This window comes from Odocoileus virginianus, chromosome 13 (genome assembly GCF_023699985.2).
Source record: "Odocoileus virginianus isolate 20LAN1187 ecotype Illinois chromosome 13, Ovbor_1.2, whole genome shotgun sequence".
Lineage (NCBI taxonomy): Eukaryota > Metazoa > Chordata > Mammalia > Artiodactyla > Cervidae > Odocoileus > Odocoileus virginianus.
This window is the reverse complement of record NC_069686.1, coordinates 51301919-51437874: the sequence shown is the minus strand read 5'-3', so window position 1 is coordinate 51437874 and position 135956 is coordinate 51301919. Positions and strand designations below refer to the sequence as shown.

Here is a 135956-nt window from a genome sequence, read left to right as displayed (position 1 = left end):
CTGTGACATGTGAGCTCTTCCCAGACCAGGGATTGAACCCATGAACCCTGCATTAGCAGGCAGATTCCTAACCAGTGGACCACAGGGAAGTCCCTGCCTTCTCTATAAGCCTCCTTATTCTCGAATTTCCAATCTTTCTCTTTCTTGGCCTCTGACTAATCAGCCTAGCTATTCATGTATGCCCACAAATGTTATATATGGTCTTACCTTGGGCCATTTCTTTTTCCATACAAAAGCCAAAGACAGCCAGAGGCACTGTCCATTGGGAGGATTTCAAGCCTTTCAAGGCCACTTTTGAGTGGTAGTGAAACAGCAGCAGCCACTTGCCAGGTCAGCTCAACTAGGAACCAATCATGGCCTTTTCCTCCTCTGCCAGCTGGCCTTAGGGAAATCTCCTTGCTCCTGATTCCCCCACACATGGCCCTAAGTTTGAGGGAAGCAAGGAAGTAACTGTGGTGATGAGAAGGGACTCTGGGAGGTCTGCTTATCCAGCCTACTTGGGCTTTTTTCTATTCATGCCCGGGCCCAGATGTACCTACCACTATCTTATGATGGATTGCTTTGACCCTTGTAATTTGGTGGATCTGGTAGAACCTTGCACATAATGGAAAGGTCTGGTCACTTGATGTCCTACGGTCACATGTTCTATCTTCACCAGGGCCCTGTAGCAAACAGAGGTTGTTTACTGAATGGTATACATTTCTCCGCGGCAGATGGCATAGACTTGCTCCAGAAGCTAACAGGTCTGTGTTGTGGTTCTCCTGTTGGGGCTTCCTGTAAACTCCACGTGGTACCTTTTCTTATTCCATAATAACTACAGGTTCTGCTACTTGACCCACAGCCCGGACCTCCTCAAGATCCCTCTCCTATTCCAGACACTACTCAAACCTGATAGCATTCCACGTAAATGCATTAGAGCCAAGTGGGAAGTATTTTGATCAACAGTTATTCGTTCCATGTCTGCTAGACTTGGAAAGTAAAAGTAAACTAGGATACTATTATTATTACAGTTTTTAAATGTCTTATAAAAAGTGGGGCAAACATCAAAATGTTATGGAAGAAATATCTCGTTAATCTAGAATCAGAAAAGCAGCACGGTGCATTCTGCAAATAATGCTGTGTAAACTGTTAGGGCAAAGGGAAGGAATTCCAGTGACAGATCTTCTTTGAGGATGCTCTTCTATGATAGGTCTCCTTAAAAATATTCAAGAAATGTTTTACTTTCTTAGTACTTAAAAAAAAAAAACCCAAACAATCTTCAGCATTTCAAGTGATAAAGTCACACAGGCATTTTCAAACTCCATTTTGTGTATATGTTGAGCCCTACCATGACTGCTTTGCTTTGTTAAATATTCTAGTGACCAGCAATAAAAAAACAAAAGAATTTTGGAATTAGCATGTGGAAAATGCTCATAGTGGAAAATTCACAGGTGGAAAATTCAATTAGGTCTGGTTCTGAAGGGAATATTAAGTTGGATCCATGGAGGCTATGGCTAATAATCAGCAAGAGCAACAATAAAGCTATTCAACTATGCTTGTCGACAGTTTTCCTGCAAATTGGAAAACGTCAGCTATCCCAAATTAGATCCAGTGACAGCCCAGGTGCAGGAGCCTGTTAGGGAATAAAGCATGATCTGAGTTTCCTCATTTAAGAAAGCAGACAAGTGATCTCATTTAATTCCTAAAACTTGTCTCTGTTCAGCAGTTTCTTAATGCAAATGGCTGCATGATCAACTCTTGTTAGAACAGCTTTAAAGCACACTCAAAGATACGTCTGGCTGTGTATGTTAAAAAGTAGAGTGGTTAATCTGGAAACTTGTATAAAGATTCGACTAAATCAGAGAAATGAATAACTAATTTGAAGCTCATATAACCATTAATACTTGTAATCCGATTATTTCTAAAAGCAGACAGGAAAAAGCAAAGGGCTAAAAACAAGGTTACTGTTTATATCCTTTCAGACCTCTCTCTGAGCACATATATATATTGTTGTTGTTTGTTGTTCAGTCACTCAGTTGTGTCCAACTCTTTGTGATCCCATGGGCTGTAGCTGGCTAGGCTCTCTGTCCACGGGATTTCCAAGGCAAGAATACTGGAGTGGGTAGCCATTCCCTTCTCCAGGGGATCTTCCCAACCCAGGGATCAAACCTGGGTCTCCTGCACTGCAGGAGACTCTTTGCCATCTGAGCCACGAGGGAAGCCCCAAACAAAGGTTTGGGAAGCTTTAAAGGAAATTATAAAGGGACAGTGAAGCATCCAAGAGCCAGCAATCATAGGAAGCTCTTACCCTTGTTAGGCCTGAAGGCGCAAAGAGAGGAAGCAGTAATTGGACCTGAGAAGAAGCTGTGGTTGTAGAGAGGAAGCTGTGACCTTCAGGAGAGGAGAGCAGCCAAGGCCACAATGTGGCCCAGCAGAGAAAGAAAATAAATATCTTTCTCTTCTCTCTCCATCTGATTTCTTGTTGGTGCCTTCTGACGATTAAATCCAATTAGAAGTCATTATGAAGGTTACCTGGTTGACGTAGTCCATAGAAGCTGAACTTCCAACAGCAGAAAGGTGAAGGGGCAAATAATATCCAGTTTACATGAAGAGTTTTCAATGTCAATGCATACTATATATATGTAGTCCCAGCTTTGCATGGTTCTGATAAATATGATTTTCAGTTTCTACCATCTTGTTAAATTATACCTGTCCTCTAACAACATGGTTCAGATTTCAGTTACCAGAAAATACAAATGTCATTGCTAGCTCTTCAGTCTACAGATCCCTCCATAAATAACAGATATTTATCATGATTAGTGACCAATCACATCACTTCTTTCAAAGTATCAGTAACTGATGACAGCACATGTTAGTTCATGCAGATAACATCATCTACTGATGAACTCGTGACATTTTACAAAAATAGATCATTGAAAGTGGGAACTGGACTTTCCTGGTGGTCCAGTGGTTAAGAATTTGCCTGCCAATGCAGGGGACATGGATTCTCTTGGTCTGGGAAGACCAAACATCCCTTGGAGCAACTAAGCTTGTGTGCCACAACTACTGAGCCCATGTGCTGCAACTCCTGAAGTCTGTGTGCATAGAGCTCATGCTCCACAACAGGAGATGCCACAGCAATGAGAAGCCCGTGCACTGCATCAAAGAGTAGCCCCCGCTCACTGCAACTAGAGAAAGCCCCAGCACAGCCAAAAATAAATAAATAAAAATTGAAAAAAAAAGTGGGAATTGTCCAACAAAAATGAAAGGGTGGCAAAGAACCAAAAAGTAAAAGTTGAATCTAACATAAATATTTATAGAGGAAATAAGAATATGGGAGTGTTGACACTGCCACCATTTAAGAACCTCAAGATATGTAGCCAGCAACATCACTCATTATCAGAGAAATGCAAATCAAAACCACAATGAGGTACCATCTAACGCCAGTCAGAATGCCTGCTATCAAAGAGTCTACAAACAATAAATGCTGGAGAGGATGTGGATAAAAGGGAACCCTCTTACACTGTTGGTGGGAATGCAAACTAGTACAGCCACTATGGAGAACAGTATGGAGGTTCCTTAAAAAACTGGAAATAGAACTGCCATATGACCCAGCAATCCCACTGCTGGACATACACACCGAGGAAACCAGAATTGAAAGAGACACATGTACCCCAGTGTTCATCACAGCACTGTTTATAATAGCTAGGACATGGAAGCATCTAGATGTCCATCGGCAGATGAATGGATAAGAAAACTGTGGTACATATACACAATGGAATATAACTCAGCTATTAAAGAGAATGCATTTGAATCAGTTCTAATGAGGTGGATGAAACTGGAGCCTGTTATACAGAGTGAAATAAGTCAGAAAGAAAAACACCAATATAGTATATTAATACATATATATAGAATTTAGAAAGACAGTAACAACGACCCTATATGCAAGACAACAAAAGAGACACAGATGTAAAGAACAGACTTTTGGACTCTCTGGGAGAAGGCAAGGGTGGGATGATTTCAGAGAATAGCATTGAAACATGTATATTCAGTTCAGTTCAGTAGCTCATCGTGTTCGACTCTGTGACCCCATGAACCGCAGCACACCAGGCCTCCCTGTCCATCACCAACTCCTGGAGTTTACCCAAACTCATGTCCATTAAATCAGTGATGCCATCCAACCATCTCATCCTCTGTCGTCCCCATCTCCTCCTGCCCTCAATCTTTCCCAGCATCAGGGTCTTTTCAAATGAGTCAGCTCTTCACATCAGGTGGCCAAAGTACCAGAATTGAAAGAGACACATGTACCCCAGTGTTCATTGCAGCACTGTTTACAATAGCTAGGACATGGAAGCAACCTAGATGCCCATCAGCAGACGAATGGATAAGAAAGCTGTGGTACATATACACAATGGAATATTACTCAGCTATTAAAAAGAATGCATTTGAATCAGTTCTAATGAGGTGGATGAAACTGGAGCCTATTATACAGAGTGAAGTAAGTCAGAAAGAAAAACACCAACATGGTATATTAACGCATATATATGGAATTTAGAAAGATGGTAACGATGACTCTGTATGTGAGACAGCAAAAGAGACACAGATGTAAAGAACAAACTTTTGGACTCTGTGGGAGAAGGCAAGGGTGAGATGATTTGAGGGAATAGCATTGAAACTTGTATATTACCATATGTGAAACAGATCGCCAGTCCAGGTTCGATGCATGAGACATCGAACTCAGGGCTGGTGCACTGGGATGACCCAGAGGGATGGGATGGGAAGGGAGGTGGGACGGGGGTTCAGGATGGGGGACACATGTACACCCATGGCTGATTCATGTCAATGTATGGCAAAATCCACTACAATACTGTAAAGTAATTAGCCTCCAATTAAAATAAATAAATAAATTAAAAAAAAAGATATGCAGCCAGATGAAATACTTAACATAAACAAGGAAAGTGAACGTGATGGAAAGGATGAAGATATTTCAGAAAAGTGACAAGAGCAAAAACCTTCACAGATAAAAGAACTCCTGGACATACTTCATGACATTGAAAGTACAAAGGGTTAAGTGTTAGAAGTTTATCTGAACTTAAGAAGTAGCACGACAATTCATCAAAGCATAGGACAGATGCTCTTCGTACTAAAAGTTAAAAGAAGGGAAACACGCTTAATAAAATGTTAAAACAAAGGATGAAAACTGTTTAATTCTCAATATTTCTAATGTTTTCAATTGTAATATATAATTAAATATTAATACTGCTATTTTTTACTTTCTATATAATCAACACTAAGAGAATAACTAAGTTTATAATAAGTTATAAAGATTATAATAAGATTATAATAAGTTATAATCAACACTAAGAGAATTTTTAGCATTTGACAAATTTTAAAGGTCACAGAACAATCATATTTCCCCCTTTGATTCTTGACATTGCTTTGCACAGTTTAGGTTTGTATGGTCATTTTTAGGGTCCTGCAGAACTATGCAAAATAAGGACAGCCTGTATTGTGCTCTTCAAGGACTGATTAACATTCTATAAAGTGTATAAATTATTTAATGACCTATTAGTGGAAATTTGACAATTTTTTGCCCACTGATATAAACAATGCTGCAATAAATATCCTTATATAAATATCCTTATAATATCCATTTTCTTCTTTATTTTTTTCTAATGGCTGCACAGTGAGGCATGTGGATTGTAATTCCCAGACCAGGGATGGAACTCATGGCCCCTACAATGGAAGCCTGGCGTTATAACAACTGGATGGCCAGGGAACATCCCTGTAACATCTTTTTTGAGTACCTGTATTCTTAGGATAAATTCTAAGAGTGAAGGTTTACAGGGTCAAAGGCTGTGCACGTTCACATCTGAACAAGTACTGCTAAACTGCCTTCCAGAAATGCAGGCTGAGGGCCAGGTTATGCGCCACCCACAGGGTCTCAAAGTTCCCAGTTCTCCATTTTGTTGCAAACAATAAGCATGTCTTATCATCACTGCCAGTTTGATATCTCACTGGTGTCTCAGTTTGATTGCCAAAGGATGTTGAACATCTTTAAGAGATAAGGTTTTAAAAAGTTATCTGGAAAAAGAGTTCCCTAAAGATTACTGATGTTGAAAATAGACAGAGCATTTGCTTGCTCCAGGGACGTGATGACATCTTAATCTATGAGAAACAGCAGCAAGCACCAGTCCAACTTTCTGCGCAGCACTTAATAGTCTGGCTCATTTTAATTAAGCAAGGTACAAACAAACAAACAAACAATGATTTGAAGACAGAGTATATAAAAAATGTTAAGGTCTTACAAACCAGTAGCTACTATTCTTAGCCAGATGGCATTTTTATCTTTTAAAATTTATTATTTTAAAATTATTTTCTTAGAAAAAGTTTCCTTTTTATTTGCATAAAGAACACTATCCATTCCAGTCCTTAAAAAAAAAATATTTATTTGGATGCACTGGGTTTTAGCTGCAGCATGTGGGATCTAGTTCCCTGACCAGGGATCAAACTCAGGCCCTTTGCTTTGAGAGCACAGAGTCTTAACCACTGGACCACCAGCAAAGTCCTTCTATTCCAGTTCTTATGAACATTGGCCTGAACCTCAAATGCATTTTGAAATTCAGTAGTCTTTAGCAATAAAAATTAAAAAAATTAAACCACAGTGAATGGGAAGAAAATAAAGGTAATTATTTAGCTGGTCTCTAAATAGAAAAATGCATTCTAGTAATAAAGTAATAGGATATTGTATAATATATAGGTACACATGTGTACATGTTCCTTACATATATATAAGGAAAAATATATACCTATATATTAGACTACATCAAAATTTAAAACTCACTCATGTCAAAATACAACAAAATTAAAATAAATAAGTACATTTATGATATTAACACTTGGTGTATTTGTTGCAATATTATAGACAACAGATGTGACCAAAAGCTATTCTTATTGTGTAACAAACCCATATAAACCATATTCTTTACCATCTGAGCCACCAGGGAAGCCCATGAAGACAAACACTAAAATTGAATTAAAAATATGCAAAAGACACACACATACAAACATAAATGTTCGAGAAGAAATATAAATGTCTGTGGTGTATTTTCCAAGAACTCTTGCCCAATATGATGTGGTGTCTGCTTTGTAAGGATCCAGGTCTCTGCTTTTTTTTTTTTTAAGCACATTTCTTTGTGAATTGTATACTGTCGTTGTGTCCTTGTTTTCAGTGATTACTGGAAAGGTAAAAAACCATCCTTAGCATGGGTGAAAGATCTTAATACCATACCATTTATATATCCCCAGTTTCCCTTTCTTTTCTTTTCCCCAGTTTTCTCACTAACAATTATCTTGGTGTATGGTTTTATTTTGCATGCATGCTAAGCTGTTTCAGCCATGTCCGACTCTGTGCAATGCCATGGACTGCACCCTACCAGGCTTCTCTGTCCATGGGATTCTCCAGGCAAGAATAGGGATTGATGGAGAAGGAAATGGCAACCCACTCCAGTACTCTTGCCTAGAAAATTCCATGGATGGATGGAGGAGCCTGGTGGGCTACAGTCCATGGGGTTGCAAAGAGTCAGACACGACTGAGCGACTTTTCACTTTCACTCTCACTTCCTAAATACAATGGTGGTTCTGATTATTGCACTTAAAACTGGGATGTTGGACTATATTTTCAGTATTCTGTTAAAGTACTGTGTAGATAAAATGATATTAAAAAAAAAAAAAAGAATAGGGATTGGGTGGCTATGCCCTCTTCCAAAGGATCTTCCCGACGCAGGGATCAAACCCATGTCTCTTATATCTAACCTGCACTGGCAGGCAGGTTCTTTACCACCAGTGCCACCTGGGATGGTGGCACCTACCTTAAATACATTTGGAATGACATAGGTTTTAAGCAATTTATTGTTTTTTAGTCGCTAAGTCATGTCCGACTCTTTTGTGACCCCATGGGTCACAAAGCCTGCCAGGCTTTTCTGTCCCTGGGATTCTCCAGGTAAGAATACTGGAGTGGGTAGCCATTCCCTTCTCCAGGGATCTTCTTGACCCAAGGATCAAACCCATGCTCCTGCATTGGCAGGCGGATTCTTTACCACTGAGTCACCAGGGAAGCCCAAGTAAATCATTACATAAAGTCATATTTTACAACTTCTACACATACTGCATAGCATCTCTCTGAAGTTTACATCAGTAATCTCTTGATTCTGTACATCTGAGTTGTAAACAGTTGTAGGTATAAAGAGCCAGCCTCACTTCCATTGTCCACTTCACTGCTTCCCTCTACTTAGTTCAGAGATTCAGGATAAAAACTCAGCTATTCCTGTTTGGAGTTAAAAAAAAAGGAGAATGGGGCAACAGAGGATGAGATGGTTAGATAGCATCACCAACTCAATGGACATGAGTTTGAACAAATTCTGGGAAAGAGTAAAGGACAGGGAAGCCTGGCATTCTGCAGTGCATGGTGTCACAGAGTTGGACATGACTTAGTGACTGAACAACAAAAAAACAATCCCTGTTTGGTGGCACCACCTGCTGGCCGATTTGGGGGACTATTTTGGCTATTCTGATTCTTCCTCACAAGCGGCAGCTTCTAGGTGCCAGTAGCGGGGAGTGCAGGTAGTTGCAGTCCTCCCAACAACTTTCTGGGCTGTGTACCATTATTATTTTTTGGCTGCACTGGGTCTTCATTGCAGTGTGCGGGCTTCCCATTGAGGTGGCTTCTCTTGTGGAGCACAGGTTCTCGGCCTGAGGGCTTCAGTAGTTGCAGCTCTTGGGCTCTACAGGGTTGCAGGCCCAGTAGTTGAGGTGAACAGGCTTAGTTGCTCCACACACATGGGATCTTCCTGGACCAGGGACTGAACCCCAGTACCATGCATTGGCCTGGGGATTCTTAACCACTAGACCACCAGGGAAGTCCTGAGCTGCACATTAGTATCTCCATTTACACATGGGAAACAGAGATAAAGTAACTTGCACATGATCACAAATTGAAGAAAGGACAAAACTAAGATTTGAATACAAGTTAGTCAGTGTACAGGTTTTCTTCTGATATATAACAATTTATGACAAATTTAGGAACTTCAAGCAATATCCACTCGTTAGCTCACAATTCTGCAGATCAGTGGTCCCCAACATTTTTGGCACCAGGGATTGGTTTCGTGGAAGATAATTTTTCCTTGGAATTAGGGGATGGTTTTGGGATGATTCAAGCTCATTACATTTATTGTGCACTTAATTTCTATTACTATTATATCAGTGTACCTCAGATCATCAGGCATTAGAGCCAGAAGGTTGGAGACCCCTGCTATAGATAAAAAATCTAGGAGGGCTTGTCTGGTGCTCTGCTTAGAATCTCATAAGGCTGAAACCACGATAACCAAGCTGGCCTCTTCTCTGAAAACTCTTGGAGAAGCATCTACATTGAAGCTTGTCCAGGTCTTCGGAAGAAATAATTTACTTGGGGTCGTAGGACTAAGGTCCCATTTTCTTCATCTAGGCTCCTTGTCATAGATGGTTTTTTTCTTCCAAAATTTTACTTATTTATATTTGGCTGTGGTGGGTCTTCATTGCTGTGCAGGCATTTTTCTAGTTGCAGCGAGCAGGAGCCACTCATTGATGTACACTGGCTTCTCAAGGCATTGGTTTCTCTGGGGGAGCACAGGCTCTAGGGTGCCGCGCGTCAGTAGTTGAGGTTCATGGGTTCAACAGTTGCAGCTCCCAAGCTCTGAGAACGGGGTCAATAGTTGTGGCACACAGGCTTCGTTTCTCCATGGCTTGTGAGATCTTCCCAGACCAGAGATTGAACATGTGTCTCCTGCATTGGCAGCTGGATTCTTTACCACTGAGCCAGCAGGGAAGCCTATGCTGTGCTGTGTTTAGTTGCCCAGTCGTGTCAGGCTCTCTGCAACCCCATGGATTGGAGCCCACCAGGCTCCTCTGTCCACGGGGATTCTCCAGGCCAGAACACTGGAGTGGGTTGCCATGCCCTCCTCCAGGGGATCTTCTCCACCCAGGGATTGAACACAGGTCTTCTGCACTGCAGGTGAATTCTTTACCATCTGAGTCACCAGGGAAATCCATGAATACTGGAGTGGGTAGCCTATCCCTTCTCCAGGGGATCTTCCTGACTCAGGAACTGAACTGCGGTCTCTTGCATTGCAAGTGGATTCTTTACCAGGGCTTCCAGGGAAGCCCCAGGGAAGCCTATGGATGACTTATTTTTAAAGAAGGCCCTTGGGGAACACTTTGGTGTTTTAACTAAATATACACATATAATACATTGTTACATGTAAGTGAATACAGAAAACTTTCAGATGTGAATATAAAACTCCTATGTAAAACTTTATTTTACCTTGGGCTAATTATTAACAGCTTCATCCCTGAACTCCCAAAATAAACCCATCAACTTATAACTAATGTCAAACACATGACATTTTTGGGGGCAGGGCAGGGCAAGGAATAGTTACTTTATTTGGAAAGCCAGCAGACTGAAGTGGTGGGTTAGTGTCACAAAAAACTGAAGATGACATAAACAAATGGAAAGTTGGATTGGAAGAACTAGTATTGTTAAAATGACCACACTGCTCAAGGTAATCTACAGGTTCAATACAATCCCTAGCAAAACATCAATGGTATTTTTCACAGAACAAAAGATTTGTATGGCAACACAAAAAATCTGAATAGCTAAAACTATCTTTACGAAGCTTGTTTATCATGTAACTCTTCATCTATCCATCCCCCTATCATCTTATTTTTGGATGCATTTAATTTTATTTTTTGACTGTCCTGAGCAGCATGTGAAATCCTAGTTCCCTAACCAGGGATCGAACCTGTGCCCCTTGCATTGGAAGCATAGAGTCTTAACCACTGGACCACTAGGACTGCCAGAGGAGTCCCCAAAACAATCTTAAGAGGTGGAGATATCATGCTTCCAGACTTCAAACTATACTAAAAAGCTACTATTATCAGAATAGTATGGCCCTGGCACAGAAACAGACACAAAGATCCATGCAACAGAACAGGAAGCCCAGAAATAAACCTACACTTACATGGTCAGTTAATTTACAACATAGGAGCCATGAACATACAATGGGGATAGACAACCACTTCAATAAATGGTGGTGGAAAAACTAGACAGTTACATCCAAGATAATCAAACTGAAGTTTCTCACACCATATAAAAAAATAAACACAACCAGGGTTAAAGACTTAAATGTAAGACCCCAAAACCATAACTCCTAGAAGAAAACATAAGCAATATGTTCAATGACACTGACCTTAGCTATATACATATGTGTGTGTGTGTGTGTGTGTGTGTGTGTGTATTTGGATCTGTCTCCTCAGGCAAGGGAAATGAAAATAAACAAATGGGATTATATCAAACGAAAAATCTCTTTTACAGCAAAGGGAACTATTAGCAAAATGGAAATGCTGCCTACTGAATAGGAGAAGATGTTTAATATATCTGATAAGGCGTTAATATCCAAAATATAAAAAGAACTCATACAACTCAACATCAAACAAACAAAACAACCCCCCACAAAAACCCAACCCAATTAAAAAATTGGCAGAGGATCTGACTAGACGTTTTTCTAAGGAAGACATACAGATGGCCACCACCCATGGAAAGATGCTCAACATTGCTAATCATCAACGAAATACAAATCAAAATCACAAGGTAACATCTCATATCTATCAGGTGGCTATTATTAAAAAGGTGATAAATAGCAAGTGTTAGTGAAGATGTGGAGGACATGGAACCCTTGTGTACCGTTGGTAGGAATATAAACTAATCAAGTCACTATGGAAAGTATGGAGGTTCTTCAAAAAATTAAAAACAGAACTACCATAGGGTTTCCTAGGTGGTGCTAGTGGTAAAGAACCTGCCTGCCAGTGCAGGAGACATAAGACACACAAGTTCGATCCCTGGGTCGGGAAGATCCCCTGGAGGAGAGCATGGCAACTCACTCCAGTGTTCTTGCCTGGAGAATCTAATGGATAGAGGAGCCTGGTGATCTACAGTCCATAGCGTCACAAAGAGTCGACACAACTAAAGCTACTTAGCACACACTACGTGATCCAGCAATTCTACTCCTGAGTATTTTTTCAAAGAAAACAAAAACACCAATTTGAAGAGATATACGCACCTCTATTGAAGAAGGCAACGGCAACCCATTCCAGTACTCTTGCCCGGAGAATCACATGGATGGAGGAGCCTGGTGGGCTGTGGTCCATGGGGTCGCGAAGAGTCAGACATGATTGAGTGACTTTACTTTCACTTTTCACTTTCATGCACTGGAGAAGGAAATGGCAACCCACTCCAGTATTTTTGCCTGGAGAGTCCCAGGGACGGGGGAGCCTGGTGGGCTGCCGTCTATGGGGTCACACAGAGTCGGACACGACTGAAGCGACTTAGCAGCAGCAGCATGCACCTCTATGTTCACTGTAGCACTGTTTATAGTAAGGAAGATATGGAAGCAACTTAAGTGTCCATCATACATGAATGAAGATTTGGTATATATAATAATGGAATATTAGCCAGAAAAAGGAATGAAATTTTGCCCTTTGTGAAAACATGAGTACCTAGAAGATATTATGCTGGGTGAAATAGAGAAAAACAAATACCATATGATTTCACTTTTATGTGGAAATAAAAGGCAAAAACTTATAAAAAGCAAAACAAATGAACAAACAACAAAACAGAAACAGACTCATAGATACAGAGAACAAACTGGGGGTTGCCAAAGGGGAGATGAGTGAAATAGGTAGGTGAAGGAGACTAAGAGGTACAAACTTCCAGTTATAAACTGAGTAAGTCATGGGGGTAAAATGTACAGCATGAGTAATACAGGCAATAATATTGTAATAACTTTTTATGGTGGAAATGGTAATTAGACTGATCTTGGTGATCATTTTGTGATGTATAAAAATATCAAGTCAGTATGTTGTACATCTGAAACTAGCATTGTAAGTCAATTATTAAAACATTAAAAACTTAATTTTTTCATTAAAAAGACTGGCTTTTTTCCTTAAAAGAGACTACTTTAATGGTCTAAAAACTTCCAGATATGTCAGTTATATCTCAATAAAGCTAGTAAAAAATGAAGACAAACAAAAAATCCCAAACCTTTGAGAGGATGCTGCAGCTTCTATATTGAAAAATATATTCCTATCTGACCCATCTATACAGTAATGTATGGTTAACGGTAACTTAAAGGAAAAATATTTTTTTAAGCCTTAAACATGTTTCAGCTTATCAGTTACACTTCAGAAAGTACTATTACTATAAATAAGTTGAAAAGAAAACAAATCTGAAATGCAGGAAGTTATGCAATACAAGAGATGGTCTCTGACAAAAGCCTCAGTACAAATTTGACTCTAGCAGAAGCCTTTGTGCTCCATGCAATAGCTAGACAGAACTTCCTGTGGAGCCTGGTACACTCAGCCTCTGCAAATGTCAACTGGTAACAACTTAGCACAGAGCTATTGTGCTAGGAGATAGCATCTACTCATTATTTAAGTATTATTTTCTTCTTTCACATTATAGTCATATTCCTCAAGATGGTCCAATGAATTTACATGTGACAACCCCTTCTATGTGAACATGTCAAGAATAGACAAAAACAAAATTAGACATCGGCAAAAATATTTTGTTGGACAGTGTAATAAAAAATTTATTGAAAGACATAAATGGTAATTGTCATATGTCATTGGCATAACTGTCATGAAATCATGAAAGAATGTATGAACAGAAATAGACATAAATGAGATAAAAATGAATTAGAAACTTTAGATGTGGAAAAAAATAGTCATCAAAATAAAAAATGCAACAGATCAGGTTAATTCTAGACTAGGCATATTTGAAGAATAATTAAATATATTAGAAGACAGGACTAAGGAATTCATCCATAAACAGAACAGAGACAAAGGTGACAAATATGAGACATAATAGAATGGTTAGAGGCCCAAATTTAGCTATTAAGAGTTTAAAAAAAAATACCAAAAAGTGGAGAAAATAGTAAAGAAGCAATATTTGAAGAGGGACTTGCTAAGAATTTTCCATAATTGAAAAGATATGGGTTCTTAGACATAGACAAACTGACTAATGAACAAGATGAATAACAATTACCATAAGGAATTAGTAGTATATCAGAGATAAAGAAGCAACTTTACCTACCAAGGAAAGAGGGCAGATTATCTACAAAGGAAAAATAATTATACCGAACTAACAGCAAACTGATCACAGGCAACAAGAGAATTTAACAGTATAAAAAAAAACAAAACTGAAAGAAAGCTAAAGGAAGCAAATGATGCAAGAGCAGAAATTAACGAACTAAAAACAAAACAGAGAGGATTAATAGAATCAAATGCTAGAAAATAGTAACTGAAAGATTTAAAAGGTAACTGTCTAGAAAAACAAGTTTTAAAAAGTTAGAAAATGCACACAAAGATGAGACTAATTTAAAAAAAAACCATGAGAATACTGGGAAGATTATCCCATTAAATAGAAAACTCTCGGGAATTCCCTGGCAGTCCACTGGTTAGGACTCTGTATTTTCGGTATAGGGGGTCAGGGTTTGATTTCCAGTGGGGGAACTAAGACCCCACAAGCCACATGGCCAAAAAACAAAAGAAAAACAACTCACTCTTAAACTGTCTCAAAAAACAGAAACTGATATACCATAGATATCTAAACTGAAAGAGAACATGAAAAGAAAATAGCGGCTATAAACATAGATACAAAATCTTTATACAAAGTTAGCAACTATGAGTGTAAATGTTAAGAATGTATATTACAATCATTACAGCAATAACTAAAAAAACAATAGAAATAGTTTACTTAAAATACTTAAAAAGGAAAATGAAAATGAAATTCTAAAAACTATTGAAATAGTCATTAAAAAGACAGGAAAGGAAAGAACAAATTAAAAAAAACAAACAGAAGAGGCAAAGAGGAAACAAAAACAATGAAAGATACAAATCTTATCATATAATTAACGACTAAATCTTTTGGGATAAATTCTCCAATTAAAATGTAGAGATTAAGAATGGATAAACAAGATCCAACTATACGCTATTTGTAAGAAACTCATTAAATAAAAACACAAAGGTGCGCTGGAGGTAAATTATGGAGAAATATATGCAGAGGATAACCACAGGAAGATGGGAATGGCTATATTAATATAGATAAAACAGATTTCAAAAGAGAGCATTACTGGAGTTATAAAGTGGCATTTTATTAGATAAAATAGTCAATTAATCAGGAAGACATAACAATTATAAAAGTGTAGATACCTAACACACTCTTTCCAAAAGCAAATGGTTAGATTTACAGAAAGATACATAAATTAGTACACAGAACTAGTATACTGAAAACTAAAACAACAACAAAAATTGATGATATAAAAATTTAAATGGAAAAGCATAGGACTTAGAATAGTTAAAATAATCCTGAAAAGAGGAACAAGACTGGGGGACTTAAACTTTCTGATTTCAAGATTTACTTATAACTGTGAAAATCAAGACATTGTGGTATTGATGCAAGAACAGACACATAGATCGATGGAATAGAACAGAGTTTAGAAACAGACCCATATTTATATGGTTAACTCTTTTCCACAAAGGTGCCAAGTTAATTCAACAGGGAAAGGAAAGTATTTTCAACAAATGGTCTGGATCAAAACTACATGGGTGTGTGTGTGTGGGGCGGGGGGCCACAGAAACCTTAACCATTACAAATACCATAAATACCATAGACAAAAATTAACTTGAAATGGATCATGGATCTAAATGTAAGAGATCAAATTACTAAAACTGTACATGAGAACAAAAAATACTTGTGACATTGGATTAAGCAGCGATTTCTTAAAACAGACCACAGAAGCACAACCATAAAAGAAAAAACTTCTGCTCTTTGAAAGGCAACTAAGGAAAACAAAAGGAAAGGCAAGCCATAGACTGAGAAAAGCTAGTTGCCAAACGTATCTGACATATGTTCATATTCAGAATACATAAAAAGCCCTTATCAAGTAGAAGACAATCAACCAATTAAAAAAAATGAGTAAGATACGAAGGCACTTCACCAAAGAAGACATACAAATACAAATGGCCAATAAGCACATGGAAAGATGCTTAGCATCATTAATATTAATCACTAGGGAAATACAAATTAAAGCCACAACCATGAGAATAGCTTAAATTAAAAAGGCTGACATTTCTAAGTGTTGGTGATGATGTGGAGCAGCTTAAACTCTCACTACTTGTAAATGCAAGGCGATAATAGCTACTCTGGAAAAAACAAATGGCAGTATCCCCTAAAGTTAAATATACACTTCTCATAGTTCCCAGACATCTCACTACTAGCTATCTATCTAAAAGAAATGAAAACATGCCTGCAGAGACTTGCAAGCAAATGTCCACAGCACCATTATTCACTACAGAGTAAAAACTGAGTGTTACTTATATGTCTATCAACTGGTGAAGAGATAAGCAAATTATTGTATATCCATTCTGTGGAATACTACTGATCAATACTAATAAATATGCTGTTAATATATGCAACACCATGATGAATCTCACAACATCATGTTTATAAAGAAAGAAGTCAAACACAAAGGACTATATATTGTTCCATTTATATGAAGCTCTAGAAAAGATCTTCATTGTTGGAGATGGCAACTATTAATGCACTGTGGAGCTTTCTAGGGCAATGGAAATGTTCTGTAGGTGGAGATTACCTAACACATAAAATAACCAAAATACATCAAACTACACACTTAAGATGAATGAATTTTGTTGTATATATTAGCAAGTTGAATTCAGTAGTACATACATAAAGTATCAATAATAGAACATATTCAAGCAGTATTTATTCCAGAAAAATAACAGGAATTTGTTACTATCATCTGTCATATTCAAAACTAAAGGAAAAAAAAAATTGCAGCAAATACAGAAAAAGTACTTGACATATTCAACAGTCATTCTTTTTTATTTTGTTTTCAACAGTCATTCTTAACAGGAACTCTTAACAAATGGTCTCCTCATTAACCTGTTAAAGGGCAACTATCAAAAACCTACAGAAAATATCACTTAATCTTGAGTCTTTAGGAGTGTTTAAAATTAATTCAGAAACAAAAGCATGCTCCCATCACTTCTTTTATTCAACATTCCACTGAAGAGCTTGACTAATAAGTAAATATGACATGAAAATTAGAGAGGAAGAGATCAAATTCTTTTTATTTGCTTGACACTATTCTAAGTGTTGTTCTTAGGGGTTCATACTTTTTAATTCCCACAACAGTCCCATGAAACAGGATTATGAAAATGAGGAAAGTTGAAGCAAGTTACCCAAGGTTACATGGCTGATAAAACAGCAACATGAGAACTCTAATCGAGGTGGAATAGCCACAGAATCCATACTTAAAAGTCTCATTTCCAGTAGAAAAAAAATGGTAAGGTTTTTTAGCATAAATGAAAAATTAATTTTATTTACTTTAATTAATTTACTTTTGGTTGCACTGTGCAGCTGGTGTTATTTTAGTTCCTAACCAGCGATCAAACCCAGGCCTTCGGCAGTGAGAGTATGGAGTCCTAACCACTGAACTGCCAGGGAATTCCTTAAAAAGTAATTTTGAAAGATATTAAAGAACGCCAATATATTTTATGACAATTAAGGAAAAAATACCAAAAAAGGAAGGGATATACTATTTTCACTAACTAGTAGACTGAAGAGATTGAAAATTTCAAGTCTTCTCAAATTGTTTCATAAATTCAAGGTAATTCCATCAAAATCCCAGGATATACATGTCAAATAAGTCTGCAAAATAATACTAGACAATGTTCATAGGAGCAAATATTGAGGCAAAATATAAAGCATGGAAAGGAATTAAAAACCACGGAATTTATATAGTAGTTACCGCTAGGGTAGGAAGGAATAGGGTCCGGGTGTTAACTGGGAAGCCTTAACTGGATCCATTACTTTTTCCCTAAAAAAGGAAAATAAACATCTGAAGCAAATATGAGTGTTAAGAATTGCTAAAGCTTGGTGGCAAGTGTAGGGGTGTCCTTTTTTTATTATGCTCTAATCTGGCTGATGTTTTAAATATTTCATAAAAAACAAACAAAAAATTACATCATTCTTAGACTCTATAAACAATTTATTTTGAAAGAGCTGTAATTCTATGAACTTGAGAAGAATAGCTCTAAGGCTATTATTATACTATTTTTGGGTTTGGGGATTATACAATACAGAAAAAAATAGGTCTTGGTGTGGCTTAAATGTATTTAACACTTCTGGGTGTCTAACAAAAGTATCTTGAGATACTTTGGTGGGTTATGAAAGACAGATTTAAAATTGAGTCTTTACTCTCAAAGAAATAATAATCTAGGATGGTGAAATAAATTAACTTTAAAAAATAATGGGCAGATGCTTATGAACCAGGGGTAATATCCTACCTTTCTGACCTTCTTACTTTTCTGTATTATTTTTCCTTTTCCTGTAGGAAAATAATTGCATTAAATTGTTTTGTTCATAAGTATTATGTGTGGTTCACCATAAAACTAACATTAGCATGGACATATTTAATAATCTAGAGGAAAAGTGTATTTAACTGTAATTCTTTTTGGGAGGGAATGGGAGTGCATTTTAGTGACATTCACTAAGTGCCTAAAAGTTAAAAATAAAAACTGAAAATTCTGCAATATTTTTTAATCTATATGAAATAAACTATAAAGCAACCTAAGCCTTCAGCTTTAAGAACTGTATCCTTACACTCATCTGAATTGATCTCTTGATTAATACATGTTATGAATATATAAGTCTTCATTTGCTTTTAGGCATTTACATAAACTGGTTGTCTACTTCCCCCCCTCAAATTATAAATGCCAAGAATCAGCTATAAAATCATACTGCCATGAAGTTACACAGAAACATCCATAATTAGCTTTAAAATTTTATTGAAATTCGGGTTTAATTAGTTAGCAATTTAATATAATATTATGTTATGTTGTATAATTTCTAACCAGTATTCTCACCTGCTTTACATGATTTCCAGGCACAATTATTAAGGATTGATATTTTCTGCCTAATTTTCCATGATATGCCAATTACACATTCATTAAAACCTCTATACTTCCCTAAAATTGTTCTTATCTCATGTCAGACTTAAAAAAAATAAGACCAAATATTGAAAATTTAAGACATTAATATTATAGCCACTGTAATATAGAAAAAAAAAATGTACACATTAACTGTTTAAAATTGTTGTTTAACATTTATTGTAGTAATGCAAAATGAAGTTTTAACATAATAATATGAATTTTTCATTAAAATGTTTAACCATTTCCTACTGAAGCATGTCCAAATTTATAAAAATCTTCTCTTTTAAAGTAACGTACACTGAATTAGTCCAAAAGTAATTGTGGCACTTTGGATAAGACATTTATTTTATTGCATATTTTAAGTACCTAAGGTACAGCCTGATTAATAGCAGGTTACTGGAAAGAATAAAAAAACATTTTCTTTAAGGAGTAAGTCTTTTGGGATCACGGGGAAACATTGAGGTTTGACGAACATTGTGCAAGCCCAAAAACAGCATAGTCACTCGTTCCAACCCTGGAGAAAACAAAATAATCATTAATTCATTTTCAGAATTAAGCATTCAGGGTCATACTTATTGAAAACTATCAAAATAACATCACTGATCAAGAAAATGCTTTTCCTTGTTAGAAAGGAAATGACTTCTATTATTTTAAATGAGTTTAAAATGGAATATTCTGGGTCTGATTCAGAAACAGGTGATGCTATATGTGGGAAGGATAAATGAGATATCCTTAAGCTATATGATTCTGTGAAATGTGAACCACAAATCTACGTAAATGTCCAAAACTTATGATTTAAGCAAACAAAAATATAATGTAAGCCTACTATTATATTTTCAAATGATACCAGGTTCTATCAATAGGAACCTGGTTACTAAGATTACCATGAATTCTTTCAATGGATTCTATGTAGCGATTAAAAAAAAAAAGCATTAAAAAGTTCTTTAAGTGTTGATAAGGAGCAACTTACAAAATACAATAAGCGAAAATGCAAGGTACTGAATGGTTTATACAGCACACTACAATTTGTGTAAAAAATATATTCTATATACTTTTGCATATGCAAAGATTATCTTTGTAGAGGTAAAGAGAAAACTAGAAATAATAGTTTTCTGTAGGGAGGTGAATGTACACTATTCTATTTGCTTTGAATTTGAAATTTGTATATTACCTAAATTTGTATATTTACTAAAAAAACCAAAACAAACAACCAAACCTTCAACAAAACTATAAATTCAGAATTCTTTGTAAAGCAATTCTAATTAGTTAATTTTGGCTGTGCGAGGTCTCTGTTGCTGCACGGGCCTTTCTCTAGCTGTGCTGAGTGGAGGCTATTCTTACTGCAGTGCACGGGCTTCTCGGGTTGCGGAACACAGGCTCCAGGGTGCGCGGGCTTCAGTAGCTGTGGCGCGTGCTCAGCAACTGCAGCTCAGACCTCTGGAGCACAGGCTCAATGGCTGTGGCGCAAGAGCTTAGCTGCTCCAGGGCATGTGGGATCCTCCTGGACCAGGGATCGAACCTGCACCTCCTGCATTGGCAGGTGGATTCTTTACCGCTGAGACACCAGAGATGCCCCAGAATTCTTTTTAAGAATTTTTGATGCAAACATCCCAAAGTTGAGTTAAATATTTACTCATTTTAAATCACAGAGCAGTATCTTAACACATACTCTCGTGGTTCTAAAAGCCAATGAAATGTTTTCAACAAAAACATTTAGCAGCCATCTGAACTTGAGGGACTTGAGCTTTAATTTGGACTAATCAGAATGAACTCATGAATACAGAGAGAAATGAGGATACTCAAAAATTTCATTTAGTCATAACTCACTTAAAAATTCTTTTAATTCAAATTTGTATTACATCTAGCACTTATAAACTTATTTGTAAGTAATAACAAAATACAAAATTTACTTTTTGGAGTCTAATACTGAGGACATTTAGAACTGAAGAAACACTCTGCCAAATAAAATTTGGGTTGGAAATATTGTCATCATATAAACGAATATTACCAATGCCTCCACCAGCATGAGGAGGGGCTCCAAAGCGGAAGGAATCAATGTATGCCTTAATTTTCTCCAAATCTACAAACCAAACATAAAACAAAGAAACGTAATTTATCATCTTATTTAGCGTAAAAAAATTGCGAAAGCAGTTACCATGCAATGAAAACTAAAACAAATGACTTTGTTTCTGAAAAGTCTTTAAAGAGTTTTAAAATGTACTGCTTTCAGAATATACATGACCCTCCTCAATATACTGAAGTTGTTTACCAATTCCATGATGTAAGGCTCTCTCTGTTAGCAGCTGAGGGTCATGTATTCTTTGAGCTCCTGACAGTATTTCTTCTCCTCTCATGAACATATCATAAGAGTTGGATTGTTTCTATAGGAAAAACAAACAAAAATACCACTCAACAGGTTATCATCCTATTTCTATCACACATATGTGGAAAAACACTCTCTGCTGCATGAAGAACAATATCATTTTTTCCCCACAATTAATTATACAACCTGCTCCAATAAACATGATTTGCTTTTTAAAATGGGATTAAACTAGTGAGGGTTGAATGATAACTTCTTTACCTCTATCAGATTTTATGCTCCCCTTCTCCCACACCTTCCAATAACAAATCAGAACAATACATCTTCTTTTAAGCAGTAGCATAGTGTTGATTCTTTTTTTAAAAAAATTATCTGGCTGTGCCAGATCTCAGCTGCACCATGTGGGATCTTGTTCCCTCACCAGGGATTGAACCCAAGTCCCCTGCACTGGGAGCAAAGAGTCTTGGCCACTACACTGCCAGGGAAGTCCCCGCAGTGCCGATTCTTATTTCACTTTATCATCTGAAATGTTTTTAAGTGTGATATGATGTTGGGATCACTTTTGGAACTTCAAATTATCAACAGGTGTTAGTCTTTTTAATTTTTCAAAGTTATTATTTTAAAGAAAGTGAACTGAACATCAATTTACCATAGCTCAATTCAATCTTTATCAGGTTTTAACTTATTTTCCTTATCTTTCAGTAAACCAATGGTTCTCAAAGTGTGATTCCTGGACTGATAGTTTCACTATTACCTTATGAGAAATATCAATTATCAAGCCCCACCTAAAAAAAAGTTTTGTTAAAAAAGTATTGTTGTTTATTTATTTTTGGCTGTGCTGGGTTTTTGTTGCTACAAGGGCTTTTCTCTAGCTGTGGTGAGCGGGGGCTACTCTTGAGTCGTGGTGTGCAGGCTTCTCATTGAAGTGGCTTTTCTTGTTGTGAAAACACGGTCTTCACAAGCTGTGGCACATGGGCTCACTAATTGTGCCCAGGCTCAACAGTTCTGGGGCACAGGCTTGCGCACATGTGACATTCCTAGATCGGGGATTGAACCCATGTCTCCTGCATTAGCAGGTGGATTCTTCACCACCGAGCCACCAGGGAAGCCCCAATCTGTGTTTTAAAGGCCCTCCGAGCGATTCCGATACTCACTAAAGTTGGGGAACCAATGCAAAGGGAAACCAGTGAAAGCCCACAAAACATTACTTAGATTAACTGCCAGGATAGAATGTGAGTTCTCAGTTCAAGGTCAATGATAAAAATGATTTGATAAAGTCCTCAAGTCTATTAATACTATTTGTTATTTATATAGTGTTTCTTCTTCATATATCTTTAAAAATAATACATGAAAATTATTTTTAATACAGGTTTTGGGGACTAATTTGCTAGAATATTCAAATTTTACAATATCACTTTGACCTGAATTGACAGGAACTAGTAGTAATACATATAAAAATGTGTCTTTTAAAACTGCAAGTTATTAATGAAAACCATTATTTCCACTGTATAATGTGACACAGTGACAATAAAGTTTTCCCTCTTCCCCCAAACAGGTTATTTAAAATCAAATTACTTACAGGATTTCGTGGGTCAGGCATGGTATAGAAAGGTCTTACAGCCAATGGATATTTATCAAGAATATAAAAATCGGTATCATACTATAAAAAGAATAAATATGATTAAAACAGATTTTTAAGACATTTAATGAAAGTAAAAAGAAGGCTACCATTTTGGTAACTGTCTTTTTTCTGTACATAAGTTTTGTTCTTCAAAATTATTGTAATTATACTGTATATACAATAACTGTTCTGCTTCTTACAGCTGTATCCTACAGTATTTTGCTGTGGTGTTATAAATTCTTCCAATATACTTAATTTTTAGAAGCTATTGACTAGTCAGTCATAGTTCACATATCCATTTTTCTTTTTTTGGACATGTAATCTCTTCTCAATTTCTCCTCTGCTGAAAACTATGCTGTGATAAACTTATTTTCACCTTTTTCCATTGCAATTCTAGCTCATTTAATTTTCTAGATGTATTTTAAAACTGTTTTTGTTAAATTATCCCAAATCTCATTGGGTTTTACAAAAACTACATTAAATCTATAAATTATTTGGGAAAAACTGACATCTTTTATCTTCCAAAAACCTTGATTATTTCCCCAATGATTTACATTTTCACCAAGATGTTTAAAATAAATTTAGTAGTTTTTCTCAAATGAAAACAACTGAAATGAATAACATTAACATGAAATTATGATATCTTTGTTAAAAAGAATATTTACTATGTTACCTACATTTAATTAAAAAGAAACAGAAGTGTTTTATCTGTTTTGATGTTAAACATTTTCCCTAAAATTGGCGTGTAGAGGGAATGTCAACAGAGCTGACCCTGGCTCCACTGAAATAGCGTTTTAAAGGTATGAACTCGGTGCTGTGCAGTTTCACAGAGTGTTCCCCCGTCAGTTGAACCATTTTGAGTGAAACCAGCAGGAGGAGCTCAAGGACTGTTTTTATTCAATTACACAATTCTCTTAATTTCTTTAAGACTGCATTAAGTTTAGCTTTTCTCTTTTTTGGAGTTTTATAGAAAAATAAGATAGGAAAGTAGCCTTCATGTAAAAGGCAGAAAAAAATTCATTCACCCTCTAGTCCCACGAGTCAGCAAGGGTAGTCAGGGAAGACCATTTCTAAATAATTTCAATCACCTTGAGGTCCTCTCTAACTAATATGACAATCAGAGCCAGATATCACTCTTAGAGATCCCTCAGTGTAACTTAATACAAAAATCAAACACTGAGCTAATCACACCATTTGGGTTTGCAAAGCCTCAATACTTTTTATTTTTCTAAGAATTAAAAAAAATATTATCCCCCTTGGGTTTTATTTATTCTGGAATATTACCATTCTAGGGAGATTAGTCCCTCATGTAACTTATTACATGTTCTTTAGAATTTAGATATGTTTCAGATTTAGAAAAAGAAATCCAGCATCATAAGAGTCCTACCTTCTCCTTTACCAAACGACCCAACAGTTTTTCATTGGGTGTACTGCAAAAGAAACATGAAATCAGGTGTCTGAGGATCAAACAGCAACTTAAAAGAGTTTTAAGTTTATAAGGAACCCCTTCTATTTGAAGTTCTCAGAGGATAAAAAATTTAGCCAAAATACACAGCTGTCTATTCTGCTCCTTTTAAAAAAGGCACCTACTATTGGAAACCATTCATGGGTATACCTGGGACAGTTAGTCGGTGCTACTCAATATACTTAAATAAAAGTATAAACAGAATTTAGCAATTCACTGATTCAGAAATAACATGAAGTAGTTTCCTACAACTACATATAATGAAAATCTACTACACCAACACAGACTACTCTTGTCATTAAAATGGTTCTACTGCAAAATGGTTTCTCTTTTTTGTTACTCTTTATTAAAGGTTTTAAACCAATTTAAGTTCTATCCTATTTAAGAAAAATTTCCAAAATATATACAAAAATATCATCCAAATTATAGAATTTATGCTTTCCCTTAAATTGTCATCTAGCAATGTAGAAGATGATTAAAGCTATATATATATGTGTATATACATATATGCACATATATATATTCGTTAAACAAATAAAAGTAAATGAGGGTTTTGAGTGAAATATGTTTAAAAATAAAAAACCCTAAAAAAAAAAAATACTCTCTTCCTTCCGATATCAATTATGAATCATTGTGTTGGCTTAAAGTATTTTAACTTAAGAATCACTGAATAAAATATAAGTAGACGGAAATCTCCAATCTTTATTAAACTATCATTTCAAAATTATTTGATCTGAATTTAGATAATAAAATATAGTATATCAAATAGAGAACAGAGACTTGCATAACTTTTAGAGATTGTTAAAAGTTTCACACCTTAACATACAAAAATATTAACGGTTAGGCAAACCACATTAAACATAACAGTTCATTTCAGATCACACATTGAACAAAACAGCATCATACTATATAACCAAAGTTAATAAAACTTAAGTTTACCAAGTAGGTGAAAAACATTCATCAATATATTCATTCTTTTATATCTTAAATCTAATTACTAAAGTTTTAAAAATCACAAATACAAACCTTAGATCTTCTTCATCTCCCATTTCAATTCCAGCTTCCCTAAGCATAGCCAATGCTTCACAATATTCTAATCTTAAAGTTGGCTCCAAAAATTTGAATGGCTCACATGGGAATTGTTTATTCACCATCTGAATTTCAGTTTGAAACCTATATGTACAAGAGTTAATAAAAATGTGAAATAAATGTTTTTAACACAAGAGGTCACTATGGTAATACATAAAGAAAAATTTTTAACCAATACTGTTGAAGTAAGGAACACATAGCTTTTCTCTTCCATGACATTTGATACACATTTTTTTTTTAAAAAAAACAAAGCAACATTTTCAACATATTAGAGGAATTACTCTGTGTGCAGTGATGAGAAAAGGGCAACCTGAGCGGGTTCCAGGGTAGAAACATGCCTTTTCCTGCTCACCCCACTCATCGCCAGACCTCCTAGGGAGGTTGAGGGAGCCTGTACTGAAGAGGCCAGCTGACATGGACCCAAGACCCCACTGTACTACTCTTCCATGTTTCCACTGGTAACTATTTTGAATTCAGAGATAACAGAAGGAAATGCTTTTAGAGCAAAGCTCTTTCCTGTAAGCTCAGCCTCAGTGTAGAAATTGCCTCAGGGACTTTCAAGCTCATCTGTGACAGAAACAGCCAGCAGCTAAGAAAAAAATATCTAGTGGGTATTGAGTCCCTGTTTATGTCACATAAAATCATTCTTTGAATTAGTGTATGCATCAGAAAAAAACTGTTAACAAGAAATTAAGTTAAATAATTAAATGCAAACACTTAAAAAAATATTTAACATCATTTCTCAATGCTGTATTATTTGTCACTGCAGTGGCATTACAGGATGAAAAACTTCCTTTATAATTCATATCAACTAGCACTGTTAGAAACATAAAATACCTATTTTATGAGGCACTAAAAAAAATCTGATTTTTAATACTTTAACAACATTTGTCATCATTGAGGAAGACCAAACTAATGAATATTGTCTTGTTTTCCCCCATTACCATTATACCATAAGTTTGTTTAGGAGAGTGCCTATTTCTTTCGCATTTTAATAATCCCTACAGTATGTTCATCATCTACCTTCTAAATATAACAAATGTTCATTGCACTAAACTGCTGCTGTAGAGGATGGCAAGATTAAAAATGTAGTTTTACTAAAGTATTTATGGATGAAATGGTAGCTGAGATTTGCTTCAGAATAACAGAGCATGGAAGGAAATGGGTAAAACAAAACTGGCCATGGATTGACAATGGTTAAAACTGGGTGATAAGTATATGGGGGTTCATTAGGCTAGTCTACCTTTTTTTGTATGCTATTTAAATTTTTTCATAATCAACAGAATTGAAAAAAGTATGTTTATATTCTATGAAAACAGAAGAAATCATTGATTTATTCAAATCTTGACATAGATGGGTTAAAATGACCCCAAGAATTAATTTTTAAATTGCTTTGCTTTGAACATTAACCCCCATTCATGTTAATCAATGGTAATAAAAAATATGAATATCAATATTTTAAAATACATTTGTTTATTCTTCTGTTAGAGATAAGTACTAATGATAAACACGAGAGGGATAGCAACCACCAAATAACCCAATTTACAACTGACACAGAAACTTAAAATTCCTAAATGATGTATAGAAGACAGGAAGAAGGCTTTTATTTCCAAGTCGCCATCTTAAGCCTACCCATTAAGCCCAGTGATAATGGTGTCTGAATAATCTGTAAGCAGAGATTTGATTAATTCCAAGTGCTCAAATCATGCTTGCTCTTTTGTTACAAAAACCAAAGTGGAAATTCCACTTCCAATATTAAGTAGAGAAGACATCAATACCTAAAATAAATGAGCTTCATAAGCTTTCTTCAATTATAAATGTAAATGAAATAAAAATGTAAAAAAAACGAGGGAGTTCCTTGGTGGTCCAGTGGCTTAAGACCATGTGCTTCCAATGCAGGGGGCCCTAGTTCAAACCCTGGTCAGGGAACTAGATCCCCCTAGCACCACAACTAAAGATTTCACATGCCAAAAGGAAGATCTCATGTGCCACAACTAAGACCTGGTATAGCCAAATAAATAAATTTTAAAAATACACAGTAAATAAGTAATGAGAAAAGCTCTATTCCTTAACTGTAGTTTCAAAAGATATTTTGTTTTACAGGGAGACATTAGTTGTTCTATAGACTAGCTGAATGGAAGTTGCTTAAAATAAACTGTATAGAAATGTTTCAGAGAAAAAAGGGTAAAAAAAAAAAAGTTGGGAGGAGTGGCCAAGATCATAGAATAGGAAGACCTTGAATTTACCTCCTCCCATGGGCACACCAAAATTACAACTATTCACAGAGCAACTATCGATGAGAATGGCCTGAAGGCAAGCAGAAAATATATTCTACAACCAAAGATATAAAGAAGTAACAACAAGACAGATAGGAGCAGCAGAGATGTGACAGAGTCAATATTCACATCCCGAGGCAGGCAACCCACAAAGGAGAGGATAATCACAACTGCAGAGAGCCCCTCCAGGGAATGACAGGTCTGAGGCCCATATTGGGCTCCCCTGGCTAGGGATCCTGCACCAGGAAGACAAGCATCCTCTAGAAGGTCTGACTTTGAAGGCCAGTGGGGCAGGCACTTGGGAGAATTGAAGGTCTGTAGGAAACAGTGAATCCACTTAAAGGGAACATGTTAAATCTCGAGACCTAGGGCAGAAGCAGTAATTTGAAAGGAACCTGGGTCAGAGTCACTTGATGATCTTGCAGAGCCTCCTAAAGAGGCAGGAGGCAACTGAGATTTACCTCTGGGGACAGACATTAGCAGCATCCATTTTGGGCAGCTCATTCTATCATGAAGACACTGCTGCTGGCAAGCACTATCTTGGAACTCTCCTTCTAGCCTATTGGAGCAAGTATCAGGTCGAGCCTACCAGCCAGTTAGCACTAGTACTGGGAAGCCCCAGGCCAAGCAGTCAGCCACACAGGGATACAGTGCCACCCACCATCAGGCCAGGAGCAGCCGTAGACTCCCTGTTCAAAACACCCCAGCTACCCCAGGATTGGGCCATGTCCAACAGAGGGCCCAGGATTGGGTCCACCAAACAGTGGGCCAGCATCAGTTCTGGAAGACCTGTCCTTTCCACCAGTAACCAGAAGCCTCAGCACTAGGCAGCACTTGGCCACCAAATGGGCTGGGGGCCATCCAAGCCCACCGGCATGCCCACAGAAGTCAGCCCTGTCAGGGGGCCTTACATAGCTCACGTATAGCAGGCATCCCTACAACATATTGCTCTACTGAACAGAGGCGACGGTGTCACTGGGCCCCACAGGATGTCTCCTACATGAGGCCATTTCTCCAAGATCAGGAATTATAATTAACCTATCTAACACATAGAAAAAGAAAAATTAAAAATGAGGACAGTTAACAAAACAAAAACAGAGACTGAGAACAAGCTTACGGTTGCCAGGCGGAAGGTTGGGGGAAGGGATAATTAGGAAGTTCGGGAAGGACATATACACACTGCTATATTTAAAATGGATAACCAACAAGGACCTACTGTATAGCACATGGAACTCTGCTCAATGTTACGTGGCAGCCTAGATGGGAAGGGAGTTTGAAGGAGAATAGATACGTGTATACTTATGGCTGAGTCCTTTTGCTGTTCACCTGACACTATTATAACATTGTTAACGGGCTATACCCCAATACAAAATAAAAAGTTAAAAAAAAGTGAAGTCAGAAAAACAAATATTGTATATTAATGCATATATGTAGAATCTAGAAAAATGGTTTAGATATTATTTGCCCAACTGAAATGGAGACAAAGACGTTGAGCACAAAGGTATGGACACCAACGGGGGAGAAGGGGCCTAGGAGGAACTGGGAAATAGGGATTGACATATATACACTACTGATACTATGTATCAGAGAAGGCAATGGCACCCCACTCCAGTACTCTTGCCTGGAAAATCCCATGGATGGAGGAGTGTGGTAGGCTGCGGTCCATGGGGTTGCTAACAGTCACACACGCCTGACCGACTTCACTTCCACGCACTGGAGAAGGAAACAGCAACCCACTCCAGTGTTCTTGCCTGGAGAGTCCCAGGGACAGAGGAGCCTGGGGGGCTGCTGTCTATGGGGTTGCACAGTCGGACACGACTGAAGTGACTTAGCAGCAGCAGCAGACACTATGTGTAAAGTAGATAACTAATGAGAAGATGCTGGAGAGGCTTAGGGAAGCCTACGCAGTGCTCTACCGTGACCTACGTGGGAAGGTAATCCAAAAAACAGGGGAGGTATGTATACATACATATACATACATACTCACTTTACTGCACGGGAGAAACTAGCACAACATTGTCAACAACTATATACTGCAATAAAAATGGAAACAAACAAAAAAAATGAGGACAGTTTAAGTGACCTCTGGGACAACATCAAGCACACAGACATTCACATTATACAAATCCAAGACGGAAAAGAAAGGGGCAGAGAATGCATTTAAAGACATAATGGCAGAAAACTTCCATAACTGGAAAGGAAAAAGATATCCAGGCCCAGAAAGTACAGAGAGTCCCAAATAAGATCAACCCAAAGAGGTCCACAAGTTCACTGTGTGTGCTTAGTCACTCAGTCATGTCTGACTCTTTACAACTCCACGGACTGTAGCCTGCCAGGCTCTTCTGTCTATGGGGATTCTCCAGTCAAGATTGCTGGAGTGGGTTGCCATGCCCTCCTCCAGGGGATCTTCCCGACCCAGGTCTCCTGCATTGGAGGCAGATTCTTTACTGTCTGAGCTACCAGGGAAGCCCAAGAATACTGGAGTGGGTAGCCTATCCCTTCTCCAGGGGATCTCTCTGACTCAGGAATCAAACTGGGGTCTCCTGCATTGCAGGTGGATTCTTTACCAGCTGAGCTACTGGGGAAGCCCTGTAGGTTCTTTATCACACTGTAATTAGGCAAAAATTAAAGACAGAGAATATTAAAAGCAGCAATGGAAAAGTAACTGGTTACATACAAGGGAACTCCCGTAAGTAGATTAGATGATACTCCCCTAAGGGGATTAGATGATACAGAGGAACAAACTAGTGTACTGGAAGACCAAGTGGTGGAAATCACTCAAGCTGAACCTACATATATAGGTTGCTATAGATAAACCTCATGGTAACCATATGCCAAAAATCTATAATAGATACACACACATAAGAGAAAGGAATTTATATTAACACTAAAGATAATCATCAAGTCATAAGAAGAAAAAAGAAGAAACAAAAAAGAAATAAAAAAACCTGAAGGCAATTTACAAAATAGCAATAAGAACATACTACATGTAAATGGACTAAATGCCCCAAATGACACAGAGTAGCTGAATGGATGAAATAAACAAGGTCCATACATATGTTGTCTGCAAGAGACTTACCTCAGATCCAAAGACACACTCAGACCAAAAGTAAGAGGATGGAAAAAAATGTTCCATGCAAATGGAAATGAGAAGGACATTACATAATGATAAAGGGATCAATCCAACAAGAAGATCTAACAACTATAAATATACCCAACATAGGAGCACCTAAATGATAAAGCAAATGTTAACATAAGGGAAAACTAACACAATAACACAAAACAGTAGAAGACTTTTAACTCCCCACTTACATCCATAGTCAGATCACCCAGACAGAAAATCAGTAAGGAAACAATGATGAAATGAACTTAAAAGACATATACACACACACAGGCCATTCCATCCAAAAGCAGCAGGATGCACATTATTTTCAAGTACACAGGGAACATTCTCCAGGATAGATCACACAGTAGGCCACAAGACAAGTCTCAGTAAAGTTAAACTTAAAATCCTATTCTGGATCTTTTCTGACCACACTCAAAGAGACTAGAAATCAACTACAAGGTGAAAAACAAACAAACAAAAAACCCCAGCAAAACCCACTAACACATAGAGGCTAAACAATATGGTTCTAAACAACCAATGGGTTACAGAAAATATCAAAAAGGAAATAAAAAAATACCTAGAGACAAGTGAAAACAAACACATCAATCCAAAGTCTGCAGGATGCAGCAAAAACAGTTCTAAGAGGGAAGTTTACAGTGATAAAAGCCTACCTTAGGAAATAAGAAAGGTCTCAAACAATCTAACCTGACTTAAAGGAATGAGAAAGAAACAAGCAAAGACCAAGGTTACTAAAAGGAAAAAAGTAATAATGATCAGAGTAAAAAGAAATAAATAGACTAAAAAAAAAAAAAAATCCAAATCAGTAGCATCAGAAATGAAAAAGAACTTAAACTGACACCACAGAAATATAATAAAAGGTCATAGGAGATTATTATGAATACATATATGCCAATAAACTGAACAACCTAGAAGAAATGGATAAACCCCTAGAAATGTGAAATATCTAAAGACCGAATCAGGAAGAAATAGAAAATGTGAATAGAACAATTAACAGTAATGATGTTGAATCAGTAATAAAAAAACATACTCTCAACAAACAAAAGTCCAAGACCAGATGGCTTTAGAGGTGAATTCTACCAATACTTAAAGAATTAACAAGTATACTTCTCATCCTATTCAAAAAAGTTCCAGAGGAAGAAATGCTTCTGAACTCATTCTATAAAACCAGCACCACATTGATACCAAAACCAGACAAAAAGGAAAATTATATGCAAAAATCCTTAAAAATTAGCAAACTGAAATCAATAATATATTAAAAAGATCATACACCATGATCAACTGGGATCTATCCCAGGAATGCATAGATGGTTCAACACCCACAAATTAATCAGTGTGATCCACTACATTAACAAACTCAGGAATAAAATCATACTATCATCTCAACAAAGAACTTTATGACAAAATTCAATGTCCATTTATGATAAAAACTCTCAACAAAGGTACAGAGGGAACATACCTTGTGTACTGTTGGTATTAATTAACCACCATGGAAAACAGTATAGACATCCTCAAAAAATTAGAAATAGATACAATTTAGCAGTTCCACTTCTGGATATTTTTTGAAGAAATTAAAAAAAAACTAATTTGAAAATATATATGTGTGTGTGTATATATATATCCCTAAGTTCATCTCAGCATTATGACTTCAACAGTCAAGATATGGAAGCAACCTAAATGTCCACTGATAGATGAATAAAGAAGATGTAGTGTGTACACACACACACACACATATATATAGACACACTGGAGAAGGAGATGGCAACCCATTTCAGTATTCTTGCCTGGAAAATCCTATGGACAGAGGAGCCTGGAGAGCTATAGTCCACGGGGTCTATAAAAGTTGGACACAACTGAGCAACCAAACAACAACAGACACACACTGGAATGTTACTTAGCCATAAAAGAATGAAATCTTGTCATCTGTGACAATATAGATGAATGTAGAGGGTATTATGTGAAGAGAAATAAGTCTGACAGAGAAAGACAAATACCATATGGTTTTACTTGTAAGTGGAATCTAACAAAACAAAAGACAGAACAGAACAGAACCAGACGCAGAGTTACAGAGAACAAACTAGTAGTTATCAGAGTAGAAGGGGTTTGGGGGGTGAGTGAAACAGGTAAGGGGGATTAAGAAAAACAAATTCCCAGTTAAAAAAAAAAAGTCATGGGGATGAATGGTACAGCATGAGAAATACAGTCAATTATATTGCAGAAATGTGGAATCACTATGTTGTGCACTGGAACCAACATAGTGGAATAGGTCAATTATACCTCAGTTAAAAAAGGCATCAAAATATTAATGATGGTTATTCTCTGGGGGATGGGATTATGGGGGATTGTTAATTTTTATTTTATGCTTTTATTTCTAGCTGTCTGCAATAAACATATATTGCTTGTAAAATCAAAAAGAAAACAATACATGTCATGAGAAAAAAAAAATCAGTGGTCTTCAAATAGGAATTTTAAATACAATCTTCGTCAGTTATCAAAGCACTAGATAAATCTGTCATATCCAACTTAATACTTGTAGTACTCTCAAAAGTATGGAGAAAAGAAAAGAGAAAAAAAGACACTCTTGGTCCTAGTTAACGTGCCTTCCATCCTCTTATTTTCTCTATTTTAAACATTATCATAAGAAAACAATTTTTAATGCACTTTTAATGCAGAAACTAGTTGCCAGTTTAAAGGCTGTACAGAAAGTGAACATTTAACATAATTCAATTTTATGAACACCCAGACACGCCTAATAATTTCTATAAATGTGTCAATTCACCAGGCCCACATAAGCTGAAAGTCCTTTCAGTATACCAGTTTCTAATTTCTACTGAGCACTCACTGTAAATATAAACTGATCAAAAAATTTAAACAGTCTCAACACAGGCTTAACTTACACAGTAAGATTAGAAACTGAAAGACTAAGGGGATTCTTTAACTCTGAGGTAAGTAATAATATTATCTTCACTTGTAACAGCAGAGGAAACTGAGGCACAGAGTTATATAACTTCCAAAATGCCCACACAAGATATATAGCCAACTTGGGATTTGATCTTAGGTTACCTGGACCTAGCTGAGCTGAAGCTCTGAAATACTATTCCCTCCCTGTGCTCTCTTGATTAGTCATGTCCGACTCTTTGCAAACCTCAAGGACTGTAGTCTGCCAGGTTCCTCTGTCCATGGGATTCTCCGGGCAAGAATATTGGAGTGGGCTGCCATTTCCTCCTCCAGGGGATCTTCCCCACCCAGGAATTGAACCTCTGTCTCCAGAGTCTTCTGCACTGGCAGGCAGATTCTTTACCACTGAGCCTCCTGGGAAGTCCTACTATCTCATACTACCTCTCAAATAATAAACTGCTATAAAGGTAACATAGGCTCTATTTCTGAGAAGTTGAGGATGTAAAATATTGAGGAAAAAACAAATATAGTTAGGCTGCTTACAATCTGGTAGATTAGCTAGCTAGCTTAACTGGCTGCAGCCCTAACTGACTGGGATTCAGACGTACTCTTTTGAGTGTGGATTTTCCCACTAATTAACTAATAATCTAACTGGCAAATCTTTATATATGTATATGTATTTTTTTTTAATTTTTTTTCAATAAAAGCTTAGTTTACATGTTTTAAGAACTGCTTCATTTTGGAGAACTTAAACTGTTTTAAAAATTAGATTCATCTAAGGTTATAAAATATATATATTTTTACCTTTTCTGAAGTCCTTTGAATATCTGCACTAAAGTGTCGGCAATTTCTTCCACAACTTCATGGTAATGGTAATTAAAAGCCATTTCAATATCCAAGCCAACAAATTCAGTCAGATGTCTGTGTGTATTAGAGTCTTCAGCTCTGAATACTGTAACATTAATAAAAGAAAATGGTAAATGGTGTTTACATAGTATGTAAATACATAATTAGCATACATTACACAGCACAGTAAATGGTGTTTTAAATTTTGGATAAATTGGGATTTAAATACAAAAATTCTATTTACTAGTACTCCAGTGGCACTATTTAATTATCATTATAGGGTTGGAAAAAAATCTTTGATAAGTCATCTGTCTCAGCATTCTCATGGATGGCAAGTTCATTACAAATTCCTATAGTCGTAAAAGCTGTAACAAATGTAAATTAATAAATGAGACTCATGAGAATCCCAAGGGAATGCAAGATTCTGAAGTGCCTTCTCAATAATTAAAATAGATTCAATACAGTGAGTTCTCAATTTTATTAAAACTTGACTCAAGCTAAATGAAATCTGTGCAGATGGAGTAATATTACACACTCCAGCCATTCCCCAGTCCAGCTGCTATTATCCTCGCTGCACTTTCCTCCTCTCCAGTCTTCCTGACTCTGCTCGCTCCATTTTTTGTATCACTGCAAGATTGATATAATCTATAACTCATCCTTGCTCAGTAACTTACAATGGTTCCCAAATGACTACCGTAATAAAGACAAAATGTTTAAAACCATGTCATGCTTTCATAATTTAGTCCTATCCTGTGTTTCCCATTTCTTAATACTAATTAGTCTTATTTTTATTTCCTCCCATGCTCTTTACTCATCTTGCCTCCTCTGACTAGAACGCCAATCCCCATTGTCTATCTCCTAGTCTGTCCTTAGAGCCCACTTCAGTATGAACTCTCTCATTGTGACTCTAGCAAATTCCATCTTCTCCCCTTTTTACACTCTCTAAACTATATAATTAACACCAATCTGCTGATTGCACAGCACGATCTGATTAACTGCTGTGAAAATCAGTTGATTACTCCCTGTGACTGCTGTATGTATACACGTCTTATTCTGTCTTGAAAGGAGGGAGAATGATTTTCCTTTCACAAAGCATGGTCTGTCTGCAAATCAGCAGCATCAGCAGTACCTGGGAACATGTGAGAACTGCAGAATCTTAAGCCTCATCCCTGACCTACTGGTCAGAATCTGCATTTTAACAAGGCCCCCAGGTGACTCATGTGTACATAAACATTTGAGAAGTGCTGGTTGATTCTTCTTTTATGTACACGGAACCCAGAGCAAGGCTGTATACATGCAGTAGGTGTTCAACATATAATTGTTTAATAGATTCAGAAAACTAAAAAGCTTAAAGATCTTGCCAGTTTTTCTATTAGCAGGTATTTAATTTTTATTAGGCCATCAAAAAACTTACATATATACAAAAATTTGGTGAGTTTTAAAGAATGAAGTAAAGCTAGTTTTTGCTTATAATTAGTCTCGTAAAAGAATCTGTCACATGATTGTGTGTGCTTACTTGGACTTGTAGCAACTATATCTTAAAAACTATGTTAATATAACCTACTAAATAGCATACATTTGTACTAATTTCTAATGGGCTTTAGCATATTAACAATACTAACAACAGTACAAATAGTAATAGTGAAACAGAACAGCTTTGGAATACAATTGGTAGCACATTTGTAAACTTCCAAGAGTAGCAAACGGGCTATCAAGGACAACAAACTTTATTATTTGGAAGGTCTGCCTAAGTACACTGTCATTTTTTACCTCAAAGTCTAGTGTCTATGTAGTCAGCATATAAAAAGATTTAAGCTTTCAAAATGTCTGCATGTAAAATGTGTTTCTAAAACCATTACTATGGTACAATTAATGAATTCTGAGAAAACCGTAACTGCCAAAAACCTTACCTGGCCCAATACAGAAAACCTTCTCAAAATCAGCACAAATACACATTTGCTTGTACAGCTGTGGAGACTGAGCCAGGTATGCATTATTTTTAAAATATGACACAGTAAATACATTGGCTCCTCCTTCACTGGCAGCTGAAATGTAAACATTTAAGTTATCACAAGTAATTGTAAACTTATCAATGCAAACTTCTAGTAAAAACAGTTTATACTTTTGGTTCAAGTATTTCACTAAAAGAAACAACTAGAAAATCAAGAATTGCAGAGAAACTATAATCATAATATGTCATATCTCACTAAAAAAAAAAAAGTCATATCTCTGATTCTAAACAGTTTACATTTAGGACAGACTTACTTCTTTGGCTGCACCTCCATTTTACTTCTTTTGCTATGTATCCTCTCTTTCTACATCAATTTTAAACCTATTAAAGCTACTCTGGAGTTATAAAAATTTTTTTAAATGGGAAAAAAGATATAATTAAAATCCATTCATAACATTTTATTGTTATTTAAGTAACTGAAAAAGTTAAATGATTAAAAATGTTAAGTTTCTCATTAAGAATAAGAATTAATGAGGTTTTCCCATCTGTAGTATCTAGTAACTTGACATTGCAGTTTATAAAAAACAAAATTGTAATACCAATTAGAAAGAAATCTGCATCATGAAAGCAGTTTCTGATGTACCCTATATTAACAAAACAATCTTGCTTTATGTGCTACTGCCTTATTTTATAATCATTATCATGTAATGACTCCTGAAGTAGGGAATTTAGTATTACTGGTGTTAGCGATATCTGACTGCTGCTATACAGCATAGTCTTCCAAACAGTCTCATAGCAAGAAACCTAAGGAACACTTGGGACTCTTAAATTAAAAAACAAAACAAATGAAAAAAAATCCCCCACAGAAAATCTAATACGAAGCCAACTTTGGGGAAACCAATTTATTTTAAAAACATAAGGGAAATAAAGCATACCTGAGATAATTTTAGGAGTTTGTATCTCCACAAAACCCTTGTTAGTTAAAGTTTCTCGGAAAAGATGGCAGATGCCAGACTGGAGACGGAAGATTGCCTGACTAGTTGATGTCTATAAGACAACAATAAAATCTAATTAAATCAATTTGACACATTAACTGAGACAGAGTACTTTCTAATCAGGCCACATGCCTGGGAAATTCATACAGAAAATAATTCATTATATGAGAGAAAAGTTAGGTGCTAACAATCAGTATAGGGATCTATTTTGGAATTTTTCATATTCTAGAAGGAGAATTACAATTTTGCTCTTTTATTTCCAACCAAAGAAAAATACTTTTCAGGCCAAATGCTAGAGGCACAACCAATAACCTGTGTGAACAAATAGCTAATATAGTAGGATGTCTAACTATTGTGGCCAAAATTATGAAAAACCTGAGGTTTCTAGGCAGTATTAAGAGAACTTTTGATTACTGCTAACCTTTTCTACATACTGTAAATGAAAATGGAAAAGGTAAAAAGCAGGCAAAAAAGCAAATAATCAGGGGAAAAATGAGTATACAATAAGGGCAGACAAATTAGAAAGAACTCTTAAGGTGACAAAGCATTTAAACTTTAGGTAGATTATTTAAGTAAAGGAGGAAGATGTGGTCAAAACATTAAGAAAGAGATGACATTGGTTTTACGATGATGAAACCACTGAACTCTTTCACTTGCAACCAAACCAGAAAGGGAAACAGAAGACCTATGTATGGGATTACTATATACACCACCAGAGCCAACTACTTCTTTATTATGAACTCTGTGCTCAGATCAAATTCAAAGGATTGAGGCATTAACTGCTAATGTCTACCTGATCATTCTAAAGTGTGCACAGAACTTCTTTCACAATTATGTAGTGACAACTAATTATGTTTTTTCTTGCTGACTATCATGTCTGAAACAGGTACTACCTGGGAGTAAGCCCATTTATTAGCTTCACGCTCCTTTGTCATTTTAAAATGAAGCAAGTCAGTATCCTGTGAACTATTACTTGACTGTCCTTGTTGCCTGCAATTCTTTTTAGGGGAAGGGTGAGTCAGGTAAATTACTTCTTGTATTATCATATAGGCAAATGCCAATTAGTTCTATAAACCTGAGTCAGGTATGGTACTCTTGCCCACCTTGATTTCAGCACAATCATGTCACTAAATAAACAAACAAGGCATACCCTAAGATCAATGACTCTGTTGTCTAATCTCGTATCCTGGTTAACAGTAGCTCTTCCTTCCTAAAAAAAGGATAAAAAAACCCAGATTTTATTAACTTTTTTTAAGGACACAAACAACATTTGTAGAAGTCATGTTAATTTTTAAATGAGAATAGGTATACTCATGTGTGTTCACATTATATCCCCAAATCAAAGATCCTAGAAATAAGTGGGGTCAGAGAGAAATTATTAAACAGAAAGAGAGCTTGAAAGAAGAGAAATGAGAATGAATTAAGCTAAATGCTTTTTATCCACCTCCCACACCCAAACCTTTGACTCATTACTGGGATATCAGAATAATTAAACTGTCACAATCACTGATCCCTGGAGTTTACCTGTTAGTTGAAAATGGAAGAACAAATAAAAGCTGACAAAGAACAGTGGTTCTCAAAGCATGTTTTGGGGACCAGTGAGACACCTTCAGAGAGTCTGTGAAGTCAAACCTACATTTCACAATAATATCTTTAAACACCCATTTTTTTCCTGACTATATTTAGAAGTTTTCCAAAGGCTTTATGATGTGTGCAGACAACAGAATGAATGCTGAGGCAGATATGAAAATCTAATTGTTGTGTATCGAGCCATGATACTACCAAGAATATAGACATGTAACAAAAAAATGTTACTTTTGACATTAAAAAATACATTTCATATGTTATTGCTGTTTTTATTATTTATATAGGCATACACAGACACATAATCTAATTATATTATTATTTTTAATAAAGTCATAAATATTAAAAATTTTGTCTTAACTTTTAATACTGTATCTAATACTGTAAATGGTGGTAGACATACCTATAAAAATAAAAGCTTGTGGGGTCAATTATTTTTAAAAATGTAAAGGAATCCTGAGAGCAAAAAGTTTGAGAACTTTTAATGTAAGAATAGCTTTCAATGAAAATGAAGCTCAAATCAACTCATAGGTACCTTTCTTACAAAAGTAGGACATCAAGTTATCAATGTTGTGTAAACTAAATATACAGAGGAAGCACATTATTTCAAAAGTATAGTTTTCACCTCTTCTCCTTCTACTTCAGGCCGAACAGCATCGTCCAGCTGCAGGGGCAGGCGGGGTTCAGCTGAACTGATCACATAAATCTGAAAGTGAGAGATTACCAAAAATATCAAGAAGCACACAAAACCTGTTATCTTTTGCTTAAGAAAATCTACAGTTGACTTAACACGAGAAACATTGTTTGCATACATCTTTAACTGAAACTACTTGCTAAAATCAAACAAGATGGCACATGTTTCTACACCTACAAGATGGGGTTAATAGTTATTTCCGGTCTATATCCCTGTGTTGCTGGAATAGTCAAATGAAATAACATATGTATGAAGACTTTGTAAACTCTTAAGGTGCCCACCAGTATCATAGTTGAGGGGTCTGGCTTAAGGTCTCTTTTTGTCAAAGGAAACTTGTCACAGGCAAATAACCTTACCTAGAGCTTCAATATTCTTCCGTAAAATGAGGCTGGTGTTAAGAATCAAATGGAATAAAGAATAAGAAAACACTTTGATTGTTTGAAGGTGCCATTAACAAATAAGTTATCGTGACTGTTAACAGTATTTGGCTGTTTCTACCACCAGGATCAAAGTCAGCTCAACTTTGCCGCACTGCTCCTTCCTTTCCTCATTCATTTTCTAAATATCCCTTCACTGCCTTCTTTCATCAAGTGTATCCAGTATATCTTGCTTCCTGCTGCTCTCCTGGTTGGGAGCTGCTAGAGAAGGTGTTTTTATTCAAACTAAACGCACATTTTAGTGCTAAAAAGCAGTTAGGTCATAAAGAAGGAGATGGGTTTTTTAGCCACTTAAATGCATGTTACCCTATTAGTTTCCCCCAACTATTCCTGGAAAATCTGCTAAAGCACAAGAGGAAAACAGACTTTACTTAGCTAATTACAGAAAGGAAATTATATTCTTCCAGTTGGTAAAAAACATTTAGCATTCAGCTCAGACACTTCAAGAAAAAGTATCAGAAGGATACTCCAGTCCTACTCATAGTAAAATAGAACTCTTTGTCGCCATCCTCTATACCCAAGTTTTTGTGCTTCCCTTTGATTAGTTAACTTCCCTTTGATTAGAAACTTCCCAATGCAAAGCTGGAGATCTGGACAGCTACCTCTTTCATTTTTCTAACTAGTAGAAAAATCTCCTTCATTAGGTTGTGACCACTTTCATCCCCCAAACTTCACATAGTGCTTGGTACTACTCAGTAACTGCGGGCTGGATAAATAAGTGATAAGAGAGTCTTTGCTTATTATAAAATTCTATTTAGTATACAGTGTTTTATGCTTTGTGAGATACTTTATAATTATTTTTCTTAAGGCAAAATTTGTCTGCAAGCACTGTAGGCTTTATATTTAACGTTTATTAAGGTTTAACTGGATCCTAGGTAATTAAAATATTTTAGAAATACATTTACTTGCTCTAGTCACTAATATTTTATGTATTCAAGTATTGAAAAAGATGTTACTTGGAAGATAGGGTTTTTTTTTTTTTTTTCCCCTTGGTCAGCATACCTTTAGATCAGTTTGCCTTTATTAGGTTATAGACTTCCTGGTGTGGTTAGTTTGAAATAAGACGTACAAAAAGAGAACAAAGTAATTTGGCAAGTTAGGTCAGTAAAAAATACAAGATTTTCTAACTCTTAAAGAGTTTCATGACAATTAATTTCAATTAAATACAACCTCTACTACCAAATTAGCATGCATGGATCAATCTGTCCTTCTGCATCCATCTGTTTTTGCCCACCTACCTGACATGTACACACACACACACACACACACACACACACACGGTTAGAGTGGGAAAGGACTATTCCATAAGAGAAATTCAATGAAGAATATTGCGGATACAAACTAGGTCTGGATCTGAGAATGTAGGTTGCAGGTTCAAGATTGCAGGGTTATTTCAAAAATACTAAATATATGTGAATTCACTTATAACACTGTTAGTTTGTATGTCTAAGAAAATAAATGTGGGATAAATCTTATGTGAAAAAGTTATTGCTGGAATGTAAGCCCGATACAGTATTATCTCTTTTGACTTTTCTATACTGTAAAATACCAGAAATACAATGATTACAAGGCAATACAATGATTAATAAGAGTTAGTATAATGAATCAACCTTCATTCAAAGAAGCTGACAGCAAAATAGATTCATGATAGTGAATAAAGTTTTTCAGATGTGTTTCATACTTTCCCTGTGTGGTATGGGAGATGTACCATGTCAACAAGCCTGGGCTAGCCTGCAGGATGAGGAGAATTACAGGGACAGATGTCCCAGGAATGTCAGTGAGCCCAGTTGATACATCACATTGTACAGATCACGCATCCCAGATGCTGACCCCAATTCCCTTACTGCACAGAATTATGAACAAATAATAAATGTTTGTTGTTTTAAGTTGCTAAGTATTGAGGTGGTTTGTTATATGACAAAAACTAGTTGAGTCAATAATCAATTTATAAATCTCAATATTTTATAGCAACTCTAATTACAGAGTTGATGTGAATAGTTGTAAGAACTATTCAAATCTATTTCTGGACACAATTTTATATTTTGAAAAAAATTACCTTTTGAACATGTAACTCTACATCTTGTTGTGTACAGCTTCCAATTTTCTGATTCACGTTTCTCACAACGCCTTCCACATCGACGATGCTCTCTTTGTTGATGCTGTCAGAAGAAAAACATTCCCAACTTTAATCATCTTGTCAGAGGTGTCAGAACTTGTTTGGTGTTTCACCAGGAAAGCTGAACACATTCAATTCTTCTTTAACATGGTAAGCCACATGAGATAAAGCCAGCCGCTTTAACCTGCCTGTAATAAGCCACCATGTAGCACACCTTGTGAAACTTCTTGAAGAGCTGACTTTCCAGACCCCATAATTTAGTTACCGTTTATAAAATACTCTAGACATAGCAGATAACAGGACCAGCACTGAACTGTGAAAAAGTCTTTCAGTTATTTATTAAAGAATATCTCCCTACCCACAGTTGAAATTTACTAAGATCAGCATTTCCCATGAAGAGAAACATATGGCTTCAATAAATGCAATTACTGGTATGTAACAGAAGTACATTAATGTAGAAATACATTAAATAATAGAAGAAGGTCAACTGAAAAGATTTCAAGGCAATAAGAGGACATTAGAGTACTACAATGAAACCTTCATTGCCTAAAGTTTCTGAGTACACACTGTCACTGGATTTGTGGCAGACACCCTATTGCATTGTGTACTTTCATTTAAGAACGCCTACCTGAAGCTAGCTAAATATAAACTATGAGTAAAAAAACTGTATCTCCTGAGCAATTTAATTCTATAACAAACTTGAATTTTGAATACCAGACACTTAAAATCGGAGATAATTGATTATTTTTTGGTCTCTTGTATATAACCAAGGGAAAAAAAGTGGAATCTAAAATAGTGGTTCCCATACAAAATGTATCAGCTCTCCTCTTGTGTATATTCTTGTACTGACAGAACATGTCACTGTACATTTGTGGAAAACGATAAAATTTTAACTTTCAGATCTCGGCGAGTGATGTCAGCATGACGGCAGTTCAACTGGCCAAATGCAAATTCCCATGTAAAACTATTAGTTAAAACTCTCAGGTGGTAACTGAAGCTACATAAGTGAGTTGAAAAGAGAAGGAAAGAAGAAAAATGCCAAAGTGACAACTGACAGATAATAGATTTCCTGGGGCAGCCGGCATAATGGAAAGGGCAAAAATGGATTAGGAAAATCTGTCCTGGACTCCCCGTTTATCTGCTATCATAAGCTCCAGTTAACTTCTGCATTACGGTCTCATGGCTCAAGTATCCCTACACAAAATTCTGCAAGATGGATGACCAGAATCTAAACAAAGCAAAACAACAATAAAAAGATTTAACCACAATAAGAAAAAGTCTATTCATTTGGATAAAGAACTGGGTCCTTATTAGTTATGGAGCTATCTGATAAGATCCTAGAAATCTAACAACTTATATTATAAACCATTTCAACAAACATTTGGGTTGGAAAAGGATCATATAATAGGTTAAGCGTCATGAAGTAAGACACTTTTTTTGCCCTTCCAATCCCGATATTTGCCTTTGTTTCTAGTAGTTATGTGCTAGAAGAGCAGACTTAGATCATGATAAAATAATTCCGTTCTAATATCTCTATGGCTTTATCTATATCTATCTGTCCCTATTTACTCATGCACATGAATGAATTCAGAAGAATAAACATTAAAACAAAACTAAAAGAAAAGTCAAATTTGTGAAAAAGGGTAGGCTAGAACTTGCTTGTTAAAACTAGTAAAAGCTTATATGAGGGCTTAGAATGGGAAAGACTAGAGATCTCTTCAAGAAAATTAGAGATTCCAAGGGAACATTTCATGCAAAGATGGGCTCAATAAAGGACAGAAATGGTATGGACCTAATAGAAGCAGAAGATATTAAGAAAAGGTAGTAAGAATACACAGAAGAACTGTACAAAAAAGATCTTCACGATCCAGATAATCACGATGGTGTGATCACTCACCAAGAACCAGACATCCTGGAATGTGAAGTCAAGTGGGCCTTAGGAAGCATCACTATGAACAAAGCTAGTGGAGGTGATGGAATTGCAGTTGAGCTATTTCAAATCCTGAAAGATGATGCTGTGAAAGTGCTGCATTCAATATGCCAGCAAATTTGGAAAACTTAGCAGTGACCACAGGACTGGAAAAGGTCAGTTTTCATTTTAATCCCTAAGAAAGGTACACCAAAGAATGCTCAAACTTACGCACATTGCACTCATCTCACATGCCAGCAAAGTAATGCTCAAAATTCTATAAGCCAGGCTTCAGCAATACGTAAACTGTGAACTTCCAGATGTTCAAGCTGGTTTTAGAAAAGGCTGAGAAACCAGACATCAAATTGTCAACATCCACTGGATCATTGAAAAAGCAAGAATTCCAGGAAAACATCTATTTCTGCTTTATTGACTATGCCAAAGCCTTTGACTGTGTGGATCACAATAAACTGGAAAATTCTGAAAGAGATGGGAATACCAGACCACCTGACCTGCCTCTTGAGACATCTGCATGCAGGTCAGGAAGCAACAGTTAGAACTGGACATGGACCAACAGACTGGTTCCAAATAGGAAAAGGAGTACATCAAAGCTGTATATTGTCACCCTGCTTATCTAACTTATATGCAGAGTACATGGTGGCTGGATGAAGAACAAGCTGGAATCAAGATTGCTGGGAGAAATACCAATAACCTCAGATATGCAGATGACACTACCCTTATGGCAGAAAGCAAAGAACTAAAGAGCCTCTTGATGAAAGTGAAAGAGGAGAGTGAAAAAGTTGGCTTAAAGCTCAACATTCAGAAAACTAAGATCATGGCATCTGGTCCCATCACTTCATGGCAAATAGATGGAAAAACAGTGGAAATAGTGGCAGAGTTTATTTTTTTGGGCTCTAAAATCACTGCAGATGGTGACTGTAGTCATGAAACTAAAAGACGCTTACTCCTTGGAAGAAAAGTTATGACCAACCTAGGCAGCATATTAAAAAACAGAGACATTACTTTGCCAACAAAGGTCCGTCTAGTCAAGGCTGTGGTTTTTCCAGTAGCCATGTATGGATGTGAGAGTTGTTGGATGATAAAGAAAGCTGAGTGCTGAAGAATTGATGCTTCTGAACTGTGGTGTTGGAGAAGATTCTTGAGAGTCCCTTGGACTGCAAGGAGATCCAACCAATCCATCCTAAAGGAAATCAGTCCTGAATGTTCATTGGAAGGACTGATGTTGAAGCTGAAACTCCAATACTTTGGCCACCTGATGTGAAGAGCTGACTCATCTGAAAAGACCCTGATGCTGGGAGGGATTGGGGGCAGGAGGAGAAGGGGACGACAGGGGAGGAAACAGTTGGATGGCATTGCTGACTCAATGGACATGAGTTTGAGTAAACTCTGGGAGTTGGTGATGGACAGGGAGGCTTGGTGTGCTGCCGTCCATGGGGTCACAAAGAGTTGGACACAACTGAGTGATTGAACTGAACTGAACTGATGTGTATTTGTATGTATAGAGTCAATACAAGAGGGACTGGAATACTTGAATAAACTGATTGCAATATTCCACTTTGTAGAAAAAGTCTATGTGACATGATTTCATCTGACACTGTGTGTTATGATGGCTTAATACTATATTGTAAATAAACTACAGCTTGACTGCTGCCATAAAGAGATCCTATTAAAGTTTGCTTTACATTTTGAAACTTAATATGTCACTGTGTTTTGTACTCTGAAAGAGTGCTATATCTAACAGGCAACTAAAAGCTTTTGGTTTTTATAAAGGATATGGCAGGCATGGAATCAGGGGAGCTCCTGGGAGCTACTTTACTATAGGAGAAATAGATGAAGTAAATTAAATATATCTTTTTAAGAGCTAAGTCAGCTATTTTTTTATTATTACCAACACCTCCCAAAACACACTATCACAGCATTTTTTTTATACTTCTTTCATTTTCCAACTACCCTTCTGCCCTGGAATATAGGGACTCACTCTACAAATAAAATTAGTAGAGCCCTGATATTAGAAATACCTTAATAGGCAGAACAGACTTTATGTCATGCATTAAGAACTGTCAATCATTCAATTTAATTAGTTTACTTCTAACTCCTTTTATCCAGGACCTGAACTTCTAATTTAAACTGTCTTTAGAAAAAAAAATTGTAAAAATCGCCATCCTTCATATAAAGTGTTTTATAAAAATATTTTAGGTGGACTATGGGTGGCTGAGATGGTAAAGAATCCGCCTGCAATGCAGGAGACCTGGGTTGCATCCCTTGTTTGGGAAGTTTCCCTGGAGAAGGGAATGGCAATTCACTCCAGCATTCTTGCCTAAAGAATTCCACGGAGAGAGCCTGGTCGGCTACAGTCCATGGGGTCACAGAGTCGGACACAACTGAGTGACTAAAACAAGTACATCAAGTTTTGTGGGTTTTTTCAATTTTTTTTTAAAATAAAGGATATAAAATATGGGTAACTCAAACAATTATAGAACACAGCTTGTGGGAAAAAACAAACAGTACTCAGTTATCTGAAGGAATAAAATCCCATCTTTCCAACATGACTGTCATACAGTTTGCTATTTAGGGCCTCCCCATCAGCCACAGGAATACTCTCATTATCCACAGTTCTATCAATTGTGATTATAAGCTGTCAAGTCTACATTATATGATACTGGGGCTTCACTCTGTTGGTAAAGAATCTGCCTGCAGTGCAGGAGACCTGGGTTTGATTCCTGGGTTGGGACGATCCCCTGGAGAAGGGAATGGCAGCTACCCATTCCATTATTCTTGCCTGGGAAATCCCATGGACAGAGGAGCCTGGTGGGTTACAGTCCATGGGGCTGCAAGAGTCGGACTTGACTTAGCGACTAAAACCACATGACATAAGAAGCAACAAACCAAAACAAAGTCTGTTGGAACGATTAGAAGTAGGCACAACTGTTGTGTTAGGTTAACAATTGACTCCCGAAGAAAATATATTAAAAAACAAACAAAGACATGAAAGCACCAAACAACACATTATAACCTTGCATAGTAACTGAAGTTCACAATAATGGCCCTGTGTCATTAAGAAAAAGTTAAAAATGAAGAATGTATAAAATAGGCTTCAATGATTCTGTTAAGGTTGTTGAAATAGTTTTAGTACTTGAAGGAAGAAGTACGCTTCATAGTCTAAAATAATGCACTACTGAGTAATGCCTTATTCTTTAATGTTGTGTATCATTACATACACTTTGCAAACCTACAGTGGGTATTATGCACTGTAAAGAGATTTTTAAAAAAGCATATACACAAAATTTGACTATGAAGCATTAGGATTGTGTACAGCAGAATTTATCCATTCAAGTGAATACTGGTCTCTTCAAATTGACTGCTCAGGGGAAGGAGGGAGGGGTTATAAACACATTTCAAAATCAGCACAGCCTAAAATGATCTTAAAAGAACTTATCTGGTATTATTTCTTGGTTGTGTCACATCAATCAGTTTTTTTTTGGGCAAGTCTCACTTATCCTTCTTGTTTACTATCCTTCAGAAATGCTAAAGATCATAACAGAACTCTGGAGGGTAGAGAAGAGACTTAAAAAAAATAAAACTGAATGGCATTAGAGGTGCAAGGACGTAACACGTTTCAAAAAGGAGAGAATATTTAAATATATAAACTATAGGGTTAACAGCTAGACGTTAACCTCATTATAAGCTTAATACAGATAGCTATAGGTAGTTAATATAACTACTACAGGGTTGAGTAGCTCTCTCCAAACACTTCTGATAATTTGATTTACTCTATCAGTAAAAAAGTGGTAAGTATGTCCCCTAATATGTAGATATTTTACTTATTTTAAAAACTATATACATGTAATACTAAATGTAAGTTATTACCTTTAGGCAAATAAAAATTTAGGGTGAGATGCATAGTTAGCAATAGCAAATAATTAGTAACAGCAAATCCATATTTCACAGTTTCCTGATAATTTCTATTTAGCTAGGGGAGTATGGAAATCTTGTCAGATATGATTGGATTATCATTTAAAAAAACAAACAAAAAACCCCCCAAAAAACGCTTCATCATGCGGCTGATACAAATATTTCACACCATCAGTAAAAGTGTCAGCATTAACACTTTGTGCTTTTAAGTTTTATCTTCAATCTACAGAGTCCAGTAGTCATGTATGGATGTGAGAGTTGGATGATAAAGAAAGTTGAGTGCTGAAGAATTGATTCTTTTGAACTGTGGTGTTGGAGAAGATTCTTGAGAGTCCCTTGGACTGCAAGGAGATCAAACCAGTCAATTCTAAAGGAAATCAGCCCTGAATATTCATTGGAAGGACTGATGCTGAAGCTGAAACTCCAATACTTTGGCCAACTGATGCAAAGAAATGACTCATTGGAAAAGATCCTGATGGTGGGAAAGACTGAAGGCAGGTGGAGCAGGGGACGGCAGAGGATGAGATGGTTGGATGGCATCACCGACTCAATGAACATGAGTTTGAGTAAGCTCTGGGAGTTGGTGATGGACAGGGAAGACTGGCATGCTGCAGTCCATGGGGTCACAAAGAGTCAGGCACAAATGAGCGACTGAACTGAACTGAACAGAGTCTCTTGGAAGAAATCATTTTAAGCCACTTGTCTACTGTGTGATGGTCAGTTTATTATCTTAATAAATATAAATAAATATAATCCCCAAACCATTTAACCAGACACAGTAAACTAATATGCTGAAAGTGAACCAGAGAGTTGGGGTACCAGTCTTTGTGCCTCTGTGTTCCTGGAATCCTGCGGTCTTCCTTTAGAGAGCTCACATGCTAGAGGTGACATGTGTGTGACCTTATGAGATGCAATCCAAGTGATAGGTCTAGTGTTTATCTATAAATTAACTATTAGAAAAACTTAAATTTTCCCTATCACTCTTAGATAAAAAAGAAAGGAAGGAAAGGATTATTTTCTTTCCTTTAGTGGGTAATTTTGAGCAAATCACACTTTGGAAGTCACTGGGATAGGACACAAGAATCACAACTGAGAAAAGGCTGTTGGAGCAGGTAGATGACTTGCAGGTGAAAATGTATTTAATAGCATGTAACTGAATCAGAGAGATCCTGATCTTGCATATAAATAGTGGAGAAATAGAGCTGGTAAAGAAGTACTTCACCCATTTTTTGTTGCTGGGTCCCACTGTGAGGTGCTGATTCTGGCAAGTCCTTTTGGAGAACAAAAAAAGAATCACCCCCAATTCATAATGCCTCACACCAGCAAGGGATGGGGAAATGGCAGGGTTTGCTCTTAAAGTTTTAAGTTAATTTTTAAACATTACTTCAAAACCTTATTATTTTTTATTATAAAAGAATAGACTTACTGTTCAATAATGTGTAAAACTGCAATGTTCAATAATGTGTAAATTTAAAATTTTAGGTTCTCTATCATATACTCAACTCCCTCTTCCTCTAATCACTGCTCTCTACACGTCTCTACATTTTTTCTCATTTACAAAAACTATGTAATGCATCTTCAGTAGTTGTGTTCATTTTCTCCGTATTTGTTAAGTTTGAAGAAGCAGTTTTATTTCTACAGCTTAAATGAAATTGATCTTAATATATATAAATACCTAACACAGTATTATCTCCATGTCACTTTAGCAATTCCCACTTATGGTCTAGTTCCCATGGGAAGTACTGTACACACATATCATCTTGCTTAAACTCACAGGGCCCACAAGGTAGGTATACTACCATTGAAAGGTCAGGCAATTAGCCCAAGGTCATGCAGCTAGTAAGATCATGTAGAGATTACTTACTACACTGAACAGTTCTGTTACAGACTCACAAATGAGCCTCCAAATTTAAATACTCCAGAATGCATCATCAGCTCACTTTGAAATAATTCAATCTCATTCTTAGAAGCTCATGAGCTGCCAGATTCCTTTATAGCTTGTGTGAAAGAAAGTGGAAATAACAGGCCCTTCACAAATAGTTTTCAAAATGCCCAAGAGTCATGCTGCCTTTTCTGGTAATGCTGATGTATCCTGAGGTCCTGCTGTTGCCAGTCTCAACATATTTTCATCAGAATCTTTGTATAAAACAACATTAAGTTATTACTTAAATAAACTTAGAAGAATCAATCCCATAAACTGGGAACTAGTGACACCAGATTTTTGACCTACTTTTAAAGCACTTATTTATCAAGGTTTTCAATACAAATTTTGAACTGGACAGGACCAGATACAGAAGTTCTATTTCTGATCCAATAGATAAGTATCTCATTCCAACAAAGAGGTATAAATTAAGTACAGTTGTTCAAAGGGATGCAATCCAGAAGAGTGTAACAACCCAGCCTATGTTCATCAACTAATCCACATGATGCTCAAGAGGTACCCAAATGCCCACTAGTGTCTGGGCCTCAACTTAGATGATGTATAGAAATACTTCCATCACAGGACCTGTAACATGTCTCTTCATGATGCTGTTTATTTTTTGTCCTCTCCTCAAATTAAGTTCCTTATGTGATATACACTGTCACTAATTAACTAAGCCCAGCAGAGTGCCTGGACCAGAGCAGAGGTTAAGTTTTCTAAATCAATGAACCTTCTTCTGAGTACTATTTTGCTATTTATAGTTCTAAAAATTAATGTGCAAGCTGAAGATTTAGCTTATTAACTAAGGAAAACAGTTATTTTCAGGTGAAAGATCTAGAAAGGAAAGAAAATAATCAAACCTGTAAGTAGCTAGGTGACTCACTAGAGAATGAGAAACAGACTTGTGACTCACCAGCTACCAATAAATAACCTAACCACAATGACTAATACGAAGAAAAAGAAAATAAAACATACACATTTTTACAAATATTACAGCCTGAAAAAGACTTTTTTTTTCTCCAGAATCCAAACATCTCTAGGCTGTTGGTAGGTTACAGAAACACAAATAGCAAAATATAATTTTTAACTTTAACATCTGTTCTTTAAATGAACTGTAGGCTTCTGCACTGAGTCACTATGATTTTAATTTTAAACTTCAAAACCTGTGTTTACATTTACTCCAATTGTTAAAAGCAGTCAATACAAAAAGGCCTACAGGGCTGCCTTTAAAAAAACTTGTCTCTACAAGACTCAATCATAACTAATACAGATTACTCTTTCATTATTTTTAAATGACACTAAATAAATAGTACTTTTAAAAAGAAAAAAAGGGATGACTTCTTGCCTCAGTTCTAACACCAGCTACTAAATATTAGGACATTAATGTCAACATAAGATGAGGATCCAGAAACACTGGCCTAGATGGGTAGCCCATCTTCCTGCTTCCAGATAAATTTCATTTAAAGATCTCAAACCATTTCGGATACACAATTAAGAACCTGTTCTTAAAGACCTCTAGGGAATGAGATGTGCCAACCTTCCTATATAACTCATTTAGTTGTTTCATTTCTATATGCATTCAACCATGAGAAAATTGATCCTTCCAACAAAGTGATTAAAATAATGTGTTGAAGAGTCCTGTGACACTTAAATCCAATTAATGAATCAACTTTTCGGATTAGTATATTGATGAATTGGATATTCCCAGGAAAGATAATATGGAAAAAACAACTGACCCCATATTGTTAATGTTGCTCTTAAGGAAAATACTAAAAAGCTAGAAACTGCTAGTGGCACAATCTACTCAGTAAGACTAAAATAAGCACCTAAGATTTAATATCTTAAGTAAATGCTAAGATAGTTATCTACTTAAGATATTAAAAGTGACCTCATAGTTTGCCTTTTAAATGATTAGGAAACCCCAGCTGGAACAATCTGATTTGATATTTTTAATAGTGCAGTCCTTTCTTTTTTCCACCTGGTATATGGCCAGAGGGAATAGAGTGAAATGTAGGGCCTCATGGAATTAACATATAAATACCATTTTTCTCCCACTTTTTTGTGTAGGAGTTCACATGTTTTAAATGTCCAGTATCTTTGCAGTATTCAAGATGGAAACACCTTGAGAATAAATAAACAGTCCTTAGGCACTCCCCTCGTACTAAAGAAAATCACAAGCATTTAATACAAAAGTCTTAGAATGAAAATTAAATAAGGAGTAGAAATGGCCTTTTTCTCATGAACATATTTTCTGCTATGCTATTTTCCAAATGAAAGATTCTAGCAGAATGGTTAGTTGGCTTACTAACTAAACTGCTAGTCTGCCACAGTGAATGTTACTAAATATTCATTTGAATTACCTTTTGCTTCACTAATCCTCAAAGTTCTAAAGCAAAAAAATCTATAAGGATTTTTTCTTTATTTAAATAAGTAACAGAATCCATTAAAATTTATATGTTGCTGCTAATATGTGTTTTCAATCATAAAAGAAGGCCAATAATATAATGGGGCTTCCCTGGTAGCTCAAAAGGTAAAGAATCTGCCTGCAATGTGGGAGACCCAAGTTCAATCTTTGGGTTGGGAAGATCCTCTGGAGAAGGCCATGGCAACCTACTCCAGTATTCTTGCCTGGAGAATCCCATGGACAGAGGAGGCTGGCAGGCCACAGTCCATGGAATCAGAAAGAGATAAGTGCCTAACACACACAATAATATATTCAGCGATGGAACCCACAGAATTTTCCAAATTTTTATTTTCTTATTATAGTTATACTCAGAAACAAGGGATAAACAGGAATGAAATCCTGAAGAGTTCAGTGAAACAATGAAAATAGAAGCAACCTATAAACCTCTACTTTCATTATAAAGTAGAATATAGTCTCCTAGGCCCAGCTGGGGAATAAAGATCAACTGTTCAGCCATAAATACACAATACACTCTTTAAGCCTGGTGTTAGATCATGGCAACAGTAGTATATGGGACACGGAGTCAGTAAGGAATTTGCAGGGCAAAAGAAACAAAGAGAACAGTGGATAAGGATGCAGTGAAAGTAGTTCTAGGAATGGAACTGGGGTTGTGTGAGGTCAAAAGGGGAAAGAAAAAACTGGAAGAAAGTGGGGAGATTTTCCTCCTCCAGAGTATCTTCCTGACCCAGGGACTGAACCCGCATCTCCTGTGTCTCCCTGCATTGGCAGGTAAATTCTTTATCACTGAGTCACCTGGCAAGCCCACACAGAGAACAGCTACTGGAGTTTAAAATGAAATTCTAACAGGCAAAATCAAGCCTGTGGCCACAGCAGTGAGTTAATAAAGTGAGGCAATGGCGAAGATGGTGGAGGAAAAGTAAGGAATTTCAAGGCCAACTTTTCCCATACAGCAGTCACTTGAAAACATTTACAATGAGACAATGACTTGGAATAGGAGGAAAAGAATTCTATCAGCCGGGAAAAGAAAACGGCTTCAGTAAAACAATCTAGCTTTCATGAACTCAAAAGGCTGGAACTTCTCTCCAATTTACTCAACATCATCTAAGCAAGTTTAGGAGACACTGTCCAAATCCCTCTCCCCTTGTTCACTGCTAACTGAGCCCCACCCAGCTCGGTTTCCACCTTTACCTGGCTAGGTATTCTAAGGGAAGGTGAGTCCATCCCAGCTCTGGAGAGTGAATTGTGTTTTAGTCCCAGCCCACCCTGGGAATTGATTCCAGACTGATGGTGTTTTTTCCATATAGTTTCTCAAACTAGAAACTTTGAAGCCATTTTCCACTTCTTTCTTTTCCTCACCTCCACATCAGCAGCCAGCAAACAGATAAGATTTACATTGGGACCCACTCACTGTGCAAGCATCATTATCTCTTTTAAGAGTATAGTTTTGCTTTAACACTTGTTTTGAAAATGTGAATTAATTCTAACCAATTGATGTATTGGGATTTCCCTAGTGGCTCTGCGGTAAAGAATCCTCCTGCAATGCAAGAGACACAGGAGTTGAGGGTTCCATTCCTGGGTTGGGAAGATCCCAGAGGAGGAGGAAATGGCAGCCCACTCCCTATTTTTGCCTAGAGAATATCATGGACAGAGGAGCCTGGCAGGCTATAGTCCCTAGGATCCGCAAAGAGTCAGAGGTGTCTGAGCACACACGCAATGCACAACTGATGTATTAAATATCAATCTGAGAATAGTGAGAATTTGTGTTTGCCTATGCCAGATTTCATCAGTGAGAAACACTAGGTCAATGCAGAAACTACTCAGGTGAACTTAGCCAAACGGGAATACATAAAACACACACACCTCAATCATCTACCTATGTTGTAAGCCACACTGATTCATATCCGTCTGATTTCAGACAGCCTTTCTTGTACCGTTACACAACAATTTACAAGCTGCAGCTCTTTTGATACCCACTTCCACTCAGAAACAGTGAGTCTTTTTAAAGATAAAGTGAGATATTTATGTAATTCTGAACATTCAGTATGTATAAAACTATTCTATGGTTTTAAAAAAATTAGGTTCTTTTTATAAAACTGTATCACTGATGTTTTTGACTGGTGTGCTGTATACCTATTTTCTGCACAAATCTTGAGGTTTTTATTGTGCAATTTGGCACAGCATGTTGATTTTTAGAAAAGTATTTATTACAACAACAGAACTGACTGAATATAAGGACACCCACACCCCCACGTCCACGATCTCTTCCCCTGCCGCCAATGGAGCAATCCTCTCAGCCCAAGCGTGTTACTAAGGGCCTGGTACGTTACGGGGCAGCATCAGTTACCCAGCGAGACTCTTTCATTTCCTTCCCGACTCCAGAATCTTGGTAGAGCATAAACTCTCATTTTAGATTCTGAGTGTGGTTTAACTTCCCCATCAGTTCCATGTATCACATAGCTGCTTTGTTCAGTGACTGCGTTTTATTTCCTACACGACTGAAAAGAACATGTGAAATGCATGGCGTGGCAGTGCTGCTGTGCCAAGTGAAGTGAAGTCAGAGTCGCTCAGTCGTGTCTGACTCTGTGCGACCCCATGGACTGTGGCCTGCCAGGCTCCTCTGTCTATGGTATTCTCCAGGCAAGAATACTGGAGTGGGTAGTTGTTTCCTTCTCCAGGGGAATCTTCCCAACTCAGGGGTCGAACCCAGGTCTCCCGCGTTGCAGGCAGACTCTTCACCATCTGAGCCGCCAGGGAAGCCCGATGATGATAAGGAAAAGTCAAAAGATTAAAAGCAAAAACAGACGTAAATCTGCCTAGTGAGCTGTAGGCTTCATATTTATACTTACAGCTATCAAATATGTTTATATTGAAATTATTCAAACATGAAACTCTCCACCCCCTCTCCCCTACTGTTTTTATTGCATGCTTTTAAACTACTGGGCGATTTCTGCTTTATGAACGGCAACTACTGCTTTATGCTAGAGGAGATAAGCTCATTAGTATTACTGATGGCTAGAAAAACATTTAATTCCTCCTTTGGAACTGTCGTTAGTATCAATTTATGACTCAACACAAAAGTCTTTTTTATTACTTTAGTATCAGCTATACTTTTAAAAACCAAAATTATTATTTTTCATCAGTTTTGGTTCTCAATAACTTGGGGACAATAAATAAAAGTCATTATCACCCTCAAGAAATAAAACAGCTATCTAGTTCTTGAGGATGTATGCCAGAATAAACTGCACACTCCAGAAAACATATTTTTGAGGCAAAAAAGCAGTAGGGCTTCCTTTACCCAGTCACCAACATTTCAATGACTTTAAAATTGTATTCTAAGTGACCTATATATATTGTGGAGGGCTTTGAACTAGTATCTTTATACAATCTTAGAGAGGCAGGATGACATAGGAGAAGCATGAGCCTAGAGTCAGAGACCTTAGTATTTTAAGTATCGAGGCTCTTATCTGTAAAATGAATATACTAGAGGAAAAAAAAAAGACAAAAGGGTATCTATACCTCACAGCGCTGTTATGAGGCTCAAGGGGAAAAATGCAAGTACTGTACTTTGCAGCTCCATACTGAATATACAGTAAGAGTCAGCTGTTATTGCTGCTACTGTTATAAGCAAATCTGTTATTTCCCCTGTACATGAGATAGGGAAGCTACTGGTGATCACTACACTGAACCTTTACTGGGGTGTACCCCAGAAACATAAAAATTCATGGTGGACACTGGAAAGCTTGGCAAGATAGAGCAAGAGCAATCACCATATTAAATTTTAATTGTAGATTGAGTTTCTTAAATATTAAAAATATTATTTCACATGCAATAAAAGTCCAGGTATATGTGTGTGGGGGGAGGGAGCTTTTTTCCATGGCCTTTCATTTAAAAAAAATCTATGGCATGCCCATTCAAAATCTATGGCACCTGTTATAGAGGTCACCGAACAGTATCCTATCATTATTCATATAATCTGCTTAATATACACAAGATAATGATGGAAGATAAGCAAAATAAGCTTTGTATGAATAGTGATTTTTACCTTTTATTTTACATTGTTGTAAACACCACAGATTTAAGCCCTTCAAAAGCCCTTAAGCTTTATTATACTAGATTGTCACAATAAAGGTCTAAAATGTGTAAGAAATCCTACACTATGTTGATATACGCTGCCTGTTACTTGTTAATAGTAGGGATAAAGTTGAGAGCTGAAAGCTAGGTGAAGACCTAAATTATAATTTTAGGCAGTCACTATTTCATATTTTTCAAAACAATTCCCACATTATTCCTAATTACCCCCTTTACCCCTCCCCCTCAAAATCAATAATGGTGAAAATGATACTATTCTAAGTTTTTCTTTCTGCATCTTTATATATTCTAATAGCAACAAAAAACTATTAAAATTTAGACACTTACAGAAACTTGAGTATTAAAGGTTTTCAGCAAAACTGCCAATAAATTTGTTAGCTTTCTGGTTGTCAGAAATAATTTGTTGAATCTTACTGTACTTAATGAGAAATGTGGTCCATAGCTACTCACATTCAAATGAATAATTTTTAAATCCTGGGCAAGGTGTAATAAAAGATTAGTTGAAAAGAGGACAAAAAACTATAAAGTTGCTATAAAGTTGCCGCATGCTAGTTTTCCTGGTAATGTACTAACATAAAATACTTCAGTGATATAAATTCAATAAACAATTCATTGGAGCAAACAACTCAAAATGCCCAAACATGAGAAACCACATATTTGCCAGTTATATCAAAATAGCATCCCCAAAACATCAATTGTGCATATATTTTTAAAAATAATAAACCACCTTAATAAAAATCTGCACTTCAATTCTAAGGCAGGCATAAGCTTGGTTTATGTGTCAAGCAACTTCCTTCAATTACAGTGAATTAGCAATACATCCAATCTCAGACTTTAGTATTTCTCAGGCAAGCTGAAATAAAGATGTTTAAAGAAGGGTCTTAGTTGTGAAGAACAAAGTAAGACTAACACACAAGGGAACAATTTACAAAGCCAAGTGCCTAATTAGTAAGGAGCCAAGCTCTCTATTACACTCCATTGTTCACTGGCACTTCAGTTCGGTTTCTACATCATCTTAGCAATTCTATTCTATGATAACTTATTTTGTGAACTCAATTTTCTTCTCCAAAACCCCAGGAATTTTAAGTTCAAAATAAGCTTGGTAAGAATTAAGCACTACTCAATGTGGCATAGATCAGTGGTCTCTCTTTCTAATATCAGGGACCCTCAGTGAACACTTAATTTTATCATGTTACTTAAATATCTACAAATATAAAACCAGCAGAAGTAAACGCCTATTGTCATGGCCCTTAGCTTTAGATTGAAGTGAATTTTTACAGTCTGGTTTTTTTTGGCTGTGCTGCACGGCCTGCGGGATTATCTTAGTTTGCAGACCAGAGATTGAACCTGGCTCCTTGGCAGTGAAAGTGAGCAGTTCTACCTTTCGACTGCTAGGGAAGTCCCCCTCAAGGTGAATTTTTAAAGAAAATAAAAGCAAATATTAAAAACCATAAAATTCAAATTAATAGTATCACTTTAAAGTTTGTTAAAAGTAAATTTCTGACATTTGGTTTACTGTATAAAGCTGTAGACTCATGTATAGTTCTGGATTTAATTTTTCTGTATTTTTAATACTAGTAATATAAAGAATGCTTGTTCACAATTACATAAAACATTAACTCTGAGGTTGGTTCAGGATAATTAGGTCTCATAATTAACCAAAGTACTGCAAAGAGCAATCCAAGAATGACAATTTATCAGTAGATGACTTTATAAAACCATGGTGTTCCGGTCAAAGTTAATAATGTAGTATGTCCACTGATATCTGAATCAAACAGGTATCTAATCTGATAAATACAAGAACTGTAAACAGAAACATCTTCTCTAGTATAGAAACTATTGTACCACTAGTTATCTGCTGCCTCTATACAGATGGAAATAGGATTCAATAAGTCTGCTTGAGCAGCACAGACTTAAGAAGTATTCTTAAGTGCCAAGTACCACCAAGTAACTCGCTTAGCAGGTCACTTTTCAAACTACAGTGAAATCTTCATTTGTACAGAACATGGATATTGTTGGCTTCAGTTAGCATCAATACAATTTACACAGCAGTTTTCTGTAAGTCAGCCTATAAAATGATACGGCATGGTATTTTTTATGTATCTTTAAGATAACCATTTTTAAATTTTTATTTTAAAATAGAAAAAGAGGCCACTGTAGATAAAATTAAAAGCTTATCATCTTTCACCAGAGAGTCATGAGAATTTTCCTTTTTCACAAGGTAGCAAAAGCTATTAACACATTTATTCTTACTCAGGCAAGATACCTTAACATGTAAGTAGTGCCAAAAGTTAAATAACCGCAACTTAAGTACCACATGTTAAACCTATTGTATAAAATTGGCTCCATTCACTTGTATATAACCAGTTAAAGGCTTTATAATTTGCAACAGCTCTATTATGAAACCATCTTTCCCCACACATTACTAATTATATAAAATGCAGTTTTTTAAAATGGATTAAAAATGTTCTTTTTAATGTTCTTTTCTGGTTTAAAAAAGGATTCAAGTCTTCCCTAGTGGTCCAGTGGCAAACTCCATGCTCCCAATGCAGGGGGCTTGGGTCCGATTCCTGGTCGAGAAACTAAATCCCACATGCTGCAACTAAAGATCCTGCACACTGCAACTAAGACTTGGTACAGCCAAATAAATAAATAAATAAATTTTTAAACAGGAAAAGAAATCAAAGTCACACTATGGTAGTGAAATAGTGAAAGTTGCTCAGTCATGTCGGACTGACTCTCTGTGACCCCATGGACTGTAGCCCATCAGGCTCCTCTGTCCTTGGAATTCTCCAAGCAAGAGTATTGGAGTGGGTTGCCATTCCCTTGTCCAGGGGATCTTCCCAACTGAGGGACTGAACCCAGGTCTCCTGCAATGCAGGCAGATTCTTTACTGACTGAGCCGCCAGGGAAGTCCTGGTTAACAGTCAAACCTGAATTAAGATTAAAATCAGCTCTTGAGAATTCCTTGGTGATTCAGTGGTTGGGATTCAGTGCTTTCACTGCTGTAGGCCTGATGCGCCCCAGTTCAATCCCTGGTCAGAGAACCAGTACCCCTGGGTTGCAAGCAGCCAAAACAAAAACCAAAGAAAAAGGTTAAAATCAGGTCTATCGATAGATCGTGACTGAGTTTAATCCACTTCAGGATTATGAAATCCAGGTTAAATTATCTGAATTCTTCCCTTATTCTAAAAAGAAAAAAAAGGGTCACCCATACACTATACCATTTAGACAAAAGCCTTTCTTTAACATTCATTATAAAGGCATTGCTTCCCAGGTGGCTCAGTGGTAAAGAATCTGTCTGCCAATGCAGTAAGATTCAATCCCTGGGTCGGGAAGATCCCTTGGAAAAAGAAATGGCAACCTCCTCCAGTATTCTTGCCTGGGAAAACTCAGGAAGAGAGGAGCCTGGTGGGCTACAGTTCATGGGGTCACAAAAGAGTTGGACATGACTTAGCAACTAAATGACAAAGAAGGGCATCAGTGAACTAAGTTCTGTGTGCAAGTATGTTTTCCAGCTGGTAAGCTTTGGTTGACATCTGATATGGTCAACTGCTGTCAGCCCATCAAGTTCCAGGAGTTTCTGAGAAGATCCAAAATAAGAAGTAACTATTTGTAGACTACTTTAATAATGTGTCTGCCTCTAAAGACATCAAATGAAGTTACTGTTCTCTTGATATTAGAATAACTCTTAAGTGATTAATAGCAAATGGGATTTCCAAAAGACTTTCAGACTGCTAATCTTTTAAGAATGTAATACTGAGGTTATAATGCAGTTTAAATAAAAAATATATTTGATATAAAACTGTCCGCTCTATGTATAGCTGAGCCCCTCTGCTGTTCACCTGAAACATTGTTAATTGGTTATAGCCCAGGACAAAACAAAAAGTTAAAAAAAAAAACACAAAAAACCCAAACTGTCAGCTTCATATATTAGTTTTCAAAACCAGTTTAGTATGTAAAAGACAGAAGCTGTTAGGGGAAACACTGATGAAACCACCCACCCTGACCAGGAACTACTGTAACCATTTGCGTGAGTTGTTTTATGACAGGAGGTCCTGGCAAGGAACAAGCCACCACCAGTCAGAAGAATTCGGGAAAAGTCAAAAGGAGACACTACAAATCCAACCAACCTCCCAGAGTCCTCCTTGCTGGAATCCCTCTTGGTTAAGCAGTGCACGAGTCAGAATGATTCTCTAGAGACAACTGGAAACTAATCCCATCACCATGAAACCTCAGCCTGAAAGCACTGGCACAGCACTCCTCCTGGGCTCCCTTACCCTCCCGCTCTCCACCCGGCTACCCCTTCCCAGTCAAGTCTCTTGCTTTGTCAGCATGTGTGTCTCCTTGGACAGTTCATTTCAAGTGTTACACAGAGCCCACTCTCAGGCCCTAAAATGGGTCCCCTTCCTGTAACAAGGTCCTGAAGGTTGTTTGTTGACTGGAAGCTGACTTTTCCCCAGTATTTTCCAGTATATTTAAGCATATACATCTGTGGTTTTCAGGGGCTCTTACAGAAGCCTCACTGTAGATAGTTTATTTCTAGGAACCAAGTTTACTTATGTCCTACTTCATAGGATACAGACTGACCCGAAAAGGCTAGGTGACAAAGGCACCCCCGCAAGCATACACCCTTAAAGACTAGGGATGAAAACAGCAAAATGAATCACCAAAAGATACAGGCTGAAAGGATGAAAGTGACAGTCTCTCAGCAGCAGGATTGTGAGGTAGGGATGGGTGGGGCTAGCGGTACTACTAGTACTGATACCTGTGAGCTCAGCAGAGGTAAACGGATGTAATTAATGGGCTGGAGTCTTTAAACCAGAGGGCAGGTATTGTTATGATGCCATCAAACAAAATTTGATAAATAAATCTGTAAACCAAAATCAGTTGCTAAGCAGTCACTACATGTAGACCACTGTGCTGAGGGAGTCAGGGAGGGTCAAACATAAATTAAAATATTAAATTAGATCAGCTTTTAGTTTCTTTCTAGTTCTACAATTGACAATTCTATCTGTGTTAACTCATCTTTAAAGTGTATACATATAAAGAGCAGAGATATCCTAATCCTATATCCTGCCCCTTACAAATTGAACAAACAATAAGCTTTTGCAGGAGCCCTGGGCCAGGAAGTAATACTTCTGGGGGGGTGGTGGGGGAAGCAAGCCTTATTTAAAAAACAAAAACCCTTTTGGTGTCCAAGTCAAAAGCTGTGACATGTTAAAGCAATTGTTTTACTTCCTTCAGGATGGAATCATTTGCAAAATTCCATTCTCTTATTTTATTTTTTTTCCATTCTCTTATTTTAAACACTTCTGTTATTCAGTTAGAAAACTTGTTGCTTAATATGCAAATCTTAAACTAGGAAAGGGAGGGAGGAAATGAAGCTCAACAAACACAACAAAATAAAGTTGCTTTGCAGTGTTGAGGCTGCCAGGCTTTTTGTTACTCTACTTGAAAGTAAATGTGACTTGTCTGTAGAGAGTGCTGCTTCAGCAGTTCCAAATGAATTTCAAGCTTGTGCTCCATATTTTCTCTTTTGTAAGTTTAATGTATTCAGCAACACTGAACTGACAATTTAAATAACTACATTTTTAAACAAACGAAGCATTGATGTTAATGTATGAAAATGGTCCAAAGCCCTGGGAGTCTTGGTTCCCACCATTGTTTATTCTGACAACAGGATATAATTGCTTACTTACTTGGCAGCAAATTTAACCATCTGCTTGCTTGCATGGTCTCCTACCGCCACAAGAGCCTGGACATTAAACTGCTGCTGTCGTAGGACTAAGAAACACTGCTTTCCTGAAAAAGACAAAAAGTATACAAGTGTATTAAGGACATGCTAGTTTTACAACATGCTAGTTCAGGTTTTACAAAGAAGAAGAATGTTTTCCTATTTAAAAATTGGGTCCAAATTTACTATACTCAATAGGGCCATACATGTGAGTATTTGGCTTTGACAGCCAAAATACTCATACTCAATTGACAGGCTTTAAAAGAAACCCAAATTCCTCCTATGCTTTACAAATGTTATTGAGGACGTAGGCAAATCATCAATTTCAAAAAACATTATTTATCAAGAGAATTATTTTGTCATTGTATGTACTTACTAAACAAATTTCAAGTAACTTCAGATCACTTTCACCATTCAAAAGCTGGTATATTCTTTTTTTTTTTCCCATTTATTTTTATTAGTTGGAGGCTAATTACAATATTGTAGTGGTTTTTGCCATACATTGACATGAATCAGCCATGGATTTACATGTATTCCCCATCCCAATCCCCCCTCCCACCTCCCTCCCCATCCCATCCCTCTGGGTCTTCCCAGTGCACCAGCCCTGAGCACTTGTCTCATGCATCCAACCTGGACTGGCGATCTGTTTCACCCTTGATAGTATACTTGTTTCAATGCTGTTCTCTCTGAACATCCCACCCTCACCTTCTCCCACAGAGTCCCAAAGTCTGTTCTATACAGCTGTGTCTCTTTTTCTGTTTTGCATATTGGGTTATCATTACCATCTTTTTAAATTCCATATATATGCGTTAGTATACTGTATTGGTCTTTATCTTTCTGGCTTACTTCACTCTGTATAATGGGCTCCAGTTTCACCCATCTCATTAAAACTGATTCAAATGAATTCTTTTTAATGGCTGAGTAATATTCCATTGTGTATATGTACCATAGCTTCCTTATCCATTCGCCTGCTATGGGCATCTAGGTTGCTTCCATGTCCTGGCAGTCATAAACAGTGCTGCGATGAACATTGGGGTGCGCGTGTCTCTTTCAGATCTAGTTTCCTCGGTGTGTATGCCCAGGAGTGGTATTGCTGGGTCATATGGCAGTTCTATATCCAGTTTTTTAAGGAATCTCCACACTGTTCTCCATAGTGGCTGTATTAGTTTGCATTCCCACCAACAGTGTAAGAGGGTTCCCAAAAGCTAGTATATTCTATAGGCAAAGGTACTAGGCTAAGCATCACAGGAGCCTCAAATGATGCAACCATGAAAGTACTAATATAGTGCTTAGTCATGGGAACATAAATGTTTTTTGCAGGTGGTTCTTTTTATTTCCTTCCAAAGTACATTTTAAAGAGCATTTAGAATAACAGACTAGCTTATCTCATGTTCTATTTTACTCATCTTTTTCTTTATCGTCTTCCTAATCTTTCATCCTATATAATTGTTCCACTTTTTTTTAACCCCCAATAGTTCACTTTGTCTATAAAAGATCATTCTCTTTATGCCTAAAAACCAGTATTATTTCTGTGTAATTCTGAGCCTCGTGATTCTCTCTTCTTTCATAAGGAATTGTCATTCCTTATTATTAACCTTTTGAAGGATATTCATAATAGATCCAGTCACTATCCTTGTGACAACTCTTTTTTTCTAAAATAGATTCTTTTTACAAGTCTCTGATCACATTTTGGGACACTACTCCCTCATAAAACAAGTTAAATCATTTTCAGACAACTTTTCTCATCAGATTGTCTTTCAAAACATCAAAAGATTTTGGGGTTTTTTTAAAAATGAGAATTATCTTTTACTGAGAATTAGCTTTGTCCCTCACTCCCTCCCCTAAAAAAAAGCAAAAGATGCAAGCAGACTAGTAGTTAATACTTTCAACATACAGTTTTGAAACGCAAATATGACAGCAATCATGATGTTTAAAAAAATGCTGCAGGGTGCCAACACAGACACAATCTATGGACTTCCAGATCATGTATGATTGACATAGTTTTCCACTACATAGATACCATTGCCCCTTTCCTTTGCAGTATGAACCAGTTGCTAAGTACAATCTCTCTCTTTTTAAATTATTTAATTATTTTTGGCTGCACTGGGTCTTTGTTGCTGCAGGTTTTCTTTCTCAGGTTGTGGCGAGAGGAAGCTACTCTTCGTTGCAGTGCGCAGGCTTCTCACTGTGGTGGCTTCTCTTGCTGCAGAGCATGCATTCTAGGTGTGTGGGCTCCAGAGTGCAGCTTCAGTAGTTGTGGCGCACAGACTTAGTTGCCTGGCTGCATGTGGGATCTTCCTGGGCTAGGAATCGAACCCGTGTTTCCTGCATTGGCAGGTGCATTCTTAGCCACTGGACTTCAAGGGAAGCTCCAAGCAAAATCTTAAAGAAAATTATGTGAGCTGTACAAATTCAAAGGGATTTTTAAGATGCTGAATTGATAAAGATTGTTAGAGAAATCTGCAGATGAATCAAATGACATCCCAAGAACTACTGAAATTATAGCCAGATATTAGCCCACTCAGAACAGAATGTTAACAGGAAATAGAAGGTAATGTACATGACTTAGTAAACATTTTAGCTGCTCTAACAGTGCAGACAGAGGCAGCACTGACCTGGCTGCACTACAAAGCAATCTTGTGATGAACTGCGATGCCAGACAAAAACCCTGGGAGAGAGCAGAGAGCTCCACAGTACTTAACAAAGGGTGACGACGTCTTTAGGTTAGCTCTAAGGGGTGACATGCAGTGTAAGGGTCTGGTAAAGAGTAAAAGCTTTTAAATCAAAAGATATGGGATCATATCCTGTTACTTCCTATAAGGGGCCTACCAGAATATTAACTATGCCTCAGTTATTCATCTGCAAAATGAAGGAAGTAATAGTATATTACTCATGGGGTTTTCTTGAATTTTCATCTGTACTCTTGAGGATTATAGTAAGTTTATAATTGTGACAGACACCCAATTAACGTTAACTGTAAACTAGTATTGCTACCTTTTAACTTATTATTATTGCTAATAGCACTACTGCCACTGCCTACTTATTTGAGGACTATGAAAACTGGGTTCCCAGGTGGCCCCAGTGGTAAAGAACCTGTCTGCCAATGCAGGAGATGCAAAAGACAAAGGTTTGACCCCTGGGTCGGAACGATCCCATGAAGCAGGAAATGGCAACCATTCCAGTATTCTTGCCTGGAAACTTCCATGGACAGAGGAGGCTGGCAGGCTATAGATCGCAGAGTTGGACATGACAGCATGCATGCACTGCACAACCATTTCTATTTCACAGCTGGATCACTATGTCCAAAAACTACGGTGGGTGCTGGGAATACAAAGTATGTATTTGTTAGACATTCATGCCGGACTGTTATGTGAACAAAGTGATAAAGCCAATCATAATTTTAAGAGATATTAAAATTGGCTGCATAAAAAAACCCACCAAAATATGAAACTGTATAGGACAAAAAAACACCAAAAACTGTGGCTACTAGTGGATGGTGAAACCGTAGAGCATTATTCTGTTCTTCGTATTTTCTGAACTTTCTACAATACGCATGGCACTGTTTTTTTAATCAGAAAAAATAATTTTTAAGAGACCAATAAAGTCAAAGATGAAGGTACAGAAGAAAGGTAAGGGTTAAAAGAAAACTGTGGCCATGTTCTAGATTCAACAGAGGAGGTAAGCAGAACTCCCGTGTACTTAGGACATAGAAGCAAATGTACTCCTAAGAGCTAACATGCCTGCTAGGAAACAGAAATCATGAAATCAATGATTATGAGTGAAGCAAAGAATGTTAACTGTACTCTTCTAATGTTTGATGTATTTACTCTATGTGATTTTAAAATTTAAATTGTTTTTTTTTTTAAAAAAGCCAATAGATGAAAGGAAAGTGGTGAGACCAATGTATGGGGAGTCGCTTCAGTTGTGTCCGACTCTCTGCGACTCCATGAACCCGCCAGGCTCCTTTGTCCATGGGATTCTCCAGGTGAGAATACTGGAGTGGATTGCCATGCCCTTCTTCAGGGGATCTTCCCAACCCAGGGATCGAACCCTTGTCTCTTAGGTCTCCTGCATTGGCAGGCGGGTTCTTAACAACTAGCACCACCTGGGAAGTCCGAGACCAATACCATCAGCATATTATAAAGCCACAGTAAGTAAAAATGTACAGAAACAGCCAGATCAATGCAGCATAAAAAAGAACTGAGAAGATGCCCTATTAGAGCAAAGAGATTTTAATTCTAGTGAAATTCAGGAGATAAACTAAAAAACTGAGTCATAAAAAAATGGAACTGAATATTAAACTATACAATAGAAAAGGGGAGGACTCTCTAAGTTTGAAAATTATAGAATGCCTATATATAAAAATAAACCACTCTGGGAAAAATATCTACTGAATGACATATAACCTGTATGAGTTAATATCTTTAATACATAAAGATCTTAAAGATGTATATGTAAAGAACACTGAGATCCCAATGCATAATGGACTAGAACAAATAATCTAAAAGAAAAACACCCTGGTAAGTAAACATAAGGAGAAAAATGTTACTGGAAATGAAACTAGTGTAAGTGGAAACAAATACTGATTATGACACATACCTCTCATACTAGAATAAATTAAAAAATATACACTATTATTCGACGCTCAGAAGAATTAAGTGAAAACCGTTCCTTCATAACTTGTCGATCGCAAGATAGGCTTGTACAATGCTTTCAGAGATCAATTTGGCAAAGGGCTTAAAACGTTCTGATTCAAAAAATAAGTTTCTTAGAATGTATGTTAAGAAAATTAAATAGGGAACGTCTTACTAACAAAGCTGTTCATAACAGCATTATTTAAATAAAAGAAATGAGGTTTAACATCACCCCATATTTATGTAATTTTCACTAGTAGAACATATCTACATGTGACTCTAATGCTACGGTCCCAAGTTTTCTGTGTTCAAAGCACTTTCAAATACTAGAACCTTGATGGTACATTCAAAAAGATTTTTAAGACTTAAAAATCAGTACTGGTTTCCTGGTAAACAGAGCTGTCCACTCAGACCCCCTCTATCAAGTGCTTTTGACACCAGGTTCTTGAAGGGTGTTAGTAAACTAAATTGTTCTTTCTTTGTTCTCTGGTCAGTGATACACTGCACAGCGTGATCTGCTCAGTTCAATGTCCTAAAAGGCATTTTCCTATAGACACTGATGAATGATAATAAGGGGCAGTATGTGTGACTCCTTTTATACAAATTTAAAAACAAAGGCTATGCTAATACTTGTAAATGCACTTTTCTTCCTGAGAGAATACACAAGAAACAACAGTGGTTATTTTTGGGGGCGGGGAGAGGAATAGATTGGAGCTAGATTTGTGATATTTATATTTTTCTTCTTTTTTAAAAACTGAAGAACAGTTGATCTACAACACTGTGTTAATTTCAGGAGTACAGCAAAGTACAGACAGGTAGATAGAGAAAACAGACAGGTAGATAAATGGCACATCTTTATCCATTCACCTGGTGATGGCCGCTTAGGCTGCTTCCATGTCTTAGTGTAAACAGTGCTGCTTACGAACAGTGGGGTGCGTGCATGTATCTTTATGAACTAGTTTTTGTCTTTTCTGGATACATGCCCAGGAGTGGGACTGCTGGATAATATTGTGTAGCTCTATTTTCATCTTACATCTTTTTGAACTATAGCATGTTAATTTATACTATAGCAATATATTATTTTTTATTCTAAGAAGCAATGACATAATTTCTCAGTTTAAGAAAGAGTTCTCATTACTTAAGTTAGTACAAGAACTTTATATGACAGATTAATCAATTGCTATATATGACCCTAATGCTGGGAAAGATTGAAGGCAGGAGAAGGGAGCAACGGAGGATGAGATGGTTGGATGGCATCATGACTCAATGGACGAGTTTGAGCAAACTGGGAGATAGTGAAAGGAGATGGAAGCCTGGCATGCTGTAGTCTATGGGGTCACAGAGTCAAGAGATGACTGAGTGACTGAACAACAATTTATCTTCCTTCATGGAATGCCCCAGTCAGAAGTGAGTTTAAGAAAGGAAAGTCAATGTTTGAAACAGCAAAATGAATTCACTATTTTTAAATATTTTAAGTCCTCAGCAGTTAAAAATTTGTGTTGCACTTTTATTTTTAAGTTTTTAGAAGAAGCAGTTTCTTAAATTTACACAAGAGGACTGTTTTAGAAAAGTGTAAAGTTGGAAACCTTCCTTTATAGCAGCAAGTGCAATCTTTATTTCTAAGCTGAAGAACAAACATGGTACATAGTCAAGACAAAAGGTTTACTCTTATCTCCACTTCAGTGATGGCTCAATAAAGAAGTAAGCCTTGGTGGAAGAAACAGTTATCAAAGATATGAGGCAATCTTACGTTTTCATCTATTCCTACTGTCCTTTAGCTTGCCAAACTCTTGAATTTATTAGATGATGTATCTTCACTTCCTAACACCCAACATTAACATCTTCCTTCACTGCTTATGTTAATCAATTATGGAATAAACTACAAAGACCTATATGTTTTAAAATACTTCCCACTTATTAGTTTCCCTGAAATATTCTTATATGGATATAAGTTGACGTTTTGACTCTTGGTATTAAAAATTCTAAGGGTTTCTCTGGTGACTCAGTGGTAAAAATACACCTGTCCATGCAGGAGATGTGGGTTTGATCCCTTGGTCAGGAAGATCCCCTGGAGAAGGAAATGGCAACCCACTCCAGTATTCTTGCCCGGAAAATCCCATGAACAGAGGAGCCTGGTGGGCTATAGTCCACAGAGGGTGGCAAAGGGTCGGACACGACTTATCGACTAAATACAACAACAAATAAAAATTCTATCTGACCACCTAAATAAATCAGCTATTTTGGAAGTATAAGTTAAGGTTTTAGGAAGAATAATCTTGTGCCAATGACTTCATGCAGTATGTATAAAATTTGAAAGGAATCATACATATTTCAATTACTTTTTTTAATATCAAGATTTATTTTAATTAATTAATTTTAATTGGAGGCTAATTACTTTACAATATTGTGGTAGCTTTTGCCATACATTTACATGAATCAGGCATTTCAATTCCATGGCTGATTTATGTCAATGTATGGCAAAAACCACTACAATACTGTCAAGTAATTAGCCTCCAACTAATAAAAATAAATGAAAAAAAAACAAACAAACAAAAAAAGAAACTAATGCTAAATGTTTCATTAAGAGTTAAAAATGTCTCATTTCTATATAAAACTCTTGATTTTAGGGATTTGATACATAAACCTATTGTGAGAAATCTGATTCGTAATCTTTAAAAAATAGGAATACTGCCCTTAATTTGAGGAGAAAAATATACAAATATTTGTTATATAAACAGACTAGAGGCTCCCCCCTTAACAGAATTCTAGCTGTCATACTTTTGACAGTTTAATTTCCTTATTCATGGTTTTTCAGCACTTTATTTGAAACTGACAGCATTTGTAGTTTTTCTAAGTCCAATTTTAATGTGCTACTACTTCTGGATTTAAAACACATGAATGATTCCAAATCAGTCATATTTATTGTCATTATAATTTTTCCATGTAAGGAAGAAGGGAGTAGCAGCAACCAGGATTCTGAAATTCAAAAATTTTATGTATCTTTTTCAAATAATCCTGTCATAAATAAAAAGCACTGACAATCATTACTGGCAAGTGTGAAGCAAGTGGTACTGTCACACACTTGGGGGAGTATAACTGAGTATAGCATTTCGGGAATGTAATCTGGTACTGGAAAATTTTAGTATGCGTACGACAACCCTTCAACCCAGCAATTTAATTTCTTGAAATCTACTTTGGAGAAATACTGCCTTATGTAGATTTGTAACCGATACCATGGAAGTATTTCCAAGAAACATTGTTAATTGAAAATAAAAAAAAAGAGGTACAGAAACCATGTACAAATATGGTATCATCTACATAAAATAAAACAAATTAAAACACATACAAAACAAAATCATGTATGCATGTATGTGTGTGCATATATGCATTAGAAAGAAATATTTGGGGGGAAAAACACTGAACAAACTATTAAGAATTAATAGAAAAGGCTGGGGCAAAGGATAGGCAGTAGAGAAGAAAAAGGAAGATATTATTTGTACTCTTTGAAAAATCCGTGTGAAAACATTAATGTATTACCTGGGTAACTTACAATTTACATACATACATGTATACAAACTTAAAAACAAAGTAGGATCTTCTAAGTAAAAATTATAAAAACCTATTAATGAAAATTCAAAAACAAAATTACTGAAATTTAGCTTAGTACTATACTAAAAGAATATTATCCACTCCAGTAATGATGTAAAGTAATTAGCCTCCAACTAATAAAAATTAAAAAAAAAAAAAAAAAAGAATATTATCCACTCCTTTACCAAATTCAGTTTATTACAAGAATCCAAAAATGGTTCAACATTAAGAAATCCATTATTGTAAACCAATACAATTACATATAGTTGGTTCTTGCTACTCGTGGCCTTATATGTTTTCCATTTGGGTTGCAAAGAGTCAGACATGACTGAATAACTGAGCATACACACACATTTTATAAAACCACTAGGAACAATGAATTAGCAAATACTGAACCACTGATCCTAGGGGAAATATAGAGTGAGGCTTCTGTGCATGACTGGTCACGGTATTTTTATTAGTCCAACAATATATAAATCTGTTGTGTGTATTTCTGTTTAAAGACACCTTATTTAGTATATATTGTTGATTCATTAACATAGAACTCTATGTTCAACAACACTATAACTCATGCTGGGACAAAATTTAGCTATTAGTAATTCATATTTTCTCCATAATGTATATTATGGGCTCTCTTTTACTTAGGAACACCAGAGAACACTTCAGCACTGTGCTTCAGGGGCAATTTTAAACAGTTAAACTACCAAAATAAAGCAGACAGCTGAAGAATGTAGCATTAAATAGACTGCAAAGAGGACACTTGTTGCGAGAGCTGATACAAGGCAGAGCTTCACTGTGTTTAACCTCAGCTGAAAATGCTATATTAGGAGACTCAAATTTCTCACCACTGCTCATGTGAGTATCTGGTACGTCTGTGAATGACAGTGAAAGCACTCCAAGTGTTGATTTTGGGGTTACTAATACATGTTATAGTAGGTGAATTTGCAAATACACAATCTGTGAATAATGAAGATCAACTGATTATTTCCAATGAACAAAAAAATAAACAGGAGAGTATAGTGAATCTCTATATAAATATGCTCAACACAATGCTATTTTGAGGGAAAAAATTTTCTGTAAAAGGAATGATAAAATTTAACACCTATTCCTGATAACAGAAAACTTGGACTAGATGAAAACTTCTTCTAACCTACTTTTTAAACTTTGGTACTGTTTCCTAGTAACACTGTATGCAGAACACCTAAAGACATGAAATAACTCTTTATACCTGTACTGTTTGAAAAATTCTTCATTGTGAGAATCCTTGCAAAACTGGGGAATCTACTAATTACTGCAGAGAGAAACAAGAAATGAGATAAACATTTGAAAGAAAAGGACAAAATGATTATTTGTAAATGATTTCAATGCCTACCTAAAATCCTCATGTAACTCAATAATTATCAATTCATGGCCATTTGTTTCAGCCTTATCCCACAATTTCTGTACTATTTGAAGCAAACTCCTGCAAACTCTCTATTATTTCATCCATATATAATTTGGTATGGATCCATAAGAGATATCTTTTTAAAAATAATATTATGACAGTATTATCTCAACTTGAAAAAAACTGAACAATTTTTTTAACACCAAATATCTAGTCAATGTTCAAATATTCAACAGTCTCAGTGCCTTTTCAACTACATATTTAAATTAGGATCTAAATAAGTGATTAGCTGAGAGATATATCTGTTTTAATCCATAGACGACTCCTCCTGGCTCAATTTATTTCTTGAAGAGATCAGGCCTTTTTCGCCCGGTAGTTTACTATAGTCTAGATTTTGCTGCCTGTATCCGCATTGTCGTTTAACATGTTCCTTTGTCCTACAACTTTCGTGTAAGTTGGTAGTTAGATCTAAAGGCTTAATGAGATGTGGGTATAACTTTTTGGGTAAGACTACTTCATTGGGTGGTGTTGTATTCTTTCATAAACAGACATAAAATATTTCTGGTTGTCTCTCTATTATATGTTGTTAGCAATCACAGATGATCAATACCTAGATATTCACTGGGGAGCAAAATAACAAAGTTCTAATAGTCTTCATTTTATTAGCTAGATACTTCTCTAAAGGGACACCTTCCCATTATCTACTATTTGGTTAGTCAGTGATATATAATTTATACAGAAATGACACTTTCAGTATTTACCAGATTTGAAAATAATGAGCTTGTTCTATTTATGACCAACTAGGTTTTCTGTTTGTTTGCCTTAGCTTTATTATAAACTTATGGATTTAAACATATCTGATGTGTTTCAATTCACTGTAGCTGTCCTTTCTCATATTCAAACTGTTCTATTTTTTGGATGAGTGTGAAGGGAAATACTGTTGGTTCAGGATTACAGGTAGCACGCACTCTTATCTTTTAATTTGCTAAATAACTGTGTTTAGGAAACAAGGTGCCAATTTGGACAGAACAAAGATTCCTCGTCTAATGGGAGAAAGACAAGTAAGTGAAGGATTACAATACAATGTGATTACCTGCTGGTAGAATAAATGGCCCAATCTTGCATGAAGGTAAATCAACATTTCTTTAAAAAATTAAAATTCTACCAGTATTTTTCTCAAAGTCAAGTAGTAGTCATCTATGTGGGGGAGGATACTGAAAGAACAGACAAATTCTTAATAGAAGTGATTCTGAGATTGTTAAGATATATATGTATAAAATGTTGGAATTTTTAAAATAATAGGCCTATATTAATTCGATAATAAATATTTTAAAATAAAAAGAAGTGTTGTAACACAGAATGTATTAAATAGTATAGAAGAAATTAACTGCTAGGGCAACAGAAGGTGTCCTAAAAAGTTTCTGAATTCTGTTCATATTCCACCAGTTACTATGAGAATTAGGGCAAGTAGCTTTATCATTTTGAGCCTTACTCTCCTCACTTACAAGGAACAGCAATGTCTATTCTGCCTATTTCACAAGTTTGTGGGGATGACCAAGGGTGAAAAAGTGTCCAAAAGTATAAAGTTATAAACTAAGGAGAGTCACTAATGCTTTCAGGCAATTTGGAACACTAGTTTCCATAAGAAATTGAAGTTTGTCTAAATTCCCGTAGTATTTCTTTTCTGTTGTTAACGCTAAATTCTTAGCACTGTCTAACAGAAGTTTCTACAATGATAAAGATATTTTATATTTGTCCTGTCTGTTCAATATAGAAGCCACTAGCCACTCTGGCTATTAAGCACCCAAAATACAGCTGATGTCTGAGCTATAGAATTTTAATTTTAATAGCTAAATGTAGCCAGTGGCTACTTGACAAATCAGTCTAGCTGTATCTCTCTTCTACCTCTCTCCTTATCTAAATATTACAAATGCTAGAATATTTTCATACTAACAAAGAAAAACTTCTCAAAAACTCTTTATTTCAAAAAATCAAACTTTTGAGAGGTTCTAGAAAAGTACCTTAAAGTTTTAGATGTCATCTGAGTTTTAAGGCCAAATTATTATTATTACTATTTTTCGATTGAAGGATAATCGCTTTATAGCACTTTGTTTGTCAAACATCAATATGAATCAGCGGTAGGTGTACATATGTCCCCTCCCTCTTCACCCTCCCTCCCCATCCCACCCCTCTAGGTTGATACAGAGACCCTATTCTCTCCGTCTCCACTGCTGCCTTGTAAATAAATTCATCAGTACCATCTTTCTAGATTCCATATATATCCATTAGTATATGATATTTATCTTTTTCTTTCTTACTTCACCCTGTGTAATAGTCTCTAGATTCATCCACCTCATTAGAAGTGACTCAAATGTGTTCCTTTTTATGGCTGAGTAATATTCCAGTTTGTAGATGTACCACAACTTCTTTATTCATTCATTTGTTCATGGACATCTAGGTTGCTTCCATGTTCTAGCTATTATAAATAGTGGTGCAATGAACAATGGGGTGCATGTGTCTTTTTCAATTTTGGTTTCCTCAGGGTATATACCTAGGAGTGGGACTGCTGGGTCATATGGTGGCTTTAATCCTAGTTTTTTAAGGAAATTTCCATACCATCTTCCATAGTGGCTGTATCAATTTATATTCCCACCAACAGTGCAAAAGGGTTCCCTTTTCTCCACACCCTCTCCAGCATTTATTGTTTGCAGACTTTTTGATGATGGAAAGGCCAAATTAAGAATATATTATAAGAACCTAAAATTAACCACGTACTAATATTTTACATTGATTTAAGAAGGAAAACAGGTGTTTCTGTTTTGTTTTTAAAGATCTGCTTTGCCTTATGAGAAATCTGCAAAAGAAAAACTCAGTGATTACCAAAAGACCTGTAACCATCTAATCGATCTTACCTTTAGCTCTGCTTGTATGAACCCTTGCACGCACCCAAACAACTTCACCAGCTTTTTGTACTGTCAAATCACTAATTCGAACCAAAACTCGATCTGCAGCAAAAAAGTGAAACAATTTTGTAATTTAGAATTTACAGAGAGATCAAGATCAAAATTACTTTGTTTGATAGCTAATGTAAATACTTGATATTATCTTAAATGATTCTCATCTCTAGGAACACTCTTTTCTTTTGCTTTTCTTTTTACTGGTTTATAACATCATATGCTTCATACGTATAACATTGTATTTCAGCTTCTATATACTCAACAGCATGCTCAATACCAAAAGTTTAGTTTCCAAACATTACCACAGATTTGACCCTGTTACCCATTTCATCCTCCCCTCATGCTCCTTCCCCTCTAGTAACCACTACTCTGCTCTATGTTTTGCTGTTTGGTTTGCTCATTTATTAATTTTTGTATTCCATCCATGTTGTTGCAAAAAGCAAGATTTCATCTTTTTTAATGGCACACATATATACTACGTCTTCTTTATTTATCTATCGACAGGCACTTAGGGTGTTTTCACATTTTGGCTACTGGAAAAAATGCTGCAGTAACATATAAGGGTGGACATATATTTTGTACATATATTTTGATTAGTACATATATTAGTACATATGTTTTGCACATATATTTTGACTAGTACATACATTGTGCACATATATTTTGATCAGTACATATATTAGTACATATATTTTGCACATATATTTTGATTAGTACTTTCATATTCTTCAGATAAATACCCAGAAGTGGAACTGCTGTATTATATGGAAGTTCTAGTTTAATTTTTTGAGGAACCCCTGTAGTGTTCTCCATAGTGGCTATAACCAATTTACATTCCTACTCACGAGGGTTAACACCTTCTCTATCACCTTCTGTATGCAATTTGCCTCAAGTTGTATGAATTGAATATCCTAAATACCTAAATACCTCTAAAACCTATCCAATTCTCTTTCATCTTCACTGCCAACATTCTAAACCAATGTACTATATTATATCTTGCCTAAATGAGAGCAAAAGCATTCTAACTGGCAATCCCTTGATAATTCAATCTACAGTGGAGTCAATATAATTTCAAAGTGCAAATCTCCTAAACATTTCAATGACTTATAAAGCCAAACACAGCCTATCTTCACCTGCCTCTGCCTGAATGGACATGGTATTTTTGCTTGCCTGTCATAGTATGTAAGTCAGCTAGCTACATGAGGGGACTCTCTGTCAGGCCTGGACAGTCATAGCACCCCATTCCCCAGGATATAGTGACTGTATTCAACTAGGCCAATCAAAGTCCTTTTCTGGTATGTAATATACAGATAATGGGAATGAAGCTGTCTTCCTCCAGGTCACTGAGCTGAGATAGTATTGACCCAGGGCTGCAGCCACCATCTTTCTTACTATCTGAATTTGCAGGATGGGAGAACAAGGTCAATAGCCTAGTGGAAGCAGAGCCAGGAAGCAGAGACTGAAAGCCCCATCAATAATGTTCAAACTTCTAAATCCTACCATGGCATATGCCATCTTATACTTTGTTTCCTACTGTTACATGAATCAATAAATTCCCCTTTTGACTATAAGTGAGCCCCAACAATTATGCCCCCCGATACTAACAGCAAAGTACTAGAGTCTCCCAAACAAGAAAACTGTGAAAAAACTATGGTGTGAAGATAGTGATACAAGGCAATCACGACCCAGAAATTATTTTGATATTGTTCTAAATATGCAATAATTTCAGTATTAAAGAAAAAGATGTAAGCATTAATTAAAAATATTCTAATAGAATGATACCACAACATAATGAATAATAAAAAAATCTCAAGTCTCAGTGGTTATGTGGCTTGACTGTAACCAAATCTGTCAACATCACATGCTGGTAAAACCTAGTTACCCTAATACTAAATATACTTTTGTGGGGGATATTATAATAAAAATCAAATTATAAATATATTTCACCTACTTTGCCTACATGTATTTATAATTTATCTCTTGAAGTAAAGATGCAGCTTAGAGAGAATCTGGTTTACAGGAGAATCCATGGTTCTCATTGCCAAAAGCAAAGAGAATGAATGTGAAATTTTCAAGCACTACTCATCACAAGAGGCTTTCTGTAAAACTCTGTACGTGGACCTTAGAAGTTAAGCTAACTTCCAAGTCTGCTGTGTAAACTCAGACAAAAGAAAGGGTGAAAGAGAAAAGACAGACATAGTAACATAATATTTTAAAAGGCAGATCTGAAAATGCCAAGATTGAAAAAGCAAACAACTTACTAGACAATCAAAATTCAAAACAAAACAATAAGTCTAAAAGAATAGACTTATGAGCAAGCATCATGATTACAGTAATTTTAATAGTACTTTGGAAAAGAAAGAATAATGGCCCTTCTTTCATGTGTCATTCCAATGAATTAGCATAGGAGTTCTCAACCTTTAATGTATCCACACCCGGCTGAGGTGCATGTCACACTCCCACCGATATGAGTGGCTAAGGCAAAGATTAGTGGCAGTAGGGTTTCAATTTGAAAACCTACTACCTCCTCCACAGTTAAGTCACTCATATTAGAATAAAAGAATTTTGGAGAAATGGAAGCAAACAGATAACTTTATGTTGAACAAAATTTTCTGATTTTAACTGAGGTAAAACCAAGGGTAGAATTTTGCTGTTATTTAGTGTAATCAGATTACATAGGTAGTTTAACCTTTCTTTTGGTAGGGAAAGCTAATAACTGTCATAGTTACTATTATAACAGTAGTCTGGATTTGATAGCTAAATGGGAACAATAATTGTGGAAAAGGGTGACTGAGGCTTATGTAAGAGTCAAACTCCAGTGAGATTTTTTGATGCTAGAACTCAACGAAGTGCAGTTCAGGAAGACAGATAAGCTGAGAAAAAGTCTCACATGACCTCTTCTGCTTGTCCTGGAAGGGGTAGTAGTCCTCTCCTATAGCATATTGCTCCTATGCCATTGTATATTCAATTATTTTACTTCACCAGCTTTATCTTTTGGAAATGGTTTATTCTCAGCAACCTATTTTAGTCTTTCATTACACATTTTCCCAACAAAGCTGGGGAGGAAAAGTGATGTTGTGACCATGCAGTAAGTTAAGTCTAAAATAACAATTAAAACTAACCTGGGGTATATTATTTTCAAAGCATAAAATTCACAGGCAGGCATATATATTAGAAGTACCTGGTACTTCCAATGGGCCAGAGCCTAAAGGTCTGCAGGTGTACCAAAGCTTGAAAGACATAATTTGGGGTGTCTACCAGAACAAAAATGATTGTTAAATAGTTGAGTAGGATAAACTTGTTGAAATTGCATATATAAACTAGAAAAAAAAAAAGAGAAACAAACAAAAATAGACACAAAAAAGAAACAAAAGGAAGACAAATGTTTACAAATAGAAAACTTACAGGTCTGAGAGAAACAATCAAATAATTTTCAAAGAAATATTTATGTAAGTCAAGGAGGGTACTAAAAGAGGTAGCTTCATGAGGCATGCAAAAAAGGCTGCATATGAAGAAAGAAGCTACTATTAACTATCTTTTATCTCCTAGGCCAGGTGAAGTCTTTTTACATGATCACTTAGGAGTATCTTTCTAATATAATTTACATCTTAAAATATACTAATTTAATGTATTTTCTTCCTTTTCTAGATTAGGGACCCTAAATTGATAATGTTTGCACAGGGTTATGGCATATGCTTGGACTTTCAAGGTGGCTCAGTAGTAAAGAATCTGCCTGCCAAGCAGGAGATGTGTGTTCCATCCCTGGGTTGGGAAGATCCCCTGGAGAAGGAAATGGTAACCCACTCCATTCTTGCCTGGGAAATCCCATGGACAGAGGAGCCTGGCTGGCTACAGTCCCTGGGGTCACAAAGAGTCAGATGCGACTTAGCAACTAAACAATAACAACAATGGCATAAGTTTGCCATTTAAGTTTTTCAGAATTATGCCTTCAGAGTTATGTTTTCAGTTATGTCAGCCTTACTTAAAACTTTATGAAGAGCTTTCCTGGAATTAGAAAGTAAAAAAAGCCTTTTTAAATTATCACATAACTACTAACCTGGTTTTTCTTGTGATTGTATCATTGAAGATACTCCGTATCTTTCTTTTGCATAATCCTACAAAAAAAGTTTTTACATTATGACTTTTTATTTAAACACTGATAGCATAGTATTAACAAACACAGAAACACAACAGAAAAAGATGAATTCATTTTAACTTTCAGGACTATTTTATTAATTCAAACTAGTAGTTTTAAACTGTAGAAATATGTTATATCATTTATATATGCACTCCATAGAAAAGGGATAAGTACCCAGCTTCTGGATAATTTATTTTGAAGATCACCACTCCCGGATTGATATACCATACAGAACAGCATTCTCAAATAAAATTTACACACATGTACAACACATCTTAACTACTTTCTTCAAAAAGGAGATTAAACTACTTCAAAGCAGGGTTATAAATTTCCTCTTTTCGAAGGGAGAAGGATGAGATACCACAGTTTTATTAACTTCCTATTACAGGAAGAGATGTTCAAAGAGAACCAACAGTTAGGGATAAACTTTCTGAGCACCAGATGTCCAGTTTTTAGAAATCAGAGATGTTGGATAAAAGCTAACTACAACTTTCCTTTTGTAAAATACCATCAAAAAATTTGCCAGCTTCCTGTTCTAAAACCTCTTCATGATATCAGGTTGCAAGTGCTTTGACACTGACAATATGACACCAAAATTCCTATTACAGATTTTAAGCCAGGAACAGGAGAAAAAGAGGCCTAGAGTCTAGACTATTATTAACAAACTATACTTATTAAATTGGTAAGCGGCCTTTTATTTTAATCTCACTTTACCCAGAAAATGATCTCTTAAGATCCTTCCAGCTATAGTGACAAAACTCTGCCCCAATGTCTACCTTATATAATCTATAGACCCACACTACTTGCAAAGGCACGCTGCTAGTTTACATACTTAATCAGATCAAGAATACACAAAAATGGTTTCCTTCAAGGTAATTTAGGATGTGAATAAACAATTCGTTTCTGTCACTCTGTTGGAATCCTCTCCTTTAGATTTGTTAGATATCAGATTTTGCATTTATACCAAAACAAACCAAACATGTTAAGGTGCTTACTGAACAATTTTTTTTCTGAATTAAAAAAAAAATTCACCTTAAAGAAAATGTAGGAGGAGGGCAGCATAAAAAGGTTACAGCATGTGAAAAGAAAAAAGGGGATAACTTATTAGTACTGTTCATATTTCAGCAACCCTATTCCATCTAATGTTTTTAAAATGACCTATTCCTTATGCAGAGTATCACGAATTCATATCTCCTCAATAGAAAAATTAGCAGCCAGGTAGAAATCTCAATTTCATTAAGAGCACACATCACTGGTAGAACGGTTTCAAACATTCATTTCTGAAAAGCACTGATGGACTATGGGGTATTATGAATTACATAGATAATCTGTGGTCACTTCATCTCAAACGCATTCTCTACAAACTTCCCCACCTACCTCACTTGGGTTACTTAAGAGAAGAAAGGAAATAAAAATGACAGCTTTTCTCTAAAGTTGTCACATGGAAAACGGTCATTATAGTGGCAGATCGCTTTAAGAAGTACTGTCATTACTTGAAAAACATAAGGTACACGAGTGCTGAGCAAAAATCGATTATCAGTGGACATTAAAAATTTCCGGGGAAGAGAAGGAATACGTGAAGTACGTGCCTAATCCAGCGAGGTTTAAGATTGACCCGGCCGCTCCTACTTCCGGGGCAGTGGGTACTACACGCCTTCCGCGCCCCCCTCCCCCGCCCTCCATCTCAGAGAAACGCTTCTTGTAAGCCATGCCTCCAGGCGCCACAGTGAGAAATGCGATCCGGAGTGAGTCTGGCTAAGGTGCTCGGGCAAGGGCCCTGGAGATCCGGTTGAAGGCTCCGGGCGCCCGGACCCCAGGCCCGTGGCCTGCAGGCAAAGTGCCGCCAGGGATCCAGAGGCCAGGGCCCCCGCTCCCCCTACCCCCCGCTCCCCACGTCCCCCAGCGCGATCCGGCCCAAGGGTCTGTTCTTCCAAGGCCCGGAGAAGGAGGAAACCCACTTCCGCCGCGTCCATGATCTCCCGCGGCTTCTCCTGACTCCTGCGGCTGGCGTTGGCGCTGGGCATCTGGACAACTGGACGGGGCAGCGATCACCACCCTCCCTCGCAGGCTTCCGTAGGGCAGGCCAAAGGGGCTTCTCCCTCCCGCACAGTCTCCGCCCTCCCTGCACTCCGGTCACAGCACACGAGCTCGGACTCCGCGTGGAGTGTCGGCTCCGGAAAGATCGCGATAACCGCAGTTCTCTCGAGATTCCGGAGGCTGTAGGCCGCGCGCCGGCATCTCCTTTTCTTGCCCCGCCCTACGGGACTTTGCCTGGAGTTAGAGGAAATCCCCGGGAATTCCCCGGAAATTAGTTACAGTTTCGCGAGATCGACTCTGAGGGGAAAGGTCCCGGGCATGCCAGTTGGCACGCTCTCCCACTCATTCATTTTTCAGCCATATCCCACCTGCGAAGTCTACTGTGTTCTCTTTTCAGCCCTATTTACTCCTCCTCGCTCTGAGAGCAGACTGTTTGCTGAAACATCCACACACGCTCAGAACTTTTCCTTCCTTGAACTTCTCCGTCTGTACTCCCCAGCGGCAGTGTAGCTGCCTGGACTCATGGCAGATTTCGGAAAAAGCTGCCATGTAGTGGGACACAGGAGTGCTGGGTTATAGGTAGGTGGCTTGTTGAGGTAGGATTGAATACTGGTGTCCAAGTCATGTGTGAAGTGTAAGTGAAGTTGCTCAGTCGTGTCCGACTCTCTGCGACCCCATGGACTGTAGTCTGCCACGCTCCTCCGTCCATGGGATTTTCCGGGCAAGAGTACTGGAATGGGTTGCCATTTCCTTCGAAAGAGGATCTTCCTGACCCAGGGATAGAACCCGGGTCTCCCGCATTGTAGGCAGCCGCTTTACCCTCTGAGCTACCAGGGAAGCCCAGTGGCAAAACCTTCCACAGAATTGCACCGATTGCCACACAATTGGTCTGACTGCATTTTTAAAGACAATGTATAGTGTTGGTTGTCTAATGAATGAATCTCCCCGATCTAAGCTTTTTTTTTTTTTTGGTCATCCACGAACCTCTTTTTGAGATTGAAACTAATTTAGGGGCTTGGTAAAATACTATTTCCTCTGCTAGACTTCTTTGCACCCTGCCATGTTTTAATTATTCTAGTAATCTTAACCTGGCACAAAGTGGCACAGTTTATACTTTTGTTCAAGAGTGCGGTTAGACGCTAGCGCGACTGAACGGGTTGTGGAGGTTACTGCATTCTTGTCCTGGGATAGGATAGTGAGAGGACACATGGTCCCAACCGTCGTGTAACTTACCGTCTCACTGCAGGTGTGAAGTAGAGGTACCAGGTGCTAAAATTTTCTTGAAGGCATTCACCTCAGGCTTCTCTGAGAAACTGATACTTCAGCTGAAATCTAAGGAAGGAGTAGGAGTTAGCCAGGTGAAGAGACAAAAGAATATTCAAAGCAGGGGCTTAGGGAGAGAAAGGTCATGGATCAGTTTTGGACGTAGCGCGTATAAAATGCCTTTGAGACATTTAAGGGAAGAATGTCCAGGAAACCTCTAGCTTTGTGGGGTCCAGAAAAAGATGGGCAGATAAAGGTGAAGAAGACACTGCCAGGTACGTGATAATTGATGCCCCTGGACTAGTGAAGAGTATGTTACAAGAAGAAGGTGTTAACATTGTCAGCTGCTGCCTGAACTTCAAGGAAGATGGTAACTGAAAAGTAGTTGTTGGATTTAGCAACGTAGAGGTCATTGGTGTTCTTAGTAAACACGTGAAGTGATGGGGTCAGGATGGGCTGAGATGTGAGTGAAAGTAAAGAAATAAAAACAAAAGTGATTACAGCCAACCTTACTCTGTGCTAAGCACTAGTGTCAGTGTTATAATCTTTTTGTCTATGGGGAAATTCAGGCAGAGAGAAGTGGAGTAATCTGCCCATGGTCTCAGAGACATTAAATGATGTATTTCAAAGCAGGTAGTGTGGTGCCAGGATTCATGTTCTTAACCACTGTACCTCACTACCTTTCCTGTCGTTTGGAGATAATGAGAAGTTAAGATGGGAACGGAAGGAAAAATACAGGTGGTAGTTAACAAGGAATAAGTGAAGCTTTTTTAAAAAAGAAGATCTCAGTGCATTTAAAAACTAATGGGAAGGATTCATGAAAAAGTAGATTGATATACAAGACTGAAAAGGATTGAGTGATGGTATAAGTTTTTTTTTTTTTTTTTTAATAAGGGAGAGATAGGAGGTGGGACAAGGGGAAAAGGAACAACTCCTCTATCTCAGCTGGAGGTGAGGGTGCTAGGATAGTGGTAGATGTTTGATTTTAGGGCAATGAGAGATCTCCCATGTGATGACTTCTGTTTCTCTAGAAGAGGAGGCTAAGTTATGAATGATGAGTTTGGAGGTTCCAGGGGAGGTAGAAAAGGGAGATTGGTGATTTGAGGAGAATAGAAAAGGTTAAAATATTTATATTTCTTCAGGTTATTTGGTATTTGGTATTATTTCTGGACATTGTAAGGACCCATTTAATAAGGACCCATGATTTGGTCCTGGAACTGAGACTTCTCCAGTAGCACATGGCTGATGTGGTGCCGTTACAAAGAGGCAGTTACTTCAGTCACTGTGGAGGTTTTGGTGCTGACGCTGTACAGTAGAAGGGAGCCCAGAAGAGATTTGCCCTAAGTATTCATGTAAATGCCATATACATCCCAGGAAAATGAGAAAGCAAATTTTACCTGTAGTTTTTTTGAAAGACCAACGTTGGCCATATAATTTATTCTTCAATGAGGATGGAGGAAAGGAAAGGACAGAGATGCAAACAGCTGAATGTCGCTCTGTAGATGGATAGGTGGCCCTGAAATTTGAGAAGTGAAATTTGAAGAAAAGGAGTAAATTTTATTCCCCTTTTAATTGATCAATGATTATTTATAGGCATCTATTTTGTGAAAACAATTATGCCAGGTTCTGGGAATAAAGAGATAAATTAGGATCCTGGTTCTCAATAATACATAATCCGCTTAGTAAGATTGCATATAACTAATGATAAAGAAATGTGAAACTTGTTGTAGTAGTGGTAAGTATGTGCATTTCCAGTGAGAACCCTCAGATTCACTTTGACTGGACACAAGTCCACTACTGACCCAATCCATACAGTCAGGGAAATGGAATATTCTGATTGGTTTAGCCTAGTTTGCATTTCCTCTGGAGTTTGGAACAGAGTTAGCTTACTGGAACCATGTGGAAAGCACTGTCGGAAGCTAAGGGACAGGGAAATGGACCCTGGAAAGGCAACTACAAATAAGCATTGTAGAGGTCAAGAAGATCTGGGCTTTGGACAGATAGGCAGACTCCAGGGGAGTGCCTCCTCCTATCTGGTCAGGATTGTTTGGATATGCTGTGTTAGTAACAAACTGATGCCCAAATCTCAGCAACTTCAACAACCACCACCACCACCTATCTCTTGTTCATATTAGGTCTGTAGTAGGTTAGCAAAGGGGCTGTGCTCATCTAGTTACTCAGGCATCTAGGATGACAGATGCTCCATCTTGGCACATGCTTCTGATCTCAGCAGTGAGCAGTCCTGAAGAAAGATCCTCGTTTCCAGCTCAGGAATTGAATCTGGGTAGCTTGGTTTAAGGGCTTCCCAGGTGGTGCCAGTGATAACCCGCCTGCCAATGCAGGAAGCGAGTAAGAGACGTGGGTTTGATTCCTAGGTCAGGAAGATCCCCTGGAGGAGGGCATGGCAACCTCTTCCAGTATTCTCACCTGGAGGATCGCATGGACGGAGGAGTCTTGCGGGCTGTAGTCCATAGGGTCACAAAGAGTCGGACACGACTGAAACACAGCTTAGCACACATGCATGCACAACCTGAATGAAAACCAGAAATCCTAGCTGCTAGACCACCAGGGGCTAGAAGCTAAAAGCAAAGTTTCCCTGGCTCTTACCTTCATTGAAAACAAGAACATTTCAGGGAGGCAAAACTTGTGAAAACAGGTACAAAGTTTATTATTAGAGACACATTAAGTGGGACAGCACACAGAGAAACCATTTTATTTAAGACTGAAACAAGGCAGAAATACACACTCAGAGACAAAGGGTATGGGCATCCCCCATAACGAGGAGGAGTATAGTATGATTTAAATCATACAGGACAGTCCTTCTGGGACTTGGTTTATATTTGGCCAATTACCTTGTTTCTTTTTTACACCTGACCTGTTCTAGCACACTTCCCAACCTGTGTGCACATCTTTTTGCTAAGATGGAGTCTATAGCAGAGGCCTTGCAAGTGGGTCCATGACCATACTTACTATGGGGTGGTACCCCCTCACTTTTTGACCCCCAAAGAGCCTTTCTGTGCAGGTGCAGACAGGGAAGTTTTCCTTGACTTCAGGAGTGGTCACCTTATCTTTTTACTTCAGCAGAGCTCAGTTTCTGCCACTAGTTTTGACTTTGGAGTGTCTGGGTAAGCTTCGATTTTATTCCACTTGACAAACCCCAGCTGTGCAGCCCAGGGGCTAGCTATCTCCTACTAAAGAGCCTGGCCATGCGCAGCCCTTAGCGTGGCTCTTGGGGCACCTGCCGTTAACCCGAAACCCGCTTACTAGGCAGTGGTTACCACAGGACCGTTAGCAACCAACTGTCAATGAGTGACCGTTGGTGGTCCTGCTCAGCCATTGGTTGGTGCTGCAGTGGGCCCTTCCCCCAAGCAACTGTCAATGGGTAACCGTTAGTGGTCCTGCTCAGCCATTGGTCAATCTGTAGTGTGCCCCTCCCTCAAACAACTAACTGGCAACGAGCAACCGTTACCGGGACCATTCAGTCAGTGGTCCTCAGAGTGGTGGTCCTCAGGCAGAGAGTGAGGTAAGAGGCAAATCCTGGCCTTCTCTGTGGGCCCTCCGACTTACCTGGCCTCAGGCTGGTGGGTGAGCTGGGGTGGTGGGGGGTGGCAAGGCACAGGGAACAGGCTTCATGGTTGTGTCCTTCATGGCTCCAGATTACTCGCCAAGGCCCCCCAGCCCTTGAGTTGGTGAATCTGTCTCCCATTCCCATCTCTGCGACTTAATGGCAGCGGTAGTCTGCATGGGTCGCAGTCTTTTGGGCCTGGCCTCTGCCGTTTGGGTGGCTGAGGAGCCTGAGGGTCAGTTGGGTCCCGGGCGCCTGGCTCCCTCAGCAACAACAGCTGGGCAAAGTCTGGGAACATGGCCTTAAGGAGCTATCAGCTGAGATCTGCCTCCTCTCAGCCGGGACGTGGACCTTGGAGGGTGAAAGTTATGCCTTGGGACCTTGCCTGTTCTTGTCAGAACAGGGAATAATATTTATTTGGTGGAGGTTTGCAGGAACATTATTACCTGACCATGACCTGACCTTAAGAACAGAGGTTCTGACACCAAGAAGTGCCAGAACAACAACTACTCACGCCCCTCCCTCACCTTTCCTAGAAAAGGGCTTTGCTGAAAGCTTTTGGGGAATTTGGGGCTTTAAAGGCATGAACCACCCATCTCATTGCTGCTGCTGCTGCTAAGTCACGTCAGTCGTGTCCGACTCAGTGCAACCCCATAGATGGTAGCCCACCAGGCTCCCATCCCTGGGACTCTCCAGGCAAGAATACTGGAGTGGGTTGCCATTTCATTCTCCAGTGCATGAAAGTGAAAAGTGAAAGTGAAGTTGCTCAGTCGTACCCAACTCTTCGAGACCCCATGGACTGTAGCCTACCCAGCTCCTCCATCCATGGGATTTCCCAGGCAAGAGTACTGGAGTGGGTTGCCATTGCCTTCTCCACATCTCGTTGCATGGCATTGCAATAAATGTTTCTCTGCTGCTTCTCTAACATTTTGGCTGGCCTCACTGTGTGTCAGACATACAGACTTGTGTGTCAGTAACACTACCTCACTTCCATGATCACAGAGGCAGGGAAAAGAGAACCTAGCTCTTAAAATGGCTACCTGAACGTGACATGTTTCATGTTGTACTCTTATTTCATTGGCCACACAAGTCACATGGCTATTCATGAATTCAACAGGGCAGGATAATTTACTCTTTTGTGAGGGAACATCACTGGATTTTTGTGATCAATGAAACATTCTATCATACTCATGAGATTCCAACATAGAAGTGAGTCTATGAAACTGTTCCATCTTGGGATTTTTTTTTTTTAAAGCTTTTATTCCCTCAATTAGGTATAGTCCTAAAATATGAACTTCTCTTCAGAAATCTGAACAAAAATCCCATATATTGTCCCTTAACTAGGGTATGGATCTTAAGTTTCCATTGCCTGTGAAGCCTCTACATGTACTTACTTCCTTACTTTACATGTTCCTCACTCTACATGTTCTTCTTTACTTTGATCCCTTAACTTGATAGATTATTCTTATTTAGGACATAGCCCTGGGGGAATACTTTTGCTTCTGGCTCTCTGTCCTAAAGGTGATGGAGGAGAAGAATTTACCAGATCAGTGGCCACTGATACCATGTGCCTGAGGTCTTGTTAATCTACTCTAATGAAGATACAGCTGCAGCTAAAGCTTTGACTTGGTTGAATTTGCAGTAGTCAACTGCCAACCTCCTAGACTGTTCTGGTTTTTGCGGGAGCAAAAAATGGGAATATGATGGGGACTGTCAGCTATCAGGTCTTCAAGAGATGCACTCATCTCTGCCATTCCCCCTGAGCATGTGATACTGTTTATGATTCATCATCCTAGTTGGAGGCTAGGGAAGCAAATTTAAAAGTTTTCCTGTTAGCTTTCTGCAATATGATAGCTTTAACCCATAGGCCAAAGAACTGTAAGGGAACAGTTCTGCCTTGTCACTTGAGCTCCTTGTAGGCATCCAAATAAGCCATGTAGGCAAGGGTTGGGTTGAAGTGCAGCTAATCTGAGTCTTGGAAATACACCTTGTGATCCTCCTGTAACAGAGGGGATGAAAACCGTCTCCCACTGGCTTCCCTGTCTCCTCTGGGAGGCTGTCTGATGAAGTATGGCATTTTCTGCCATCCTCCCTACCCCTACTCCCCACTAGTGAAGCTAAACAATGTAAAACTACATAGCCAGTGTCTAGCCTCCTCGGTGTCCCATAAGTCACACTGCAGTCATCTGGTCCCTTTTGTTTCAGTTTTGTCCTTTTTTGGTATGAAGGGCAAGGATCAAGTTGGGCTGGCACCTTTGGCTGTTCTTTTTACTGTGTAAGTGAGTAGCAAACTGTTTAAATCTAAAAGTGGTTATTACGTCTTGACTGATCAAATCTGTCAGGGTTTGACCTTGGCCTTGCTTGTTTTGTGTGTTCCTGTCTTGCCAGGAACCAATGTGGGGTTTGCCAACTACCAAATGTGTTCATTCCAAACTATGCATTTAGAGACCAGGAAAATGACTATGAGACCCATGGATCCACTATAGGTGTGTATTGCTGTTAAGAGGTTTGAAGCATCATTGTGATTCCTAATCCTTTGTATGTGATTTTTTTTTTACCATGGAAAAAAAGAAGTTTGCAGGATAGCTGATAAGTTACCACTAGTCTTTTTCTTTGTTCCTAACCTTCTGAAATTTCACAATGTATACCGACCTATGGGTCTAAATTCAACATTGTGCTGGACACTCAGCAGGCATTTCAACCTGGAAACTCACTTAATTCTGGGGCATTTTCTTAAAAAATTTCTTCAATGATTCTCTCCCTTTAATTCCTCTCTGCTTTCTTACTTCAATTATTATTCAAATATTGGCCTTTTCAAACTGGTCATCTTATTTCCTTATCATTTCTCTTCATTTATCTCCTTGCCTCTTTAAACTGCCTTTGGGAAGATTTCTTCAGCTTTATCTTCTAATCTTTCAATTGAGATTTTCTCATTTCTGGTGTCATGTGTATCCTTTCCCATACACCATTTTGTTCTCTGAATTGTGTTTTAAAAGAATAGAATCCTGATCTTTTTTCATCAATGCAATATCTTTCTGAGGATATTAATGTGATTTTGGGGGGGTAAGTTTTAAAGTATTCTCTCTGAATAGCCCGTGTCTTACAAGTTGCTTTTTGTCTGCTTTTGGTCTCTATCTTTCATGTTAGAGACCCACATCAGCTGTCTGGTTAATCTTTATTTATTTATGCTGTGCTAAGTTGACATAAATAAGTTTATATTTATTTTTATAAATTTTATAATTTATAAATTGTATATTTATTTATATTTCCTGTATATTGTGATGTGCCAACATTCATTCATTCACTCATTTGTTTATGCGTGATTCTTTGATTGTCAGCTCATGTTAAAAGTGGGCACTAAAAAGCTAATTAGAAACTCTGAGCATTTGACTGGAATTTGCCAATTTCAAGTTTTACTGGGTCATGATCTGGTTGGGCCATTTGATGGGCAAGCTTAGGTGTCTATATCTTTAGTTCTTTCCCTTTGGCTAGTCAGATTGTTCAGCATAAAATGCTTCTAATCTCCTGCCTGAAGAGAAAGGTCTTCTAGTGTTCTAGGAATGTTCAACATTCTACATGTGTGTGGTCACTGAATTCTAGTTTTGGTACAGTACCTAGGTTCTAAAGTTCAAGAACCCTCTCTTTTACCCTCTCCAGAGAATATATCATGTCAGGGTAGAAGAGGACTCTTGACAAAATAGTGAAGTAGGTAGGGATGTAGGGATCAGACTTTTCATGTAGTTTCCCACAGTTTTCCCTGTAAGTTCTCCTCCCCACTTCTATTTGCAGAGGTAGTTGGTGCTGCTTATCCTTAGTATTCTGAGGTTTCCATGGTATAAATTAGGTTGTTTCTCAGCTTTCCTGACTACTGCCTTAGGATTCAGCTTTTCATATCTGCAAAATTGCTTAGCACTGGTCTGTCTGCTCTCCAGCTCCTCGAATTTTGGGGGTATTCTTCCCCCTTCTGTTCTCCCATCTTTTTGATTTTAGTTTCTATAGGACTAGGGGCAGAAGCAAGACTGGATCTGCCATCCTAACACAAAAGTCATTTTTCATATTTTATTTTATAATGTTAGTGCAGGTAAGGGGCTTCCCAGATGTCACTAGTGGTAAAGAACCTGCCTGCCAAAGCAGGAGATGTAAAAGATTCAGGTTGGATCCCTGGTTTGGGAAGATCCTCTGGAGATGGGTATGGCAATCTGCTACAGTATTCTTGCCTGAAAAACCCCATGGACAGAGGAGCCTGGCAGTCTATGGTCTACAGGGTCACAAAGAGTTGGACACGACTGAAACATCTTAGCACACACACTTGTGGTGCATGTAAGACACTTAGCTGATGACTAATGCTCATCCATTTGTTCAACAAATATTTACTGAGTGCCAACTATGTGAAAGGCATTAGTCTGGGCATTTGAGATACATTAGGGAACAAAGTAAGATAAAGATAAAGATAAAGATAAAGATCTTGTAGATCTTACCTTTTAGAGGTGTGGAGGTAGACAATAAAAAAAATTATGAGTAAATTCTAAAACATGTTAAGACAGTGATAATAAGAAAGAAAAAAAAGTAAAGCAGGATAAGGGAAATGGGGAGTGCTGAGTGGCAGGAGCTTGGGGTGAGCTGCAATATTAAATATGATGATCAGGGTAGGCTTCATTGAGAAGGTGACACTTCGCAATTTAAAGATAGTGAGAGATGAAGCCAGGAACATATCTGGGGAAGAAGCAGTCCAGGCAAGGGAACAGCCAATGGGATTTAAGGTGAGAGGAACAATGCAAATATCATATACACAAAGTAATGTCTTCGGGGCCTCTGAATTGTGGGCCTAAATGACTCCAATTTGCTAAGCAATTTTTTTCACACATTTTTTTTTTCAAATTGTGATTAAGAAATCACATATAAAATTTATGCTCTTAACTTTTTAAAAGGTACTGTTCAGCTGTGCTAAGTGTATTCACATTGTTGTATAATAGATCTGTAGAACTTTTTCATCTTGTAAAACTGAAACTATATACTCGTCAAAGAACAACTCACCATTTCCCCGCTCCCCAGTTCCCTGGAAACCATCATGTTAGTTTCTGTTGTCATGGTTTAACTGCTTAAGGTATTTCATATAAATGGAATAATAAAATATTTGCCCTTTTGTGAATTGTCAAGATTTTTGAGTTCTTCAGTTCAGTTGCTCTGTTGTGTCTGACTCTTTGTGACCCCGTGGACGGCAGCATGCCAGGCTTTCCTGTCCATCAACTCCCGGAGCTTGCTCAAACTCATGTCCATTGAGTCAGTGATGCCATTCAACCATCTCATCCTCTGTTGTCCCCTTCTCCTGCCTTCAGTCTTTCCCAGCATCAGGTTCTTTTCCAATGAGTCAGTTCTTTGCATCAGGTGGCCAAAGTATTAGAGCTTCAGCATCAGTCCTTTCAGTGAATATTCAGGACTGATTTCCTTTAAGATTGACTGATTGGATCTCCTTGTAGGCTAAGGGACTCTCAAGAGTCTTCTCCAACACCACAGTTCAAAAGCATCGATTCTTTGGTGCTCAGTTTTCTTTATGGTCCAACTCTCGCATCCGTACATGACTACTGGAAAAATCATAGCTTTGACTATATGGATCTTTGTCGGCATAATAATATCTCTGCTTTTTAATATGCTGTCTAGGTTGGTCACAGCTTTTCTTCCAGGAGCAAGCGTCTTTTAATTTCATGGCTGCATTCACCATCTGTGTTTCTCTCTAAATAAATCTGTTTCTTTCCCATCACTTTGTCTCTCACTGCATTCTTTCAGTGAAGAGGCTTTAAAAATCTAAACTTCTTTAAGTCCTGAGACCAGCTGTGAGATCTCAATTTAAAAGACCATGGGTTCAAGTCCCAGTCTGGGTTTAGGCAGGGTTTGAGTCCCCTCACAAGGGTTCAAGTTGCAAATCTGGTTTGCATAGTTTCAGTGCTTTGTTACGGCAGCCTTAGCTAACTAATATACTCAGAAACTTGTTAGAAATGTAAAGGCTCTGGCTTCATTTCAGAGCTACTAATGTCAGAAATTCTGAGGGTGGAACTCAGCACTCTGTGTTTTAAAAGCCTTTTGGATGATTCTGATGAGCACTCAAATTTTGGAGGGGCCAGTTAATTTATTTAGAATGTAGGAACCTGACTAATCTAGGTTCAGATCCCAAATCTACCACTTACTAGTTGTGTGATTTTGGGTACTTTAAAAAACTTCTGTATTTCAATCGCCTCATCTATAAAATGAAGATAATCCTAGTTCTTATCTTTAAGGTTGCAATAGTGATAAATGAGTTGATCCAGATAGAATTTAGAACAATGCCTGGTGCATACTTAGTGCTCAACAAGTGTGAACTATTATTATAGTGGAAACTATGTAGATTTTGAATTTGAAACTTGTTTTAAATGGTTGAATTGGAAAAAGTATCGAGGCTTATTGGCATTATTGCAGATTGAGGGCCTGGGGACTTGAATAAATTTGAAAACTCCCACTCCTAGTTTGGCTGCTTCAAATGCTTTCTTCCCCCACTTCCTGGTTTATATTTGTGATGTGAAAAATGTAGACGGTGCCAAATTCTTTGGAGTTTATGCAAATAACACATAGCACACATTGTTATGTTGCTCTTCATCCTCTATGAAGGCCCATTGTCATCAACTTTATATCCTGTTCCCATGAGAACTTTACCTTTTTCTCTTCTTTGCATTCTGTCCTTGATGGATTGTCTTGTTTCTCACTTACACAACTTATCCTCTTTCCCTGACGGCCCATTTAAAACTACCTTCTATTAAAAAAAAAAAAAGTTTTCCATTGAGGCATCTAGATACTCATTTCCCTTGTTTTTCATTTGCCTTCTAGCTGAGACGATTCCAATTGTTTTACAGTGTGCAGCTGCCGCTAGATACTAATGATATTTTCTCTGGGTGAATTGCATTTCCCAGGCTTGTTTCTGTATTTTTGATTGTTTTCTGTATTTTATGTGAGTTGTAAACACACTGGGTAGAAACAACTCAATAAATGACAAACAGTAAAATGAATAATAAAAAGTTATAGTCTCATAAAAGGAGAATGAGTGGGGATCCTTTCCCAAATAGAAGTAAGCCGAGGATATCAGTATGTTATGAAAATGCTGGCAAGCTGCTACTTTGTCTTAAAATATTCTTTCAGTCTCAAACTTGTTTTTGTAATCTTCCCTTGCAATACACAATTCACTTTCCCTCCTATTTACCTTCTTAATCACTCTAGCAAACATAGCCAGTCATATAACATCCAGGCCCCAAATCTTGGTGTCATTTCTTATTGCTTTCTCTTCTCCCCAACATTGAAAAATCTACCCAAATCTATCTGCTCTTGACTTTTTCACATTATCCATCTATAACTTATCTCAAAGACCAGGCTTTGTACAATCGTGGGGACCTAGAGAGTTCAGGGTAAATAGTAATTCATTTGGTTGGATTATGTCCAATCTTATTTTGTGGTTCCATGTTTGACTGTAGCCATATCCAGAAATACTACAAAAGGACTCAAACTCCCTCCCTGCAATAAATTGAAATATAAAATAAGAAGCAAATGCAAAGTATATTGCACTTCTAAAAGAACTGTACATGAGGTTGGAAGTGGGGAAACAATCAAATTCTCCGTAATAACAGCTACAGGGCTCTCATGTGCCTCTCGCTGTTTGACTGTTCTTATTCATTATTCAGGTGCCCTTTTGTTGTTTTCTGCTTTGTTCACTTTAACATAATACAGCTTTTCCCTGTAAGTTCACTGTTGCCACCATTCAGGGAGCATGTGAAGTTTTATCATCTACCTCTTCTTTAAGGAAAAGTGTTTTACTTTTAGAAATGTTCTTCACTGATAATTATGTTCTCTAGTCTAATGTCCTTTTTTTAAAAAAATTATTTTTGATGGAAGGATAATTACTTTATAATGTGTTGGTTTGTGCAGTTCAACAATGTGGATCAGTCATAAGTATACATATATCCTGGACCCGGGCATGGCAACCCGCTCTAATATTCTTGCCTGGAGAACCCCCTGGACAGAGGAGCCTGGTGGGCGGCAGTCCATGGGGTCACAAAGAGTCGGACATGACTGAGCAGCTAACACTACATACATATATCTTCTCCCTCTTGACCCTTCCTCCCACTATCTCACCCCATCCCACTCCTCTAGGTCATCAAAGAGCACCAGGCTGAGCTCCCTGTACAGTAACTTCCCACTAGCTATCTATTAGTTATTTTACATGTGGTAATGTATGTGTTTCAGTGCTACTCTCTCAATTATCCCACCCTCTCCTTCCCCTGTGTCCACAAGTCCGTTCTCTACACCAGCCTAATGTCCTTTATCTGTTCTTATTAGTGATTCTAAATATGACTTTAGATCCAAAGGAACTATTTTCTGTATTCTGAAGAATAACTTTAAGTCACTTATAAACAAGTCATGCTAAATTAAAACACTTAATTCCATTTATTTCTCTTTTCAATGATCCAAACTCAGACTGGTCTTCCTAATTGAGGACTTAATCCAAAAGTCATTAAGAAAATCTGGTTCCTATTCCGTGAGCCAGGAGTGTTTTTGAGAATGGCAAGAAAAAAGATTTCCCATCCCATATGTTCTTTTGCAGTGTGACTGTGCTATACATAGGTAGAGGTTATTTTCATTACTTGTGAATCTAGGCTGGCCAATAATTTATTCTGATCAATAGGACACAACAAAAAAAATGATGCCTTGCAACTTTCAAGGCTGTCTTAAGAAATCTGCAGCTTCTATTTCATGTCTTGGAGTGATCTTTCTTGGATCCAGTTGCCAGGCTGTGAGCTGTGGGGAAGCCCAAGAAGCCACGTGAAGAGTCCTCATGGAGGAAAATGAAAGGCACTGATCAGCAAACCTTGCTGAGCTCCCAGTCAGGATGTGAATGAAGTCGTTTTGGATATTCCAGCCATCTCAGGACCCTAACCAACACTATGAACTAGAACTGCCTGATCAACTCATAGAAAAATGATAGATAATAAGTTGCTGCTGTTAAAACCACTATGTTTTCAGATGGTTTGTAATGCAGTAAGGGGCTTCCCAGGTGGTGCTAGTGGTAAAGAACCCGCCTGCCAATGCAAAAAACAGAAGAGACACGGGTTCCATCCCTCGGTCAGGAAGATCCCCTGGAGAAAGGCATGGCAACCCACTCTAGTATTCTAGCTTGGAGAATCCCATGGACAGAGGAGCCTGGTGGGCTACAGTTCAATACCTAACTGGACTGCTGGGGCTCTCCTCACCTTGTTGTGAGGCCTTGCATCAAGTTCACCTGCTTACCTCACCACCCCCAGACTTCTGGACAAGTGTAACTTACTTTCTGGGACTTCACAATATCCTTTTGGCTCTATGGACAAAATAGTTCACCCTTCTTTGTTTATGAAAATGGCCAAATGATAACCAAAGTAGACATAACAATTTTTGAATACTTATCATGTGTCAGGCACTGTTTTAAATGCAATATATTTATTAATATATTTAACCTCCAGAACAACTTTGAGCTAGATGCTATTACTATCTCCATTTTATAGATAGGAAACCCAAGGCACAGAGAAATGAAGTGACTTGTGTGAAGTCCAATAGCAAGTGAAGGAATCACCAGCAGAACCCAAGCATCAGATTCCACAGCTACGAACTGCTTCCCATAAAAAATGCCTCATGCTCATCAGGTTATCCCTAAAGTGACTTAGGCGAGTGAAATTTCCTTCATTTATGTTACTTGCTCCTCACGCTTTAAGAAAGTTCTTTCAGGCTTTGACTGCTTCACTCATGTTTATTAATACTAGGCTCTGGACTGCGTCTCATGCTGCCACTTACATTTAGAAAAACATAATGTTAGAGGAGTCTAAATGCTTGGCTATTTCTACATTCACCGCGGGTAGTATGGAGTGTTTGCTCAGTTTTCTCATCCCCGTGTGGCCACCAGAGAGGGCAGCAGAGTGACAAGCAGGCAGCCACCTGGAGCAGCGGGCAGAGAAGCAGAGCTGGCCGGAGGGCCAAGGCAGCGCCATTGTGGGCTGGGTAGGGAGACCAGGCGAGAGGGCAGCGGAGTCCCTCATATCATGCGTCAGAGTGGAGGGGGCAGCTGCTGCTTCTCAAAACAGAAGCCAGCAGCAGCCCAAGTGAGGCCAGCCATACTTAAAGTGGGGGTAGCCTCTGTGCTCCTTATGCGATTGCAGCCTTAACGTGAGCTCCCAGTGCCACTTTTCAAACTGGATGACTGCCTTCAGGTCCCTCTCAGGCAGGCATTCTAGGGAGATTACTGTGAAGACACGCTGTGATTTTGCTTCAAGTAGCTTTAAAGTCCTTCTCCTCCCTATCTGCCTGATAACTGCCTCAAGAATTCTGGGGGATATAAAAAAGCTAATTATAAAATTGGATAGATCCGCATTCTCATGTGTATTTAGAGCAAGGCCTTTCGAGATAAACAGTTCTGGGGTCGGAGTCCTGTCCCTGCTGCTTAATTGCTTACTTGTGTGGCTTTGAAAAATTGCTTTCTTCTCTGAGCATCCATGTCCTTAGGTGTAGAAAGGGTTAGTGGTATTTACCTTGTGTGGTTGTTGTGAGGACTAAATAAATCCTATAGGCAAACTTCTTGGTTTCATGTAAACTAAGCTACAGTCAGGGTACCTATTATTTCTATACACTGTATATATGGACATATAGATAACCATGAATTACCATGCTGCCTTAGAGTATAAAATGCAAAGGTTGGAGCTGGTGTTTCATGCTCAACTATACAATGTTTGCTCAGGAAAAAACACCACTGTCACAACTACTTTAGAAAAGTATGATCTTTTTCGACGCTTTCATTTTAATTTCATCCCCTAAAGGCTTTCGAGATATGTGTTATGAAACTGACTTCTATAAGTTTAAAAAGTATCTCAGTTCTTCAATCGCATGTTCTTAATCTGAGGGTTCCTGGTCTCCAAGAGTCCCTGACCCCTTTGAAATGTTATGCGACACTTTGTGTGTCTACATGTACGTGCACTTTTGGTGGGAGGAAATGGTTCATTATTAGCAATAGACACTCAGAAGGGTCCGTGCTTAGACAAAAGACTAAAAAACTCTAATATAGAAACAGTCGCTTAAATCATCTACTACTGAAAGTAACTTGGAGGCCTTCCCTGACTTAAGACAAAGCAAGCACTGCTCTGGAAAGCAATGGAAATGAATCCTGTCTTTCAGCCAGTCTTTATCCCCAGTGTGTCCCTAACAGAGTGGGAGGCTGTCTGTTCCTACTGGCACAGGTAGTGCTGTAAACACAGGACCTTGTGGATGAAGAGGTGTTGCCTTCCCTAATTACAGCCGACAAGACCGAAGCCTAACCTCAGCTGCACCTTCTGTCTCTGGGAAGTCATTGATGGAGCAGGTCAATAATGAGGATTTGCTACCTGAAACATAATTCTCAGGATGACAAATATCTAAATTACATCTCTAGACACATACCTGAGGCAAAGCCCTAAGGGCTGGTGGCCATAGGAGCGTGCGTGGTGTTCTTCATTCAGTGGGGATTATTAAATGAGGCTGATATCACTTAGAATCTTGGAAGGGGCAGGTGTCCAAGGGGCCCTTTTGGCTTCTGCAGTGGGGACTGACAGCCCGAGCACCGGGGTCTGTAATTTATGCCTCCGGCACAGAATACACACAAAGCAGGGATGGTCACATCAGCATTTAGGGATTTAAGGCTAGTTTCTCTTATCCACAGACCCCTGTCTCCCAAATTATAAAGATAATCCAGCTAATTAATAACTTTTTAAAAAATATATGGAAAGTTTCAACATTTCACTACTAAGTTTCATGTTTTCTAGTTTCTTGTAATGTGTACTCATTTTCCAAAAAAAAAATTTATTGTCATATAATTGATTTACAATGTTACTTTTGGGTGTACAGAAAGTGATTCAGTTATATATAGATATATATGTATATACATATTAAAACTAAATATATACATATTCAGATTCTTTTCCATTATAGGTTATTATAAAATACTGAGTACAGTTCCCTGTTTGTACCTTATTTGTAAATAGCATGTTTGTTGGTGTTTAAAGTAAATGAAAATACAGTCCTCAGGGGAGAGGATTTAAAGTGATTTATTAATAAGATTTCAATGGATGATGACTAATTTTGCAATTGTTATTATTACATCCCTTTAATTAACAGATAATCCATGAATTATGGAATATGCAATAGACTGTGTTAGGGAAACATTTTTTGATCTGTGTAAATAAATTGAGACGAATGGTGGGTGCACCTGTTCCTAGTGTGTCCAGGGAATATGTGAAACTCTGGCACAGGATGAACGTCTGTTGGTGTCAGTGTGACAATAATAAAACAAAGCTGGCACTGAGGTCAGGAAGTCTTTGGTGGGCGGGAAGCTACCGTCTGCAAACAGAGCCCAGCGCGGCTGTGTGTTCTGATGCCCATCAACCAGGAAAGGGAATCTAAGGTTTCCAAATGATTTTCCTTCTTCACAAAGCTGTTATAAAATAAAATACAAATCCTTCCTGAATGTTCCTAGCTTTCCTTCCTTTAGGAAGTTTTCGGTCAATGGGAAACAAAGTCGTATTCAAAGGATTAAAGCCATAGTCATTCTATTGTTAACAGCTTCAATAACGTGGCTTTCCTTCCATGCACAAAATTTTCAATTCACAAATCATCTAAAAAACAGGAAATTTGGGGGAAACACGTGCTTATGATAACAAACAAGGGATCTATCATGTGGTATAGCAGTTTACGCAAAGAGGCATCCGATTTTTAGATTTTTTTTTTAAACTTTGCTGTACTTCTGGATGCATTCTAGGAAGATTATTCCTTAAAAGAAAAAGCCATATGGTTTATAACATAAAACGACTCAGTTCCCACCCCTGCCTCTAGAGCCGGGAGTGGTGGGGAGGAGGGGAAGCAGCTTCTGTCAGTTACTTCCAAGGCTATAAAGCAGGCAGCACCATAGAGGCAACAGGCATCTTCCATACCCCTTCTCCCTGCTGTCCTTAGTCGTCTGCTTCCCCTCCCAATCTGGCCAAGTCCTGGGTGCTTTCCAAGGGGATGGAGGGAGAACAGCTGGCAACATCGGTTAGCAGGGATGAAGAGAAAGTGCGAGAGAGGCCATGGCAGGCAGCTCTGAGCTCTGGCTGTGGGCAGTAATCCCAGGGAGCCACAGAGGTAGTGGAAACGGTTTCATGTTTGCAAGCAGGGGAAAGCAGGGCTGGTGGGGCCTGAGGACAGAGCAGCAGAACTTGGCTGTGAGCAGAAAAACTTGTTCTGTAAGATCTGTTAAAGTTGCTTCTCAATAAACTACAAAAGGAATTCTTATTTTATCTAGATTAATTTGCTGACAATATATTAACTTTTAAATCTATATGCTAAAAGGAACATAATAGATTCTTCTGAATAATATTTAACATCTGGAATTCCCCAACATCATGATTTATCCTAAGTCCCCCATCTTCTACCATTCCCTTTAACTTTCATCTGTATTTTCAAGAAAAATATCTCTTCTCTTTCAATGAAGGATGACAGAACATTCTCTCTTTACTTCCTAATATTTTCTATACTCAAAGTGTGGTCTAGATATCAGTTGCAGTAGCAGCAGCAGCTCAGTTGGTAGGAATGCCTCAGACCCTATTCTGTGACGATTGAATCAGACTCTGCATTTAAGGGGATCTCCAGTGGTTTGCATGCAAATTAAAGTTTGGGAAGGGCTAGACTATATCATATACAGTGTGTGTGTGTTAGTCACTCAGTTGTGTCCAGTTCTTTGCGACTCCATGAACTGTAGCTCTCCAGCCTCCTCTGTCCATGGAATTCTCCAGGCAAGAATATTGGAATGGGTTGCCATTCTCTTCTCCAGGGGATCTTTCCAACCCATGGTTTGAGCCCAGGTCTTCCACATTGCAGGCAGATTCTTTACCGTCCACGCCACCAGGGCTCACCCGATTCATGATCCGTACCACTAAGGCAGGTGTCATTGCCATTTTATAGATTAGGAAACTGGGCCCTAAGAAATGATTCAGTTTGCCTCTGGCCACACAGTTTTATCAGAATCATCTGGGAAACTTGTTAAAATTGCAGATACCTTGGCTCTACCCCAGATCTACTGAATGAGAATCACTGTGGCTGAGGTTTTGAAACATGGATTTAAAAAAGAAAAAACACTTTCTGGGAGAATCTGAAGCTCCAAAAAGTTTGGTAACAGATTATGCTGGAACATAGAAGAACGGGAATTAGCATATATAGCCTGTCATGTTTAATGTGCTGCTGCTATAGGGTCTTGAGAAGAGTAAGTACGAATGGTTACCCTTTAGTGAAAATAGTTAAGCCAATGTCTCAATAATTCTGTCACTTTTATTAGACCCTAACTCTGCTGCCCTTGAAAGCTAGGGAGAATCAAGTCCAATGAAAATGGGCTATTTTTGGTATATGATTTAGTTGTGATCATTATGGAATTAGCTAAATGGACCATCGATTTAAGTTTGATGTGTTTTGTTAGTTTGTGATACAGAAATTTAAAAAATTTTTTCCTGCTATGGGAGTTGTAAGATAGTGTACACCTGCAGTCTTTTGCCAACCGCTATGCTTCCTTCCCTTTGCATACATCTTCTAACTAAGAAGAAAACTTTAGGAAAAGAAAAAAAGTCCAAAGCTACAGCTGTTTAAGCAGTCTTTTAAACCTCAGACATCATTTATTTACCTGGCTAGTAAGAAAAGATTAACTTTTAAGAAGATTTCTCCAAGTTATCAGGTAACTCCAAATCTCTCTCTCCTGCCCAACCCTGTCCATAAGCTCTAGAATCCTAAATTCAACTGTGTGTGGAACAATTCTGTTCTGAATGTCCTACAGACTTCTCAGACTTGGAGTGTCCCAATCCAAACTCATTACCACTCTGCCCATTGTTCTTCCTGGACACATGCCATAAGCTGATGGCTATACCATCCTTTGCATCATCCCAGCCAGAAACATAGGTGTTGCCTCTAGATTCTTTTCTCCCAGTGGATAGCCAGTCTTCCCTCTCTCGGATCCCTCTCCTCTTCTCCACTGTAGCGCCACCTCTGGCCTCCACTGTCTCTTCCTTAGGCCACCATGATGGCTTTCGAGGTGGCCGCCCACCTCGGCTTCTCTCTGACTTCATTTCCCGCTGTCCTTGCTTCAACGTAGCCCAGCTGCTTTCACTCTTCATGCTGTCTTGCCTGTCTGTGCCTTTGTACATGCGGCTTCTGCTCTACGGACTTCCCCTTCCCACCCCCTGTGTATGGCAAACTCCTACCCGATTTTCATGATACTGCTCTGTATTCCCTTCTCTGTGAAGCCTTCCCTGAGGACTCCTCTTGGGTGTGAAATGTTCCCTCCTTTGTAATCCCATCAGAGCCTTCATTATAGTACCCCTCTTACTGGGTTACAGCTGTGCTTATATTTTCTTCTCTTTCATCAAAGTATGAGCTCCTTGAAGGAAGGGAATGTGCCTTAGTAATGTTTGAAAAAGGCATTCAGTGATCCAATAACAATTCAATGACAGAACCGGGTCAATCAGACAAACATATGTTCAGTGAATACCTGGCTAGATTTCTGGATTCCAAGATGGCTTAGGGTAAGAGGAACTGAAATGTATTGAGCAACTATTATGTGTAAAGAGCTTAACACCCTTATTTATCTAGTTTTTAAAGATAATCCTTTGAAGTCAATGTCATTCTAATTATGTAATGTTGAAACTCAAGACTCAAAGCAATTAATTGCTTGCTTGAGGTCTCTGTAAATAATAGTTGGAATTGAATTCAGGCTTTTCTAACTCCAAACTCTTACCATCTCATGCAGTCCTTGGTATTACCTGAGCAGAGCTATAGATTTTAGAATTACTTTTCTTTGTTTTCAGAATATCAAAATATTTATTTCTATGAAATCATGTATGTTAGGCAGTCTCTAAAGATGGTCCCGAATGAACTCTGCCTCCTGGTATTTGTGCCTTCCCATCCCCTGCTTTCTTTGACTCCCACCACGTGGCATGTGGGATCTTGATTCCCCCGCTAGGGATCAAACCTGTGCCCCTGCAGTGGAAGTATGGCCTTTTAATCACAGGACCGCCAGGAAAGTCTCTCGTGCCTTTTATAATCCACATTCCATGTATCTAGATTGGTCCTGTATTACCAATAAAATGTAGCAGCAGTTGGGTCATAAGAAGCCTCACCATGTCCACCTGAAATACTTGTGCTGGAGGAAGCCAGCTGCCATGTAAGAGATCTGACTCCCTGGAACCACCAGGTTGTGAGAAGCCCAACTTATCCTCATGGAGAGAGAGAGATGTCTGACCAGCCCCCAGCTTTCCCTGCTATCCCAGTTCAGGTACCAGACGTGGGACTCAAGGAGCCTTCTTAGGTGTGTGCCACCAGCTGATGGCAACAGCCCCAAACACTCCAACTGAGAACTGCGTGGTGGAGCCAAGCGTTGTTCTCTCTCATGGAACCATGACAGATATGTTGTTCTCTGAAGCCACTCAGTTTTCCTGTGGTTTGTTAGGCAGCAATAGGAAACTAGAACACCATGGCCCTTTTAACTTTTGTTATAAGAAAATAACTTAATATTTGTAAGTACATCTTTTTAAGCTTTTTATTGTTGCTTTACAGAGCACACACTGTAATATAAGTAGATTTCTAGCTCAGTTCTTAATGAGGTTTATGACCTTGAGCGAGTCTCTATAATAATGTCTCTGAGCTTCATGTACCTCAGTGTCAAAATGAAGGATTGAAACTAGTTAATCACTAAAATCCATTCTAGTTCCAAAACTGTATCATTCTCTTCAAACTGTCAGGGAGCAATTGAATTTTTGTCTGCCAAGTTTTTAACTTGCAGTAAAATTTTATAGGCACAAGAATTTTCAGAGAAGCAACGAAGGCCAGGGAAGTGCTGACTCAGCACAATGCTGATTGCTAGCAGGAAAAAAATGTCAGGAGCTACTATTAATCTAATTCTTTCAATCCTTCTCCCCAAATCAAAATTCAAAAAGATGATTGTCTGTAACAAAGACTTGAAAGAGAATTCCTAACACCCTTCCACCATCCCCCTCCTCCCCAGCTTGAAAATCTGTTACTCAAGTCTGTGAGTAACTTCAGGACTTTTGGCAAAATACTCAGTGTTGCAGAGTTGAATCAGTCTCCGGAAGATCCCTGCACACAAATGCTAAGTTTAGGGCAAGCCAACGAGGTGATTCCTAGAGGAAATAAACTCTCGCCTGAGAACAACAGCTGTAGTAAAATCCCATAAGCCAGGAAAACAGCCACACAATCACAGTAACAGGTGGTAGGTTTCAAAACAAATTTCAAGGTCTGACTCTTACAGCACCTGCTCTAGGACCACAGACGGCAGCATAACTCTGTCTGGGTCTGAGTTAAGTCATCTCTGCCATGCTAGGAGGAAGATTATCTACCTTTATTAGTTGAGCTAAGTCGTGGTAGGTTAGATGACTGCCTCTCTGTGGTAGTAACCCTTCTGTTCTCTGTCAGAAAGGCAAAAGGAATGAGAGAATTAGAGAACCAGAAGGGAACTTAGAGATTAACTAGTTCAATCCCCTGGATAACTGAACAAAGTAAAGCCAAGACAGTTAAGTAGAAACTTGCTCAAGGTCACATGACCTTTGGAAGCAGACCATCCTCCCTGCCCCCAGTTTTGATGCGAAAAATTTGAAACACATAGTAAAGTTGGAATGATTTTTACGGGGAATACCCATACACCCATTACCTAGATTCTACTGTTACCATTTTATTAATCTCTTTCATCATGTATCTTTTCATCTACCCATCTCCCTATCATCCTACCTTCTGATTTGGATGGATTTTATTTTTTCAGCAGAGCCCTGCAGCATGTGAGATCTTAGTTCCCCCATCAGGGGTTGAACCTGTACTCTTCGCATTGGAAGTGAGGAGTTTTAACCACTGGACCACCAGGGAAGTTTCTTGGATGTATTTTACTTAAAAAATATATATTTTATTGTTTATTTTTGGTTGTGTTCAGTCTTCATTGCCGTGAGTGGGGCTTACTCTGCATTGTTGTGTTTCTCATTGTGGCGGCTTTTCTTATGATGGAGCACAGGCCCGAGACACATAGGCTCCGGTAGTTGTGGCGCACTGGATTAGCTGGCCCACAGCATGTGGGATCTTCCGGGACCAGGGATCAAACCTATGTCCCCTACATTGGTGGGTGGATTCTTATCCACTGCACTACCGGGGAAGTCCTTTGGATGCATTTTAAAGTGAACTGCAGACATTTACACTCTTCCCTTAAATCAGCATTATGCTTTGTCATTATTTATCTAATTATTATTTATCATTATTTGTCTAATTATTTGATACCCCAAATGTATACATTATGGAACCAGAAATAATTACTGAAACATATCATTGGATACAATAAATGTAGATTAGCATCAGTAAGCCAGAAAGGAAATCCAGCTTCCTAACTAGCTCCAAGGACCTTGAGGACTCTTACTAAGAGGAAATTCAGAGAAGGCAGAAATACTGGTCAATACACAGCATTGCTTACACTGTTCCCTTTACCTGGAATCCCTGTCCTTCCCCTACCTGTTGAAATCTTCCCCATTCCCCCAAGAATGATCTGAGATATCTATAAGTAACACAAACTACTGTTAGATATGTATTCCTGTTTTAGGAAAAAAGTTATTAAAATCTGAAATGCAACTCCTTACCAGTGCCTTTCCTGAACCCTGAGTTTTAATCTAATCTGAATGTTCACAGGTCTTCCTTTTCACTTTTTTCCTACCTCATTCTACCTTGTTACAGTTTAACGCGTATTTGTTTATCTATCACTACTGTTGCCACTGCTACTGCTACCACTATCACCACTATTACTTTTTGTGGTTAACTCTTCTTTGTAAGGGGACTGTATTTTAAGACTTATCTCTGTATCTCCTGCATTTCCTTGCACAGAGTCATCAATGAATGTTAAGTGACTTCAAATTTCGAATCAACAAAGTTATATTCAGGCAGCTTTGTGAAAGTCAGATCTTGAGCCACCTGAGGGACTTGTTTAATGTGAAGAAGTCTGGACCTCCCACCTTCAGAAATGCCTATTCAGTAGGTTCCGGGATTCAGGAAGCTACAACTTTAGCAGGTGCCCCCCGAATGATTTCAGTGTGGGCAGCACAGGGATTGCCCCTGGAGAAATCTGCTCACAGGTCCACATCACCAACCTTACTTGATGTTAGGCCTTTAATCATTTTTTGTAAACCAGTAATCCAAGTCTGCCTTGTCTCTCTGATGGGTCCCAGATAAAGGTGTGGCAGAGGAGGTGTCTGTCACGGTAGGGTGTGACAGTCCAGGCATCGGACCCCACCACATCATGTGCTGCCGGTCACAACTTCTGCTGTTGCCGCTCACTGTCAAATTTCCCTTTGTCACTTCCCCTGGGCACCACCAACCGCCACCACCCCTCAGGCCCCTCCTCCTCTGAGGCTGAGTCAGATCCATTGTGGAGCACTTGAGGAAGCATACAGGGAAGCCTGTTGTGGAAGGCAGGCTGAGGTCGTTCTCATCCTGCATTCACAACCCCACGTCTGGGAGCAAAGGAACACCTGCTTCTGACCCTGGCTTCTTAAGGAGCTCTGTAACCTGGTGGGAAAGTTGTGCCCGTGAAAGTTGAATTTCCTGCTGTCTTGATTTTACAACTGAGTAGAACCTAAAGTTGAGTAACAGATCTCTTGCCCAAGCACTGAGCATGGGCACATGCTCACAGCTTGGAACAGTGGGACGGGAGCTGATTGAGATGTGATTGCTTCCCTCCTCCTGGTCAGTGTTACTGTGTATGGGATGTCAGCTGCAGTCGTTGCCACTGTCAAGCCTTACAGAGTGTTTTCCATATACGCCGAAATTTACTTTCTTTCAGGTGCCAGAAGGCTAATACTAAGAAAAACTATCGACCAGAGAGTTGTTTCATAAAGCGTAATCTGAAGCTTTGAGTTGAATAGTCTTAAAGTCAATTTCCCTAAGACATCCACACATTGTCATTTTTAGTTCAACATATTTCTCTATTGTGGTGGTTCCCAAACAGGAGTCAAATGGAGGGCTGAACCTCACAGAGTTTTTGATTCTCGAGGTTTGGGGAGGAACTGGGACTTTGCATTTCTAACAAGTTGTGGGATAATGCTGAAGCTGTTTATCCAGATACCAGGCTTTAAGAAGCATTGTATTATGAGAGAAAGCAAAATGGTCATATTTATTAGACTATTTGCTGATCTGCCTGCCTGTCTTCTTGTATCACAATGACTTAGAGCAGTGATTCTCAGCTTTGCTGTCCATTAGAGTTACCTGCAAAACCTGTAAAACACAGGGCCTGGGTAGGATGCTCAGACCCTACCTCTAACCAGATACATCCACAGCTCTGGTGTGGGGCCTGGGTCTTTTTGCAAAAGATCCTGAGGTGACCCTGATGGAAACCCAGGGTTGAGAACCACATTCATATAGCAAACTCTGGCCCTATTCTGTGGTCACATATGATTTTCACTTGACATATATTTATTGACCACCCAACATATGTCATAGAAAATGATAAAGTGTCTGTGAAATGGTCCCTGACCTCAAGCAGAGATAGATCACATACCCAAACATTTAAACAAAAAGCTGGTGTGTGGTGAGTGCCAATTAGAAGAATAAACCATTACTGAAAACAGAAGACTGGATGATCCAAGGTAAATCAATGCTTCACTGAAGCCTCACATTGTTTGTGATAAGTTATGTATGCCTTTGCCACACAGGAAACATATCCCTCTGGTGGGGTAAATTGCTCATTTATTGGTTCATTGAGGATGCTCCATCTGATTCACCATGGTAGGCGTGATTGAACCATGGAAATTATGGAACATTAAATCAATAACTAGTCAGCTGGCAACTATTCCTTTGCTAAGTATGCTATTAAGGTTCCCTTCCAGAAACCCTGTGCTTAACGGAGGTGAATCTTTTTAGTGGAAAAATAAAACATACATTGTTTAGAATCTAATATTCCTTAAACATATACAAAAAATCCAAATTTATTTGTGAATCAAAAGATAAGTCCCTTAAAAATATGTTCGTATTTACATCCACTGGAATACAAATAATTTAATGATTCAATGACAGCTGACCCATGAAGGGGAAGGTTTCTAGAAAGGAGAAAATATCCTCCTCAGGTGTTACATATTAAAGGCATTGTTTAATTCACTGTGGCTATTTAATTTGGTTATATCTTTCCTGAGATTTTGGTGTGTGTGTGTATGTAGGAGTTTCTCCAAGAATAAGAGACTCCAATGACAACAAAAGAAATTGTCTTCAAGAAAAGGAAATAAATACTTTTTAAGCTGTTACATTTTTTTCCATTCAAAAATACTGGAGGTGGATTTTAGGCACTGTGGGAGAAACTGAATATGACAAAGTAACTTGCTCTCAAGGAAGCTTATAATCTAGTAGAAGGGAAAGATAAGTACCTATTTGAAGCAAAATATGATACATGCCTTTAGAGAAGAATAAATTTTAATGAAGCTTCAAAGAGCTGGAAGAAAAGGAGGTCAAGGTTCAAAGAGCCTAAGATTAGGAGTACAACTGGGGTTCTGGTGCAGTGCATTATTGCATGGCCAATTTTCAAAGGCCAGCTGTTCCCAGTCAGATGAAGCCCAAGGATGAGGGTAAATGCAATCAATGGGAAAATCAGGGCACCCTCCCTTATTTTCCTGGAGATGTAGTTTCAAGATCAATAGTTTTATAATTTTATTTTAGGAAGCAAAATGAAAATGAATCTCATTTATTTTTTTAGTTCATTTCTTACTAGTAAAATCCAATCTAAAGGGTTTTGTATGTTGGCTCTATGGCCACTAATATTTGATAAAAATATTTAGCCTCATTAATATTTAAAGATGAAAAAATATAAAAATTAAACTGTAATACCATAAATGTTTTGGCTTATCAAATCGATTAGATTTTAAACAGCTCAGAAGTGCTGGGGAGGCTGGGAGGAGCAGGCCTCCTCCTCCTGCCTGTGAAGTGCTTCCTGGTTCATCAGCGCTGGAGGACAGTCCCTGCCCTTCAGCTCATCAATATTCTAGGAATCTTTTCTAAGGAAGCAGTAAGGGTGCTCAGTCTCTCAGTCGCGTCCAACTCTTTTGACACTATGGACTGTAGCCCATCAGGCTCTTCTGCCCATGGGATTTTCCAGACAAGAATACTGGAGTGGATAGCCATTCCCTTCTCCAGGGGATCTTCCTGACCCAGGGATTGAACCTGTGTCTCCTGCATTGGCAGGCAGATTCTTTACCACTGAACCACCTGGGAACCCTAAGGAAACAATACAGATGTGTGCAAATACTCATGTACCAAAATATTCCTCAGTGCTTTATTATTGGGAAGAACCAGTAAAGAAATAAATGTTTCCCAATAGGGTAATATATATATTGTATTATACTAGGAAGGAAATAGTGGCGGTCCACTCACCTGGAAACCTAGAAACCATGGTCTGGAAAAAAATCTTCCTGAGTATAAGTCAGCCTCCCTAAGGTCAGCCCCTTTCCCTCATTTCCTCCTCTTGGATATTCTGCACACCGGCCAAAGGGACTTTTTGTTGTTTCTGTCCTTAACTGACCCTACACACTTTTTTGTCTCCCTGCTCTTGTTCATGCCTCTCACACTGTCTGAGGCCTTACCTTAATCTCTGAGGTCCATGTCTTGTAGACTCAGTTTTGTAAGCCTCCGTACATGATGTCACGATGATGTTCTCCTAAATTACTCAGACGGGGTGTTTATTCCCTTCTCTGTCCTCTCATAGGAATTTGGTTATCTTCCTGTAGGTGGCCCTTCTTACCTCTGTCCTACATTAAAATGATCTGAATATAAATTTTATTTTCCCTATTAAGATTTCAAACAGCTTGAGGACAGGGGCCAGTCATGTTCAGAATTATATCCCCCATAGTTATAAAGCATGATGGGTATGGTGGTTCAGCAGATGAGTGAAAGAAGAAGTGCACTTGGAGTTGAATTCTAAGGATCTCCACAGGCATAGGATGAGCTTGACAAGTGCAAAAGATGCTCTTTGGTGCCTCCCTCTTGTGTGGCAGGGGGCTCATGTATTCCATCTGAGCCCTGATGAGAATAGTAAGACCAGGACTGAGAGGAGTTGTTGAGAGAGGAAACCAGGATGATGAAGCAAACTTCAATCTCCCCCATCCTCATGCATCCCCCCCTCCATTTAGTGGAAGAGGGGGAATTGATGAAGACCTTTGCAAAGGAAAGTAAGCACCTCTGATCGGTTATCAGTTCATTTACCATCCCCATAACATCTGCTTTAATCAGCAGGGCTTAAAGACAGCACATTTGTACCAAAATGAAGGAATGAAGATTATTCAGATAACTGAGAGGCAAAATAAAAATAAAATATTTTCCGTGGGAGAAAAAGAAATTTGAAAGAGTTTAGTGAATACACATTGATTTATGCATTTCTACATTCAATAGACAGCATAAATGCCATTCATGTTGATGGTGAGAACACTATCAGTAAGGAAGTTAATAATCTGAGCAGCTGAACTACTGTTCAAAATAGTCAAGCTTAAGTCTTGCTAAGGCATTTTCTGACCCACCTGGTACAACCCCTGCCTACATGTTGTATTGCACTTACCAATACACCTGCTGCCTTTTGTGGGCCTTCAGGAAATGCCTTTAACTTTCTGAAGAATGCAACAAACTATAACACAAAACACCACTGCAGCCAGCGGATACCAAACTGTGAACTGTGGTTCCCCTTGTGACAAGGTTAGATACTTGAGTGATTAGTATTTGCAGGTTATGCTATGGCCAAGTTTGCAAAAGAAATTCTTATATAAAAATTCTTATGAATATGGAGAATCCACACTATGGATTCTACTGTATATGTATGCATGAATCTCTGCATGTGTATACGTATGTACTTATAATTTGTGTAGGGGGGAATCATTCCTTTTTTTTAACTTCCCAGTGTGGCAAAATTAAGCCTCACTGAATTATTTTTATCAGTAAACAACAACAAAAACTACTTTTCACCAAACAAAGGTTCACTCCCTCTGCCAAGTAGCGGTGATTTAAGACCTAACATGTGAGCCAATGGGAAATACTATATTTCCCGATTTGGGTAATGAATAACCTCTGAGGGCTTGCACTTTTCTCCGTTCCCACAGACTGCATCCACAGAGCGATGCTCTTGCCCTGAAAGGAAGGATTTGCCCGGGTTTGGAAGGAAGTGGAATAAATAGAACTGGAAGTGGCAAGGTCACCTTTAATATCATATGAACTGCCTCTTAACAAGCTTCACAATTGCTTTGTTTCTTCCTCCTGCAGTGCTATAAACAGGCAAAGTCAAAGAAACTCTCAGAGTATGCACAGTGTGCGGAGGAAGCTCCCAGAGCCTGAGGAAGGGGAGGGTGCAGGCTGCGTGGGGCCCATCCCACACGCCAGGCTTGCAATTGTATTACAGTGTGGTGGCCAAAAGGGAAAACTGCTTGTTTTCAAAGGAAGGGGTTATATTGTCCTAAATTCCTTTGTATGAAGTAGAGAGCAAACAAGTTACAGTGGGAATATTTAATTGGAGTATGGGGAATGTAGGGTAAATTTGCCTTTCACTTGGCATTTCCCTATGAACTTTAAGTATCACATGGTAGGTACCATAAATACAAACATGTTATTCTAAAAATCCCTCTCCTGAGGACCCTGTTCAGTTGGCATTCCAAACACAGTGTAAACTCTTTACTGGTATTCCACTTCACAGAGAAGAGTTTTCTTCTTTTCCAAGTTCCTTCAGGCACATGCATACCTCTCTCTCTGCTGTTGCCCAGAACTTCTCTTTGAATGTCTCCCTCTTGAGGGAGGGGAGAAAATCGGAGGTGTGGAAAAGGCACTAACAAGCTCAGGATGCCAGAGGGTTTCCAATGCTGGTTGGGTTCCAGACAGGACGGAATTTCAGTGAACTGGCTTTCAGTGAGTGCATGCATGCTCAGTCATATTTGACTTTGCAACCCCATGGAGTGTGGCCCACTAGGCTCCCCTGTCCATAGGACTCTCCATGTAAGAAGACTGGATTGGGTTGCCATTTCCTTCTCCAGGGGATCTTCCTGACCCAGAGATCCAACCCGCGTCTCCTGCACTGGCAGGTGAATTCTTTACCACGGTACCAACTGGGAAGCCCGGCTTTCTGTAATTCTCAGATAGTCCAATATGTAAGTTGCCTTGGAAGACTAGTTGTGTAGGCAGCACTGCTGTTATCAAAAAGAACACAATGATTCAGTCTGGGCTTTGAGTCTAAGAGAGAGAACCTCACATGGCTTAAATACAGGCTTAAATCGAGCTGGTACTTTGTAAATTAACTTACCCCTCTGTGTGGACTCTCCACACTTGGCAAAGTTGTCCAGGAAAACCTCCTTCCTCATATTTTGAAAGTGCTGTAGAGCCATGAACTGTTACAACTTCAAAAAAGTATGATTAAAAGGATATAAGAAAGATACAGTAAAAGTCTCTAAGGGGTAGAAAGAGAAGCCCAATGGGCAGTCTCTGCCTAATCTGAATTGTGGCTACTTCTTCACAATTCCAAGATAATTTGAGATCTTGGCGCTGCAGATAATGGAACAGAGCTGGGATGTTGTGGAAACTGCTAGATGGAGCTAGAGCTGTTACATGAACAAATATTTTGATCTGTAGATAGCACTTAATATCCAGAGATTCTGATCTCTGGTAGGTGTCTAAAATTAAGTGTCTGGGGAGCAGACAGTGAGACACCAGTTTAGAAATTCTAACAGATGTGCTCTGCTAAAATGCTATGCTAGAATGGACCTGACCAGGCTAATCATCCTCTCTGGTGCCTCCTGCACTGTAATGGCTAGGAGACATTTTCTCCTTGCCAGTAGGAGTGGGGGTGGGGGTGAGCGCTTTGTCCCTGACCACCTGGAACAGCATGGCTGATTTTCTTTGTCTAGCAAATAAGAATCCTTAGAACATATTCAACTGTGAGGTTGGTGCACACATGTGCACACACACACACACCCCTACTCACATTCACTTCATACCTTCACCTTTTTCACCTAAAAAAATATGAAAGTGGTGAATCCAGATTGAAACTTGCCATACTTTTCAAAGGGATGTTCCCTTTTCTCCCAGGATAGCAGAACCTCATCCAAATGTGTCAGCTGTGCAATTGTGCTGTTATTTCTTTCCAGATGACAAAATAGCAACACATTTTATGGTGGTGAAACCCAGTTTTCTTTTTTTCTTGTAGTTCTGTTTGTAGCAGGAGTCTGACACCATTTACTCTTTGGGCAGTAAGTCCCCCAGGTCTGAACTAGGAGATTGTGTGAGCCCTGCTCCCTGTTCATTAAGACTGCCCCCCTCTGAAACGGAATTGATGAGTTTTCAGTGGCCATTTGTAGCATTTGAGATCCATAGGCATCAGGGCTTGATGCATGGCCCTCATCTCTGTGGGCTTGTGTGCAATGATTCTCATCTGTCTTGGTTAGAAAGTGAATTAATCTTGACCTTGGCCCCTGGGGTGTGGTTCTCTGTCCTGTCACACATTTTCAACTCACTTCTTTATTAGAAGTACTTGTTTCAGGTCCATGCTCCTCCAATTTCAATCACATATAGCCTTTTATCTTTAAATTGTATTGCTCTGATTTTAAACAAAATCTATATTTCTAGTATTATATATCTAGAAAGTTCTCATTCTGAGTTATAATTTAATTATATGGATCATTAAAGCCTTGAAGGGTGCTAAAGGCAGAAAGAGACTAACAAATGAAAGTTGTTATTAGGAATTACAAATCACTTTGCATTTCAACACCACTCGTCGGATGTGGGCACTTTGTTGAAAGAGACCTTGTTTTGCACAGTGACAGTGCAGAAGATGTATGATAGAAACAAGCTTCCAGCCTGATTTCTCTTATTACAGCACACAGAAGAAATTATCAATTATATTTTATACTAACAAGGTAATAGATTTAGAAATACTATTAGCTGAAAATGATGTATTAGAGCCACACCACCTCAGTCCAACCCCTCAACTGTATTTATTTTGTCCAGACTTTCTTTGGATGTTAATGAAATTGGTATTTCACAATTAAAGTAGAATTGCTGAATATTCTTGTTTATGCTTTCGGTGAGCTGAAGAGTTAAACCATGGTCACAGCACTTTTGGCTAGGAAGGTAATGAAAACTCCAGGCAGTTCAGGATTACTCTTATTAACAAGCATTAGTTAAATCTAGATTTAGAAAGAACTTATTCTAAGAAAGTTAAAATTAGGAAGTTAAATTTAATACTTATCCAAGTATTAAAAAACCATGCAATGCTGCAAAATGTTAATAGTGAAACCTTGTGTGACTACACTATTATTTCTACCAATTTTACTGAGTTTACACATTCAACTTTTGTGCCTTGAAAGTAATGCTTGCTTGAAATCAGGAAGAGAAAAAATATTTCAGGTACACAGAAAGTAGACAAGGCTGGAAAATCACAGAAAAGTGGTTAGTTATTCACGTCAAGTCTAAAGCTCTCAGGGTCTCCTGGTAGGCCATGCAGAGCAAATGAAAGAGAATGGTTTCTAATAAGAAGATTCACCACTGGCGCACTGCAGCTCCTGACCCCCAAGCCACTGCCGCTGGGTCTTCTCACTGAATAGGCCCCTCCATCTAGGCCACTGCAGGGAGGGGCTCTGAGCAGCGAGGACAGCATGCTCACCGCTATCTGGCCTTCACACTGGCCATCAGTTCTATTTGATCTGGCTGCGAGTTGATACGGCTGTATTTTACAAACAATGGGGATCACGGAGACTGTTAATGCTGAGTTGCAAGCCACTGGCTGTGTCTTCCAAGGAGTGACCGAGTTCTAGGTAACACGTCCACAGAGAGGAAAGAACACAGACAGACGTGAGTGCGGGGCTCAGGGCTCTGTCGCTCAGTTACGTCCGACTCTTTGCGTTGCGGCCCAACGGACTGTAGACCGCCAGCAGCTCTGTCCGTGGCATTTTCCAGGCAAGAATACTGGAGTGCGTTGCCAATTGCTCCTCCAGGGGATCTTCCTGACCCAGGGATCCAACCCGCATCTCATGCGTCTCCTTGGCAGGTGGATTCTTTTACCACTAGTGCCGCCTGGGAAGTGGCAGATAGATGGAAGGACACATAGAAAAACAGTCAGCTTGTACTGTTGATTTTGTACTATCCAGGCAAGTAAGAAGGGGAGAAAGAAGATAAATTGTGGTGATGGGAAAACCTACAGACAGGGAGAAGTAGAGAAGGAAAAGAATTTAGGAGGGGCCAGTAAAAAAGAGGAGTAGAGGGAATCCCAACCAAACACCACAGGGTAAGTGGAATCACGTAAAAACAGACTTTTCTATGAATAAAAAAGAAAGGCATCTTCTAAGTATAAAAGAAATAAAAGAAACAAAAAAAACATATTGAGAGATGCAGTTATCCAAAAACAGAGGTAGAAGGTAGAGGCAGATTGTGCAAAGTAACTTTTAATGTAGTAGAAAGTTTATTTTATTTCTTATGGTTTATCCCTTAGAAAAAAGGTACCTACTTTATCAGCTCAGTAACCAAGGAGCTAATTATACATAGCTACACCAGAGAAGACTTGAATTAAAGGGCATCTTCCTTTTTAGAACTTAACTGGTCTAATCACGTTATTTAAAGATTGCTCCAGAGTGCATGAATTCACCTAAATTCCAAATTCTGTTAAACTACTTCGAGGAACTGAGAGTTTTATTTTTATGTAATCTGCACACTAGAGTAATTTGTGGAGCCCTGGAAGGGAAATGCGAGTTCTGATGGTATCTCAGCTTGAAACACACAAAGCAGAACCTGAGGTCACACTCAGAACCTGTCAGGAATTAGAGGAAGTGATTCCACTTGAAAGACCCTAATGTCAAGACTGGAGGAGGTAGGTCCCTTTCCAGAGTGGGGAGAAAGGGAGAATAAAAGTAGAAAGATGACCAAGAGGGAAAACAGTTACAAGCACTGTGTATGGGGAAGTGATTATCTTGTTGTGTCCTAAGCTCTGAATCTGGATGTCACTGAAACTTTGTTCAGTCTTCCTCTGAATCCATTAAACTGTTGAAGTCGCTGCTCAATTCCTGCACCAAGCTCACAGTATAGGTTAATATATGTTTTTATTGAACTGGGATTTCTGTGACTACCAAGGCTGAGAAGAGCAAGCTGAGGGAAGATGAGATTGACTTCAGGCTGACTCCAACCCCTGAGGAGCACTGGGCTGCATCCACTGCACAGATCTGCCTAGGAAATTCTTCATCGGCAGCAAGTGCTTGCTTTTGGTTATTTGTTTGAAGAGCACAGGCTGATTTCAGAACTAGTTGTCCCTCTCTGCTTCCTTAGATTCTGTGCATATATCTCTGATCATTTCTCATGGCTTATTAGAAGGTGGCTATCAACATGCCTAATTAAGAGTATGGCTTCTGGAGATAGATCACCTGTGTTCACATACAGGTCCATCCTATACTAGCTGTGTGACCTTGTGAAAGTAACTTAACTTCTCTGAGCCTCAGTTTTCACATCTGCAGAATGGAGATAATCATACCTAACTCCTAAAATTATTGGAAATCAATAAATTAGTAGTATAACATTCTTAGAATGCTGACTAAAATGTTAGCTATTAATGTGGGTAATAAATCTATTTTTTCTACTAGACTATAAGGTCTTCAAAGGCAGGGAAAATGTGTATGTCTAATCCCTAGCATAATAGAATATTCAACATTTATTGAATGTTATAAGGTAGCTTAAGTAGGTTTGGTTTTAGAGATATGATCCACATTTACTATTCATTTACTTAGTCACTCAACAAATGTTCCTTGAACTTCTACTAGATGCCAGGGATCTTGCTAAGTGTTGGGTGAACCAGAGGGAGAAGGTCTCTGCCCTTGGAGAGTTTAGTGGTGGAAACTGTTATAAAAAAATAAACACAAAAATAAAATTTTGATTAAAATTTGTCGTAAGTGTTTTGAAGGAAAAGACTGGAGAGCTATGAGAGAGAAGAACTTTTTGTTATCTTCAGGCCCTTGATCGGTACTACAATGGGGAAATAACAGAAGATGGAAGAATATGTGTATATTGTGTTAATAAATATGGGTGATCAAGGTAGAGACATCTGTGTAACTGATCTTTTGCTGGTTCTTCTTATGCTTTGGCTTAATCAACACATAATGCTCTCTGATGTCCATGGCTGGTTAGCTCATTTGGTTAGCTAATGAGGTCAAGGTCAGAGGCCAGCATGGGTCAGTGAGCTTTTCTCCTTTCTGTGGCCAGATTGCACTGTTAACCTTAGTCATCTTTCAAAAGTGTGTATTTGGTCACAGGAAGGCTGTGTCAAGAGAATGTAGATAGAGGAGCCCTAAAACCACCCCAAACGCAAGCCTCACTGATAGTAGGTCTCTTGGCATTTTTTTTATACTGCTGATAGCATTCTGTATTTTATTGTTCTCTGTCTCTAGGGAGGGTCTAGTCCCATTTTTGACAGATGTAACCAATAATTTTTACAAGTTTTTCCCCAGAAAATAAAACTTCATTTCAAAATAAGCAAACAATTTTTAAACATTACTTCTACTGGATGGGTTGCTGTAGACTAGAGTAGTCTTCTCCAGTGTTCATAAAAATCACCTGGGCTATTTTAAAATGCACATTGTGGTGCAGCGGATCTGGGTGAGGCTTGAAATTCTACATTTTTACCAAACACTTAGGTGAAGCTGTTGTGCTGATCCATGGACCACACTGTGTAGAGCATGGGGCTAAACAGTCATGAATCAAAGCTAAGTCTAGATTTGAAAATTACAGCAAGTACTATACACAATGAGTTTGACCACTGGAACAATTTGCTGTAAGTGTTTGCTGTTGAAGGCACTTCATTGTTTATAGATAAGTTCTCCCCAAACAATGTTTCCTTTCAGCTCCCCCCCCTCCCCGAATGTGTTCTAATTTCCTGGGAGGGTAAATATAAGAAAGAATTAAAAATTCTTTCATTTTAGAGAATATATTTATATAAATATGCAAAGCTCAAAGGGCTGGAGCTGGGGCTAATTCCATGTTACGCAACATAAAATGCCTTTGAAACACACAAAAAGCCTTTTATTTCATAGAGGAGGCTTTAGTTCCATCTTCAACTTACTGCACCGCATGTGACAAGTGTAGTAAAAATCTTTTGTGTCTTCTGTATTTGTTTTTGGTAATAAAAGGAGACAGCTCCTTTGCCCCACTGCCCAGAAGAGGCCTATCCCCCTGCTGACATGTCTGCGGAACTCTCACTGACACTAAGCAGATCATAAACACAGCGCTGCAAGAGAAACTGCTTCTCTGAGGAAGCACTTTCCATGGGTGTGACATCATGGAAATCAAAACTGATGGGAAAGCCCTTCCACACTTAGAGAATTGCCAGGATTCTTGTGAGAAAAGAGCCTAGAAATACCATCCTTTACTATTTTGTAAGATGCATTTCTGTTACTTTTGGAGAAAATGATCAAGCTCTGCTCAGTGTCAAATGCTTTACTTTTTTTCATATGCTTTGGATGGATATACACTTGTATAATTTGAATGTTCATCCCTTCGATTATTTGGTTCAGCTTCAATGTTTAACAGGCAAGGAGACCAAGTACAGAGGAACTAAATAACCTGTCTAAGGTGTTACATCCAAGCTAGAGACAGAGCCCGTCTCCTGGTCCTTTCCTTTGCTCCTCTACACCTCGGTGCCTTTGGATGGTCCCAAGGGCAGAAGCTCAGAAGCACGCTGATCTGAAGAAAAGTTTAGGATTTGCACATACCCTGGTTTCTCAATTTATTTCAGGAGTCAGTCAATCAATAAATATTCAGTTAGCTTCTACTAGGTGCCCAGGACTACTTTACATGATGTAAAGTAATTTAATATTTGTTTATTAGCTCAGATTTTCTGTCAGTAAACTACTCTGAGGCAAGTTTGACATTGGGAGTTGTCGAGTTAACTCTTGGATACCACTTGAGAGCTGTTTATTATAACAAACTTCTGCAAATTTGAAACCTCCATCACTTTTTACTCCTTGGTCTCATATCCCCCACATAAATCAGTGGCTAAGATTCTTTCCCAAGTGCCTCTTACGTCACTTCCTTTCTTTCTTCCTCCACTTGTCTTAAAGGCCCTGTTACACAACTGCTACCTCTAGCCTGTGGTTGAACCTGGGGGCCCCTTTTGCAGACAGCCTCCATACCCCTGGCATCTCTCTTCTCGTTTTCTTCAAAACATGACTATCTTTTATATCTGCTCTCCCGAATTTGCTAGGTAACTGAAGATAGTTTACTCCAACACCCTGGTTTCCTTTTTATAGTCTTTGACCTAGATTCTTCCAAACGTCTCCTACCCAGTGCCCTTCATTGCAGCATTTTCTTCCTCTTATTCATCCTGCACAGAGCTACTAAATCCAGCTTTCTAAAGTGTGGTCATCTGTATTCATGGCCACCTTTCCTGGAACTGTACCTGAAACCCTGAAGGCAATCAATAAGGACTTCACTCTTCTTTTTCTAGAGGAGGAAGTCTCTCCTATTTCTTTATATTTCCATATATGTAAAATGGGGAGAATAATAGTACCAATAACTTCATAGGATTGCTTTAAAAATATAGCTATTATTATTACCAAGAAAAATTCCAAGCTGTGAATAGTTAATTTTATTGTCTTCTATCAATTGCTATCATTTGGTTTAGTTGCTAAGTCCTGTCTGACTCTTGTGACCCCATGGACTGTAGCCGCTAGGCTCCTCTGCCCATGGGATTCTCCAGGCAAGAATACTGGAGTGGGTTGCCACTTCCTTCTCCATCTCATCATTTAGTGTATGCTAATTTCATTTTTAAAAAAACTGAATAATAAATACCTCGAAGAAAAGACAATGTTTTACCTTTTGGAACTCTACTCACCCCTCATTCAGTTGCTTGGCATGGATTTGTGAGCCTTGTGGTGAACAGCAGTAGTGTTCAGTGGGTTCATACCCACGCAAGTTACTGCCCAGGGTCCATGCTCACTACTAGGGCATCTGTTCTGATAGGTCAGTGCTTGTGACACATTAGTTAACAAATAGTTGCATATCATCCCTGCTTGATTAATTTATGGTAGCTGGAGTTTGACATTAGCCAACTGAAAGCTAAAATATACTAAAGACATACAGGATTTTGCTCCCTCTCTCTCACTCCTATAATATGAATTCTGCATTAAAATAAGTTTTAACTGTACAGGTTTAATTCCTCTCATGACCCATCTTGTTTCATTGTGCTTGGATCTTAGCAGCATCTTATCACAATAAACTGTGGAAAATTCTGAAACAGATGGGAATACCAGACCACCTGACCTGCCTCTTGAGAAATCTGTATGTTGGTCAGGAAGCAACAGTTAGAACTGGACCTGGAACAACAGACTGGTTCCAAATAGGAAAAGGAGTACGTCAAGCCTGTATATTGTCACCCTGCTTATTTAACTTATATGCAGAGTACATCATGAGAAACGCTGGGCTGGAAGAAGCACAAGCTGGAATCAAGATTGCCAGGAGAAATATCAATAACCTCAGATATGCAGATGACACCACCCTTATGGCAGAAAGTGAAGAAGAACTAAAGGGCCTCTTGATGAAAGTGAAAGAAGAGAGTGAAAAAGTTGGCTTAAAGCTCAACATTCAGAAAAATAAGATCATGGCATCTGGTCCCATCACTTCATGGCAAATAGATGGGAAATCAGTGGAAACAGTGGCTGACTTTATTTTTCTGGGCTCCAAAATCACTGCAGATGATGATTGCAGCTATGAAATTAAAAGACGCTTACTCCTTGGAAGGAAAGTTATGACCAACCTAGACAGCATATTAAAAAGCAAGACATTACTTTGCCAACAAAGGTCCATCTGGTCAAGGCTATGGTTTTTCCAGTGATCATGTGTGGATGTGAGAGTTGGACTATAAAGAAAGCTGAGCGCCGAAGAATTGATGCTTTTGAAGTGTGGTGTTGGAGAAGACTCTTGAGAGTCCCTTGGACTGCAAGGATATCCAACCAGTCCATCCTAAAGGAAATCAGTCCTGGGTGTTCATTGGAAGGATTGATGCTGAAGCTGAAACTCCAATACTTTGGCCACCTGATGCGAAGAGTTGACTCATTGGAAAAGACCCTGATGCTGGGAGGGATTGGGGGCAGGAGGAGAAGGGGACGACAGAGGATGAGATGGCTGGATGGCATCACTGACTCGATGGACATGAGTTTAAGTAAACTCTGGGAGTTGGTGATGGACAGGGAGGCCAGGCGTGCTGCGGTTCATGGGGTCGCAAAGAATCAGACACGACTGAGTGACTGAACTGAACTGAACTGTTGGGGAAGGGAGCAGTACTAATGAGAGACACACAAAGATGGCAGGAGGCTGCAGGTACACCTGCATTCCCACCCTGCCAGTAGCCAGTGTGCTGAGACCTTGAAGAAGGAATTCATAGGGCCTGGACTCCATCTTAGGCCTGTTTATGCTGATCATGCTTGGCCACCTCTCCAATGGACTCTGAACTCTGTGCCTATGAAAACAACAACAGAAGGCTAAAACCCTCTCCGGACAGGGGAACCTTGAAGATCGTATCTAGGTTACTCATCACCTAGGTGAGCACATACACTGATCACCCCTTCCTCCAGACAGGCCATAAATTTTCTGTACCTATCTGAGTGTAACCTCGGGTTTATTGATTATTGGCTAATTGTTTAACTGTCTGAGCATATGGCACATGAGTGATGGGGTTATTGGGATGGTATTTACCCTTCCTTTGTTTCTGTAAGTCTCAAGGAATTTGGGGTGGTGGGTTTGGACACGTACACATGAAGTATAAAAGATTTTCACAAATGCTGGTCAGGGTCCTTGGCTAAGAGGAGATTCTGCCTTGGGTCTGCCAGTGTAATAAACTGCATTCCACTATCTGCATTGTCCTTCTGAGTGAGTTTGTTTCCCGGAAGGCATGGCTACAACAACCTGAGGCAAGTGCCAGCCTCCACCCCCTGCCCTGTGAAGGCATTGTGGGTGGAGTCCACACTTGGGAGCTTCCCCTAAACAACAAGCATTTCACATAACAATATAAAAAAAGCCAGAAAAGTTAGTGTTACCTTCATGCACTTCTCCCTCAGCAAGTAAGAACTGGTATCAAATATCTAATGGGACGCGTTTGTCCACGTTTAAGAAAAATAGACTCGTCTCAGAATGTTTTTCCTTTGGAGGCGACTCCTTTCAGCTTTTACATGCAGTTGCTCCTAAGTGTGACTTAACATTTCTCTTTCCGTTCACCAGCGAATTCCCCCAAATCTGAACACGGTGCTGAACAATGGATTGGGCACAGAGGTGGTGGATAAAAGGTAACTGTCTACAGACTGGAGTACAGAGGAGCGTTGGCAAATCCCAAGGGCTCAGCGATGACTTCAGCCTCTGAAGTTTGACGAGTTTGGTACAGGCCAGAGAAAAGCTCCCTTCATCTCTTAAGTTGTCTGAGTGCCCTGGCAACCACAGCCTCAAAAACTTGAGAGTGAGGTATGGGGGATAGGGGGATGGTTGAGAAAGAGATAAGAAAAGATGACCACATAGGCCTGGGATTTTTATATGTGACGCTTAAGTTTGAGAAAAAAGGAAGCAAGTGGGGAGGAATGCCCAAGACCGCCACTGGAGTGATCTCATACCAGTCAAAAGGCAAAGGAGAAGCCTGGCCGCCAGCTGAAAGGAACAAAGGAGGTTGGTGGGCGGATATGGCGAAGGGAAAGAGGGAGGGAGACAACTTGCCCACACTCAGGGAAGCTCTTTAGCTTGTGAGTGACAGGCTTGGGGTTCTGGCATTGGGAGGGGACGCATCCCAGCGCACAAAGGCTGGGGTTCAAAGAATGGCCTGGCGCGTAAATTTAATGCAGGGCCCGGGACCACGCTGGAGTTGTAGTCTTTTGTGTGAGCAACAACAATGGAGAGGGAGAAATCAGGCCACAGTCTCGCGGTGCAGACGGGCTGATGCGGATGTGTCTCGGCCCTGGCGGCAACGTGCGCTGCCTTTCTGGCCGTTGCCCAGCAACCAGACGCCGCCCGCCTGTGCCTGCGGAGCCCATTGAAAGGCTCCGGGTGAAGGGGAGAGCAGTGCTGTTCACAGGCCAGGCTGGTGGAAGGGGAAACAAAGGACAGGGATTAACGTGGGACCAGGGAAGGCCTCACACTGTATGAGGGTGAACGTTGGGAGCCTGCTTTATGAAGGGCCCGAGTTGGTACCCTGCCTTGGCCCAGCGCATGGACTGCCTGAACAAATATAGCTCTTCCTCCATCTTCAAGTTCACAGCGTTCCTAGCCCAGGTGTTGCATTACATTGTCTGCCTATTGTGTAAAACATGTAAACAATCCCAAACAAACAACAAAAACAAACTCCGTTCAAGTGGCCAGCTGAAATCCATTTGTTAGGCCGGAATATTTTGCAAAGTTTGATCAAGCACCTGGTGGGTGAATACATTCACCATACAAAAGTGTAGCAAACACGGCTACACTGCAATGAAATGTGTTATCCTGGACTGGATCGTGAAGCATTAGTGGAAAAACTAGTCATCAAAAGTCCGTGGTTTATTTAGTCGTATTGCACCATTGTAAATTTCTTAGATTTGACCAGGAGTCAGCAAACTTTTCTGTAAAAGATCAGAAAGTAAAACTTTGGGCTTTGAGGGTTCTGTGGTCTCTTGTTGCAACCACTCAACTCAGCCATAATAGTGATAAAGGGTTATAGACAGTTTGTACAAAAATGGGCATGGCTGTCTTCCAGTAAGATTTTATTTATGGGTACTGAATTTTGAGTTTCATCTACAATTCATGTGTCATGAAATATTATTCTTCTTTTGATTTTTTCAACCCCATAAAAATATAAAAACTCTTCTTTGTGTGCAGGCCCTACAAAAACAAGCAACAGGCTGGATCTGACCAGTAGACTGCTATAGTTTGTCATCCTCTGGTTTAGAAAAATGGACCACAGTCATAAAACATCTCAACATTAGAAAAAAATTGATTAAGGGTATATGAGAACTCTCTGGGCATTCTTTGTAATTTTTTCTGTAAACCTAAAATTCCAAAATAGAAAGTTTATTTAAATATATTTAAATGGCAAGCTTTTTAGACAATGTTTGGAAAGGGATTTGTTATGGGGAGAGGGTAAATGAGTTGTGTGTGTGTGTGTGTGTGTGTGTGTGTGTAGAAGCCATAAAGAAATATTTTTTAAAGTTTCATTGACATATGGTACACTCTCAGTCATTCAGTCATAGCCGACTCTTTGAACTATAGCCTGCCAGGCTCCTCTGTCCATGGGATTTTTCAGGCAAGAATACAGGAGTGGATTGCCATTTCCTCCTCCAAGCGATCTTCCTGACCCAGGGATCAAACACACATCTCCGGAGTCTCCTGAATGGCAGGCAGATTCTTCACTGCAGATTTCCTAAAATGAAACCCCTGCTGTACCACCATAATGGCAATCAGGCCATTAACGGCACATAGCCTGAAAACAAAATAGCATTCCAATAACAGAGACCCCTTTGACTCCGAGAGTTGGGTGAAGAATATTTTCAGCTCCCACTGAATCAGGATGGGAAGATACTAGAACAAAGAATCAACTCCATTTTTCTCTAATGGAAAATTTGAAAATTCCTAGGAAGGTCATTTTTAACTGCACACCCACATATGTACACACACACACACACACACACACACACACACACACATCTTTTCAAGTATGGCTAACATCCGGTTTCTCTATTCTTGTCCTGATTTTACTTGTTGTTGGAATACAAAGTATTATTTATCTTCGTGTAAAAGTGGTGTAATATTATGAAACCCTTTCCATATCTTTGTTCAAATTGAGATTTAAAACTTTCTATCTCAGGTTGGGCACTACTGATTAAGAATGGATTATCAGAAAGTGCAAGAGGGCATTTAGCATAAAGCACACCTTCTTCCCGATGCAATGCTAGAAGGATATGGGATACAGGATAAAGATGATATAAAAGTCCACAGGTAGCTGATTGGTGTAATACCAGGCATGGTGGGCTCAGCAATGGGGGTTGATTCTGAAAGTGAAGAAGAGACTTGCAGTAATGTTTGTTGGCAAAATATGAAGCAGTTAGAGATTTGACTTCAGGGATTTTCCATCACTCTTATCTAATTTCTCTTCCTGGCCTCATACTCACAACTACTCTACATAGTAAAGAATTTATTTAATGTTTGTTTTTTTCAACCAGAGATATTTCAGGACTCATTTATTCAACAGCTTTTTGAAACATGGACTTTCCCTGTGCCATAGATTGATCCTGGACTGGAGCTGGGAATATGAAGAATAATTAAAGATGGCTTTTAGTCTCAGTTTTCAAGGAGCTCTGGGTGGAGACAAGACTGAGTTCTCCAGTGTTGTTGGTGGATAACCAGTATCAGGATCACTGGGCCTACCCCACATCTACTGATTCAAAAATCTCTGCACAGGGCAAGGGAATCTATATTTTTAGCGAATTCCTCAAGTGAGTATTTTGAATACTAAACATCTGATATCCACTGGAAATGTGAGTAGATGAGAAAATGACATAAAGAATGATACTGATATTAATTGGTTATTATAGAAGCACGGAAAAAGGAGAGAGAGGGTCATAGGGAGGTTCCCTAAAACTGACACCTGAGTCTAATTTAAAGAAAGGGAAGACAAAAGTGGGGATAATGGTGAGGAAGAGCATGATAAAGGGAAAGAGGCCAGGAAACCCAGTCCTGAAGTGTGAATTGAGAAAGGGATCCACCTTTATATCACTCTGCCTAAATATAAGTTCAAATCTATTTCCCTCATAAGGGTATACGATTTTTGATAAAGTCTTGGCTTTCCCCTCCTTGCATTATAGTCTCTGCAACACTGGCACATAGAATGAAAATGTGTTCTATGTCAAAGTCTGATAATAGGTAAGAACTTATTGGTTATTTACACCACTCTGCTTATAGACTCAAACTTTCCAGGAAATAGTTATCTTCCTTTTGATTGGAATAGGGCTATGAGGTCTGTAAGCAAGAGAGGACATGGGTTATCCTTTAATGCTTTTAACATTAGGCAGGCAAATACCTCTATTTGGGAGCATGGTTATGAAGTAGTTATGGGAAAAGAATGTGCTCTCCCTTGGCCCCACAATCTCTGGTTCTAGTTTGGCCTATCATTGCATCTTCATCAGCATTTCTTTCTTCTTCCACTGTTTCTTTTTCTGAACTTTAGCAGGTGGCCTTGGCATGGTAAGACTTTAATTCTTCTGAAAATGAGGTGATTGGGTAGTCAGCCTTATCTTCTATTCCACAGTTTCATCTTTCCTTCCAGGTTGATCTGGTTTCTTTGACTACCCTATTTTAGGAATGAGGCAGTTTGCTTGGTCAAGTGCATGAATTAATGTAGCCAGGGCAGCTAACCTTGACAAAAAAAAGTACACAACACACAAACCTCCCAGCAGCTGCAGAGACCATTATCTATGTTGTTTTTCTCCACCAGCTAGAGAAGAACCTCAATTCATCAAAACAAGTGAAGACACTTGAGGAGTTAGGACGCACCATTTGGCCGCTGGAAGAGAGAAACATCTGTTTTGTGCTAAGGTGGCCCTTAGTGTCTTTCACTTAGAAGCCGTGGATTTTGATGAGAGCAGAGTGGTAAGCAGTTACACAAACGCAGAGAGGAGGATTTTGAAGGATGCAGAAATAAGGGAGCAAATGCATTCCTCTGTCATCCTTACATACCACATCCATGCACATGTCCACAGAACAATTGTGAGAAGAAGAACACTCTAGTTCGGAGTATCTCAACCTAGGTGCTATTGACATTTTGGACACAGTAACTCTTTGCTGTTGAAGGGCTGTTTTGTGCCTTGTTTAGCAGCATCTTAGGTCTCTTCCCACTCAATGGCAGTAGAAACACCCACCCCCACCCCACATGTTGTGACCATCAGAAATGTTTCTAGACATTGCCAAAAGTCCCCTAGGAGGCAAAACCAGCCCCTGTTGAGAACCACTGCTGTAGTAGACTCACTTAATCACTTTAATACAACTAGCACTCTCCCAAGTATTTGTGGTGGTGATGGGAGGGCAGGATGATCTAATGCCTGCATATTTGTGGTTGGCAGTTTTCATAGGCAGATCATGCTTAAGTGGACATGGAGCATAACTTCACCTCAAGAATGTGACAGTCACAGCTGTGAGTTGCAGGACAGTTGAAAGAAGCAAATCCTTTTGGATAAGATATCCTGTGAGCATAATATGTGACATTCATCGGTTTTCAGATGTAGCTTAAATTTTTTTTTCTTCTTAGGCTTTGTGCTGTTGCTGTCCTCAAGCATATAATTTCAATTCTTCACAGTTCATAGGAGTTGCAGGAAAAACATTTTTTCTCCCTTCATGTAGTCTGTGAGTCTCCTTGACAATATACTGGTATCCATAAAAAAGAGAAATTCACCTGAACTTCTCACTTGTGATATTTTATTTCACCCAGAGGTGGAGAATGTTCCATACCCGCCCAGATCCATTAATCTTAGGGTGAAAATTAAGCTATAGACTGGCACATCCTTCAGGAAATTCCCATGGTTCCAGGCCTCTAGGGTGGGTCCCTGTTCTGGAGGAAATCCATGCTGCCTTCTCCAAACTGTGTTAAGCCTTTCCTTTGCTCTTATCAGGCTTGCCCTGCCTTTTAATACAATAAGGTCCAAACAATGAAAAAGTAATGGTGAGATTTAGACCAACAAATCACAAAGGAAGGAAATTTTGAATTACTGCTTTTACTCAAGCTCTCATTCAACGGTCTGTGTTATCTAAAGATCAGGGAATCATGTTATGCATCCCATAGCATATAATTATCTGCAAACATACTATTATAGGCTTAGAATCTTAAAATATCTCAATCCCTGTATGGTTAGGTAAAAATTTCCAGAGTACTAGCCAGGATGTCGAGATCCTGGAAATGAATTATGAGTTTAATTGTAATTAAACCTAACAGAATGTGGTTAAGATTGGTAGTTGCAGTAGCTTTGATCTTTGATCAAATTTGGTCTAGACTTTAACACCATGCTCAGATATCCTGACCTTCCATTTTTATGTTGAGATCATAGTCAGATAGATATGCATTGACATACTGACATGTATACCCAAGGATCAAGTTGCTTTCTTCTTTCTAGTACTGACATTAGTTATGTCTCCTTTAAAGCAGCAATTTAAGTCTGTGGAGATTTTATGTTTTAAGTCAGTTGTCAGTCAGTGATTATAGTTTCACTCTCTTCTCTTGGGTGTAAGTTAACACTATTGGCTTTACCTTGGCATGTGAGATAGTCATAATAACATTAAGTTTAACAATCTCTAGGACAAAATCTAGAGTTTTGGTTTCCCTAACTCTTTGCAGAGCTGTAGCTCAGCTGGAAAATGACATTTCAATTGAACGTTCTATAATGCTCTGAGATACTGCAGTAAATGAGTGTGAAAATGCTGAGCACATCCCATCTTGGCACTTCTTATTAAGCATATAACATTCTTGAGTGAAAGTAATATTGCAGAGTAATTTGGTTATTAAGGCAATAATAGCATACCTTGTCTCAGAGATAAAGTTACCTTTTGTTAGCTGTTTCTCTCCCCCATCTTAATAGCTTCATTAAGAAAGATGTATGATGAATTCTCTCTGAAAAGACTGCCTATTCCACATTGTTTTCTTCTATTTGATTCTACCACTGTGTCTAAGGCTGGATGACAAAATTCCATCCTTAAGACTAGTAAATTCAAAGATTTCTCATAGATAACTGATAAACTAACGACTTCTTAAAATAAACCTAGCAGGATATTTTCCAAGTACTTATTCCTAGGTGATAGTGTTATAGGTGATTTGTTAGATGTTTGAAAATTACTACAATTAATACATATTATTGTGTATTTTAAAAACTTTGTTATAAGTGGGTTTAATGTACCTAGCTTCTGAGCTGTTTCAAATTATTCAATCTTAGAAACTGAGTAAAAAATTTTTTCCGTGAAGATATTTTTATTGCTTAAAAATGCATAAGGTGATACGTTCACTCCTAAAGCTTGTTTAACAAAGAAAGGAGCAAGTCATTCTTAACTTTTGGTTTAGGATATTCCTAGGAAGATGTGAGCATATTATGTATTGATTTAAGCATCTCAGGTAGAACAAATTGAAACAAATTAAAGATTCCATCGTGAATTCAAAATTGATTTGCCTTTTTAGGATAAATGATGCTTGGAATGTATTCAGATACATTTCTGATAAATGTTTTTAATGTAACTAAATTTAACTTAAGTAAGTCATATCTACACACACAAGAACAGCCTTGTGTTGTAAAGACATGAAAAAGTGAGTACAGTTAGCTGCCACCCAGTTTACTACACATTTTCATGTTCTTTCTGTGTATTTACTGTTAGTATTTTAAAAAAAGAAAAAGACAAAAAAACAGAAGTAGGAAGCAAAAATGCATTTTAGTCAACAATGTATGCTGAGTACTTAATACATACAAGTCATTGACCTGAGTGCTGTGAAGAGTTCAAAGCCAAGTAAATTTTCTACCATTACAGAACCTGACACATGATAGATGCTTAATAAACATTTGTCCTGAGTGAATGCATGAATTTATAAAAGACAGATTGTGATAATGAATAAATGAGTGTAGAAATTCAGAGCAAAGAACCCTGACTGTGGTTTGTGATGTTTCCACCGAGAAGGTGGAACTTCAGCTTGGTTTTGAAATATGTGTATTTCTTAGGTAGAGAAGGCAGGGAACAGACGCCTCAACTTGAAGGCCTTGGATTCACAGAGATGAGATCTTTCTTGAGTAGAAGGGGAGGTTGTTTTTAGAAAGAGAAAGAAAAGTGGTCAAAAAGGAGAAGAACTGCTGTGTTGTAGAGGCAACTCAGACATGCTTGTTCCACTTCTGTGTTAGGTGAACCCGTTGTATCTTGAGGAGATTCTTGGGTTGGCCTTTGGGAGCATAGTTGCTATCTCTGGCCTTCTATTTATTTTCTAGTTCTTGTCTTAACATCTCAACTCCTCACGAATGTAACTTGCTTCTGCCCAGCTGGGCTGATGGTTTCGGACACATGACACCTACCTACTGGGTCCTTCCCTCAGGCCTGAGTTCAGACACACTGCTGCTCAAAACGTGATGGAAACTGAGTGGAGAAAACAAGTCAGAGGAAATATCCTCTGAAGAATTCCTCTAACTGGTACTGTCATGAAAAATATATGGTGACTATAAGACTTTTATATATGTCATGGTGTCATATGTGTATATAAATAGTCATGCTTTATATATACACATATATGGATATACTATATAAATATTTTTTATTGTGTTAAATTATATGTACTTCATATCATAATATGTATATATTCACAAAACTTACCCTTAAGAATACTTATGCTTGTTCCATACCCTTACGACTTGGGGCACTCTGATATATTCTAGTCTATTCTGTCTTGTATTTCATTATTTATTTATTTTAATATTTATTCATTTATTTGGCTGTGCCAGGTCTTAGTTATGGCAAGCAGGATCTTTAGTTGCAGCATGCAAACTCTTAGTTGTGGCATGTGGGATCTAGTTCCCTGACCAGGGATCCAACCTGGGTCCCCTGCATTGTGAGCTCAGAGTCTTAACCACTGGACCACCAGGGAAGTCTCTGTTCTCATTTTTTAAAATGCCTATCATGACTCACTGAATTCACATCCTGTAACAAGTCTATAGATTTGAAAAACTATAGACTGAAAAACTTGACTTTAGTCAGAGGTTCCCAAACATCAGTGTGTACCAGAATTACTTGGGAATCTTTTTAAAAAAGTTAAATTCCTGAGGCCCCTTCCCCAGAGATTCTGATTCATTACAACTTGTGGGAGGTCCAGGAGTCTATGTTTTTATCAAGTACTTCAGTTTATATTGATGGTATGTAGGTCATATTTTGGGAAACATGACATCTGGAGATTAAAAAAGAAATCCATCCCCGAAGTCAGTCAGACTAGACAAAAAGAGCTTTGGAGCCTCTCATTATTATTTTCACTAATTTGGACTTTTTTCCTCCTCATGTTATACCAAGTACTCACATTACTAGATGTTTTTACTCTCAGAAGATTGCTGAGGGGAAATCCCTAGTTGTCTAATGGTTAGAACTCCTGTCCACCCCGGGAGGTGGGGAGGACAGCTCCCCACCTGGTGAGGGAGCTAAGAGCCTGAAAGCTGTGTGGTGCAGTCACAGACAAGAAATTTTTTGGGGGGACAGTTATTTTTCGCCAAAGAGCACAGTATCTTCTGTCTGCATACCTCAGAGAGACATTTCTCTTTGTTTTTGGTATCAGAAACTATTGGGCTTATACTGAGAAATTGGTTTTTTTTCTACCTTAATTTTTTACATTTATTTGCACAATGATTCAAGTATCAAATTGTGTTCTCCTCCCAGCATGCATTTTCTAGAACAACCTTGATTTTGTTATTCAGTTATCTGCTGCTGCTGCTAAGTCACTTCAGTCGTGCCCGACTCTTTGTGACCCCATGACTGCATCACGCCAGGCCTCCCTGTCCCTCACCATTTCCTGAAGCTTGTCCAAGTTAATGTCCACTGCATCAGTGATGCCAACCAGCCTTCTCATCCTCTGATGCCTTCTTCTCCTTCTGCCCTCAATCTTTCCCAGCATCAGGGACTTTTCCTGTGAGTCAGCTGTTCACATCAGATGACCAAAAATACCAGAGCTTCAGCTTTAGCATCAGTCCTTCCAATGAGTATTCAGGGTTGATTTCCCTTACTTTCTAACCAGAATCATTCCTTTGTTATAATTTTGTGACCAAATTATTTTAAATTTCATGTTATCCTGCATGAAGTTTTGTAAACTTTCTGAAATTCTATTTTGGAAGAAGACAGATACATAAGTAAAGAATAAAAATAATAGAGAAAAATACTTAGGACTTAAATAATAGAAGTTGTGTTTCCATTATCAAGCTTTCAGCCCATAGTTATCTTCCTTTCTCCCTGAACTGCTCTCACTCCTTTCTGTCTTGTTGTCCACAGCTGGACAACTTCAATCCTTACCTACTCTACTAATTCGGTTTTTTTTTTGCCTCTAGTTTGTCCTGAATTTATTCATCCTATATAATTCTATCAGATCAGACTCCCTAAAAACTGACTTTCATTTTTTCCTCCTCCTGCTTTAAAACCTTTAATGGTTTCCCAGGTGGCCCAGTGGTAAAGAGTCCGTCTGCCAATGCAGGAGACACAGGTTCGAACCCCAGGTTGGAAAGATCCCCTGGAGGAGGGCATGGCAACCCACTCCAGTATTCTTGCTTGGAGAATCCCATGTACAGAGGAGCCGGGCAGACTACAGTCCATGGAATCACAAGAGAGTCAGACAGGACTGAGCAACTAAGCATGCATCCTGTTCAAACTCCTTTGCCTTGCACTGGGGAACCCTTTGTGATCTGATCTCATTCAACACCTGTGACAACTTGACATATCCTTATATTTCCAACAGGTTAGCACAACTCTTGGCATCAAGGGCAGTGCTCCATACATGTTGTTGTAAGATGATGTAATATGCTCAAATTCTACTCCCCTTTATATGTAACTTCTGAAGAAGATTTTTAACAATACCAAGAGTTAGATAGATTCAACATCAAGACTCAAAGCGATAATACAGTTAATTCACAATTTCTTGTTGGGGAGAAGGATTAATACAAAAAACTAATGATGCTAAGTACACTTTGCTAAAGTCCATGTGAGCAGTTCTAACCATATGTTAAATCTAAGTTCAGAGTGAAGAGTGCTCAGTCTCCTAGGCAGAGTCTACAAGGCTCTAATTGTATCTCTCAGTTCAGTTCAGTTCAGTTCAGTTCAGTCTCTCAGTCATGTCTGACTCTTTGCGACCCCATGCATCGCAACACGCCAGGCCTCCCTGTCCATCACCAACTCCCAGAGTTTACTCATGCCCATAGAGTCGGTGATGCCAATCCAGACATCTCATCCTCTGTCGTCCCCTTCTCCTGCCCCCAATCCCTCCCAGCATCAGGGTCTTTTCCAATGAGCCAGCTCTTTGCATCAGGTGGCCAAAGAACTGGAGTTTCAGCTTCAGCATCAGTCCTTCCGATGAACACCTAGGACTGATCTCCTTTAGGATGGACTGGTTGGATCTTCTTGCAGTCCAAGGGACTTTCAAGAGTCTTCTCCAACACCACAGGTCAAAAGCATCAATTCTTTGGCACTCAGCTTTCTTCACAGTCCAACCCTCACATCCATACATGACCACTGGAAAAACCATAGCCTCGGCCAGATGGACTTTTGTTGGCAAAGTAATGTCTCTGCTTTTTAATATGCTATCTAGGTTAGTCATAGCAACCAACTCCTTTCCTTCCAAGGAGTAAGCGTCTTTTAATTTCATGGCTGCAGTCACCATCCACAGTGATTTTGGAGACCCAAAAAATAAAGTCTGACACTGTTTCCACTGTCTCCCCATCTATTTCCCATGAGGCGATGGGACCAGATGCCATGATCTTATTTTTCTGAATGTTAAGCTTTAAGCCAACCCTTTCACTCTCCTCTTTTACTTTCATCAAGAGGCTTTTTAGTTCCTCTTCACTTTCTGCCATAAGTGTGGTGTCATCTGCATATCTGAGGTTATTGATATTTCTCCCAGCAATCTTGATTCCAGCTTGTGCTTCTTCCAGCCCAACATTTCTCATGATGTACTCTGCATATAAGTTAAATAAGCAGGGTGACAATATACAGCCTTGACGTACTCCTTTTCCTATTTGGAACCAGTCTGTTGTTCCATGTCCAGTTCTAACTGTTGCTTCCTGACCTGCATATAGGTTTCTCAAGAGGCAGGTCAGGTGGTCTGGTATTCCCCTCTCTTTCAGAATTTTCCACAGTTTATTTTGATTCACACAGTTGAAGGCTTTGGCATAGTCAATAAGGTAGACATAGATGTTTTTCTGGAACTCTCTTGCTTTTTTGATGATCCAGCGGATATTGGCAATTTGATCTCTGGTTCCTATGCCTTTTCTAAAACCAGCTTGAACATCTGGAAGTTCTTGGTTCATGTATTGCTGAAGCTTGGCTTGGAGAATTTTGAGTATTACTTTACTAGCATGTGAGATGAGTGCAATTGTGTGGTAGTTTGAGCATTCTTTGGGATTGCCTTTCTTTGGGATTGGAATGAAAACTGACCTTTTCCAGTCCTGTGGTCACTGCTGAGTTTTCCAAATTTGCTGGCATATTGAGTGCAGCACTTTCACAGCATCATCTTTCAGGATTTGAAATAGCTCAACTGGAATTCCATCACCTCCACTAGCTTTGTTCGTAGTGATGCTTCCTAAGGCCCACTTGACTTCACATTTACTTGACTTCACATTCCAGGATGTCTGGCTCTAGGTGAGTGATCACACCATTGTGATTATCTGGGTCATGAAGATCTTTTTTGTACAGTTCTTCTGTGTATTCTTGCCACCTCTTCCTAATATATTCTGCTTCTATTAGGTCCATACCATTTCTGTCCTTTATTGAACCCATCTTTGCCTGAAATGTTCCCTTGATATCTCAATTTTCTTGAAGAGATCTCCAGTCTTTCCCATTCTGTTGTTTTCCTCTGTTTCTTTGCATTGATCACTGTGGAAGGCTTTCTTATCCCTCCTGGCTATTCTTTGGAACTCTGCATTAAAATGGGAATATCTTTCCTTTTCTCCTTTGCTTTTCACTTTTCTTCTTTTCACAACTATTTGTAAGGCCTCCTCAGACAACCATTTTGCCTTTTTGCATTTCTTTTCCATGGGGATGGTCTTGATCCCTGTCTCCAGTACAATGTCACGAACCTCCGTCCATAGTTCATCAGGCTGTCTGTCTATCAGATTTAGTCCCTTAAATCTATTTCTCACCTCCACTGTATAGTCATAAGGGATTTGATTTAGGTCATACCTGAATGGTCTAGTGGTTTTCCCTACTTTCTTCAGTTTAAGTCTGAATTTGGCAATAAGGAGTTCATGATCTGAGCCACAGTCAGCTCCTGGTCTTGTTTTTGCTGACTGTATAGAGCTTCTCCATCTTTGGCTGCAAAGAATATAATCAATCTGATTTTGGTGTTGACCATCTGGTGATGTCCATGTGTAGAGTCTTCTCTGTGTTGTTGGAAGAGGGTGTTTGCTATGACCAGTGCATTCTCTTGGCAAAACTCTATTAGCCTTTGCCTTCATTCTGTACTCCAAGGCCAAATTTGCCTGTTACTCTGGGTGTTTCTTGACATCCTACTTTTGCATTCCAGTCCCCTATAATGAAAAGGACATCTTTTTTGGGTGTTAGTTCTAAAAGGTCTTGTAGGTCTTCATACAATTGTTCAACTTCAGCTTCTTCAGCATTACTGGTTGGGGCATAGGCTTGGATTGCCGTGGTATAATGGTTTGCCTTCGAAATGAGCAAAGATCATTCTGTCATTTTTGAGATTGCATCCAAGTACTGCATTTTGGACTCTTTTGTTGACCATTATGGCTACTCCATTTCTTCTAAGGGATTCCTGCCCACACTAGTAGATATAATGGTCATCTGAGTTAAATTAACCCATTCTAATTTCAGAGGTGCCAAGAAAGAAAAGACAACTCATGAAAGAGAGAAATGAAGAGGCTGGTTCTTTGGAGAAGTGCTATTCATGTTATTTGTAAAAACAGAAACTTTTACAAGCATAGCTTTATTTAGTATCATCACCTTATTTACTAAGTGTTTATAAAACCATGTTAATCTTCCTCTCTTCCTTCTCAAACATGATTAAGTTAATGTTATGTAGAGGTGACAGGCTGAAGCAAGTTAAATGCTTGGTAAATAACCCTTTGGTTGAGAATCCCATAGAGAAAGAAGTCTTCAGCAGATCTCTAGGGAAAGACTGCAAAGGAACTTAAGTCTACTATGAAAACAAGTAAAGGTCCACATGCCCAGAATCTAAAACATTGTTACACAAAGTAACCTCATGATATTCAGATAGTGTCTTAGAGAATGGGTAATATTTGCTCATTTACTTTTTTTAGATCCCTAGAAGACCACACTTGTTTTAAGCAGCTGCAAAATAATGAAACAGTTTAGCAAAATTAAGATTTGATAGGAATATCCTTGTTCTCATCAAATAGTATGTTTAAGCCACAGATGCTCCATGAAACACAAAATAAATAATGTTATTTCTGTATTTAGGAGCTGACATTTGCAAGAAGATGCTCAGGAAAGTATAGATATAAAATACCTTCTTGCAGAAACATAGTGTGCTGTCTTTTGTATAGGGCTTCCAGGGTGGTGCTAGTGGTAGAGAATCTGCCTGTCAATGCAAGAGACATAAGAGATGCGGTTGGATCCATGGGTCGGGAAGATCCCCTGGAGGAAGAAATGACAACCCATTCCAGTATTATTGCCTGGAGAATCCCATGGAAGGAGGAACCTGGTGGGCTACGGTCCATAGCGTCGTAAAGAGTCAGACATGACTGAAGTGACTTAGCACCAATGTATGTCTTTTGTATAAGAAGATAATTTTCCTAACCTACCAAAATTTATTTTGAAGTTCTTTTCTTTCCATATACCTCATGGCCTTGCTACCCTCACAGCCAAGCACATAATTGCTGGCTGAAAGAATAATTCATGGAACAAAACAAAATGAGATGGACTGCAATGAAGTTGATTTATCATTTATGCTTTTAGATTTCGGTAGTTTGTGATAGCCAGGTGAACTAATCGGTTACATTAGAGACCACTTAAATTAGAAAATACTTTAATCTGGTTCAGGGCAAAAGAAATAATTGCATTATGTAAATTCATTTTTTCCTGGACAC

The 135956-nt window shown here is 38.5% G+C and overlaps 1 protein-coding gene, 2 long non-coding RNA genes and 1 other non-coding gene across 4 annotated transcripts; 1 reads left to right on the top strand and 3 right to left on the bottom strand.

Annotated features, from left to right (window-relative positions):
* Window positions 1–19236: 19236 nt before the first annotated feature.
* DARS1 (aspartyl-tRNA synthetase 1) lies at window positions 19237–81389 on the bottom strand. The gene is made up of 16 exons (XM_020886163.2): window positions 81173–81389; window positions 79134–79191; window positions 75032–75124; window positions 62479–62581; window positions 42440–42542; window positions 39878–39958; window positions 38819–38878; window positions 37609–37720; window positions 36633–36767; window positions 34681–34828; window positions 25516–25662; window positions 24412–24454; window positions 22983–23063; window positions 21353–21464; window positions 21092–21163; window positions 19237–19597 (listed from the first exon to the last, which is right to left on the bottom strand). The coding sequence occupies exons 1-16, from the start codon at window positions 81236–81238 to the stop codon at window positions 19506–19508; spliced, it is 1506 nt and encodes a 501-aa protein (XP_020741822.2). The 5' UTR covers window positions 81239–81389; the 3' UTR covers window positions 19237–19505.
* Window positions 81390–82233: 844 nt separating this feature from the next.
* Window positions 82234–85215, bottom strand: LOC139038074 (uncharacterized). Its single transcript, XR_011491004.1, has 3 exons — window positions 84942–85215; window positions 83912–84030; window positions 82234–82583 (listed from the first exon to the last, which is right to left on the bottom strand). It is a non-coding gene; the product is annotated as an uncharacterized lncRNA (long non-coding RNA).
* Window positions 85216–85904: 689 nt separating this feature from the next.
* LOC139038073 (uncharacterized) lies at window positions 85905–105834 on the top strand. Its single transcript, XR_011491003.1, has 3 exons — window positions 85905–86037; window positions 95634–95792; window positions 103943–105834. It is a non-coding gene; the product is annotated as an uncharacterized lncRNA (long non-coding RNA).
* A 23886-nt stretch (window positions 105835–129720) lies between these two features.
* On the bottom strand, window positions 129721–129793 carry TRNAV-CAC (transfer RNA valine (anticodon CAC)). Its single transcript has one exon. It is a non-coding gene; the product is annotated as a tRNA-Val (tRNA).
* Between the last annotated feature and the right edge of the window lie 6163 nt (window positions 129794–135956).

What these genes read in the sequence shown, in the direction of transcription:
- DARS1 (XM_020886163.2), bottom strand. Translation starts at nt 81,238, where the DNA reads ATGCCCAGCGCCAACGCCAGCCGCAGGAGTCAGGAGAAGCCGCGGGAG. An exon ending in TAGAGTTACATGTTCAAAAG is followed by an intron (nt 39,959 to 42,439) that starts GTAATTTTTTTC and finishes TCTCACTTTCAG; the next exon opens with ATTTATGTGATCAGTTCAGC. An exon ending in AGCCTTACATCATGGAATTG is followed by an intron (nt 21,164 to 21,352) that starts GTAAACAACTTC and finishes TTTGGTTTGTAG; the next exon opens with ATTTGGAGAAAATTAAGGCA.